The sequence below is a fragment of the Oncorhynchus masou genome, chromosome 15 (genome assembly GCF_036934945.1).
Source record: "Oncorhynchus masou masou isolate Uvic2021 chromosome 15, UVic_Omas_1.1, whole genome shotgun sequence".
NCBI classification, from domain to species: domain Eukaryota; kingdom Metazoa; phylum Chordata; class Actinopteri; order Salmoniformes; family Salmonidae; genus Oncorhynchus; species Oncorhynchus masou.
The window spans coordinates 44,908,017-45,035,213 of NC_088226.1; the positions used below are offsets into that span (position 1 = coordinate 44,908,017).

Sequence of the window (127,197 nt, forward strand, 5' to 3'; positions counted from 1 at the left end):
GAGAATGCTGTTTCTCAACTGATGGCAGGCACAACACAAACAACTGAGATGATGTCAAATATGTGTGTGTGTGTGTGTGTGTGTGTGTGTGTGTGTGTGTGTGTGTGTGTGTGTGTGTGTGTGTGTGTGTGTGTGTGTGTGTGTGTGTGTGTGTGTGTGTGTGTGTGTGTGTGTGTGTGTGTGTGTGTGTGTGTGCACGTGTGTGTGTGTGCACGTGCGCGAGTGTGTGTGCGCGTGTGTGTGTGTGTGTGTGTGTGTGTGTGTGTGTGTGTGTGTGTGTCTGTGTCTGTGTGTCTGTGCCAATGTTTGTGTTGCTTCACAGTCCCCGCTGTTCCATAAGGTGTTTTTTAAATCTGTTTTCTTTATATAATTTTACTGCTTGCGTCAGTTACTTGATATGGAATAGAGTTCCATGTAGTCATGGCTCTATGTACTACTGTGTGCCTCTCATAGTCTGTTTTGGACATTGGGACTGTGAAGAGACCTCTTGTGGCATGTCTTGTGGGGTATGCATGGGTGTCCGAGCTGTGTGCCAGTAGTTTAGACAGACAGCTCAGTGCATTCAATATGTCAATACCTCTCATAAATAAAAGTAGTGATGAAGTCAATCTCTCCTCCACTTTCAGCCAGTAGAGATTGACATACATATTATTAATATTAGCTCTCTGTGTACATCCAAGGGCCAGCCGTGCTGCCCTGTTCTGAGCCAATTGCAATTTTCCTAAGTCCTTTTTTGTGGCACCTGACCACACAACTGAACAGTAGTCAAGGTGCGACAAAACTAGGGCCTGTAGGACCTGCTTTTTTGATAATGTTGTTAAGAAGGCAAAGCATTGCTTTATTATAGACAGACTTCTCACCATCTTAGCTCCTACTGCATCATTATGTTTTGACTATGACAGTGTACAATCTAGGGTTACTCAAAGCAGTTTAGTCACCTCAACTTGCTCAATTTCCACATTATTTACTACAAGATTTAGTTGAGTTTTAGGGTTTAGTGAGTGTTTTGTTACAAATACAATGCTTTTAGTTTTAGAAATATTTGGTGCTAACTTATTCCTTGCCACCCACTCTGAAACTAACTGCAGCTCTTTGTTGAGTGTTGCAGTCATTTCAGTCACGATAGTAGCTGATATGTATAGTGTTGAGTCATCAGCATACATAGACACTCTGGCTTTACTCAAAGTCAGTGGCATGTTGTTAGGAAAAATTGAAAAAAACAAGGGGCCTAAACAGCTACCCTGGGGAATTCCTGATTCTAACTGGATTATATTTGAGAGGCTTCCATTAAAGAACACCATCTGTGTTCTTTTAGACAAGTAACTCTTTAACTCTTTATCCACATTATAGCAGGGGATTTTCCAGCAGCAGACTATGACCGATAATGTTAAAAGTCAAACAAGACAGCCCACACAATCATTTTATCATCAATTTCTCTCAGCCAATCATCAGTAATTTGTGTAAGTGCTGTGCTTGTTGAGTGTCCTTCCCTGTAAGCATGCTGAAATTCTGTTGTCATTTTGTTTACTGTGACATAGCATTGTATCTGGTAAAACACAATTTTTTCCAGAAGTTTACTAAGGGTTGGTAACAGGCTGATTGGTCAGCTATTTGAGCCAGTAAAGGGGGCTTTACTATTCTTGGGTAGCGAAACTACTTTAGCTTCCCTCCAGGCCTGAGGGCACACGGTCTCTTGTAGGCTTAAATTGAAGATGTGGCAAATAGCAGTGGCAATATCGTCTGCTATTATCCTCAGTACTTTTCCATCCAGATTGTCAGACCCCGGTGGCTTGTCATTGTTGATAGACAACTATTTTTTCACCTCTTCCCCACTGACTTTATAGAATTCAAAAGTACAATTCTTGTCTTTCATAATTTGGTCTGATATAGTTGGATGTGTAGTGCCAGCATTTGTTGCTGGCATGTCATCCCTAAGTTTGCTTATCTTGCCAATGAAAAAGTAATTAAAGTAGTTTGCAATATCAGTGGGCTTTGTGATGAATGAGCCATCTGATTCAATGAATGAAGGAGCCAAGTTTTTCCCCCAAAATGTAATTTAAGGTGCTCCAAAGTTTTTTGCGATCATTCTTTGTATAATTTATCTTTGTTTCATGGTGCAGTTTCTTTTTCTTTTTCTTTAGTTTTGTCACATGATTTCTTAATTTGCAGTACATTTGCCAATTAGTTGGGCTGCCAGACTTAATTGCCATACATTTTGCCTCATCCCTCTCAACCATACAATTTTTCAACCCCTCATCAATTCAAGGGGATTTAACAGTTTTTACAATCATTTTCTTAATGGGTACGAACTTATTAGTAAATGGAATAAGTAGTTTCATAAATGCGTCAAGTGCAGTGTCTGGTTGCTCCTCATTACACACCACAGACCAGCAAATATTATTTACATCATCAACATCACTACAAAACGTATTGTATGACCTCTTATAGACAATATTAGGCCAAGCCTTTGGAACTTTGGTTATATGGCTATTATATTGTGCTTTAAAGCAAATATATGCAGCATTAGTAAAGATGTGATCAACACATGTTGATGATTTCATTCCTATACTGTTGTAACTACCCTGGTAGGTTGACTGACAACCACTGGTTACAGTTTGACATTTTCTCCTGAGTGGGCAGCTTGATGATATCCAGTCAATATTTACATCACCCAGAAAATATACCTCTCTGTTGATATCACATACATTATCAAGCATTTTACATATATTATCCAGATACTGACTGTTAGCACATGGTGGTCTATAGCAGCTTCCCACAATAATGGGCTTTAGGTGAGGCAGATGAACCTGTAGCCATATTACTTCAACAGTATTTAACATTAGATTGTCTCTAAGCTTTACAGGAATGTGGTTCTGAATATAGACAGCAACACCGCCTCCGCTGGCATTCCTGTCTTTTCGGTAGATGTTATAACCATGTCTTGCTACCACTGTATAATCAAAGGTATTATCTACGTGAGTTTCAGAGATAGTCACAAGCAGATGACATTCATGGACCTTATTTATTGACTTCATGGACCTTGTTTATTAGGCTACATACAGTATGTTAATATGAGCTATTTTTAGCACTTTTCTGGGTTGCTTGATTGCTTTTAATGCTTTACTGGGAAGCTTATCAGAGGTAGACTTACTCATGTTATTCACATTGGAGCTGATAGTGCAGGGAAAGCTGCATAAAGTAGTATTCCTACTATTGCACACCGACTCAGTGCTAACAGTGTAACTCTGGGTTATAGGCTCATGATTACTGCTCACAATAGCTGTAGGATAAACAAATGTATTTGGTGAATTTAGGGGTACATAAATTCAATTACTTACATTGCGTTTGCCAATGCCCCTAAGATCATGTACATTCGATGCAGCATTATGACGACTCATTGTCACAATGGTAGGGATTAACTGAGTTGGTCTTGGATCAGAGGCAGTTGCAGAGGCAGTTGCAGTGCGTCCTGTGTGGCGGATACATTGGATTTATCGAATGCATGCATCAAACTGTATGCGTAGACGGTTTGACAGAAATGGTAGCAGAAGGCGAATGTTGAATTTTTGTTGCACACATATCTAGATGATGCTGCATACCATTTTGCGCAATAACACTGTCGGTGTGATCGAAGCATAATCTACAACATAAACTCAGCAAAAAAAGAAACGTCCCTTTTTCAGGACCCTGTCTTTCAAAGATCATTTCTAAAAATCCAAATAGCTTCACAGATCTTCAGCGCAAAGGGCTTGAACACTGTTTCCCATGCTTGTTCAACGAACCATAAACAATTCATGAACATGCACCCGTGGAATGGTCGTTAAGACACTAACAGCTTACAGACGGTAGGCAATTAAGGTCATAGTTATAAAAACTTAGGACACTAAAGAGGCCTTTCTACTGACTGAAAAACACCAAAAGAAAGATGCCCAAGGTCCCTGCTCATCTGTATGAACGTGCCTTAAGCATGCTGCAAGGAGGCATGAGGACCGCAGATGCGGCAAGGGCAATAAATTGCAATGTCCGTACTGTGAGACGCCTAAGACAGCGCTACAGGGAGACAGGACGGACAGCTGATCGTCCTCGCAGTGGCAGACCATGTGTAACAACCCCTGCACAGGATCAGTACATCCAAACATCACACCTGTGGGACAGGTAGAGGATGGCAACAACAACTGCCTGAGTTACACCAGGAACGCACAGTTACTCTTACCAGATGATCATTTGAAACTGAACTTCTTGTTGGAAGTTATTCTTGAAAAGGGAGAAGCTAACAAATTAGCAACAACATTCTCTTTGATAACACCTGCTGCAAACTAACTGTCAACTAAAGCTAGCTAACTAGACCGTGGGAAAACTACTGCTCGCTATAGCGCATTGACCTGTTGGCCTTCAAGAAGGTAGAAGTTTCCATACCTTATTGTAAAAACAGTCCCACCCATTAAGTCAAAATGTGATTGGTTGATTCCATTGTCCCTCCAAAATATTGCCCGAATTAAGTTGAATGGCAGATGCCTTTATCTATCTTCTGATCGCCAATGGCTGACTTAGCTAGCTAGATCTTTCTCCTAAGAGACAAGCAGTGTTAACCCGTTCCTTTCCAACCAAAACTGAAGAGATTAAATCAGAAAACCTAGGCAAATAATAATATCGTTGTCATTATTATTATAATATTATTATAATCATTATTTTATAAATCCCTTTCTCTGAAAGTGTAGAAGGCCCAGTGTTCACCACTGTGTTTGTGTTAGTAATAATTTGAAGAGTGGCTCTATTTTCCCTCAGCATATATTCTTTCACTATTCTGAATGTCTAAAGAATCCATTGGTTATTCTGAAAAATAATCACAGAAATATTGGTAATTTTGAACTGTTATTATGGTGGTGAAATGACAAAATTACAGTACAATCATGGTCTTGAAATGGACTTGCATTTTTCTGGTCTCAGTTTTGACTCGGTCTCGGCCCTCCTCCGGTCAGGAAGTCAAGGACCCAGTAGCGTAGGGAGGTCTGCACATGCTCTGAGGGTGTGGATAGGGATGCAGTCTGGGCCGGCAGCCTTGGGAGGGTCAACACATTTGAATGACTTACACACGTCCTCCATGGAGACAGTAAGTACGTAGCCCTTGTTGTCCGCAGGGTGAACAGGGCGTGGCTCAGATGGCTGAGATCCTTGATGATCTTCTTGGCCTTCCTATGACACTGGGTGCTGTGGATGTCCTGGAGGGCAGACAATGTGACACAAGTGATGCGTTGGGCTGGCTGCACCACCCTCTGAAGAGCCATGTGGTTTCGGCACTGGAGAGAGAAGCTCTCCAGCCATTTCTGATCCTTTCCTTCACTGCAACTTCACTCAACCACCAGTCATGGTCATGGAGCTTAGGGCATGAATAATACAGGAGTAGATAGTGTATATAGATGCACTGGGGCTTTAGTGGGCAGATAGTCTAGATTAAACACTGCACTCAAATCCACCAATCTGAACATGCTCTCTTTAGAGCGACATCTTAACCCGTTCTTCTCACATTACATGAAGATAACATTTGAGAGCCCCAGTGTCAACATAATAGGCTACAATAAACATATTCAAACAATTATCAAACAAAACTATAATTTAAATCATTCAAAATGATTAAAAAGTCTAAAACAAAATGATGAGCTACTGCAATTAGGTCCTCATTTCAAATTAAGACAGGGTTATAGCATCATGCACATTATATTACTATATTTGGTCATTGATATTTATATGATCTAATTATAATTATATTCATTCAATGAGGGAATGAAAATGTTGAGGAGCTCACTCAGAATGACAGTGAAGGAGAGGAAATTAATTATATCTATCCGGAGTGGCATTACTGTGGTGCACAATTAAAAACAAACAAATCTCTCCTTCTCCCTCAATCTCTCTGTCTGTCGTTCTCTCTATCTGTTGTGTCAATTTGTAGAAAAGATTGTTAGCTATACCGTAATTGCTAACAGGATCAATATCATACTGTGTGCCTATAGCTGCCCCGTATACAGACTCCTACAGTCCAATTGACTCACTGGGTAAGGCTGAAAACAGAAAAGTAGTGAGATGTTTGTATGACACACTTTGACATCTAAGATTAAACACCTGCTAACAAAATGTAATATATTTTGAATTTATATTTGTATGTTTGTTTGTCTCCTGATCTTGACAAAACAACTTTTGTTATGTAATAATCATGAGAAAACGATAGATACACTGGAGCTTCCACTAAGGAAGTCCAGCGGACATATGAATGAAACAATTATTCACACTTTATGATCACAAGTTGTTTTGAGTTGTTTTTGTTGAGATCAAAAGATCATGTTCTCATGATTATTACATAATAAAAGTTGTTTTGTCAAGGTCATGAGATAAACAAACATACAAATATAAATTCAAATATATTACATTTTGTTAGCAGGTGTTTAATCATCGATGTCAAAGTGTGTCAAACAAACATTCAAACACACAAACATATTGCGTTTTGTTAGGTTGAGTTTAACATTAGATATAAAAGTTTGTCTTTAAAAGTGACAATATCATGTCAGATAGATTTTGGGGGACATTTAATCCATGTTCTGGGGCCAGGACTAAAATAACTAAAGATTATCACTAACATCCACTACGGTTGTGCAAAACACTTAACCCCTAAACTGTTCCAGGGGCGCTCCACTGCGGCTGACCCACTGCCGCGCCCACCATTTTGGTGTGTGTGGTGTGTGTGTGTGGTCCCTTATTAATGTCTATGCTATGGTGTGGTCCCGCCGTCCCAGAGGTGTTGGAATAACATACGGGAAGCACTCTTTTCACCCCTCTTCGATCCCGAAATGACTTGTTCTAGCAGGTTAGGATAATTAATGTAGCAGGTTAGGAGACTGAGGTCAAGGTTAGGAAAGGGTTAGGGTTAGCAAACATGTTCTCCTAACCTGCTACGAAAATCCATTTGTATCTAATTGGCTTGAAAATAGTGTCCCCATCACATACAGCAACCTCTGATTTGGAAGCCATATATAACCACTATAGTGTTCCATCCGTAGCATAATTGTGTTGAAACGTGTTACCGCTATTTCTATCAGTAGCGTCACTATCCTCCTGATCATCTATTGACCAGTATTAGTTTCACAGTTCCAACAATTTCTGATACCACCAAATCGTCTTGCCCAATGTATCTCCTATTCTTTCAATTGTCTCTTTCCAACTCTCCTCCTCCCTTCCACCGCTGCGCGCTCTCTCACGTTGGCACATTAAACTATACTCTGAGAGCGGGTTTCGCAGCAGTCAGATGGTGGAATGCTTCCGAGAGAAGCAATCCGTTCGGTCCATCATTGCGAAAGGAAAAGGGGCGGTAATAGAGGAAGAAGAGACATGGCATCTAAAGACGTAACTGCCTCTTGTTTCGTCAGTGTGAGCAGGGATATTACAGGTAGGGAAAATATCAACATTATTCCTATTCCCATTATCTCGATCATCATCATCATCTGTAACGCGTACGGATTCTGGCTTTTCCCAGTCTGCGACTGAACAGGCGCATTGGGGTTTTATAAGCAACACCTCTTTCATCTATGCTCATTGCCACCAAGCTTTGTGTGTCATTCTTTATATGGCATCATCTAGGCTAAACGTGCTTTGCATTATTTGAGCATTTAAAGTTCGAAAATTATTTAAAGCAAAGACATCCTGCTTGCACAGGATTTACGATAAAAGCACAGCAGGCAGGCAGGCAGATCATGTAAAATCCCCAGGCCTGGGCCATAGGAAAAGGGGCGTTGTGAAAATCATCGTGTGCATCACGCGTGGGTTTACTCGCTCATGGTGTGATCTGCATTCAGAATTTCATGCCAGGTTGTAAGAATAGGAATTGCTACCCTCTCAGCGTGTTGGCAGTGAGCATGGTCTTTCTTTGTCTGCTGTGTGTATGTGTGTGTGTGTGACAGAGAGAGAGAGAGAGAGAGAGAGAGAGAGAGAGAGAGAGAGAGAGAGAGAGAGAGAGAGAGAGAAAGAGAGAGAGAGAGAGAGAGGTTGTGAGTGATTGTGAAGAAAGATAGCGAGGGGGAGCAGCATGCATTTTCTTGCCAACAATTTGCATTTATTCTTCACTTCCCTTTATTGAACAAGCCAGACATGGACACTGTATACTACACTTCTCATTAGTAGAATTCTCAGATGAGGAGGCTGCCATTGAGTTGACACAAGCTTACGTCTCAAAAACTCACACCATCAGACCACACACAGGCTCACGCACGCTCACACCTACATCACACACGCTGGCACACACACGTAGGCCTACCTAGCTACACACACACACTCTCTCACCCTCTAACCAACACCACACACACATGCTCGCGTTTGCAGGGAGTCTCTGCTGAGATAATTATTCCTAATGGCTCTATTAACCACACTGTGATAATTAATTCAGTGGAATCCCTGCCTTTCAATCCACTCACCTACCTGCCAGCCACTTCCCTCTGTCTCAGATAGACAGCTATATAGCATCAGACTCCAAGTGGCCAGAGCCAAAATACCATCAGTGTTTGAACAGTCATCATGGTGTTCAAGATCATCATCTTCTTCATCATCATCAGAACATTACTCTAAGGATCCTGTCAGAACAATCAGACTCAGCAGCATTCTCCAATTTGACCATGCATTAGTCACAGGCGAAGTACAGCACATTCAGGGCTTTGGATGGTTGGTTATCCATGAACTGATACCTTTCACCATCTCACCATCTCACCATCTCCTCGTGTCCATCTCTTCAGCCTCGTCCCTGTCTCTCTGATGGTGACTCTCTATGTCAGTGTGCCTGTCTGTCTGTGAGGGGATGTCCTCAGGCCAAGCCAGGTTATCTGCAGGTGTCTGGCGGAGGGATTGGGATTCTATGTGACATCAATGCCTCGGTGACTGAGACTCACTTGAGCAGAGAGGATCCATGTGGTGGCTGGTAGTAATCATATTGTGCACATAAGGTTGTTTGTGTGGGAAGAAAATATTGTCTGGCAATGTATTCTGAATTTGATTAATAACAGAATGAATGCGATTGCAGGTTTTCGCCTATGAAACACACAATTAATAATAAGAATTTTTTATTTTTTTTGTATTATTAGATGAGCAATAATGAAAAGCCAAAAGTGCTTGTAGTATGCATAATAAAAGACAATTAACAGATAATAATGGAACAAATACAACAACAAACAGGAGAAGAAAAAACAGGCAGTTTTTTGTCTCGATCCAGTCTCACCAGCCTCAAGTACTGTATTCCAGCTCTGGCTTCCATATATATAAAAAAAAAGCTCTCTATTTTACGGCTTCATTCTGTCCTCGCTCACATATCCTTGTTTTATTGGGCAATTTCTGTACGCCTGCCATGGAAAACAACACTGTTATTTACGTTTTAGTGAAAGATCCAACGGTTTTGGAGACTCAATGGTCTTATCCTCTGATAATCTCCCTCTGTTTATGAAATGCCAGGTGTAAGTTTTAAATGACACGGTTGGTCTGTCTACAATTGTATGACGAAAGGGCTGTGCACTCAAAGGTCAAGCTTATCTCTTTCACAGTTCTGATGTACTGTATACTTGGTTGATGTGTGTCATTTGTGTGTGTGAGTTGCTTGCTTTGTGTGTTGTGTGTATTAGTGTGTATCTGACCATGGGGATGGTTTTCTATTTACAGAGAGTATCAGGAAGATTGTTGACAAGTCATCCATCAAGTTTATACGCGGCATTAAGCTTGACACCAAAAATGGCAAGTCAGAGGACCGGATACTGGTGAGTCCTGTTTTATCTGAATAACTTTGTCTGGTGAAAATAACATTTGTTATATTGATGCGCTGGCTGTGGAGTGGGTGGTATTCCCACAGATCATTGTTGATCTATTGATATAGAGGAGTTCTCCAGGCCATCCACACACAGTATTACTCCGTCCCTCACTACCTCAAGACAAGTCTGATGCAGTGGAGGATTCCTCCACAAGACATCGGATGGAAACCTGATGGTTGGTTTAGGAGAGACATGATGCAACATAGGCAGTATTGAAGTGCAATTAATCACTATGGTCAGTTGCAGACTGAACACAAGCTATGGCCAGACTGGCCACATGCCATGAATATATTGAGTTGACATGCTGCTGCTTCCCCATGTCAGCTGTGCCTGTCTGGGCATTGTAGGTGGGACAATGTAGGACACAGAGGTCTGTAAGAGCATCAGCTTGGGGAGGGATCTGTTTGAGGCTCTGTCTCTGTGAGACCCTGGTGGTGGAGGCAGTGCCAGGCGCGGGCGGACCTCTGCCTTTGATACTGGGGTGCTTTCATCAGAGAATATGGGGCAAAGATGTGAAATCTTCAATAGAGGAGCTGCAGCCCTGCCAGCTTATAGGACTAAATCTGGGCCAGTGAGCACTTAAGTGTATAGATCCCAACCTATGTAAGTACAGATAATAGGCAAAAGTATAAGAAATAGAACAACCAAATAACTGACTGTACTAACAATTCCACATAAAACTGCATTGAAATGTTTTCATGTTTTTGTGCTCCTGAAAACTACCAGCTGATGAGGCAATGAGCTCACACCCCCAACTGGGCAGACTAGGCCTTGGCAGGGAGTCGTTCCCTCGATGACTGCTTAATGATTCATTATAGGGCGAGTTGGAAGAGTTTTGCAATGTGCACCCATTGATATTCAGGGACTATGTCTCTCTGCCAGGACAATGCTATCCATTAAATCCTCGCTGTCCAATCTCTCTCTGCTAAATGGTTCCTTTTTTACTCTGAACTAGAGTAGGGTATCTATCTGGAATTCTAGTCTCTATGGTGTTTAGATTAAGGCTGAGGAGAGGGTTTTAGGATTTAAACGGTCAAGGTAAAGCTTGGGGAAGGGTTTGGGTTAAGAGTAGGGCTTGCTGATAAAGCCTGAGCGAGGGTTAATGTTTTAAGGTAGGTTCAAGTTCAGGCTGGTAGGTTCTTTTTTCATTGTTCATCTTCCTCTCCCATCAGGTTTGCTTGAGGCCATGTCATGTACTTTAAGTTAGGCTTTGGTTTCCTTGCTTGTGAATTATTTAACCAGGTACTGGAAGTACCTTATTCATGTATAACAGTTGCCTTACCCCCTTATCAAGCCAATAAGAAAAGACAGGCATCATCTCTTCTCCAGAAACAGACACATAAAACTGACACATAATTATATGATGCGTGCAGTGTGTCTCTTTGATCTGGAAGACTTTGATAAGGACTTCTCTCCTGGGGGAAACTGTCTCCCCTTCTCTCTTGGGGGGAACTGTCTCCCCTTCTCTCCTGGGGGGAACTGTCTCCCCTTCTCTCCTGGGGGGAACTGTTTCCCCTTCTCTCCTGGGGGGAACTGTCTCCCCTTCTCTCCTGGGGGGAACTGTCTCCCCTTCTCTCCTGCACCATCAGCATGATTTACTTCTATATACTCATATGGTACAGTACTCACACACTGTATCCACTGCCACCTCCTACCCAGTATACCCACCCTCCCAACTCATCACGTTAATGTGATACAATCCCCAAGTTTTAATTAACTCCTTCAGACACAGTGTCTTTGAAGTGGTGGAATGCAGGAGTCTCTCTTGCTCTCTCTCTTTTCTTTCTCTCTCTGTCTCTCTCTCTCTCGCTCTCTCTCTCTGTCTCTCTCTCTCTCTGTCTCTCTCTCTCTGTCTCTCTCTCTCTCTCTCTCTCTCTCTCTCTCTCTCTCTCTCTCTGTAACTTCAGATACCATCGTTGTGGTTTGCTGTTGTTGTGTGTGGGTGTTGTGGCTGCCGGCAAGTGTTTGGCTCTGATGAGTAGAACCAAGCACCTCTCTCCCGAAATGCAAAATTGAAGGATAGCCACAATTAAATTCCTGCATTTTATTAAGAAGGCATACTGTACTAGCTAGTGTTTCTAGAGAGAGAACAAATGAGAGAGAGAGAGAGGCAGAGAAAGACAGCCAGAGAGAGAAAGAGGCATAGATAGAGAGAGGCAGAGAAAGATAGCCAGAGAGAGAAAGAGGCATAGAGAGAGAGAGGCAGAGAAAGATAGCCAGAGAGAGAAAGGCAAAAGAGAGAAATGCTCCTCCGTCCCTCCTCAGGGAGATGTTTAAAGGGGGCATCAGAGATGAAGGAGCAAATGATCAGGAGCTAAGGAGCAGAAAAAAGAGCAGAGGACGAGAGTCAGAGAGAGGGAGGGAGGGAGAGAGCAACTGAAACATATTTACTGTTTGTTTATTCGGTAAAAAAGTATAAACTATGCTGTAGCAATATTTACAAAATGTTCTTCGCTCTCCTCTAAAAGATGGAGACAGGAGCACGAGAATAGGGTATATAGAGATTGTGTTTGTAGCTGAAGGTGATTGTATGTGTGTGAGAACGTGTACAGTACACCTGGGTGTGTGTGTATGCGGGCAGATGGGTGAATGTGGGTGCTTTTAAATCACTTCCCTATGGAACTATTATTGTTGTGACCATTTCTATAAACCATCTTAATACACATCCTGAGAATGCAATCATCCCCAGTATACAGCATAGCCCATCAAAGCATGATGCTGTGGCAGAAAAGATTCCTGCCCAGATCAATAGGTGAATACAGAGAGTACTCCTCATTTCACTCTCTCCATTACCATGGCAACCCACGAGAGCGTTGGATGCCCATAGTGAGTCTTGAATGTGCTGTGAACTTTTGCTCAGTATGGATGTAATTTGTTAATGTTTCTCTGTCTGACTCAGGTCCTCACAACATGGAGACTCTATTTCCTGACAGCCAAGGTTCCAACAAAGGTAGCCATAATGATCACTATGTCATTAGCTACCGTTTACCATACACCAAACTCTCAGCATTATGTTAACAAACGTGAATTTTATTACAGATTGAGGTGACATTTAACTTCTTGGAGATCCGAGCCATGAACAGTCACCCAGAGTTTCAGGCGAGTAACATATGCCAGATTAACTCAGGTTTTGAATGGCCATGTTGGTGCATCGTCCATGTGGCCTCTTTAATTTGAACTGATTAGTTATTTGAACAGATTTATAATGGAGTAGGCCTATTAGCAACATCATCTCGACATCTGAGCAATCAATCAAATCAGTTAATCTAATCTACAATATGGAGATACTGTATTAGGATCTTAATTTATGTAAGCAGAGCTACAGCAATTCGGTCTCTGCTTGGATATTTACTGCAATTAACTTAGTTATCTGGCATCGTGCCGAAAATCACTGGTCCGTCTATCACTCTATTAATTGAAACAATGTTGTTGTTGTTTTCCTATGCAGGTCGTCATAGACTTGGACAAGTCCACTTATTCCCTGAGGCTTCAGTCACGTGACCACCTCAGTCATGTGGTCAGCCACGTTAACTTTGCCCTGTCCAGAATATTCAACAACTCTGTTTTCTCGTAAGTGTCTATTTTCAGGCAGCATAGACTCCTGTACCTGACATCTTTGAAACCCAGACAAATTATAAATAATGTTAGCTATTATGTCCCTTCTGAAGCGTGTCCCCTCTCTCTCTCAGTCCCTCCGTCTGTCATTCAGACAGTGACCTTTCTGAGGGAAGCAGGAAGTACTCCCCCAGCTCAGAGACGTCTGTTGAAACCCAGAGGGCCTGTGGTAAGAAATGCACAGACAGGCAGGAAGACAGACGGACACAGATATACAGACTGCATAAGAGACAGATTCTAGTTGATGATTGACAGACAGGAAATTGTTGAGTAAATTGAAATGAGAGGCTGAAAGCAGGTCCTCATTAAGTGACAAATGGATAGAGAAACCCACTGCACTGCATGCAGTACATATTTTCAAGTTAATTATTAGCTTTTTACACAGACATTGTAAACGTAGGGTAATTGCACTGCGTGTCATCTCTATTTTCTCTCTCTCAGTGAAACAAACACCTGCTCTGTACCCCTGTCCAGCAGTCAAATAACCAAATCGCCCTCTAGTGGCCTCATGGGTGGAATGTTGTTAATATTTTTAATCATACCATAAATAATAAACATATTGTTTTTTTTTACGCTGAATATCCAGTGTTTCTACAGTACCAGTCAAAAGTTTGGACACACCTACTCATTCGAGGGTTTTTCTTTATTTTTGCTATTTTCTACATTGTAGAATAATAGTGAAGACATCAAAACTATGAAATAACACATATGGAATCATATAGTAACCAAAAAACGTTTAAACAAATCAAAATATATTTTATATTTGAGATTCTTCAAAGTACATAGCCTGGAGGTGTGTTGGGTCAATTTCCTGTTGAAAAACAAATGATAGTCCCACTGAGCGCAAACCAGATGGGCTGGCGTATCGCTGCAGAATGCTGTGGTAGCCATGCTGGTGACAGTGGTTCTTCCTGTAAAAGTTGCATCATACTGCAGTATACCTTCATCCTCATCATTCAGTTAATTGAAATTCAAATTTGAAGTCGTGCACAATTATCAGTTTCCATTTGGTTCAAATTGCCCATTCATTGTCAGGTAGAGACACATTGGGACCCAAAAGCATAATCAATGCTCTAACTCCCCCTTGCGGTGGTTTGGAGCAATGAAGCACTGATGCAGGGTAACATACTATACCATAAATTACCTCTAAGTTCCGTGGCTTAATCTCAAAACGTTTAATTGAGGAACCACTGTAAGTGTGCCTTGAATTCTAAATAAATCACAGACAGTGTAACCAGCAAAGAAGCCCCACACAATCACACCTCCTCCTCCATGCTTCACGGTGGGAACCACACATGCGGAGATCATCCGTTCACCTACTCTGCATCTCACAAATGCATGGAGGTTGGAACCAAAAATCTCAAATTTGGACTCATCAGACCAGTTTTATCACAGCGCTTAGTGGTTTTTGCGACTGCACTTGAAGAAACTTTCAAAGTTCTTGAAATGTTCCGTATTGACTGACCTTCATGTCTTAAATGAATGACGGACTGTTGTTTCTCTTTGCTTATTTGAGCTGTTCTTGCCATAATATGGACTTGGTCTCTTACCAAATAGGACTATCTTCTGTATACCTCCCCTACTTTGTCATAACAAAACTGATTGGCTCAAACGCATTAAGAAGGAAAGAAATTCCAGAATGCACACCCAATTGAAATGCATTTCAGGTGCCGACATCATGAAGCTGGTTGAGAGAATGCCAAGAGTGTGCAAAGCTGTCATCAAAGCAAAGGGTGACTACTTTGAAGAATCTCAAATCTCAAATATATTTTGATTTGTTTAACACGTTTTTGGTTACTACATGATTCCATTCGTGTTATTTCATAGTTTTGATGTCTTCACTATTATTCTGCAATGTAGACAATTGGTACTGGTTTTGTTATATTTCAAGTCAGTTTCTTTGATGTATAGTATATAAAGTGTAATAGTGGGATGCAAACTCAGAATGGAATACATTTCAACTCTATATCTGACATGGTACAGGTGTTTTCTTTTGTTTAGCCAATAACAATGTGTGTGAGGTGTATAGTTTTGTTTCAGAGTAGATTTGTTTAAGACTCCCAAGAAACACTCTGTGTGACCCCTATTTCGCCCAATGCAGTAAAAGGTTAAAACCCTCCTCTCTCACCATCATCTATTTGTCTTCCTCTCTGTCCGTCTCAGGAGGGTTTTCCGAGACCTACGCTGCCCTGTGTGACTACAATGGAATCAGCTGCAAGGAGGAAGTGCAGTGGGTAAGAGCGATGGGAGTCGGCCTGTTGTGTGTTAGTGCACTGGACTGTTATAGTGCTTTCACAAAGTATTCATACCACTTGACTTATTCTGCATTTCGTTGTGTCACAGCCTGAATTCAAAACGGATTCAATATTTTTCAACCCATCTACACACAATACCCAATGTGAGAGAAAATAAATGTTTGAAAAATATTGAAAAATTAAATACATAAATAGGTCATTTACGTAAGTATTCACACTTCTGAGTCGATACATGTTAGAATCAACTTTGGAAGTGATTACAACTGTGAGTCTTTCTGGGTAAGTCTCTCACCGCTTTGCACACCTGGATTATTCTTTACAAAATGATTCAAGCTCTGTCACGTTTGGTAGTTGATCATTGCTAGATAACCATTTTCAAGTCTTGCCTTAGATTTTCAAGCTGATATAAGTCAAAACTGTAACTCGGCCACTCAGGAACATTCAATGTCATCTTGGTAAGCTACTCCAGTGTATATTTGACCTTGTGTTGTAGGTTATTGTCCTGCTGAAAGGTGCATTTGTCTACCAGTGAAAGCAGACTGAACCAGGTTTTCCTCTAGGATTTTGCTTGTGCCTAGCTATATTCCGTTTCTATTTATCCTAAAAAACTATCTAGTCCTTTCCGATGACAAGCATACCCATAACATGTGCAGCCACCACCATGCTTGAAAAAGTGGCACTCAGTGATGGTTGTGATGGATTTGCCTCAAACATAACACTTTATTTAGGACATAAAGTTAATTTCTTTGCCAATTTCTTTGCAGTTTTACTTTAGTGCCTTATTGCAAACAGGATGCAAGTTTTCAGTTTTCTCCTATCACAGCCATTCAACTCTGTAACTGTTTTAAAGTCACCACTTGCTTCATGGTTGAATCCCAGAGCAGTTTCATTCCTCTCCGGCAACTGAGTTAGGAAGGACGCCTGTGTCTTTGTAGTGACTGGGTGTATTGATACACCATCCAAAGTGTAATTAATAACTTTACCATGCTCAAATGGATATTCAATGTCTGCGTTGTTTTATCCATCTCCAAATAGGTGCCCTTCCTTGCGAGGCATTGGAAAACCTCGCTGATCTTTGTGATTGAATCTGTGTTTAAAATTCACTGCTCGATTGAGGGACCTTACAAATAATTGTATGTCTGGGGTACAGAGATGAGGTAGTCATGTTAAACACTGTTATTGCACACAGAGTGAGAGAGTGAGTCCATGCAAACTATTATTGTTACGGCGTTCTTCGTTTGTCGAAAGAGAGTCGGACCGAAATGCAGCGTGTTGGTTACTCATGTTTTTAATAGACAAATGACGATACATGAAATAACAAAAACAACAAACGCAATGTGAAAAACCTATACAGCCTGTCTGGTGAACACTAACACAGAGATAGGAACAATCACCCACGAAATACAAAGTGAAACCCAGGCTACCTAAATACGGTTCCCAATCAGAGACAACGAGAATCACCTGACTCTGATTGAGAACCGCCTCAGGCAGCCAAACCTATGTAACACACACCCCTAATCAGCTACAATCCCAATAACTAAAAAACCCCACAAAGAATTACAACAAACAATAAACCCATGTCACACCCTGGCCTGACCAACTAATTAACTAAAACACAAAATACTAAGACCAAGGCGTGACAATTATGTGATTTGCACATTTTTACTCCTGAACTTATTTAGTCTTTCCATAACAAAGGGGTTGAATAGAGTATACCTAGTCAGTTGTACAACTTAATGCGTTCAACTGAAATGTGTCTTCCACATTTAACCCAACCCTTCTGAATCAGAGGGTGCGGGGGGCTGCCATAATCAACATCCACGTCTTCGGTGCCCAGGCAACAGTGGGTTAACTTAAAAAAAGAAAGGAGATCCGCACACTTTAGGAGCTCAGATGCAAAAAATATATATTTTTGGGCACATTATAAGATCCGATGATAGTATCGGTAATGTGTTTTTGGAACTTCCCTTGGTCGTATTCTCGCTGGGCAGAAACTTCAGAGATCAATTGGTAAACTCTGATTTACCACCCCAAGAAATCCCTGCACAACTTGTATTTGTGCTCCTACTGGATGGAAACTACTAGTGTAATGGCTGTGCTAAATGCAATGGCACTTATAAATGTAGATCCTTCAAACACCCACTCGGCCCACTTTTTGGAAGAAAACCACTCGATTTTGTCTCTACGTTATATTGGCATCGAACATGTCACCCTCCCTTAGAGAGAGGGGTGACCTCGACAATTTATTGTTAAAACGAGAGGCTGTCTGGATCTTTAATTTAAAGACCCTTAATCCCCTCGGTCTCAACGTGGACTTTGATCTGAAGCCATTCTTGTGGTTATTGTGATGTTGCTATCGTAAATGTTTGTAGGCTTATGTAGCCAAATTTTATCTATGATCGTACGCTATCCATTTATGTTTTTTGTATGCTATTTTAATATATGAGAATTAACCAATGATATCAGGCCACACCCGGCCATGATTAGTGTCTTTTGACACTATCTAAATGAGTCACCCTGCAGTGGTTGTCACCCTGATGAAGACACGACTGTCAAAACGTTGGACATGACATTTTTGCATCTGAGCTCCTAGAGTGTGCGGCTCTCCTTTATTTTTTTAAAAGTGTTCCACTCCCCTAGCCAGCACCTCGCCTAAATATGTGTGTGTTTCTTTTGCCTCTAAACAATGGGTTAACTGCCTTGCTCAGGGGCAGAACGACAGATTTTTACCTTGTCAACTCAGGGATTAGATCCAGTAAACGTTCAGTTACTGGCCCAACGCTCTAAACACTAGGCTACCAATAGGCTACCTACTTATTGACTCAAGACATTTCAGCTTTTCATTTTTGATTAATGAGTAAAAATGTATTTTGACATTATGGGGTATTTTGTGTAGGCCAGTGACAACAATCCCATTTTAATCACAGTTTTAATTCAGGCTCTAACACAACAAAATGTTGAAAGGTGTGTGTATACTTCCTGAAGGTTAAAAAAATAAGAAAACTGCACTTTCAAATGAGGGGGTAATATATTATAGCAAGTGGACTCATGGGTAATCTTGCTCCTAGGATGTGGACACTATCTATCACTCTCAAGACAACAGGGAGTTTAACCTAGTGGACTTCAGCCACCTGGAGAGCAGGTGAGAGAATGGGAGAGGGAGCGAAAGAAAGAGAGCAGATGTTATCAAATGAATGCTGCTGCAGCCTAAACAAATCTAGTTGCTAAATTAATATCGAGGGTATTATAAAAATGTACCCATTTCGATACAGTTACTGTTGTGTGTTTGTGACAGAGACTTGGCAGTGATTGTGGCCTCAATGGCATACAACACCTGGTTCACCAAACTATACTGTAAGGACCTACGCATAGTAAGTATCGTTCTGTCTGTATCTCCTTCTGTTTCAATGGTCATTGAAAGAAGTTATAAGCATGTAATGACACAAGATATTTTTCATTTCAGGGGTCAGAGGTCAGTGAGCAGGTTTTGCACACACTCAGTAAGTCCTCCAGCCTGGAAGAGCTCACTCTGGAGAATGCTGGTCTCAAATCGTGAGTTTTCCTTTCTTCACAAAACTCTCTTACTCTTTCTGTATGAATAAGAAGAGTATTCGAACAAGAGAAAGAGTGTTTGTTTGTGTCATTGTGTCTTTGTCCAAATGTGTGTATTGTATACTGTGTATGTTTCAGTGACTTTGCGCAGAAGCTGTCAGTTGCGCTCTCAGAGAATCCTGCTTCTGTCATCCACTCTCTGAACTTGGCACACAACACATTGGACAACCAAGGTACCAAGCAGATGCCTTATTTTCCTGTTAGACTCACACATTTGCCTATTTCTGTTTTAGTGACATCTCTCCTCCCTCTGTCTCTCTCTCTTTCGGTGTAGGTGTGTCTAACCTCATCCAGCAGGTGTGTCGTCTCAGCAAAGGACTGCGTCTCCTCAACCTCTCCAAGACCTCCCTTAACTCCAAAGGTTTGGACTGCTTCGTCTCTCCATCCTTCCATCTCTCAATCTCTCTACCAGCCCCACCTAGAGAGAAGGCCCCACCTCCCTGTCCTCCTCCATGTTACGGAAGCATACACATCCTCTCAGCGTCCCCTGACATTAATACCGGCCAGTAACTTAGCAGACTGGGACAGTCAGCTGGAGAATCAGTTCATGAACACCTTTGGCTACATTTGGGTTTTATGAAGCTGCAACAGCTGGTTGAACAGGCCACTAAGCCATGCATGCTAGATGGTGATATAGAGGCGAGGTGATATAAACCTCTGTACCTCCGGTAAGTCCCCCCTGAACAGCTCAGTGTGTTGTCAGGTTTTGTTTCTACTATACAGCAGCTTCGCGATTTACGATGTGTCCCCATGGTAACCATCTTTCAGGCGACCTGCTCTCTATTACTTCCCACACTTATTGAGAGTTTGAATACTGAATATTGAATTAAGAATGATACTGCACACGTTTACACAGTCTGATTCTGCTGACAGATGTAGGTGAGAATCACATAATTCAAAATGTTCTGAAGTGTTCCCCCCCCCCTCTTTGGTAAACCTGCATTAGCTAGCTGAATGCATCTCTCATGGCTTCCCCCTCACTCTCTCTCCGTGTGTCTCAGGTGTGGTGTCTCTGTCTCAGGCTCTGTGCTCCAGTGATGAGTATTCCAACTCTCTACTGCACCTGGACCTGAGCAAGAACCCTGGGGTCCTGTCTGGGGAGGACGCTTCGGTCAGAAAACACACACATAAACGCATACACTGAGTGTACAAACCATTGGGCACACCTGCTCTTATCATAGACTGACCAGGTGAATCCAGGTGAAAGATATGATCCCTTATTGATGTCACTTGTTAAATCCACATTAATCGGTGTTGATAAAGGGGAGAAGACAGGTTAAAGAAGGATTTTAAAGCTTTGAGACAATTGAGACATGGATTGTGTATGTGTGCCATTCAGAGGGTGAATGGGCTAGACAAAATATTTAAGTGCCTTTGAACGGGGTATGGTAGTAGGTGCCAGGCGCAACCAGGCGCAATTGATTGTGTCAAGAACTGCAGCGCTGATGGGTTCTCCAAACTCAACAGTTTCCCGTGTGTATCAAGAATGGACATGTAGCCAACTTTTAATTATTCTTATTTGTCTTTTTTAAATGTTATTTTTGTATCATTTTTTTTACCCCTTTTTCTCCCCAATTTCGTGGTATCCAATTGGTAGTTTACAGTCCTGTCCCATCACTGCAACTTCCGTATGGACTCGGGAGAGGCGAAGGTCGAGCGCCATGCCTCCCCCGAAACACAACCCAGACGAGCCACACTGCTTCTTGATATAATGCCGCTTAACCCGGAAGTCAGCCGCACCAATGTGTCGGAGGAAACACCCAACATCAGTGTGCACTGCACCCGGCCCGCCACAGGAGTTGCTAGAGCGCAATGGGACAAGAGCATCCCTGCCGGCAAACCCTCCCCTAACCCGGACGACGCTGGGTCAATTGTGCACCGCCCCATGGGTCTCCTGGTCGCGGCCGGCTGCGACAGAGCCTGGACTCAAACCAGGATCTCTAGTGGCACAGCAGGCATTGCGATGCAGTGTCTTAGACCACAGCCCCATCTTGACACAACTGTGGGAAGTATTGGAGTCAACATGGGCCAGCATCCCTCTGGAACACTGTTGACACCTTGTAGTCCATGCCCCGACAAATTGAAGCTGTTCTGAGGGCAAAGGGGGTTGCAACTCAATATTAGGAAGGTGTTCCTAATGTTTCGTAAGCTCAGTGTACATACACTCACACTTTGTATACAAACCAAAGGTAAAGTAAACGCACTGATTATGCCTTATGCGTGAGTTTCTCAGTTAAACATTATCGTCTTTTCTCTCCCTTTCTACAGAATCTGTACCTTTTCCTTTCCCAGCCTAATTGTCTGGTCCATTTGGACCTGTCTGACACTGACTGTGCTGTTGACTCTGTGAGTATCTAGTGGCTCTGTGAGTTAGATTTTCATTTGCACACTTATATAATGTAGGATTTAATGAGTTTCTCTACACCCTTTGCAACCTCCGTCTCTGTTTTTCATCCTCTATAATCCTCAAACCCTATCTTTTTCTCTTTCCCACTAAAATTACACAACACAACTGTCTCTCATCTCTCGCGTAGCTATTTGGGGCTCTGCTGAGGGGGTGTTGTGCTGATCTCTCCTACTTGAATCTCTCCAAAAATTCCTTCTCACACAGGTTAGTCACATATTTGAGATGAACTATTTATTTGGTGTGATGTGGCAGAAAAACGCTTTGAGGCTCTGAGTGAAGATATAACACTAATTTTAGCAAGAATCCTCAGGCAAGAATCCTCAGGCTTCATCTTTTGCTCTCTCTCTTTTTCTTTTCACTCTCTCTATCTGCCTTTATCTCTGCTGCTCCCTCAAATGAGAAATCAGAAATGAGCTTTGTGGGAACCGCTGGAACATTGTGTTTCCTCTCTGTGGGTGTGTCGGGTCGATTTAAACGAGAACTTGCAGAGCTGTCTGCATAGATAAGACTCATGAATATTTAAGCAGAGCTGTTTATCATCTGACCCAACTTGCTCCCTCCTCTTTGGCCAGCTTAATTTTCTCTCTCTTTCTCATTTAATCTCAATCCTCTCGCCACTTTATACCACTCATCTATACCTCCTTTTGTTCTCCCTCTCTTCTCTCGTTCACCTCCCTCTGACCTCTCTCTTTTCCCAGGAAAGTGAAGGAGACCCTGCCGTTGTTCCGTCAGTTCTTCAGCTCGGCCTTCAGTCTCACCCATGTCAGCCTGGCCTCTATGAAGCTACCCCCCGATGCCCTGAGGTCAGTTTCCCTATTCTCCTCTTCTCCCTTGCTCTCTCACACACACCTACAGCTCACTAGAATGACAGGGGCAAGTTTAGCTGCACAACACACTGGTCACTATGGCACTTGAGACTGAGTTAAAGGGTGTGAACTTGCAGACAGAGGAGGAGGAAAAATGGTCTTTGGTGTTGTAAAACAAGTCAATACCCTTTCCACCTATCACATATTGTTTGTATTTTCTTCCCATTCTGTCTTTCTTTAGGTCTCTTTTCATAGGTCTGACCACAAACCCTCACATTAATGACCTTCACCTGGACATCAGTGGCTGTGAGGTACAAGTCTGTCTTTCTGTCTGTTTGTCTGTCACTGCACACAGAACATTCAATTCCTGCTGGCCTTTATAATTTCCCATCTCTGTCTCTCTGGCATTATTTTCTTATGTTTCAAGTAAGGACTTAGTGTACAGTAGATATAGAGTGCCCGGAAAGTATTCAGACCCCTTGACTCTTTCCCCATTTTGTTAAGTTACAGCCTTATTCTGAAATTGATTAAGTAAACATTTTTTCCTCAGCAATCTGCACACAATACCCCATAATGACAGACAGGTTACATCTTTTGGGGCACATTTATAAAAAATAAAAAACAGAAATACCTTATTTACATAAGTATTCAGACCCTTTGCTATGAGACTTGAAATTGAGCCCAGGTGCATCCTGTTTCCATTTATCATCCTTGAGATGTTTCTACAACTTGTTTGGAGTCCACCTGTGCTAAATTCAATTGATTGGACATGATTTGGAAAGGCACACACCTGTCTATATACGGTGCTTTCGGAAAGTATTCAGACCCCGTCCCTTTTTTTCTACACACAATTCCCCATAATGACAAAGCAGAAACAGGTTTAATACATATTTGCTCATTTATAAAAAATTAAAAATTAAAAATCACATTTACATAAGTATTCAGACCATTTACTCAGTACTTTGTTGAAGCACCTTTGGCAGCTATTACAGCATTGAGTCTTGGGTATGATGCAACAAGCTTGGCACACCTGTATTTGGGGAGTTTCTTCGATGCTTCTCAGCAGATCCTCTCAAGCTTTGTCAGGTTGGATGAGGAGTGTTGCTGCGCAGCTATTTATCTACACACAATACCCCATAATGGCAAAGCAAGAACAGGTTTCTAGATATGTAGAAAAACAGAAATACCTTATTTTCAGTATTCAGACCATTTGCTATGAGATTCGAAATTGAGCTCAGGTGCATCTTGTTTCCATTGATCATATTTGAGATGTTTCTACAATTTGATTGGAGTCCACCTGTGGTAAATGTAATATTTCACTTTTAATTTGTAATAAACTTCCAAATACTATTTAATCCATTTTAGTATAAGGCTGTAATATAACAAAATGTGGAAAAAGTCAAGGGGTCTGAATACTTTCCGAATGCACTTTAAGGTCCCACAGTTGACAGTGCATGTCAGAGCAAAAACCAAGCCATGAGGTCGAAGGAATTGTACTTAGAGCTCCGAGACAGGATTGTGTTGAGGCACAGATCTGAGGAAGGATACCAACAAAAATTCTGCAGCATTGAAAGTCCCCAAGAACACAGTGGCCTCCATCATTCTTAAATGGAAAAGTTTGGAACCACCAAGACTCTTCCTAGAGCTGGCCGCCCGGCCAAACTGAGCAATCGAGGGAGAAGGGCTTTGGTCATGGAGGTGGCCAAGAACACGATGATCACTCTGACAGAGCTCCAGAGATCCTCTGGGAAGATGGGAGAACCTTCCAGAAGGACAACCATCTCTGCAGCACTCCACCAATCAGGCCTTTATGGTAGAGTGGCCAGACGGAAGCCGCTCCTTAGTAAAAGGCACATGACTGTCCGCTTCGAGTTTGTCAAAAGACACCTGAAGGACTCTCAGACCATGAGAAACAAGATTCTCTGGGCTGATGAAACCAAGATTGAACTTTTTGGCCTGAATACCAAGCATCACATCTGGAGGAAACCTGGCACCATCCCTAGAGTGAAGCATGGTGGTGGCAGTGTCATGCTGTGGGGAAGTCAGTGGCAGGGACTGGGAGACTAGTCAGGATGGAGGCAAAGATGAATGGAGAGCAGAGCAGAGAGATCCTTAATGAAAACCAGCTCCAGAGCGCTCAGGAACTCAGACTGGGACGAATGTTCACCTTCTAACGGGACAACAACCCTAAGCACACAGACAAGACAACGCAGGAGTGGCTTCAGGTCAAGTCTCTGAATGTCCTTGAGTGGCCCAGCCAGAGCCCGGACTTGAACCTGATTGAACATCTCTGGAGAGACCTGAAAATAGCTGTGCAGAAACTCTCCCCATTCAACCTGAAAGAGCTTTAGAGGATCTGCAGATAAGAATGTGAAAAATTCCCCATATACAGGTGTGTCAAGCTTGTAGCATCATACTCAAGAAGACTTGATGCTGTAATCGCAGCCAAAGTTGCTTCAACAAAGTACTGAGTAAAGGGTCTGAATTCTTATGTAAATGTGATATTTCTGTAACGCCGTCGGAAGAAGTGGACCAAGGTGCAGCGTGGTACGTGTTCATGATTCTTTATTTAATCCCAACACCAAACAAAACAACAAAAGAACAACGAACATCACGTTCTGAAGGCTACACAGAGCAAACAAAAAACAACATCCCACAACCTAAGGTGGCCAAACAGGCTGCCTAAGTATGATTCCCAATCAGAGACAACGATAGACAGCTGTCCCTGATTGAGAACCATACCCGGCCAAAACATAGAAACACAAAACCTAGAAATAAAGAACATAGAATGCCAACCCAAATCACACCCTGACCAAACCAAAATAGTGACATAAAAAAGGCCAGGGCGTGACAATTTCAGTTTCTCAAAACCTGTTTTTGCTTTTTCATTATGGGGTATTTGTAGATTGAAAAAAATATTTATACATTTTTAGAATAAGGATGTAACATAACAAAATGTGGACAAAGTTGAGGGGTCTGAATACTTTTCCGAAGGCACTGTACAAACTATCTTTTGTCAAGGTCTCGTCTTATTGTGCTTTGAAAGTCCTCCTTCCACAAATGTTGTCTCTCTCTCTCTTGCACGCACGCTCTCTGTCTCTCTGTCTCTCTGTCTCTCTCTCTCTCCCTCTCTCCCTCTCTCTCTCTCTCTCTCTCTCTCTCTCTCTCTCTCCCTCTCCCTCTCTCTCTCTCCCTCTCTCTCTCTCTCTCTCTCCCAGCTGAAATCTGCAGGAGCTTCTGTGATCCAGGAGCTGTTCCCCAGGGTCTCCTCCATCGCCACCCTGGACATCTCTGACAACGGTGAGCACAATGACAGACTGCACCACTATGGCCCTATATGGTACACTGCACTCTACACAAGTCGTGACCCAAAGAGGTCTGAGTACAGAAATACTCCTTTCTGAACTTAAACCAGGTAGAAAGTGTGTATAAATGATGACATAATTAAATAATGTAATCTCGGAACAATTTTTCTTCAGTCACAGTATTTTCAATATGGAGCTATTTAGCAGCGCTATTTTGGTTGATTTTGTGGCCTCAAAGCCAGTGAGTTTTAACATTTTTCATCAAGAATATGGGCAAAATGTAATTATTTACAATGAAATAGAGAATGGGAATGTTATTACCTTGTCATATAATTGCTACATGTACTATCAGTATAGCATTAAAAATAGTTTTCCTGATTGAATCTTGGCCATTAGTTTTCGCGATGCGAATATTGGGTCGCGACTGAGACATCCTGGTTCAATCTGGGTCCCAAGGTAAAACCAGTTGAGAACCACAGCTTTACACCACTGTGGCACACACTAGCAATCTACACCACTCAGTCAACTTATTTTGTGTGAGGTTTTTGTTTGTGTTTTAGCACGTTTTGTATGAGTGGCCTGTATGCTTGCCACTTTTGAGATAGTTTTGTATTTGTATTTATTAAGGATCCTCATGAGCTGCTTCCAAGGCAGCAACTACTCTTACTGGGGTCCATTAAGGCAGTTATATACAGTTTAAATATTACATGACATTAAATGTCATAACACTTTTCACAGCACATTAACTGTGATCCCTCAGGCCACTACTCCACATATCTACAATACTAAATCAATTTGTACGTGTGGGTAGAGTGTGTGTCTTATCATGTGTGTGTGTAAGCGTCTATCTATGTCTGTGTGTGTTTGTCTTCACAGTCCCCGCTGTTCTATAAGGTGTATTTTTATGTTTTTTTTTTTTTAAATCTGACACTACTGCTTGCATTAGTTACACGATGTAGAATAGAGTTCCATTTAGCCATGGCTCTACATTGTACTGTGCGCCTCCCATAGTCTGTTCTGGACTTTGGAACTGCGAAGAGACGTCTGGTGTCATGTCCTGTGGGGCATGCATGAGTGTCTGAACTGTGTGCTAGTAGTTTAAATAGACAGCTCAGTGCATTCAGCATGACAATACTTCTTACAAAAAACAAGTAGTGATGAAATCAATATCTCCTCCACTTTGAGCCATGAGCCATGAGAGATTTGCATGCGTATTATTGATGTTAGCTCTCTGTGTACATTTATGAGCCAGCCGTGCTGGCCTGTTCTGAACCAATTATAATTTTCCGACATCTCTCTTTGTGGCACCTGACCACATGACTGAACAGTAGTCCAGGTGCGACAAAACTAGAGCCTGAATGACCTGCCCTGTTGATAGTGGCAGAGGTAACACTTTATTATGGACAGACTTCTCCCCATCTTAGCTACTGTTGTAACAACATGTTTTGATCATGACAGTTTAGAATCAGAGTTAGTCCTGTCACGCCTTGGTCTTAGTATTTTGTGTTTTAGTTTATTAGTTAGTCAGACCAGGGTGTGACATGGGTTTATTATGTATTGTAGTTTCATATTGGGGTTTGTAGTAGTTGGGATTGTAGCTGATTAGGGGTGTGTGTGTTTAATAGGTTTGGCTGCCTGAGGCGGTTCTCAATCAGAGTCAGGTGATTCTCGTTGTCTCTGATTGGGAACCGTATTTAGGTAGCCTGGTTTTCGCTTTGCATTTCGTGGGTGATTGTTCCTGTCTCTGTGTTAGTTTCACCAGTCAGGCTGTAATAGGTTTCACGTTCCGTTTGTTGTTTTGTATTATTTAGTTGTTCATGTATAGTTCATTTGTCTTCACTAATAAGCATGAGTAACTTACACGCTGCATTTCGGTCCGACTCTCTTTCAACAAAAGAAGAACGCCGTTACAACTCCAAGCAGTTTAGACACCTAAACTTGCTAAATTTTCACATAATTTATTTTAGTGAATGATCTTTCCCAAATACAATGCTTTTAGTTTTTTTTATATATATTTAGGACTAACTTATTCCTTGCCACCCATTCTGAAACTAACTGCAGCTCGTTGTTAAGTGTTGCAGTGATTTCACTCGCTGTAGTAGCTGACGTGTATAGTGTTGAGTTATCTGCATACACTACCGGTCAAAGGTTTTAGAACATCAGCCCCCACATTCAGTTGTGTTGTGACAAGGTAGTGGGGGAGTATACAGAAGATAGCCCTACTTGGTAAAAGACTAAGTCCATATAATGGCAAGAACAGCTCAAATAAGCAAAGGAAAATGATAGTCCATCGTTACTTTAAGACATGAAGGTCAGTCAATACGGAACATTTCAAGAACTTTGAAAGTTTCTTCAAGTGCAGTCGCAAAAACCATCAAGCACTAAAATGAAACTGGCTCTCATGAGGACCGCCAAATGAATGGAAGACCCAGAGTTACCTCTGCTGCAGAGAATAAGTTCTTTAGAGTTACCAGCCTCAGAAATTGCAGTTCAAATAAAGGCTTTACAGAGTTCATGCAACAGACATATCTCCACATCAACTGTTCAGAGGAGAATGCGTGAATCAGGACTTCATGATCAAATTGCTGCAAAGAAACCACTACTAGGACATCAATAAGAAGAAGAGACTTGCTTGAGCCAAGAAACACGAGCAATGGACATTAGACCGGTGGAAATTTGTCCTTTGGTTTGGAGTCCAAATTTGAGATGTTTGGTTCCCACCGCTGCGTCTTTGTGAGATACGGATGATCTCCGCATGCGTATTTCCCACCGCAAAGCTTGGAGGAGGAGGTGTTATGGTGTGACGGTGCTTTGCTGGTGACACTGTCTGTGATTTATTTAGAATTCAAGGCACACTTAACCAGCATGGCCACCACAGCATTCTGCAGTGATACACCATCCCATCTGGTTTGGCCTTAGTGTCACTATCATTTGTTTTTCAACAGGACAACACCTCCAAGCTGTGTAAGGGCTATTTGACCAAGATGGAGAGTGATGGAGTGCTGCATCAGATGACCTGGCCTCCACACTCCCCTGACCTCAACCAAATTGAGATGGTATGGGATGAGTCGGACCGCACAGTGAAGGAAAAGCAGCCAAAAACTGCTCAGCATATGTGGGAACTCCTTCAAGACTGTTGGAGAAGCATTCCAGGTGAAGCTGGTTGAGAGAATGCCAAAAGTGTGCAAAGCTGTCATCACTGCAAAGGGTTGCTATTTGTTTAACACTTTTTTGGTTACTACATGATATGTGTTATTTCATAATTGTGATGTCTTCACTATTATTCTACAATGTAGAAAATAGTAAAAAATTCAGAAAAACTCTTGGATGAGTAGGTGTTCTGAAACTTTTGACCGGTAGTGTATATAGACACACTGGCACACCTAGATTATGTTGGAGAGGCTTCCATTAAAGAACACCCTCTGTATTCTGTTAGACAGGTAACTCTTTATCCACAATATAGCAGGGGGTGTAAAGCCACAATATACGTACATATGTTTTTCCAGTAGCAGACTATGATCGATAATGTCAAAATCCACACTGAAATCTAACAGCTTTTTATCATCAATTTCTCTCAGCCAATACTCAGTCATTTGTGTAAGTGCTGTGCTTGTTGAATGTTCTTCCTATAAGCATGCTGAAAGTCTGTTGTCAATTTGTTTAGAGTAAAATAGCATTGTATCTGGTCAAACACCATTTTTTCCCAAAGTTTACTAAGGGTTGGTAACAGGCTGATTGGTCGGCTATTTGAGCCAGTAAAGGGGGCTTCACTATTTATGGGTAGAGGAATGTCACGCCCTGGCCACAGAGAGCTTTTTATTCTCTATGTTGGTTCGGTCGGGGTTTGACTAGGGTGGGTCATCTAGGTGATTTATATTTCTATGTTGGCCTGGCATGGTTCCCAATCAGAGGCAGCTGTTTATTGTTGTCTCTGATTGGGGATCATATTTAGGCATTAATTTCCCCTTAGTTGCCTGTTAACACTACTGTTGGCGTCATGTTTTGTTTGAGATTATTGTTTTGTTTTGCTGTGAGTTTCACTTAGTAATAAAAAGATGTGGAACCCAGATCACGCTGTGCTTTGGTACACTTATTATGACAAACGTGACATAGAATTACTTTTGCTTCCCTCCAGGCCTGAGGGCACACACTTTCTAGTTAGCTTAGATTGAAGATACGGCAAGTAGGAGTGGAAATATCGTCCGCAATATCGTGGCTTGTCATTGTTGATAGACAACAATATTTTTCCACCTATTCCATACTGACTTTACAGAATTCAAAATTACAATGCTTGTATTTCCTAATATGGTCAGTTATACTTGGATGTGCAGTGTCAGTGTTTGTTGCTGGCATGTCATGCCCAAGTGTGCTAATCTTGCAACTGAAAAAATCATTAAAGTAATTGGCAATATCAGTGGGTTTTGTGATGAATGAGCAATCTGATTCAATGAATGATGGAGCTGAGTTTGCCTTTTTGCCCTTAATTTCATTTATGGTTCTCCAAAGCTTGTTTCCATCATTCTTTCTATCATTTATCTTTGTTTCATTGTATAGTTTCTTATTCTTTTTATTTAGTTTAGTCACATGATTTCTCAATAGATTTTGCAGCCAGACTTATTTGCCATTCCTTTTGCCTCGCCCCTCTCGTCCCTCTCAACCATACAATTTTTTAATTCCTCATCAATCCATGGGGATTTAACAGTTTTTACAGTCATTTTCTTAATGGGCGCATGCTTATTAGCTTATACACTATATTAGGCCCAGCCTTTGGATCTTTGGTTTTCCTAGATATGGCTACTATATTGTGATCACTACATCCAATGGATTTGGATACTGCTTTAAAGCACATTTCTGCAGCATTAGTAAAGATGTGATCAATACAGGTTGATGATTTCATTCCTGTGTTGTTTGTAACTACCCTGGTAGGTTGACTGATAACCTGAACCAGGTTGCAGGCACTAGTTACAGTCTGAAGCTTTTTCTTAAGTGCGCAGCTTGATGAAAGCCAGTCAATATTTAAATCACTGAGAAAATATACCTCTCTGTTGATATCACATACATTATCAATCATTTCACTCATGTTATCCAGATACTGACTGTTAGCACATGGTGGTCTATAGCAGCTCCCCACCAGAATGGGCTTTAGATGAGGCAGATGAAGCTGTAGCCATATTACTTCAACAGTATTTAACATTAGATAGTCTCTTAGCTTTATAAACAGCAGCACCTCCACCATTAGCATTTCTGTATTTTCTGTAGATGTTATAACCATGTATTGCTACCACTGTATCATCAAAGGTATTATCTGAGTGAGTTTTAGAGATAGTCAGAATATGAATGTCATCTGTTACTAGCAAGTTATTGATTTCATGAACCGTGTTTCTTAAGCTACATGCAGAGCCTTCGGAAAGTATTCAGAACCCTTGACTTTACAGCCTTATTCTAAAATTCATGAAATTCTTTTTTTTTTCATCAATCTACACACAATACCCATAATGACAAAGCAAACATTGAATTTGTTGACATTTTTGCTAATTTATTACAATTTAAAAAATGTTAATATTACATTTACATAAGTTTGGCAGCATCGAGTCATCTTGGGTGTGAAGCTACAAGTTTGTCACACCTTTGTATGTTGAGTTTCTCCCATTCGTCTCACAGATCCTCTCATGCGCATGTTATGTATGTTAGTGTAGGGTGAGCTGCACACAGTGTATTTCCTACTTGGGCACACCGCCCGAGTGCTAACAGTATATCTCTGGTTCATAGGCACATGATTACTGCATACAATAGCTGTAGGATCAGCAGGGCAGTTAGAGGGACATACATTAGGTTACTTACATTGTCTACCAACTCCCCTGGGATAATGTACATTTGCTGAAGCATTGTGACAACTTAGCGACACAATGGTAGGTATTAACCGAGCTGGGCTTGGGTCATTGATACGTCCTTGTCTCAACGCAGCCTTATAATGCTGTGAAAGGATCCAGGAACCCAAATTATTCAGATGGATCCCATCCTTGTAAAATTGGTTTTGTTTCCAAAAGCTATCGAAATTGTCAACAAAAGTTACACCCGTTGAGCTGCAATATTCAGGTCGCCAATTGTGAAGAGAAAGCGTTTATTTGATGTAGTTGGGTGTGTGGTTCGTGTTTACAGGGCTGGATGCAGACCTTCTCTCAGTCCTACCAGCTCTCTCCAGACACACCTCCCTAAAGCATCTGTATCTGGGCAAGAACTTCAACATCAAGAGCAGCAGGTAAAGCACTACAAAGGCACAGTGTGTGTGTGTGTGTGTGTGTGTGTGTGTGTGTGTGTGTGTGTGTGTGGGTGTCTGTTTGTGGGTGCATGCATGTGCACGTGCATGTGTGTGCGTGTGTCAGTTTGCTTCACAGCTTGATTTTCCTCAGGCAGACTGGGATGATTACGATAGCGGCAGGAAATGACTAGTGCCAGAGCTCCTGCTGAGTGTAGCCTGAACTGCCTCTCTCCCCATGGCTCTATCTACAGGGTGCTGGAGGAAATCCTACAGAAGCTGGTCCAACTCATACAGGAGGAGGAATGTGTGAGTGAGAATGCGTCAACATTCACACATTACACAATATAATATTCCATTTTATATTCACTGATTGTACTGCAGAGTTTTTACACAAACACACAAACACTATAGACATTCATTTACTTAGTGAAAACTCATGGTCAAATACTGACATTCACCACACACACATACTGTATTTGACATGGTACTCTCTCAAACTCTTTATCTTCTACAAAATTGTGTTTTCCTTAATGTATATCACTCCAAGGCTCTATTACTGTGGAATGTAATATATTGTGCCTTCTGAATGATTCACTTTGTGTACAAAGCTATGACACATCGCTCTGTTTATTACAAATGCTGAGTTCCTATGTTTCTCCTCAGCACTGCTCCCAACTGTTCACAACAGCGTTTTACCATCTCTCTCCGCTGTCATCTCCTTCTCTGTCCTCTGTCCTGTCCGACCCTCTTCTTATGCCTTACCTTTCACCTGGTCTCCACCCTTACCTCTCACCCAACCATCTCACCCCCACTGCCTTGCCCTCTCCCGTCTCCCTTTCTCTCTCCCTCTTCCCTGTCCCTCCTCAGGCCCTCCAGTCCCTCTCCCTGGCTGACTCGCGGCTGCGTTCTCGCGGTACAGTGCTAGTAAATGCTCTGGGTAGTAACACCTGCCTACGTAAGGTGGACCTGAGTGGGAACAGCCTGGAGGACATTGGAGCCAAGATGCTGAGCAAAGCCCTACAGATCAACACCACACTCAGGCAAGAGACAGAGAGCGGGAAGGGGAGAGATAGAAGGTATTGTCAGGTATGGGGATGGTTGTTTTTAACACGTCCTCTCCCCTGTCCTGAAAGGAGTGTGACGTGGGATCGTAACAACACCTCAGCTACAGGATTCCTGGATGTGGCTCGAGCCCTTGAACAGTGAGACGATTTGTTTGTCAAACACACACATGCATGCTCGCACACATACACACATTCAGTCTTCTAAATCCGTTATAGCTCGCTATAGCTTATTTTACAGACCCCTTTGATGAATTTGTACGCTCAAAATACAGGAAGCGAGAGAGTTGATATAAATAGCTTCCAAGAGACATGGGGATGCCTGAAGCTATGTCTAATTTTGATGTCCTGTTGTTCAGAAAGAATTTTCAGAATTAGCTGGCTAATATATCAACTCAGATGCATGTGAACCAGACCTAGCTTACTGTACACATTGAAACTTGCGATCTCAAATGGCCGAGGGATGTGTTTAGGCTATAGATCACATTGGGGGTATTAAGGGGTTATTTTGGAAGGGATTCCGTTCACAGGGATTATTAACCCTTACCCTTGGGTCTGTAATGCAATTTTCTACAGCTATCTTTCTCTATCTCCTTTATTTCGCTGTCTCCTTCCTCTCCATCTCCTTCCTTTCTCTGTCTCCTTCCTAACTCAAACCTCTTGTCTTTCTCTCACCTCCGATGTGTTCTCTCCCAGTAACTTCACCTTGCAGTACATGCCCCTCCCCCTCAGTGACATCAGCCAGGCGTACCGTAGCGCCCCTGAGAGGACAGAGCAGGCACTGACCAAGGTGGGCTCCTTATGCTCCCATCTAAATCCTCCCTCCAACCCTCTGTTAACCATCCTCTCCTTTCTTCTGCCTCTCCATTTCCTCTCCTTTCCTCCAATGCTTCCTTTCTCTACTGGCACCATCATTCTCTCTCTCTCCCTGCCCTTTCCATTTCAATTGACTCTGCTTCATTGACATTTTCACACAGTAGTATTGCCTGTGTGAGTGAATGGTTTATATCTGTGGCCATCAGATCCAGCGTGCTCTGCTGAGGAACAACCAGACTCAGCGCTTCTCTCAGAGACAGGCTCTACGGCTGCACCAGGGCCTGGTCACCAGCACTGCTGAACAGGTAGCTAATGTACAGTCTATTCTGAAAGTATTCAGACCCCTTGACTTTTTCAACATTTTGTTACGTTACAGCCTTATTCTAAAATGGATAAAATAAAATAAAATGTCCTAATCAATCTACACACAACACTCCATAATGACAAAGCAAAAACAGGTTCCTATACATTTCTAAAAAACAGAAATACCTTATTTACCTAAGTTTTCAGACCCTTTGCTATGAGACTCGAAATTGAACTCAGGTCCGTTCTGTTTCCATTGATCATCCTTAAGGTGTTTCTATAATGTGATTGGAATCCACCTGTGGTAAATTCAATTGATTGGACATGATTTGGAAAGGCAAAAACCAAGCCATGAGGTTGAAGGAATTATCCGTAGAGCCCCTGTCAGGACCCGGTTACGAACCTGGGTCTCCGGAGTGAGAAACAGTCACTTAACCAACTGAGCCACGAATAGTCAGCAGAACCCAGAAGATGAGGCAGACACAGCAGTACTTAAGACGGTGTATTTAATAAAGTAAAAAGGAGAAGTCCTTCAATACAAAAATGGCAAATCCAAAAGGTGGTAGGAATAGCACAAAAAAGCCTCAAGAGATACTCAAAAACAAAAACAGAATTCCACAAGAGCATCCACCGGAATCGACAAGAAAACACAGAACACTAGGGCTGGGTGCTAACATACAAACACAGAGCACAGAACTGAGGGAAACTAAGGGTTTAAATACAATCAGGGGAAACGAGGCACAGGTGCAAATAATAATGGGGAACAAGGGAAAAAACATAAGGTCAAAAAGCACAATGGGGGCATCTAGTGACCAAAACCCGGAACAACCCTGGCCAAATCCTGACAGAATCCCCCTAGGAACGGCTCCTGACGTTCCTACCAGCTCTCTCAGGGTGGAGGGCCCTGAACTGACGAATGAGGTCAGGGTCCAGGATGTCTTTGGCAGGAACCCAGGAGCGCTCCTCGGGACCGTAGCCTTCCCAGTCCACCAGATACTGCCAGGACCGCTGCACCCGGCGGGAATCCAGTATCCGATGGACGGTATAAGCCAGCTGGCCTCCAATGACACGAGGCGGAGGGGGAGGTCTGTCTGCCGGGACAAGGGGAGAAAAAACAACAGGTTTTAACAATGAAATGTGAAATGTGGGATTAATCTTAAGGGATCTGGGTAAGTGTAGGCGATAAGAAACTGGGTTAACTCTCCTGGCAACCTTGAAGGGACCGATGTATTTTTGGGACAGCTTGCGAGACTCCACCCGTAGAGGTAAGTCTCTTGTGGAGAGCCAGACTCTCTGGCCGGGGCGCAGGGTAGGCCCGGGACGGCGACGTCTGTTGGCTTGTTGTTGGTACCTCTGTGAGGAACGCATAAGATTAAGACGGGTCTTCCTCCACATAAGCCGACAGCGTCTGACGAACTTCAAGGCTGAAGGCACTCTGACTTCTGCCTCCTGGTCCGGGAACAATGGAGGAGCATAGCCAAACTGACACTCGTGCGGGGACATACCAGTGGAGGAGGAGCGCAAGGTGTTGTGCGCGTATTCGGCCCAAACAATAAAGGATGACCATGTGGACGGGTTGTCACGAGTCATACATCGGAGGGTGGTTTCCAGCTCTTGATTCATCCTCTCTGTTTGGCCGTTGGACTCCGGATGGTACCCTGAAGATAGACTGGCAGAAGCCCCCATGAGTTGGCAGAAGGCCTTCCAAAACCTTGAGGCAAACTGGGGACCTCTGTCAGAAACCATATCTTGAGGAATGCCGAAGACTCGGAACACATGATTAATTACCAACTCAGCCGTTTCCTTGGCAGAAGGTAACTTAGTCAGTGGGACGAACCTGGCCGCCTTTGAAAACCTGTCGATTATGACTAGGATAGTAGTATTGCCATGGGATGGAGGAAGTCCAGTAATAAAGTCCAATGAGATATGGGACCAGGGTCTGTGGGGAACAGGTAAAGGGTGAAGGAGTCCTTGAGGGCGGAGGTGAGAAGATTTGCCCTGGCAGCACACGGGACAGGCATTGACGAAAGTGGATGAACTCCAAGGTGCGACCTACGCCCGGATGACAGGTGAGGCGAGAGGAGTGCCCCCACAGAAGGACCTGAGTCCTCACTGCCTTGGGGACAAACAACCGATTGGCAGGACCTCCTTTCGGGTCCGGTTCGCTAGCTTGAGCACGTCTCACGGTATCCTCAACTTGCCACGAGATCGGAGCCACAATCTTAGCAGCAGGAAGGACAGGCATGTCCGTGTCATCTCGAATGGCAGGAGCGTAGACTCGGGACAGGGCATCCGGTTTGAGATTCTTCGACCCGGGCCGATAGGTGAGGATAAACTGGAATCGATTGAAGAAAAGAGACCATCTAGCTTGTCTAGAGTTCAACCGCTTCGCCTGCTGGATATACTCCAGATTTTTGTGGTCCGTAAGCACTTGAAACGGGTGAGAAGCCCCTCGAGCCAGTGTCTCCATTCCTTCAATGCCATCTTAACTGCTAGGAGTTCACGATCCCCCACATCGTAGTTCCTCTCAGTCGGGGTAAGCCGGTGTGAGAAGAAAGCGCACGGATGAAGCTTCTTGTCTTCACCCCTCTGAGACAGGACAGCTCCAACACCAACCTCTGATGCGTCTACCTCCACCACAAATGGTTCATCCGTAGTCGGTAGTATCAGGATGGGAGCAGAGAGAACGCGCTGCTTGAGTCCTTGGAAGGCCGTCTCAGCTTCTCTTCCCCACAAAAACCTTGCATTGCCACCCTTGGTTAAAGCTGAGAGAGGGGCTGCCACCAAGCTGAAGTTCTTGATGAACTTGCGGTAAAACTTTGTGAAGCCCAGGAAACGCTGAACTTCCTTAACGGATTTGGGGTGGGCCAATCCGCTACCGCCCTACCTTCCTGGGGTCCATTTGGACTCGACCGGGTTCCACTACAAATCCCAGGAATTGTACTCGGGATGAATGGAATTCACATTTTTCCGGCTTAACATACAGATGGCTGTCCAGGAGGCGTTTGAGTACTTGTCTGACATGCTTAGTGTGTTCTTGAAGGGAGCTCGAAAAGATGAGGATGTCATCCAAGTAAACGAACACAAATATGTTAAGCATATCCCTAAGCACATCGTTTATGAGCGCTTGGAACACCGCTGGGGCGTTGGTCAGGCCGAAGGGCATCACCAAGTATTCATAGTGACCAGTAGGCGTGTTGAAAGCGGTCTTCCACTCGTCACCAGGTCTGATCCGCACAAGATGGTATGCGTTCCGCAGGTCAAGCTTAGTGAAAACAACTGCTTCCTGGAGCAGCTCGAAGGCTGTGGCCATAAGGGGTAGCGGGTAACGGTTACGGACGGTTATGGCATTGAGTCCCCGGTAGTCGATGCAAGGACGTAATCCACCGTCTTTCTTGGCCACAAAGAAAAACCCTGCTCCCGCCGGGGAGGTGGATGGACGCATGAGGCCTGCTTCCAGAGCGTCCTTGATGTAGGTATCCATAGCAGCTCGTTCGGGTGGAGATAGGGAAAAGATCCGACCCCTGGGGGCAAGTGCCCGGAAACAGGTCGATGGGGCAATCGTAAGGTCTATGGGGTGGTAGCATGGTGGCCCTCTGTTTGCTAAACACCAGTTTGAGGTCATGGTAACACTCGGGAACTCGGGTCAGGTCGATGGATTCTAAAGACTCGGGAGTAGAACTCGGGGAATTCTGGAAAATACAAGTAGCTTGGCACGTAGGACCCCACTGCTTGATAGTGCCCACAGACCAGTCGATGTGAGGGTTATGGCTGTGAAGCCAGGGGTATCCAAGGACGAGAGGGAACTCGGAACAGGAGATCAAATGAAAGTTCATCAATTCCTGGTGTTGTGAAACTGAAAGTCGCAAGGAGGTAGTGACATGAGTGACAAGTCCAGATCCCAAAGGGCTTCCATCCAATGTAGTGACCCTCATGGGTTCACTTAGAGGTTCAGAGGGAACGCCATTCTCCTTCGCCCAGACACCATCCATGAAGTTACCTGCGGCTCCAGAGTCTACCAAGGCTTGAAGGTGAAGCTTGTGGTTGTCCCAGGAGAGGGTGACTGGAATGAGCAGACGGGAGTTGGACGGATGGGAGGAGGTTATGTTTCCCGTTACAGTTCCCCCGGTCTGTACGGGACAGAGCGTTTCCCTGGAGCCCGGGACACGTGGAACGGAAATGGCCCGGTTTGCCGCAATATAGACAGCGTCGCTCCCTCATCCGGCGGTCTCTCTCAGCCTGGGAGATGCGTCCAATCTGCATGGGTTCCGATGGAGCCAGCGAGGATAAAGGTGGGGACTCGGAGCTGGGACTGATAGGGGCTAGAGGTCTACGGTTGAGTTCTCTCTCTCTCAGACGCTGGTCAATGCGTGAGGCCAACTTGATCAGGGATTCGAGATTGTCCGGTGGTTCCCGAGTGGCCAGTTCATCTTGGATAGTGTCGGAAAGGCCTTTCAGAAAGCACACCGTGAGCGCCTCGTTGTTCCAGCCACTTGCTGCTGCCACCGTGCGGAACTGGATGGCATAGTCCGTCACGCTGCGCCAACCTTGGTGGAGAGTCAGGAGCTGTTTGGCTGAGTCAGAACCACTGCTTGGGCCTTGAAACACTCGTTTGAATTCCTCAGCAAAGGCAGAGTAGCTGGCACAGCAGGAACTATGGGCATCCCACACAGCAGTAGCCCAGGCCAGGGCTTTTTCCGACAGCAGGGTGATGATATAAGCGATCTTAGACCGGTCGGTGGGAAACGACGAGGGTTGTAGCTCAAAGGAGAGAGAACATTGGGTGAGAAACCCTTTACAAGCACTTGGATCACCTGAGAACCGTTGGGGAGGTGGAAGACGAGGTTCAGCCAGGGGGTTAACTGCCATGGGTACGTGAATCTGAGGTACTGGGACGGGAACTGTTGCCGGGGTAAGACGATCAGATATTTGCTTAATGGAAGTCAGCATCTCCGACAGAAGATGAGAATGTCTAGCCATTAAGGCCTCTTGCTGAACAAGGGCGGCTTCGTGGCGTTGGACAGTCTCCTGGTGGTGGGACAGCATGGCAAAAAGGTCCTGGGAACTGGCTGCCTCTGGGTTCATTTTTGGCTCTGTGTTTCTGTCAGGACCCGGTTACGAACCTGGGTCTCCGGAGTGAGAAACAGTCACTTAACCAACTGAGCCACGAATAGTCAGCAGAACCCAGAAGATGAGGCAGACACAGCAGTACTTAAGACGGTGTATTTAATAAAGTAAAAAGGAGAAGTCCTTCAATACAAAAATGGCAAATCCAAAAGGTGGTAGGAATAGCACAAAAAAGCCTCAAGAGATACTCAAAAACAAAAACAGAATTCCACAAGAGCATCCACCGGAATCGACAAGAAAACACAGAACACTAGGGCTGGGTGCTAACATACAAACACAGAGCACAGAACTGAGGGAAACTAAGGGTTTAAATACAATCAGGGGAAACGAGGCACAGGTGCAAATAATAATGGGGAACAAGGGAAAAAACATAAGGTCAAAAAGCACAATGGGGGCATCTAGTGACCAAAACCCGGAACAACCCTGGCCAAATCCTGACAGCCCCGAGACAGGAATGTGTCGAGGCACAGATCTGGGGAAGGGTACCAAAAAAATGATGCAGCATTGAATTGAATTTATTTTGGGTAACAGACAAATACAACAAAATGTACGATGTGGATCCAGAGGATATCACTTGAAAGTATTAATTAAAACGCTTGTTTCCAAAGTGGTCCTCGATGGTTAAAACAATAACACATATAATGATTAAAAGGCAAGACAAAATTACAAACAACCTTAAATACGTTCATTTATATTGACATTCTAAAAAGTGGCACTATTCTTTGCACTTCTCCCTAACCTTAAAAATCACCCATATTCATTTCACATTAAAACAATCTATTAATTGCACATCATACCGATCATTCAAATAAATTGGTCCACTCTTGACTCCAAAGGCAACAAGCCCACCTCCCGGAATTCCTGTATCCCTATGTGGGTCCTAGGGGGGACATTCAGCATATACTGTACAGTACCTGATAACATTATTTTGCATGACGTGCATTCTCTTTTTCAGCTTTTTTGATAGCCCACTATACCAGGCAGAGCAGGATTTATCAAAAGGACACTGAATCAATGTTGAGACAAGCAGTTTCTTAACTTTAATGTTAAAATATCTAGTGTCACGATATCAAATTTTCAATTTTTTTCGCCATTTTAGAAAGAATTCTGGCAGCAATCAGGTTTCCAGAAAGGTATTGATCTCGGGACACACCAAGAAAAGATACACTTGTTTTAGATTCAATCTCATTGCCTGCACAGTTTACCGTTATCTAGTCAGCCCTAAGCAATCTACGTTTTCTTCCAAGCAAAATCTTTTAAGTTTTTCCCAAATGTAGTGACAATTTGTTGTCAGACCAACCAATCTCTAACAAAATACTAATCCTTAGTCAGGGTCTCCTCCATGTAAACTGTATCCTTCCCTGATACCAGTAAGTCTGAATCATCAGCATAAAGCAAGAGTTTGCACATTACTGTATCTGACATATCATTAACGTATAGAAGAAATAGGAGCGGCCCGAAAATTCCACCTGATTTTTCTTTGTCTGACAGAACCCCACCAACATTGCATACTTGTGTTCTGTTGGTCAGATAAGACCTAAACCAATTCACTGCTACATCATTTAGACCCATGCATTTCAGTTTCATCAGGAGAATATCATGGTCCACTGTGTCAAAAGCTTTGTGCGAATCTAACATGACCCTACCTGTATAGTTCACCTTCTCACGTTCCTGCTTAATGTGGTCAAACAGGTGGATAAGGCAAGTATCACTGGAATGAGCTGTTCTAAAGCCAGATTGTAGTTCATAAAGAAGTTTGTGCTCAATTAAGGTATCCCTTAAATTGATAAAACAAATCATCTCTCAACAACTTTGGAAAGGGTGCTGAGGATTGTCACAGGCCTGTAGTTTCCTACATTTGTTTTACTGCTCTTCTTGTGGAGTGGAACCACCCAGGCTGTTGTGAGATCCTTGGGAAATGTACCACGACTAATAGAAAGGTTTACAATATGCGTTATCATTTTAGCAGTGACACAAGCACTATCCTTTATGAATCTTGCAGGAAGGTTATCCAGCCCAGTTTCTTTGTTTGTGCTCATTAAGCATAGTAGATTTGAAACGTTGCCCTTTGTTACCATGCACAGCTCTAACAAATAATTAGTGATACCTTTGCTACGGTAAAAGTTGCTCATGAAAGACTGGCTATAGTGTCCAGAGCAGGTGGGTAACTTCTTAACCAGAGACGAGGTTATACTGGTAAAAAATGTGGTAAAATAATCTCCAACCTTTGCCTGGTCATAACATAAAACATCATCAATATCCAGACCAATAGTACAGGATTTTACCTTTTGGGGGAGTTTTGGAGCCAATGTCCTTTAACATTTTCCACAGTTTACAAGGCCGATGTAAGTTGTCATTAACAGCGTCTATATAATGTTGGAATTTAGCCTTATCCATTTTGTATCTTGTCTTGTTTCTACAGTTAATATAACCATCAAAATCTGGTTGTAGATGTGTCCTTCTGAAGCTGGCCAGGTAATCGATCCCTTTTCCTTATGAGAACTAAGATCTCGGAAGTGATCCATTTCTCTGACCGCTGTTTGATTCAAATTTGTTTCATCGGAGCCAGAGAGTCAAGTGAAGACAGAAACAGATCTTTAAAAAGATACCAAGCTTGATCGTCACAGTTTAGTACATGAGACCAATCCAAAATTCCATGTATTGAAGCATTGAAGGTCCCCAAGAACATAGTGGCCTCCATTGTTCTTAAATGGAAGAAGTCTGGAACCACCAAGACTCTTCTTAGAGCTGTCCCCCTGGCCAAACTGAGCAATCGGGGGAAAAGGGGCTTTGTAAGGGAGGTGACCAAGTACCCAATGGTCAGTCTGACACAGTTTCAGAGTTCCTCTGTGGAGATGGGAGAACCTTCCAGAAGGACAACCATCTCTGCAGCACTCTACCAATCAGGACTTTATGGTATAGTGGCCAGACGGAAGCCACTCATCAGTAAAAGGCACATGACAGCCCACTTGGAGTTTGCCAAAAGGCCCCTAAAGAATTCAGAAAATGACAAACAAGATTCTCCGGTCTGATGAAACCAAGATTGAACTCTTTGGCCTGAATGCCAAGCGTTTGGAGGAAACCTGGCACCATCCGTAGAGTGAAGCATGGTGGTGGCAGCATCATGCTGTGGGGATGTTTTTCAGCGGCAGGGACTGGGAGACTAGTCAGGATCGAGGGAAAGATAAACCAAGCAAAGTACACAGAGATCCTTGATAAAAACCTGCTCCAGAGTGCTCAGGACCTTAGACTGGGGCGAAGGTTCACCTTCCAACAGGACAACGACCCTAAGCACACAGCCAAGACAACCACAAAATGAGTGGCTTCGGGACAAGTCTCTGAAGGTCCTTGAGTGGCCCAGCCGGAGCCTGGACTTGAACCCGATCTAATATCTCTGGAGAGACATGAAAATAGCTGCCCGTCCAACCTGACAGAGCTTCAGAGGAGCTGCTGCAGAGAAGAGTGGGAGAAACTCCCCAAGAACAGGTGTGCCAAGCTTGTAGTGTCATACCCAAGAAGACTTGAGGTTGTAATCGCTACCAAAGGTGCTTCAACAAAGTACTGAGGGTCTGAAATCTTATGTAAATGTGATATTTCAGTTTTTTCTTTTTAATACATTTGCAAACATTTCTAAAACACCTGTTTTTACTTTGTTATTATGGGATATTGTGTGTAGATTGATGAGGGGGAAAAACTATTTAATACATTTTAGAGTAAGGCTGTAATGTTGCAAAATGTGGAAAAAGTCAAGGGGTCTGTATACTTCCCGAATGCACTGTATATGTGTGTTAGTTTTATGTGTGTAATTGAGAGACAATGAGTTGATTTAAAACCTGTTTATCCGTTAATCATGTCTTGACGGATTTGCCCACAATCGTGTGACATGAAACATTACTTTTCTGTCCTTGCATTTATGGCAGTGTAAGTTGTCGTCATATATTAAGCATTAATCAGTTCAATTAGAAATGTAACTCTATAAGAATACTGCCTCTGGCTTTTTCTTGTATAGAGATCTCAGAAATGCACTGTAACTACCTAACATTTCGTGTCTTCTTATGTTACGGGGTGAAACCAGTTTGGCTTATTGCTCTAAGGAGGGCTCAACTCATTGTCTCTCAATAATATTGCTCTAATGATGGCTTATTGCTCTAATGAGGGCTCAACTCATTGTCTCTCAATAATATTGCTCTGATGATGGCTCAACTCATTGTCTCTCAATCACACACAGTATGTATGCATTCTCTGTTCTCTGTTTCCCAGGTGATGGAGCGTCTGTGTGTGCGTGTGCAGCAGCAGGTATGTGTGCTGCGTGGAGTAGGGGAGATGGAGGAGATTCAAGCTGCTAAACAAGTGCTGAAGGAGGCCAGGAACTCTCGCGCGGTGAGCGTGTGTGCATACGTGAATCATTTCTCTAATCTCTCGATTGTAGTTGAGTGTTTAAGTGTATGTGGTCTTCCTACTAGGGTATCAGTGAGGATTTCACACACTGGACAACTTGTTACAGCTGTTGATACGTCATTGATAATAATCTGGCAAATTTTGCCATGTCATTACATTACGATATAAAGTGGGGTGATAGCTATATTCAATACAATTCACGAGTTGATTTAAAACCTGTTTATCCGTTAATCATGTTTAGTGTCTTGACGGATTTGCCCACAATCGTGTGACATGAAACATTACTTTTCTGTCCTTGCATTTATGGCAGTGTAAATTGTCGTCATATATTAAGCATTAATCAGTTCAATTAGAAATTTAACTCTATAAGAATACTGCCTCTGGCTTTTTCTTGTATAGAGATCTCAGAAATGCACTGTAACTACCTAACATTTCGCGTCTTCTTATGTTACGGGGTAAAACCAGTTTTCATGGGCACACAAATCTAAAATAATAAACGCGATTGCATAATCAAATGCTTGTAACCAACAGAGTCACCTTACCTTGATACTTAAAATCGATACTGTCATTAAAATGGTTCTTCAATAATTATGCATAATACTTGTTGGATGTGCATTTGGTGTCCAGCTGATTAGATATGCCATGGTATTTTTACACGTCATCATCTGAACCAGGAAGGAATTTTCTGAATGACAGTCAAGTGATAAACAGCTGTTGTGATAGCACATGCAATGCAACAACAGCCCAAGTGCTGGAAAAAAAAGTGTTCATGAGGAATTTCCAGAAAATGTTGGTGTCTCATTCCTTACGCTGGTGTGCCTGGATCCACATTGGATCTAATATCCCTAGCAAATTGATCACCTGTTGTTGTCTGCTTGATTTACAGTAGTGTCTTTTTTTAGATTTAACAGAGAAAGCATCAAGTTAATGTGTTCATGTTTTCATATGTTTTTCTGCCTCGGATTGGACACGGAGTCTACTGTGCGCAATTGGACTATTGCGCAACACCCAACGCTATTCCTATGAATTATTCTGGATATAATGACAACAAATTACATAATATAATGGGCTTATCCACAATATGATCTGGTAATGAAATAACATGACAAATACATTTTGGTTTCCATTGTTACACCTGCAATTTAAAAAAATACAAGTGGCTTGAAGTAGCCTACTTGAAGTTGTACTTCAATTACCGGAATAGGCCATCCCTTGAAAATCAGACATTTTCTAAATTTTGGTGCTTGAAAAGTCATTGTAATTGTTGTAGCCAATTTTGTAAGTTCTCCTGCTCCTTTATAATTATCCGTGATTTTAGTTTTTTATACATTTCTGTGAGAGACGTGACCACTTTCGTTTGTTTCCCGCTGCTTCAATTGAATGGTGTTGCGCTCCTCTGTCGAGTAAAACTATGTGCGGTTATTTTGAGGACGACAAGATCTAATGTTGCCTTGAACTTGGCTTTCCATACAAATCCTTTGATTAAAAAGGAACCTGGTATTTGGTCAAATTCGCATTAGAAAAACAGCGATGCTCAACATTCAAATGGTGAGATTAATGCTACCGCTATTCACAACTTTATTATGTGTGCCCGCGTCGGCTACAGAAAAATCACCATAATCGATTTAGTCAGGCAATGTCCACATTATTCTCACATATTTTGGAATGTATTATAATAATAATTTGAATATCAATGCATTGGCAAGGCCTAAAAAAATGCATTATTCTTAAAGTGTTAATAATGGCCTACCTTTTGACACTTTTTGCATGCTTTTTAGGGGGAGGGGTTGGGGATATATATTAGGCCTTAATTATTTAAATTATATAATTGTATAACATTGAATTTGACTTGCCAATGTCTGTATGAACCCTGCTTAAAATATGTATAGTCCTTTGTCTATGTTGTTGTATTGGTGCAGTTAATGGTTACATTTGCATATATCAACTTTTATACATGTGGAACTGCATTGAAATCATTTTGACATTTTGATCCCAATGGCACACATCAACCCCATTATTTGTGTATTAATTTGACTCTTTCTCTCTTTTTTTCTCTCTCTCTGTTTCAGCTGTACCCCTCCCTCTGTGAGCTCGCTCATGTGCTGTCAGTAGATGGGCCAGTCAGACAGAGACTGGACTCACTGGCAGGAGAACTGGCCAAGGCAGCTGACAAGGAACTACAGGTGCAATCCTCAATACATCCCATATTTATATAAACTTTTGATTTACTTCTTCATATTTTTATGGAATGGTTGAATATTTCATTGATTTATTGATTGTTTAATTGGCTTGTTGATTGACAGGTGATAGTTGACTCCATGGTGTCTCTCTGTCGTGAGCTGTGTCCGCTGTCCTCCTCTGCAGCAGAGAGATTGAGTCCTCCACTCTCGTCTGTCTCTGAGCGTGTGTCCATCCCTCGCTCAGCCATCCGTATGGCCCTGATGGAGCGAGCAGCTCAGGACATCCACCGCGCGCTGGAGTAAGAAAGGGAGGGATGGAGGGAGGGAGGGATGGAAGGAAGGAAGGAAAAAGAGGGGGAGCTGAAGGAGGAAGATAAGCGATGCAGTCTTATTTGTTTAATTTAATCAGTGTGGGTATCTGTGAACTAATTCCATCATACTGTCTTCCCCCTCCTCTCCGCCCTGCCTCCCTCTCCTGCTCCCTCTCCCTCTCTTTGTCTCTCTCCCCCTCTCCCAGAGAGGTGAAGCTCTCAGTGGTTTCCTATCTCACCAACTCCATTGTGGATCAGATCTTGCAGGAGCTCTACGCCACTCAAAAGACCCTGGTATAGACATGCTGCCGTCTGTCTGTGTGTCTGTCTGTCTATAGGCCGGATATCGATTCTGTCACCTTTTGCCTACCATAACCAGTAACACTTTACTTGAAGGGGCACAAATAAAGCATTCATAACACCAGTATCCACTTTAGCAGTATCCTTCACAACAACCTTTATAGCACCTTTATGAAACCAGTCATAACACCTTTATGAGCGTTGCTGTATAACAACCTTCATAATACATGTATTCATGTGTAGCGTCTGCTCCCTGTCCCAGACTCGTCAGGTGTCCCAGGTGAAGCGTTGGGAGGGGACATGTGATGGAGGGACAGGCCGGAGGTCACACAGACACAGAGACTCTCTGGACATCACAGACGAGGAGCTGGGCACCAGCATAGTAAGCATTGTGTGTTGACGTTGTCTGTGTAGGATGTGTGTTGGTGTTTTGACATCTTTCTCTTCCCTCTCTAGGACACAATTGCCATTAAGAAGCACAGCTCTAGAACTAGGCGAATACGACCTGTTTCAACCAGACTGAGTGAGTATATCTCCGTCCCACTATCTCTCTATTTCTCTCTCTTCCTCCCAGCTCTCTCTCTTTTATAGGTCCATTAGTGACTGTGTCCTGCTGTGTCTGTTTTTCTCTCCCTCTTTCCCTCTCCCTCATTCTCCTTCCTTCTCTCTCTCTGAGTGAGCCACTAATGGCTTGTGTGCATGCCAACCTGAACCCATTACTGCCTCAACATATTTGAGTGCAGTTGCCAATTGTTGTAGTTTTTAAACTGTGTTTATTTCAAGCACAGATGACAGCACCAGATGACTGCTAAGGGAACTTATACCCCCTCGCCGCTTCCTTCTCCATTTCTCTCCCTTTTATGCATCTGTTTCGCTCTCATCTCGTCATCTTTCCATCTTTTTTTCGCTCTCTCTTTCAGGCCTGTGTGATGACTCCAGCTCCTCCCCGCCCCCCTCTACGTCCTCTTCTTTCTCAGCCCTCTCTCGCTCCGCATCCTGTGAGGGGCTGTCTGAACTCCCTACCCAGGGTGCACCTCTACATCATGTGACGCGGGTTAGGCCGAGGCCCCCACGGAGACACAGAGCAGGACACGCCCCCTCTGACACAGTAAGAGTAAGCTGACATTAGGATCTCACCCCGTATGGAATATACACTACCGTTCAAAAGTTTGGGGTCACTTAGAAATGTCCTTGGTTTTGAAAGAAAAGCCCTTTTTTTTGGTCCATTAAAATAACATGAAATTGATCATAAATACAGTGTAGACATTGTTAATGTTGTAAATGACTTTTGTAGCTGGAAACGGCAAATATTTTATGGAATATCTACATAGGCGTACAGAGGCCCATTATCAGAAACCATCACTCCTGTGGTCCAATGGCACGTTGTGTTAACTAATCCAAGTTTATAATTTTAAAAGGCTAATTGATCATTAGAAAACCCTTTTGCAATTATGTTAGCACAGCTGAAAACTATTGTTCTGATTGAAGAAGCAATAAAACTGGCCTTCTTTATCAGCATTTGTGGGTTTGATTACAGGCTCAAAATGTCTAGAACTTTCTTCTGAAACTTGTCAGTCTATTCTTGTCTTCATCTGGCAGCTTCATTAAATAGTACCCCCAAAACACCAGTCTCAACGTCAAGATTGAAAAAAATGAAAAAAGCCATATCTCAGAAAAAGTCTTATCTCAGAATGGCCAATAAAAAGAGAAGCTTAAGATGGGCAAAAGAACACAGACACTGGACAGAGGAACTCTGCCTAGAAGGCCAGCATCGCGGACACTCTAATGTGTGCACCGGGGCATCCCACTCCTCTTTCCATTCTAGTTAGAGACAGTTTGCTCTGTTCTGTGAAGGGAGTAGTACACAGCTTTGTAAGAGATCTTCAGTTTCTTGGCAATTTCTCGCATGGAATAGCCTTAATTTATCAGAACAAGAATAGACTGATGACTGAGTTTCAGAAGAAAGTTCTTTGTTTCTGGCCATTTTGAGACTGCAAGCTGATTAAAGAAACAATAAAACGGGCCTTCTTTAGACTAGTTGAGTATTTGAGTATTTACCAGCAGCATACCACACTGTCTACCACTGCTGGCTTGCTTCTGAAGCCAAGCAGGTTTGGTCCTGGTCAGTTCCTGGATGGGAGACCAGATGCTGCTGGAAGTGGTGTTGGAGAGCCAGTAGGAGGCACTCTTTCCACTGGTCTAAAAAAATATCCCAATTCCCCAAGGCAGTGATTGGGGACACTGCCCTGTGTAGGGTGTTGTCTTTCGGATGGGACGTTAAATGGGTGTCCTGACTCTCTGAGGTCATTAAAGATCCCATGTCACCTATTGTAAGAGTAGGGGTGTTAACCCTGGTGTCCTGGCTAAATTCACAATCTGGCCCTCAAACCATCACGGTCACCTAATAATCCCCAGTTGACAATTGGCTTTCATCCCCTTCCTCTCCCCTGTAACTATTCCCCAGGTTGTTACTGCAAATGAGAATGTGTTCTCAGTCAACTTACCTGGTAAAATAATGGATAAATAAATAAAATAAAATCTGGAGCATCAGTATTTGTGGGTTTGATTACAGGCTCAAAATGGCCAGAAAAAATAACTTTCTTCTGAAACTCATCAGTCTATTATTGTTCTGAGAAATGAAGGCTATTCCATGTGAGAAATTGCCAAGAAACTGAAGATCTCTTGAACTGAAGAGCTGTGTACTACTCCCTTCACAGAACAGCGCAAACTGTCTCTAACCAAAATAGAAAGAGGAGTGGGAGGCCCTGGTGCACAACTGAGCAAGAGGAGTACATTAGAGTGTCCGGGATGCTGGCCTTCTAGGGCAGAGTTCCTCTGTCCAGAGTCTGTGTTCTTTTGCCCATATTTAGCTTCTCTTTTTATTGGCCAGTATGAGATTGCTTTTTCTGAGATATGGCTTTTTTCTTTTTCTTCACTGCTGATGTTGAGACTGGTGTTTTGCGGGTACTATTTAATGAAGCTGCCAGTTGAGGACTTGTGAGGCGCCAAACTAGACACTCTAATGTACTTGTCCTTTTTCTCAGTTATGCACTGGGGCCTCCCACTTCTCTTTCTATTCTGGTTAGAGCTAGTTTGCATTGTTCTGTGAAGGGAGTAGGACACAGCGTTGTATGAGATCTTCAGTTTCTTGGTAATTTCTCGCATGGAACAAGAACAAGAACAAGAATAGACTGACAAGTTTCAGAATAAAGTTCTTTGTTTCTGTCCATTTTGAGCCTGTATTCGAACCCTGAAATGCTGATGCTCCAGATACTCAACTAGTCTAAAGAAGGCCAGTTTTATTGCTTCTTTAATCAGAACAACAGTTTTCAGCTGTGCTAACATAATTGCAAAAAGGGTTTTCTAATGATCAATTAGCCTTTTAAAATTATAAACTTGGATTAGCTAACACAATGTGCCATTGGAACACAGGAGTGATGGTTGCTGATAATGGGCCTCTGTACACTGTCATGACGTTGGCCTGGGGGTAGGTTTATGACAATCATAAATAACTCTTCCCCCCTTTTTCCTCTCTCTACCCTACTAATGTGACATTTGAAAATCTCTTGGTTAACATAGAGATTCTGGGAACATCAGAAGGTGGGGGAAATGAACTATATTCTGGTAATCCGACCAATTGAACATATGCGGTGGTACTTAATGAATATGATGTCAGTTCGGTTGTCATCTGAGACATTCTCATCAATGATAGGATTACATAAACTCTACAGTGGAAAGTCTGCACATTGTAGTTATCGGATTCACGTGGAATTGTTGTTCAATTTACATGTTTGAATATAAAATTATTGGTGAAGAGATTAAATGTAATTTTAGCTTCCAAATGAGAGATTTGGGTTTTCATAAGGTTAGGGCTCTGCTCAATCAGTGGCCTGCCCCTGTGAAGAGAGATGGGTTATACAACTTTTCAAACACACCCTTCTCGCTCCACTACATAAAGCCTTGACAAAAATGTAACCTCCTGTTCCGAGGATGTGATGACGACGGACCATACGTTAAAAGGACTAACATGTCAACTACAGAACTAAGCCAACCTCAGCGTGAGCTTTGGTTGCGAATGGTATGAACTTTGAACTCTTATTCACTACAGAAGTGATACCTCCTAGCCGATGAGTTAGCAACAGCAGCTGCAAACGTGGGCTAGGAAAGAACAGACAGAGTATCCCTTCTACCACACAACGATGTTACTACAACGTATACAATTTACCACCAGATATATTCTTCAAAGGACAAAGGACTCGGTTGGGCAACGTGGCCTTCCATCTACGACCAACCTACCGAAGCGCAGCTCAGAGTAAATATTTATTGCATTTTCCTTTTCCAAATGGGCGGTAATTTAGAATGCATAAGATACTGTATTTACGATAGCACGGGTTCTTCCTTTGTTACTCAGTCTTCCCGCTCTTTCACTCAAACCCAGCCCCTTTTCTTTGTGTAACCAGCTGTCATATCTGTTCCGCCCTCTAGGGACGTTTTCCTTTATGACGTAATTTGTAATCAAGGTATGATTCATTCTGTGCATATGTAATTCTGTGTGATTAGTTAGGTATTTAGTAAATAAATAATTCAACCCAATTTTGTATTGCTGATTCAACTTGTTAGCCAGGGTTCGTGAAGATAACCAATAATTTACAACTTTCAGATGAGACTGAAATAAGGTGACGATTAATATTGACTGCTATTGATGTAAAATATTACTAGGTCTTTAAGAGTTTATTCAGAAGATAAAAGCTCTCTAAATATTATTTTGTGGTGCCCCGACTTTGTAGTTAATTACATTTACATGATTAGCCCAATCAGGTAATATTAATCACAGAGAAAGGATTTTATAGAATATCACTTAATGCGACATAGCCAAAGACACGACAACACCTATGTAGATATTGCATAAAAAGTCAGCCGTTTCCAGCTACAATAGTCATTTACAGCATTGACAATGTCTACACTGTATTTCTGATCAATTTGATGTTATTTCAATGGACAAAAAATGTGCTTTTATTTAAAAAAACAAGGACAGTTCTAAGTGACCCCAAACTTTTGAATGGTACTGTATACTACGGAACTGCTGACTGTGTGTGATGCTTAACTATGAATATGGAAATACAGGATCTATATTCACTTACAGTGGGGAGAACAAGTATTTGATACACTGCTGATTTTGCAGGTTTTCCTACTTACAAAGCATGTAGAGGTCTGTAATTTTTATCATAGGTACACTTCAACTGTGAGAGACGGAATCTAAAACAAAAATCCAGAAAATCACATTGTATGATTTTTAAGTAATTAATTAGCATTTTTTTGCATGACATAAGTATTTGATCACCACCTATCAGTAAGAATTCCGTCTCTCACAGACCTGTTAGTTTTTCTTTAAGAAGCCCTACTGTTCTCCACTCATTACCTGTATTAACTGCACCCGTTTGAACTCATAACCTGTATAAAAGACACCTGTCCACACACTCAATCAAACAGACTCCAACCTCTCCACAATGGCCAAGATCAGAGAGCTGTGTAAGGACATCAGGGATAAAATTGTAGACCTGCACTATGCGGTGATGGGCTACAGGACAATAGGCAAGCAGCTTGGTGAGAAGGCAACAACTGTTGGAGCAATTATTAGAAAATGGAAGAAGTTCTCCCTAGTTCAACTCCACTCGCCGTGGTTGGAGGAAGAAGAAGGATGAGTACAACCCCAAGAACACCATCCCAACCGTGAAGCATGGAGGTGGAAACATCATTCTTTGGGGATGCTTTTCTGCAAAGGGGACAGGACGACTGCACCGTATTGAGGGGAGGATGGATGGGGCCATGTATCGCAAGATCTTGGCCAACAACCTCCTTCCCTCAGTAAGAGCATTGAAGATGGGTCGTGGCTGGGTCTTCCAGCATGACAACAACCCGAAACACACAGCCAGGGCAACTAAGGAGTGGCTCCGTAAGAAGCATCTCAAGGTCCTGGAGTGGCCTAGCCAGTCTCCAGACCTGAACCCAATAGAAAATCTTTGGAGGGAGCTGAAAGTCCATATTGCCCAGCAACAGCCCCGAAACCTGAAGGATCTGGAGAAGGTCTGTATGGAGGAGTGGGCCAAAATCCCTGCTGCAGTGTGTGCAAACCTGGTCAAGAACTACAGGAAACGTATGATATCTGAAATTGCAAACAAAGATTTCTGTACCAAATATTACGTTCTGCTTTTCTGATGTATCAAATACTTATGTCATGCAATAAAATGCAAATTAATTACTGAAAAATCCTACAATGTGATTTTCTGGATTTTTGTTTTCGATTCCGTCTCTCACAGTTGAAGTGTATCTATGATAAAAATGACAGGCCTCTACATGCTTTGTAAGTAGGAAAACCTGTAGAATCGGCAGTGTATCAAATACTTGTTCTCCCCACTGTATATATTCACTCATGAATATTGTATACACCGAGAGGCCCCTGCTGTAGTAGATTTCTCATCTGAGTACAGAAGCATAAAGAAGTAGATAAATTAGCTAATAAATTATACATTTAAGGAGACACTGATATGGCAACACATAGTCAATGTAAGTGAACTTAACTCATGGAGTTACATCGAGATACTTGCATATTAATAAAACAGAATACAGATGTTATTTGCATAGCTAATGACCACTACAAAGATAATATTCCCTTTTGATACAAGCAAAATGTATAACTAATGGCTATATTAATTGCTTGTTAAATAGACCTGATGTTAATATTGATACATCTGGTTTATTTAACAAGCATTTAGTATAGCCATTATTTATACATTTTGCATGTGTGCCCAAGCACATTTTCTATTCCAAATGAACCATTATTCATGTGATTAAAGTAATGATAATACAACTTTGACTTAATTTATGGTTCATGCATAATTCTCACCCCATATTCCCAAATGTTAGGGCCTCCCGGCAGTGGCAGCGTGCTGCTCTGTTTTTCAGAATGAATTGGATTGGGTCCAGGGTAATCTATACTAAGTGAATTACTCCAATTGGGTTAAGTCATCTCTCTGAAGCTAGTATAAACCATTTGTATTATTACCAACAGAACATTAAAAAATACATTGTAAGCCCCTCCAATAAGCACTTACAAACAGTGTGGGACATCAGTCTTTATTTCTGGAATATAAATGGAGGCTTAAGAATAGTATCGTAATTCTGAAATATCTCTCCTCGTCCCCAGCATTGCACTGAAAATGGATCTGTCACTCCTCTTGATGATGGACTCCCAGATTTCTACTCCAAGAGAGTTCTCCCTGATAGGTAGATCTCTCTCTCTCTCTCTCTCTCTCTCTCTCTCTCTCTCTCTCTCTCTCTCTCTCTCTCTCTCAAAAACAAATAGGAGTGAATGGCACACTATTTGCATGAATCACCTCCAAAGTAAGTACAACTCAAGTCATTTAGCATAGGCCTACTTTCCATTAGTCCATAGACTACTTTCAGGATAAGGATTTTAGGTGCGCTCTGCCTTTACTAATAGCTTTAGAGAGTACCCACTCCTCTTGTCACATGCCGGCAGAGTAATGCTGGTCCATGCTAGAGTATATCCACACAGCAGATCATCTGGTTAAGTAGATGCTTTTAGTATTATTACATTTACTGTTAAGCATATTTCTAAATGAATGTACTCTGGATAAAGTGTTGTGTGCCATGAATTGTATATTTGCAACGTCTCTCACTGCCAGGAAGTGTTTCAGTGAGGCAGCTGCCCAGAGCAACATACAGGGACTGATGACAGGGTGAATAATTGAAAGTACAGGTGCTGACTAGGGACAAACTGAACAGGCTTATGATATAGACATATGCTGAGTGTACAAAACATTAGGAACACCTGCTCTTTCCATGACAGACTGACCAGGTGAATCCAGATGAAAGCTATGATCCCTTATTGATGTTACTTGTTAAATCCACTTCAATCAGTGTAGATGAAAGGCGAGGAGGATTTTTACGCCTTGAGACAATTGAGACATGGATTGTGTATCTGTGCCATTCAGAGGGTGAATGGGTAAGACAAAATATTGTGCCGTGCCCTGATATTATTACTGTTGATGATATCTGGAAATGTGCATGTACACCCTGGCCCATCTACTGTTGCAAGCCCCAATTCTGACTTGTGCTCTGATATCTGCTTCACTGATTTCTGCTCTCGTAAAATCCTGGGTTTTCTGCACATTAATACTAGAAGCTTATTACCTAAAATGGATCAGTTGAAAGTGTGGGTTCACAGCTCCAATCCAGAAGTTTTGGTCATTATTGGGGCGGCAGGATAGCCTAGTGGTTAGAGCGTTGGACTAGTAACCGAAAGGTTGCAAGTTCAAATCCCGAGCTGACAAGGTACAAATCTGTCATTCTGCCCCTGAACAGGCAGTTAACCCACTGTTCCTTGGCCATCATTGAACATAAGAATTTGTTCTTAACTGACTTGCCTAGTTAAATAAAGGTAAAATAAAAATGACTGAGATGTGGTTAAGAAAGAGTGTTTTCTGGTTATAACCAGATCTTCCAAAGGTGGAGGAGTGGCTATCTTTACCAAGGATCAGTTGCTCTCGTTTAGGCAAATGAGAAATAAGTGCACTCAGGCTATCCGGAAGGCCAAAGTTAATTACTTTAAGGAGCAGTGATTTCTCTGTGGGTCTAACCCCAAGAAGTTCTGGAAAATGGTTCAAGACCTGGAGAATTAATCCTCCTCCTCACAGCTGTCCATGTCCCTTAATGTTGATCAGTGCTCAGTTGTCTCCACCAAGTTTGTCCTCAAACAATTTGATTTGCTCTTTTAAGCATTACACTTTCAAATCGTTTTTTGTTGTCTGTTTCTGGGTGTCATCATTCACCATCAGCACCGGCCTGTACCCTAAATGACCTTAGTTCTCTCCTGGCCCCATACACTAAGTCTGAATTTGTCCTGCTAAGTGACCTAAACTGGGACATGCTTAAGCCACCTGACCAAGTCCTAAAGCAATGGGACTCCCTAAATCTTTCTCAGATTATTACCAATCCCACAAGGTATGACTCCAAACACCCAAATGCTACTCTCCTTGATGTTATCCTCACAAATAATCCTGATAGGCATCAGTCTGGTGTTTTCTGTAATGACCTTAGTGATCACTGTTTTACAGCCTGCGTTCGTAATGGCTGCTCAGTTAAACTGCCTGTCCTGATTTTTCATAAACGCTTGCTAAAAAAACTTTATTGAGCAAGCCTTCCTTCATGAACTGGCCTCTGTAAATTGATATAGAATCAGCGTGATCCCCTCTGTCAAAGACGCTTGGACCTACTTTTTTTATATTTCCAGTGGTATTGTTAACAAACACGCCTTCATAAAGAAAATTAGAATTTTAAAGAGGTTCAGCCCCTGGTTCGACCATGATCTGGCAGAGTTACTCCACCTAAAGAATTCCATTTGTGAAAGGCACTCGCATATTCAGGCTGACTGGCTCTCGTTTAGGCAAATGAGAAATAAGTGCACTCAGGCTATCCGGAAGGCCAAAGTTAATTACTTTAAGGAGCAGTGATCTCTCTGTGGGTCTAACCCCAAGAATCTCTGGAAAATGGTTCAAGACCTGGAGAATTAATCCTCCTCCTCACAGCTTTCCATGTCCCTTAATGTTGATGATGTAGTTGTCACTGACAAGGAGCACATTGCTGAGCTCTTTAATCACCACTTCATTAAGTCAGGATTCCTATTTGACTCGGCCATGCCTCCTTGCCCGTCCAACATTTCCTCATCTCCCATGACTTCTAATGCAACTAGCCCCGATGCTCCTCCCTCTTTCAGTCACTGAGTCCGAGGTGCTAAAGGAGCTCCATAAACTTGACCCCAAAAAAACATCTGGGTCAGATGGTTTAGACCCTCTCTTCTTTAAGGTTGCTGCCCCTATCATCGCCAAGCCTATCTCTGACCTTTTCGACTTGTCTCTCCTCTCTGGGGAGGTTCCTATTGCTTGGAAGGCAGCCACGTTGCGTCCTTTATTTAAAGGGGGAGATCAAGCTGATCTTAACTGTTATAGGCCAATTTCTGTTTTGCCCTGTTTATCAAAAGTGTTGGAAAAAATTGGCAATAATCAACTGACTGGCTTTCTTGATGTCTGTAGTATTCTCTCTGGTATGCATTCTGGTTTCCGCTCAGTTTATGGATGTGTCACTGCAACCTTAAAGGTCCTAAATGATGTTACCATTGCCCTTGATTCTAAGCAATATTGTGCTGCTATTTTAATTGATTTGGCCAAAGCTTTTGATATGGTAGATCATTACATTCTTGTCGGCCAGCTAAGGAGTATTGGTGTCTCTGAGGGGTCTTTGGCCTGATTTGCTAACGACCTCTCTCAAAGAGTGCAGTGTATAAAGTCAGAAAATCTGCTGTCTCAGCCACTGCCTGTCACCAAGGGAGTACCCCAAGGCTCGATCCTAGTCCCCACACTCTTCTCAATATACATCAACAACATAGCTCAGGCAGTAGGAAGCTCTCTCATCCATTTATAAGCAGATGATACAGTATTATACTCAGCTGGCGTTTTGTGTTAAACGCTCTACAACAAAGCTTTCTTAGTGTCCAACAAGCTTTCTCTGCCCTTAACCATGTTCTGAACACCCCCAAAACAAAAGGTATCTGGTTTGGTAAGAAGAATGCCCGTCTCCCCACCGATGTGATTACTACCTCTGAGGGTTTAGAGCTTGAGGTAGTCACCTCATACGAGTACTTGGGAGTATGGCTACATGGTACACTGTCCTTCTCTCAGCACATATCAAAGCTGCAGGCTAAGGTTAAATCTAGACTTGGTTTCCTCTATCATAATCGCTCCTATTTATTATGGAGACGTAATTTATAGATCGGCAGGTAAGGGTGCTCGAGTGGCTAGATGTTCTTTACCATTTGGCCATCACATTTTCCACCAATGTTCCTTATACGACACATCACTGCACTCTTTATTCCTCTGTAAACTGGTCATCTCTGTATACCTGTCGCAAGACCCACTGGTTGATGCTTATTTATAAAACCCTCTTAGGCCTCACTCCACCCTATCTGAGATATCTACTGCAGCCCGCATCCTCCACATACAACACCCATTCTGCCAGTCACATCCTGTTAAAGGTCCCCAAAGCACACACATCCCTGGGTCGCTCGTCTTTTCAGTTCGCTGCAGCTGGAATGTGCTGCAAAAAACACACAAACTGGACAATTTTTTCTCCATCGCTTCATTCAAAGACTCAATCATAGACACTCTTACTGACAGTTTTGGTTGCTGCGCATAATGTATTGTTGTCTCTACCTTCTTGCCCTTTGTGCTGTTGTTTTTGCCTTATAATGTTTGTACCATGTTTTGTGCTGCTACCATGTTGTGCTGCAGCCATGTTGTGTTGCTACCATGTTGTTGTCATGTTGTGTTGCTACTATGCTGTGATGTCATGTGTTGCTGCCATGCTATGTTGTTGTCTTAGGTATCTCTTTATGTAGTGTTGTGGTATCTCTCTTGTCGTGATGTGTGTTTTGTCCTGTTTTTATAAAAAATATACAGTATATTTTTAATCCCAGACCCCGTCCCAGGTCTTTTGGTAGGCCGTCATTGAAAATAAGAACTTTGTTCTTAACTGACTTGCCTAGTTAAATAAAGGTTCAATTTAAAATTAAAATAAATAGAAGTGCATTTGAACGGCGTATGGTAGTAGGTGTCAGGTACACTGGGTTGAGAGGGTTTTTCACACTCGCTTCCCGTGTGTATCAAGAATGGTCCACCACCCAAAGGACATCGAGCCAACTTGACACAACTGTGGGAAGTATTGGAGTCCACATGGGCCAGAATCTCCGTGGAACGCTTTCGAGTCCATGCCCTGATGAATTGAGGCTCTTCTTTTGGGGGGTACATCTCACTATTATGAAGGTGTTCCTAATGTTTTGTACATATTTTATCCAGTATAGCTATGGTCAGTTTGTCTCTCTTTATATCTGCCTTTTGACTTCACCCTTTATCTTCTTCCTGTTTTGTTCCGCTCATCTCTCTCTACCCTTTCCATCTCATTTCCCCTATGTCAGTCAGTTGTCCTCTCTCCATAAAGCCCACTCTCTCAGGCGAAAGAAAAGACGCAATATGCTGGCCATCTTTGGTTTCCGTAGGAACCGCAACTCAACTCTCTCCAATCAGGGGCCAGAGTCTGGCGGAGATGGGTGTGGGGAGGAGTGTCACACTGTTGCCACGGCACCCACAGGGTTGGTGAATCCTCAGTATCCCACACACACACACACACGCACCCAGGTAGTATGATATATAAAGCTGTGCAATCTACACAGCATGATTTATACCAGAGTCGCATGTAGATCCTCACTTTCACTTAATACACATGTTTACCCCTTACCTCTTTATGAATATGTATCACTCTCATTCAATCTCTCTTTCTCCCTCTACCTTTCATTCTCTCTCTGTCCCTCTGTTAGTATGATGAGCATTAAGTGCATGCTCTGGGTACCCTGTGTGCTCTTAGTCTAAATCAGTGCTGGGAAGCAGTTCTGTATTGACATGAGGAATGGTCATGCTGCCGGAGAGCACTGCAGATGTAGATGACACCAGTGTGTGTAAAACAGATGTCGATGACAGTAGTGTGTGTAAAACAGATGTAGACGACACTAGTGTGTGTAAAACAGATGTAGACGACACTAGTGTGTGTAAAACAGATGTAGATGACACCAGTGTGTGTAAAACAGATGTAGATGACACCAGTGTGTGTAAAACAGATGTAGACGACACCAGTGTGTGTAAAACAGATGTAGACGACACTAGTGTGTGTAAAACAGATGTAGATGACACCAGTGTGTGTAAAACAGATGTAGATGACACCAGTGTGTGTAAAACAGATGTAGATGACACCAGTGTGTGTAAAACAGATGTAGACGACACTAGTGTGTGTAAAACAGATGTAGATGACACCAGTGTGTGTAAAACAGATGTAGATGACACCAGTGTGTGTAAAACAGATGTAGATGACACTAGTGTGTGTAAAACAGATGTAGACGACACTAGTGTGTGTAAAACAGATGTAGATGACACCAGTGTGTGTAAAACAGATGTAGATGACACTAGTGTGTGTAAAACAGATGTAGATGACACCAGTGTGTGTAAAACAGATGTAGATGACACCAGTGTGTGTAAAAAAGATGTAGACGACACTGGTGTGTGTAAAACAGATGTAGATGACACTAGTGTGTGTAAAACAGATGTAGATGACACCAGTGTGTGTAAAACAGATATAGATGACACCAGTGTGTGTAAAACAGATGTAGATGACACCAGTGTGTATAAAACAGATGTAGATGACAGCTGTTGCCCTTCTCCCACTCAGATTATGAGATGCAACAGAATGATTGCATTGATAATGCAGTCTAATGAATAAAGATGTTAAAAATTATGCAAGTCTAATATATTCTATCCCAATATTAAAACATTATTATAGCTTAGCCTGCTGGGTTAGAAAGCCTAAACAGGCCCCATTTGTTATCCACACCAAATCAAATACAATCCAGGGGCCACTGAGCAAATTATTGGTTGACTCTCATTGTTTCTCTGACTGTCCTCTTTGCTCTTCTCTCTCTCAGGACAGCCACAGAGAATGTCTACACACTGCTGCAGCCCCCTCGTTCTGCTGCCAGGGCCTGCTCTCCTGGTGAGGGGGCTGATGGGAAGGTGGAGGACCAGAAGGGGGAGGAGCCAGTAGGCCTGAGCCTGCAGCCAGTGCAGAGCATACCACCACAGCCTGGCATGCCGGGCAGCAGACACCCCTTCTACTCACCCAGCCAGGTCCAGTCTATGCTGTATCACTTGTGGTAGAAAACATTCATACCGGTTGATGAGTTCATGGTTATAATATCTCTTCTCATCTTTTCCTCTGTGTTATTTACAGCCATCAAAGCTAGAGACAGCGCACGAGCAACCTGCAGATACTGACAGACATTGGTCAGAGGACAGACAGGTGGACAGACAGTGGACAGAGGGGCTTCACACAGACAGAGAGAGGACATTAATAAGACCGGCTGACAGACACTCTGACCGGCACTGGACCGAGGACAAACTGTCAGACAAAACATGGACAGAGGGAAGAACAGCAGAGAGACAGATAGACAGATATTGGACAGAGAGCAGGCATGCAGATAGACTCATGGAGAGACAGTGGACAGTTGACAGACACACACAGAGACAGATCGACAGACAGTTTGATCGAGATAGACAGTGGACGGTGAGCAGACAGCAGACAGACAGAAAGTGGGCAGAGGGACGACTGACAGACATACAGATAGACAGACAGTGGATAGAGAGTAAGCAGTCAGGCAGACAGTCTGACAGACAAGCCCAGGGACAACATCTGGCTCAGAGGCCTCTGCCCCCTTACCCATCAGACAGGACTCCATCACCTAAAAGTGAGACTGACTCCCAGAAAAACATGGAGGCAACCGTGGACAGACAGAAGTACTCTGACACACAGACGGACAGACATCTGCACTCAGACACTGCTGTAGGACAGGTGGAAGGGTGGAGGGGTGGAGGAGGAGTTCCCCCTGGACGGGTTTCTATGAATGCATCTAAACCAGACCCTCCTCCCCAAAGCAGCAAACCCATCCAGTCCAAACTGAGACAGAGACATCTACAGGAGAGCTCTGGTACTGCACCTGTCTCTTACACATTGTTGTGTTGATTTAAAGGTGCAATATGCAGAAATCGCTCCGCCATTTCCTGGTTGCTAAAATTGGAATAGTTCGCATAATTTCAGTTTATGTGACAAAACAAACAAAGTATACGGTTTGGTAAGATGATTCAGTGTAGAGAATTATTGTACCATCTAAACCGCTATAAAATATATTTTACATTTATATTTTCAGCTGTTTGAAGCTGGTGTAAAAAACCGAAAGTAAAAGACACAAAAATGCAACTTAAGAAGATGAAGCATAGAAATAATGCACATAAAACCTATCTACCGCTTCTTAGACTTGCTTTCAGTGAAAATGACAGATCTATAACTCACATTTCTATGTGAATTTAGTCCGGTCACCCAGAAAGTTACATATTGCAGCTTTAATGATATTATTACTCCATCTTTATCTTCAGGTGCAGAGGAGGAAGCAGACGGAGATAGGGATGGTGGAAGAATGGAAAGGAAAGAGAGAGATCGAGGCAGAGATGCAGAGGGAGTGCCACCTCCCATTCCTGAAAAGGTCTGTCTTTTCATATACTTCTGGTTGTCATATTTATGTGAATATAATAGTATACTGCCCAGTTCACCAAAATGGTTTGCTCCTACAGACAGTGAGTCACGTGACTGTGGCTTGCTATATAAAGCAGGCAGACAGGCGTCGAGGACTTCAGTTACTGTTCGATTGAACATTAGAATGGGCAAAATGAGTTACCTAAGCAACATTGTGTGTGGTATGGTCGTCAGTGCCAGGCGCGCCGGTTCCGGTAACTCAGAACCATACGGCCGCACGACAGTGTTTTGGGATTTACTGAGAATGGTGCGACAAACAAAAAAACATCCAGTCAGCGGCAGTCCAGTGGGCGAAAACAGCTTGTTGGTGAGAGGTCGAAAAAGAATGGCAAGAATCGTGCAAGCTAACAGGCAAAAAACGGCACAGTACAACGGTGGTTCGCAGAATGGTATCTTGGAACGCAGAACTCACCGGTCCTTGTCACGGATGGGCTGTTGCAGCAGACGACCACACCGTGTTCCACTCTTATCAGCTAAAAATAAGAATGAGCGGCTCCAGTGGACACGCGGACACCAACACTGGACAATTGAGGAATGGAAATACATTGACTGCTCCATCAAATCCCGGTTCCTGTTGCGCCATGCTAAGGGAAGCGTCAGGTTTTGGAGTAAGTAGCATGAGTCCATGGCCCCGTCCTGTCTGGTGTCAACGATACAGGCTGGTGCTGGTGGTGTAATGGTTTGGGGAATGTTTTCCTGGCACACGTTAGGTCCTTTGATACCAATTGAGAAACATTTCCATGCGCCAAAGAATTCAGGCTATTCTGGAGGCAACGGGGGGTCCGACCTGAGACTAGATGGGTGTACTTAATAAACTGTCCACTGAGTGTATGTGTGGTTATGTTTAGATATTAATTGATAATTTTATTGATTTTGTGCCCCATTTATTTTCAGCCAAAGACATCCTATGTGTCTTCTCCAATTGAGTATGCCAATGAAAGGCCGATCCCACATCTTGCACCATCTGCATTCAACAAGCCAGTGCTGGGATTGGCTGACAGGGCTTTCAGTCAAGGTATTAACAAATTAAATCAATATCATTTTGTCGTTACAGTGTATGACAGTGTATGATTGACGGTGGTATATGGTGTGCAGGTGAGGAAGCAGTGAGACCTCAAGCCCCAGTGAAACCCCAGAGGAACAGGAAGGCTATGTCTTGTGACACAGGTACGTCTGTCTGTCTGTCTGTCTGTCTGTCTGTCTGTCTGTCTGTCTGTCTGTCTGTCTGTCTGTCTGTCTGTCTGTCTGTCTGTCTGTCTGTCTGTCTGTCTGTCTGTCTTTCCAATAGTTAGTCAGTATGCTTGTATTGATCCATGGGTGTGTGCTTGTGTGTGTTAATATGTGCCTCATGATCACACACTGTCTGACTGTTACCTTGTACAGTATTTCCTGTGTTCATTTACCCCAGGCACTGACAGGGATGCCCTAATAATCTCGAGAAGCCCCCAAATCGCAAACCTGTGAAAAAACCTAGACTACTCCAGAACAGAAACAAATCCTTGGACTATCCTGGTCTCTCTGCCTCTGTCGCTCGCTCTCTCTTTCTCTCTCTCTTTCTGCCTCTGTCTCTGTGAGAATGGGAGCATGTGTTTCCTCTCATACTTAATGCATAAAAACAGATATGGTTCTTTGGATACAGCTATATTTGTGTGTTTTTCATTTTACCATCATTGTGGGGACCAGAACTGTTCACAAGAATATAAATATCTGGGGACAAATGTGCGTGTGTGTGTGTGCGTGTGTGTGTGTGTGTGTGTGTGTGTGTGTGTGTGTGTGTGTGTGTGTGTGTGTGTGTGTGTGTGTGTGTGTGTGTGTGTGTGTGTGTGTCTCAGACTAAACAAAGCAACGTTTTCAATCACCCCTTATGTCGGAATAGAACTCAAACATGACTTCACTGTTGTTAATTATCTGATCAAATTGTGTCTAATGAGATGAATCTGTAATCAGGAATGTCTCTCGTTCTGTGCTCTCCCAGACAGCGTCAACTCAGCGTCTGTTAACAGAGAGCTGTTGTAATGTCGATGGAATTAAGCTGCTTCAGACCAACCAACCAGAGGGTTGTCATGACAACTGGGCAGCATTTTGTCCGATGTGGAAGAGGAGAAATATGCGAGGGAGAAACTAGACTCTAGAGAGAGAGGGAACACACGAATACAGAGAGAGAAAGGGAGAGAGGGGGAGGGGAAGATAAATGTCTTAGAGTGCAAAATGATACGGACATCGCTAAGCATAACTTACCTACTGCGGTATTATTGGAACACACACATGCTATTCCTAGTCGGTCTCTGTCTGTCCCTTGCCCTCACTGTCTGCTTTCCTGTCATCTCAATGGAAACCTGCTGAACTGTTTTGCAGCTATTCGAATGGTGTTTGCTACTTTTGAAAAACTACTGAATTGTTGTCTGCACTTACAAAATGGCTAAAACACTGTCATGCTATAATGCTAAGGGGCCAAACATTGGAGCATTTTGTTATTATTATTGAGAGTTACACTTTATTTTGTATTATTATTGTTTATGTAAACTAAGCTATGTGGCTAAGCTTGACTAAAGAAAGGAATGTGTCTATTAGAATGTTATTTCTAAATCTGCAATGCAATTTGACTGCTGTGAACGTTGATTGCCATAGTTGAAACTTGAGAATGAGTTGTTGCATATTATTAAATGAAATATTTATATCTAGTTCTGCTTTCATGGACTGAAAGGTAATATATTTTATAGAAAAATTCAATCAAAAATATTGTATGAGTATACCCTATGAATGAATAAAAATGCTGTACTGGAATACACACTGAGAATGTCATCCTTTTTGTGGTTTGGTTCATAATAGGATAATAAAGGGAGGTAAACGATTTTACTTTCCAAACTGCGTTCACTATGCTGTTTAACGACAGAATTACCACTCTGGGTTATAATACTTTAACCAGCAGGGTGGCAGCTACATTAGGCCTCCTGTAATTATCCCTAACAGCAGGTGGCGACCAACCCCAACAAATGAAAGGCGGACCTCTCAGCAACAGAAAGACTCATAATCTAGAACACCAAACACGTGAGCTGCTGAGAAGCAGTCTTGCTGGTTGTCATTAGCAACCATGTCATGGCCCTATTTCTGAAGATGGTGGAATGAGTCAAATATGAGCTTTGGCTGGCTGGTGTGCTAAGTACTAATGAGCTATTCATATGGAAATGTAATGAAAAGCTGCTTCTTCAAACTCTGTAATTAAAACTTGAAAATGCGCTTCTACCACTGTGCCTACAGATGTTGAATCCTAAATTGATCACTCTTGTTGCTGAGAATGTTCCTCCACTGCAGGACATGCAGATGAGCTTCGTTATTTATAGAAATTCCTACTTAAAACCCACACTAATCAATGGTGATATTAATAGTTTTGCACTTTCATGTAGCCTACTTTTGGCCAGCTAGTAGCCTAACCACCGATACTAAAACATTCAAATTCTGTTGCTGCAGGATTATTTTTCCTTGGTCAGATTAAGATCCCACACCTGTAACTTCTCATATCGTTGAATCTGTGTCTGATGATTCAATGCATTATTTTGTCGATAACTGTTTTAAGCCGTAGATATTTATGTGTGATTGTAGTTGTTTGAAATGCATTTCCACACTCCTGTGGACTGTCTTCATGAGGTGGATGGTGGAGTGGGTGGGAGGAGGCCCGACAGACAAAAGACACAGGATCTTATATTGATCTATTTTATCATTGGCTTTCATGCACCTGGCAGTTAATCATCGGGATTAGAAAGAAAAACACTTACTTTAATATCCTCTCTTGGATATGTTGACTTAATTTGACTGTCTGGGCTTATTGTCCTACCGTCTATCAATATGAAAGGGCGTTTTGTATTACGCTACATTTACCCCCCAAAAATATATATATATTTTTTAAATAAAATGTTTTAAAAATACTGTATTTGAATATCAAATCATTTCCGGGTAACAATTAAGTACCTTACTGTAAAAGTTTTCCATGAAAGTGGTCAAAAAGAAACAAAAAAATTTTTTGGGGGGGGGGCAGAAAAATATTTCTCAAGCTAAAATGTCAGGACTGTCTGGGAGTGGTCTGAGTGGGGAAGGGAAGGTGGTGCATTAGCCACAGTGTGGATCAATCCACCAGGGCAGAAGGGCATAATGGGAGGAAAATGTAGCCTAACCTGAAAACTAGCTGTTATTGGTAGAGATGTTTGGAACTGGTCTATTAACTTATATGCAACTCCTCCCAAAACCTACTGATTAAAATGTCCCGTGTTGATTGTATTTTCAACCGGAAACTATTAGGAAATAACAGCTGAAATGATCAGGCCTCTCCAGAAGGTTTGTATGAAACATAGTAAAAGTAGAATAGAATAGGAAAAACAATTAGTGGTGTTTTAAGGACAATATAGGAAATACAATAGGTGTGAAAATGTTTAGCAATTCAATTTCAGCCTGAAAGCATTTTTTATTCAAAATTAAATAAATGTTATTTGGTTGGCTTGACACTTTATATACACTGACCAAAAAATGTACATGCAACAATTTCAAGGTTTTTACTGAGTTACAGTTCACATAAAGAAGTACAGATGACTGGGAATACAGATATGCACCTGCTCCTTACAGATACCTTAAAAAAAGGAATGGGCATGGATGAGAAAATCTGTCAGTGTCTAGTGTGACCACCATTTTCCTCGTGCAGTGCGACACATCTTCTTCACGTAGAGTTGATCAGGCTGTTGATTGTGGCCTGTGGAATGTTGTCCCACTCCTCTTCAATGGCTGTGCAAAGTTGCTGGATATTGGTGGGAACTGGAACACGCTGTTGTACACGTTGATCCCAAACATGCTCAATGGGTGACATGTCTTGTGAATATGCCATGGAAGAACTGAGACATTTTCAGCTTACAGGAATTGTGTACAGATCCTTGCGACATGGGCCACCACATTATCATGCTGAAACATGAGGTGATGGCAGCGGATAAATGGCATGACAATGGAGCTCAGGATCTCATCACGGTATCGCTGTTTATTCAAATTGCCAAAATGCAATTGTGGGGCACTTTCTTCAACCATGGGGCACTTTGTTCACGTTGACATCAGAAACCCGCTTGCCCACACGACACCACACATGCTATCTGCTATCTGCCCGGTCCAGTTGAAACCGGGATTCATCCATTACATTTACATTACATTTAAGTCATTTAGCAGACGCTCTTATCCAGAGCGACTTACAAATTGGTGAATTCACCTTCTGACATCCAGTGGAACAGCTACTTTACAATAGTGCATCTAAATCATTAAGGGGGGGGGAGAAGGATTACTTATCCTATCCTAGGTATTCCTTGAAGAGGTGGGGTTTCAGGTGTTGGTGATTGACTCCAGGGAGTTTGTTCCACCATTGGGGGGCCAGAGCAGCGAACAGTTTTGACTGGGCTGAGCGGGAACTGTACTTCCTCAGTGGTAGGGAGGCCAGGGCCTGATCAGAGCCTGGAGGTCTCCGTAGGCAAGCACCATGGTCTTGTAGCGGATGCGAGCTTCAACTGGAAGCCAGTGGAGAGAGCGGAGGAGCGGGGTGACTTGTGAGAACTTGGGAAGGTTAACACCAGACGGGCTGCGGCGTTCTGGATGAGTTGTAGGGGTTTAATGGCACAGGCAGGGAGCCCAGCCAACAGCGAGTTGCAGTAATCCAGACAAGTGCCTGGATTAGGGACCTGCGCCGCTTCCTGTGTGAGGCAGGGTCATGAACCTACAGGAACGGGCCACCGCCATGATGTGGTTGAGAACGACAGGGTGTTGTCCAGGATCACGCCAAGGTTCTTAGCGCTCTGGGAGGAGGACACAATGGAGTTGTCAACCGTGATGGCGCAGTCTTGCCGAGGTTCACCAGCTTTGTTCCACATCCATTATGGGACATGGAGAGCTTTTGTGTGTCGTCTGCATAGCAATGATAGGAGAGACTGAGATGGTTGGTCTGGCGAGGAGACAGATTCTCGCCAGCCACCTGGTTTTGCGACCTGTCAGAACGCAATCAGCGTGGGCCGCGCCGGAGATTCGGAGAGGGTGGAGAGGAGGATCTGATGGTTCACAGTATCGAAGGCAGCCGATAGGTCTAGAAGGATGAGAGCAGAGGAGAGAGAGTTAGCCTGGGAGCGCAAAACAGAGAAGAGCAGTCCAGTTGAATGACTAGTCTCACAGCTCAAGAAGGTCATTCTGTAGCGGGAGAGCTGGCCAAGGACTGGTACTGGTCTGTAGCTGGAGGGATCGAGTGTAGGTTTTTTCACAAGGGGTGCTCCAGGGATGGTTGAGAGCGAGGTGAGGTCCAAGCGGGCAGGTTGTTGGGCCGGCCGTCAGAGATTTCATCTGGAGAGAGGTCAGAGCACAGGGTAGAAAACTTAGCAACGCGGATGTCAGAGGGGAGGGGGGGAGGGGGAGAGGATTCAGGTGGAGCTTCCTAGGGTTAGAGGCAGATGCTTGGAATTTAGGTCCTGCCCGGAGGCTGTGAGCTCGCAATAAGTCGTCGAGCCACGGAGCGGGGAGGGAGGTGAGAGTCAAAGGATGCAGAAAGGGAAGAGAGGAGGGTTGAGGAGGCAGAGTTAGGTTGGAGAAGGTATGAGCAGAGGGAAGAGATGATAGGATGGAAGAGGAGAGAGAAGCGGGGGAGAGAGAGCGATGGTTGGGACGTTCCTGTTGGGAAGTGTTGGATGGCTACAAGGTAGTGGTCGGAGACTTGGAGGGGAGTTGCAATGAGGTTAGTGGAAGAACAGCAAAAAGATGAGGTCGAGCGTCTGCCTTGTGAGTAAAGGTGACATTGGAAAGAAGGAGGCGGTTTATGGCTCATTGGATGAACTCTCCGAGGGAACCTGGAGGGCGATAAATGATAAGGATGTTAAGCTTGAAAGGGCTGGTAACTGTGACAGCATGGAATTCAAAGCATGGATGGGTAAGGGGAGAGGAGAGAATAGAAAAAGCTGTACATTCAATATGGAACCTGGGAGGGCGATAAATGATAAGGATGTTAAGCTTTTGGCAACAGCTCTGGTGGAAATTCCTGCAATCATCCATGTTTCCGCATGCCAATTGCACTGAGATGAACTCTTGTCAAAAGAGGCTACCGGAGACATCCACGTGGGTCGGCACCACCAGATTGTGTCGTGATTTGTAAAGACTAGATAGACACATAGTTGACAGGCTACTAATAAAGGAGATTTGACTATATAATGTTCAGAAAGTTAAGTATGCAAGAATCTTAAAAAATGATTGCTTTAAAAATGCTTTAAAAAAAATCATTTTTACTCAAAACATCCATGTGTCGGATTGGACCTGTATGTTTGACACTCCTCCTCTAGAGACTACCCTTCTTACCTCTTCAATGTAGGAGGATGCATATGCAAATAAAAGACGACTGGTCATTTGTCAGAATAATTACATCCTGTGGGCCAAAAAGTCCATCCCAACTGAACAGGTTAAAATTCCACTAAAAGGGCATTATCATAATGTTCACAATTTCAGTGTGTTATTTTGGCCTCATATTGTGGAAATAAAAATAGAAAAAACTCTTTTTGACTGTGCTGCCCCTTTACACTGCCAGTAAAGTGCTGAAGCAATCAAGATTACTATGAGCGGAATTGTTAGATACACCTGAAATTGGAAAAATGTGTCACCTCCTCATGCCCACTGGTGCACCATTGCCTGGCTCATAGTAAATGACATGTTGTACCTTTTCATAATAGGGCCCTATAGACCCAGAGTAAAGAGAAATGGTAGCCAAGGACTGATGTGTGTGATCGGTTGTGGTCAATAGTTTACAGTAGACACTATAGTGTGTGTCTGAGTGCCACCTTCGCCCCCGCTGTGTCAGAGTCTGACAGGTCTCACATGTGTTGATTCCCTCCACACAGAGCTGACGCCCCCTCAGCTGAAAAGACTACCGGTAATCACAATTATTATCAGACTTTAAATACCGCTATCACAATTCTCTGCAATTACTATTGAGTTCCTGTCACCCTGTGTATATACAGTACTACCTTCAGCCCCAAATGTAGTGCCACGCATTTAGGATTACTTTCTCTGTTTTTTCTCAATCGGTTTTTCAGAACTTTGTGTTGAATTTGTTGTACAGTATTATGTGTATGTCTTAAAGTTATTATAAAGTGATTGAAATATGCCTGTACAGAATGAATCTCCATAGCATTACAAGACCATAATGTGCGTATTATACCAAATGCACTATATATACAAAAGTATGTGGACACCCTTTCAAATGAGTGGATTAGTCTATTTCAGCCACACCTGTTGCTGACAGGTGTATAAAACCGAGCACACAGCAATGCAATCTCCATAGACAAACATTGGCAGTAGAATGGCTCAGTGACTTTCAACGTGGCACCGTCATACTTTCCAACACGTCAGTTCGTCAAATTTCTGCCCTGCTAGAGCTGCTCAGGTCAACTGTAAGTGCTGTTATTGTGAAATGGAAACTTATAGGCACAACAACTACTCAGCCGCAAAGTGGTAGGCCACACAAGATCACAGAACGGGACAGATGAGTGCTGAAGCGCGTAGTGCATAAAAATTGTCTGTCCTCAGTTGCAACACTCACTACTGAGTTCCAAACTGCCTTTGGAAGCATCGTCAGCACAATAACTGTTTGTCGTTAGATTCATTAAATGGGTTTCCATGGCCGGGCAGCAGCACACAAGCCTAAGATCACCATGTGCAATGCCAAGCATCGGCTGGAGTGGTGTAAAGCTCCCTGCCATTGGACTCCGGAGCAGCGGAAACGCGTGCTCTGAAGTGATGAATCACGCTTCACCATCTGGCAGTCCGACGGACGAATTTGGGTTTGGCAGATGCTAGGAGAACGCTGCATAGTGCCAACTGTAAAGTTTCGTAAAGGAGGAATAATGGTCTGGGACTTTTTTTCATGCTTTCTGGGCCAGGCCCCTTAGTTCCAGTAAAGGGAAATCTTAACACTACATCTTAAAATCTTAACACTATATAATGACATTCTAGACAATTTTGTGCTTCCAACTTTGTGGCAACAGTTTGGGGAAGAACCTTTCCTGTTTCAGCATGACAATGCTCCCGTGCACAAAGTGAGGTCCATATAGAAATGGTTTGTCGGGATCGGTGTGGAAGAACTTGACTGGCCTGCACAGAGCCCTGACCTCAACCCCATCGAATACCTTTGGGATGAATTGGAACGCCGACCGCGAGCCAGACCTAATCGCCCAACATCAGTGCCCGACCTCACTAATGGTCTTGTGGCAAAATGGAAGCAAGTCCCCACAGCAATGTGGAAAGCCTTCCCAGAAGACTGGAGGCTGTTATAGCAGCAAAGGGGGGACCAACTCCATATTAATGCCCATGATTTTGGAATGAAATGTGTCGACGAGACTACTTTTGGTCATGTAGTGTATTTTGAGTTCTGAAAGGCTTTACAGGGTTGCATGAATATGTTCCAGTGTAATCCCAAAAACTAGCGAGGGAGGGGTAACGGAAGGGAGCGATGAAGGGAAGGGAGGAAAGATAGAGGAGGAGGGGAGGATGGAGGAGGACTAGGGAGGGGAGAGAATTAACAGATTTAGTGCCATCTCTCAGTTTGGGAGAGCCACTTAGTATCGACCACCTTAATCCCTTCATCCCTCTCTTCCTTCTTATCCCTCTTTACCTCTGTATCTGTCTACTCGCTGTCTCTCTCTCTCTCTCTCTCTCTCTGTTTGTCTGTCTCCCCCTCTCTTTTCTTTATGTGTCTGTATTTTTGTCTATTCATATGAGTCTTTTTAATGCCTATGTTTGTGTGGCTGTTCAGATCCAGCCCTGTAGCCTTCTGCATACTGCTGAAATGTTGTAGTTATTAAGCTATCCATAGCCATTCTCTAACTGGCACATATAATTCTCCAGGGAGGAGATGGTCGGCTAGGGTCATTCATCTATTCAGGCGGAACTAATGGTAATTTGTGGTACAGGAATTGCTGTTCTCTGCAAGTATGCGAATTAAAATTAAGAGTGGTTGCCATGGCAAAAAAATGGAAAAGGTGCGTTGCAGCATACAGTAGCTCATCTGTGATGACTACACACAGTATGTCACTACGGTCCATAGACCAGGTACAGATATTTAGAAATTAATTTTTGGTAAGTTTTAGAGAAATGAAATGAAATTAGGAGCCTTCACATCTAATAGAAAAACATGTTAAAACTAGTAACATGATCGTGATTAATATTGGACTGAAGTATTGACACTTCATGTGGGGGAGGGGGGGGGGGAGCAATAGTCGTTGGAGGGGGGGCTGCTGACAGCTTAAAGACGCTTTAATAAAGCGTGGGTATCTGTTAATCTGATGCCAGTTACAGAAGCAGAATCAGCTCTCTAATCCATTGACTAGCCTGATAATCCCACTCACAACGAGACCTCACTCATTAAGTAAACAAGTAAACACACACACACACAGACAGACAAACAACACATACTGTTGAAACTGATGCCAGACAGCTCATGGTACCAGTACTGTGTGGAACCGTTTTAGGCATTGGTAACTCTCACGTCTAAGAATTGGGGTGAAATCAATTAATCCTAATTGGAATCTACCCATAATACTGTCTGTGAGAAAAGGGGGGGGGGGTGAAGGAGGGAGAATTAAATGGGAAAGATACAGTGGGGCTTAACAGTTGAAGTGGTGGATTAGATCTATTTTACAATAATACTGAGATTAGACACAGACACACAGGGGAGGGAGGGAGGGAGATGGACTATAAACAACTGTTGCATCAGTGAATAATCCATAAAATAAAGAACTGTAAGAGGAGAACAAATTGTAAAAACTTTTGGGTAAACCATTCATTATTTGTAGTAGAACATTATCTGACTGTGTACCTGACATTCACCTGTGTTTCCTGTGCGTTGTTTTACAGTGCACTGTTGTCCTCAATATTGTTGTGGATATAGTAGGAGAGGGATGGACTGAGAGAAATATATACAGAGACATAATAAACAGTCATTTTCATGTCTCAAAGAAATAATAGGGTTAAGGCAGGTTATACTGTGTGCATGGGAAGTGAGATAGAGAGTGAAGGAGGCAGATCCTGCGAGGGAGGTGCCCTCTTCCCTGTAAGCCTGCATCTTGTAACAGAGTTAGTCAGGATTAGGACATGTATCTGTGGGATCAGAGGGAGTTATAGGGTCCCTCCAGACCAAAACCTCACACCATCTGTCTCAGTCAGTGCCCTGCCCTGCTCAAAAACAGGCCAAATCGCTATTTTACTCCCTGAAGTCCCTCTGCCTCCATTCTCCGTTTTCTCTACTATCCTTTTGACCCTTTGACCCAGGACAGGAGCTGTTTTATCGTATTAGGGTAAACAAACTGAGGTGGCTGTGGGGTTGGGGTGCTTCACTGGCTCTGTGGCAGGAAGAGCAACCCGCTCGTGTGGCTAATTTTTGCCCTAGGCCGAAGCCTGGCCCTCTGCTCAACCACACAACACAAAGAGCCATGAAATACCTACTACACATATTACAGTCAAAACTGTGTATGCCAAACCTGAGTGTAATTATTACAGTAACTTATGTAGATAGCAGCTCAGACTGCTCCATTTTCAGTGACTCAATAGAAAAACCATAAGTGGCTCCTTTGCTATCATCATTTTAGAGGGGTGCAGCAGCATCACATGTGAAAGTTAGCCTGCTGACATTGATAAACACGTAGATATAGCCCTACATTTTCCGGTTTAAAAAATTGGGGAAATGTTATATGGGTGGTTGGGAGCATTGAGTTGGTTACCGTTTCAATCTCTTCATAGATTCATAAATATGAGGTTATTTCAGGATAGCTGGCTGATTCATTGATGATAAATCACCGTATCCAACCATCGCTGTGGTAGACTACCTGCAGGTGAGGAATCGGAGCATCTGAAAGGTAGCACAATGTTTTGAATCAGCAGGGGGGATTGAGAGAAATTGATACCATCACTCTATTAAAGCACTGCTGGAGTGTTGCCTTTCAGATGAAAGTGCTCAGAACAAGGGATTTTACAAAGGAGAGAGAGATACATGTCGGTTGGTTATGGGCTGAAACAGAGTCAGCTATTGAGGTGTCTGTACGCGGTATCATACTGTATGTGAGTTGTGATGTCTGAGCTATGTTGATGATTACACTACAAGTTTGCATTTCCTGCTCTGCCGGACAATTCTTAGCAACAAAATAGTGATCAAATGAAGATCCTGCTTCTGTATTTGGCATGAAGAATGAGGTAAGTTCCTCTGTACCTCTCTTTGTCCCGCAGACTCATGGGAGGCCCTGTTGGTTTAACCACTAAGCTTTCCCCCCGGAAACATAGATGACGGGGAGATAGTGACGGAGAGATAGAAGAAGAGGGGGGGGCTGTATGGGAGGGTATGTCAATTTGTAACTGTTTTTGCGGTTCTAGAGATAGTAGGATTGTCTCTGGTGGCTGTATTTTCACCACAAGGCCCAATATCTGATTGGTAAATAGATAACATAATTTAATGTTAGTGTTGGATGGAGTTGAATAATAAAAATCAATGTGTGTGCGTCCTTTCATTTTTTGTGTGTGGGTGTCTGTGTGTCCAAGCCTGTCGCACTACGTATTGGTTTTGTTTACCCTCCAGATCAGATTTGAGCAGACAGTATTAACTCACTGATTACTTAACGAGACGTTACGAAGACACAGACTCCGGATCAACGAGTTTAGATTCAGAGGATCATGAAAAAGTGTTTGTTGTGCATTTCTCTGCTTGGTGAATTTCAAAGGGGTAAAGAAAACTGTGATTGCTCTGTTTCTGAGGCTAATTCCAAGAGACAAGGGGGTGTGAGGGGACATGGGGGCGTGAGGGGACATGGGGGTGTGAGGGGACATGGGGGCGTGAGGGGACATGGGGGTGTGAGGGGACATGGGGGTGTGAGGGGACAAGGGGGTGTGAGGGGACATGGGGGTGTGAGGGGACAAGGGGGTGTGAGGGGACATGGGGGTGTGAGGGGACATGGGGGTGTGAGGGGACATGGGGGTGTGAGGGGACAAGGGGGTGTGAGGGGACATGGGGGTGTGAGTGGACATGGGGGTGTGAGGGGACAAGGGGGTGTGAGGGGACAAGGGGGTGTGAGGGGACATGGGGGTGTGAGGGGACATGGGGGTGTGAGGGGACATGTGTGAGGGGACAAGGGGGTGTGAGGGGACAAGGGGGTGTGAGGGGACATGGGGGTGTGAGGGGACATGGGGGCAGGGACTGGCACAGAACAAAGACATGGATCATGCCCAGATACCTGTATTATTATATTACTTGTCAGTTCCTTTGGTATCTTCGAGTTTACTTTTTCATGTAGAAAATCAAAGAATTATTTGAAGAGAATTGACGTCATTTCTACTACTCCATCTACTCCACAAAACCGCATTTTATGATAATCCAATAGGGTCGTTCTTGAATTGAGATGGCATTTGCATCCCTTGCATTTGAAACACTTTGAAATTACAAATAGTTACACATCATATATGTTTTTGTTGATATTGAACTTTTGATTAATGACAAGTCCTTCATACTGCAAAATGGTATGTGTATGCCTTGTTTAAAGTGCTTCGGGTAAGCGGTGTGTAGAGTTCTTGTGACATGTTTTTGTTATTTAGAAATAAATATATATCATTTTAAATGCTAGACAGTGAACAAAAGTATTTAATATATTGTATGGATTAATAAAAACAAAGAAGGCTATTAAAATAGTTTTATTTTACTAATATAATGTGTGTCCCTCAGTTTTATGCATTGGTGTTAATGCCTTCAAAATCACTGGTTACAAAGATATACAAGGACCTTGAGCATTCTCTCCAGCAGCAAACTCTTATCGGGGAGAGATCTAAATTAAATAAAATGATTAGATAATCACACCATTTTAGCATGTCATACATTTAAGGGTTTATTTGTGTGTCTAAATCCAAAGAGTTACTTGATGTTAGCAAATTGAAAATGAAGGGAAATACCATTGTGAGAATTGTTAATCTTGTCACTTTTTTAGTAAATTAATCAATTGTTTGGTCCTCACAAGGATAGTAGAAGAAACGTGTGTGTGTGTGTGTGTGTGTGTGTGTGTGTGTGTGTATAGAGTTGGCTAGGGGGATGGGTGTAGGTGCCTAGGTGTATGTTGCGGAGAGAGAGAGAGAGAGAGAGAGAGAGAGAGAGAGAGAGAGAGAGAGAGAGAGAGAGAGAAATTTGAACCATGTTTGCAGAGAGTCATGGCTTTAGAGAGGGATATAGGGGTGAGAGAGAACAGGAGAGCGTGACGAAGAGAGGGAGAGAAGGATTTGCAACAGAGAGGAGAGAGGGGGCAGTGATACTCAGTGACAGAGTACCATATACACTCACATGCGCACACACCCTCTCTCTCTTTTTTTCGCTCTCTCTGTGTACGCGTGTCTGTAAATCACTCATTCAGTTTAGTCACTGTTGTGGGGGGAAATGGTGAGAGGACCTCCAAACCTATCATCCAGTCTATGACCTACGGTAAGAACTGGTTTTCAACCTGTCTGTCTCTACACATCCTTTTCTCATTCCCTCTCATCACTCTCTCTTTCGGGGCTTTGTCTCTCCCTAGTTCTATTCTACTCTTTTCTCTCTCTTTCCCCATGTCTCTCTTTCTTTCTGTCGGTTCTTTCTCCCTCTACTCTGGGCCGAAGCCAGGTTGAGGCCTCTGGGGCGCCCCATCACAGTTTGCTCTCTCTCTGTCACGGTCCATTGGGGACATCAGGGGGTACAATTCATGTGTTGAGCATTGGAGTGGAACCAGTAGAAACATCTGAGTTATCATTATTCATTTGACATTAATGACGATGTTCATCATCAGTATAATCAGTGCTGTTACTGATTATTTGTTGTAGAAATAGTGGGTGATGGTGTCCTTTTCATTTTGTGGTTGTTGTTCCTGAATCTTATTTCAAATGTACTCATTTAGCACTGTATTTAGAAATAGGCACGAGTACATGATCAGACAGCTTTTCAGTTTGTTTATGTATTTGTTTTGTGGTAGTTAGCCAACAGTCGAAGTTTCAAAACGTTCTAACATGAAAAAGAATGCAGAAAGATGGAGCGTCTCTGTCTGAATTTAATATTTTTTGACATGTTCAGTGAATGTTGGAGAATGCCTTTGAGGTCTCCTGCTGTAAGACTGTAATTCATATTTATTCACAATATTTATTCACAATATTTATTCAAAATTTATTCACAAAATATCCAGGTAAGTTAGCTGCACTGTATAAAGTGTTTCTTAGTTCAATTTCCCTTAAGGAATAAAACAGCAGAGAAAAGTTACAGGGCTTCATTCATTCGCAAACGTTGCTTTGAAACGTAAAAAAAAAAGAATGTATCGGATTTAGGACACTATTCAATCTGTATCGTTGAAGTGGTACAGATTGCTCGATATACATTTTAAGGTAATTCCAGACTGAGTCAATATATGCAGCGTTTACCGTGACTGACATATACAGCGTTTATTGTGAATGTGGTCTCCGCTAACACAGGAACATTGTGTTAAAATTTAAATCACGCTGTACCAGGCCTTCTTAACTAGCACTCGTATTTGACCTCCCCATGCGAACTTTTTCCTCATGTGGGTGGGTGCTAGCAAGCTAACAAGCATACTAGGTACTGCTAGTTATAAACTGCCAATCTAAAGGGCTGGAAGCTTTAGTGAGCTTTGATTGGGCAATAGCGCTGCGACATCATGTAGTATTTGCATAAAGTTCAGCTTTCCCCAACTTTCGTTCCGCCCTGGTCATGCTCCCTCGCCAATGCTCGCATCGCCCAGTGGTCCCCCGCCCACTTCGTTTCCCTCCAGTGAAAATGAATGGAGCCTCCATTGTTTCATCGCCCTCCTCATGTTATATTAACATGTACTGTCATGTTTAATTTCAGCGATACGGATTGAAAAGAGCCCAACATTTCATGGGCTTGGAAATCTCCTTTGATATTGGGAATGCTAATGCTCGTGAATGTGTTTTGAAAAATGTAAATATACTTTGACTTGTTAGGTTATGAAATGAATGAGGTGTCTTTCAATTACGAACATTCTGAAGCCGTGAGATGGGGTAGAAGTTATATTATATTGCAGTTCATTTGTTACGGTTTTCTTCTATCTCCTCCTCTGACGACGACGAGGTGTAGCAAGGATCGGACCAAAATGCAGCGTGGTAATTTTCATACATGTTTAACAACGAATAAACACGAACAATACAAAACCAAAAACCGTAACACGAAAACCAAAACAGCCTATACTGTTGCAAACTAACACAGAGACAGGAACAATCACCCACGAAACACTCAAAGAATATGGCTGCCTAAATATGGTTCCCAATCAGAGACAACGATAAACACCTGCCTCTGATTGAGAACCACTTCAGGCAACCATAGACTTTTCTAGATAACCCTACTAATTCACAATCCCAACACCTACAAAAAACCCAAGACAAAACACCCCACATAATAAACCCATGTCACACCCTGGCCTGACCAAAATAATAAAGAAAACACAAAATACTAAGACCAGGGTGTGACACCATTATCTTGAGCAGGGTGTCCCAAACTCAGTCCTGCTCCCAGTGTGTACGCTCTGGTTTTTGCCCTAGAACTACACAGCTGATTCAAATCATCAAAGCTTGATGAGGAGTTGGTCATTTGAATCAGCTGTGTAGTGATAGGACTAAAAAACTAAACGTGCACCGAGGGGTGGCCCCAGGACCGAGTTTAGGAAACCCTGATCTAGAGTGCATTGTGTTTGCTGGTTTGTCCCCGAAATTCAGATAGCATTGAAATGACAGACAGCAAGACTCAGTGAAAAAGATTAGTGGGACTTGACTATGGTCAATTATTTCATTATCACACCATTCCAGTCATGTGATGTTACACATGGTGTCAAAAAAAACAAAGTCTCTATTGTTTGATAAAGCCTATATCAGACATTGGTCTTTGCTGCTTAATAGCATGTTTATGACTGGCATATAGTAGGAGTGTTAGTCATATAGTAAGACAAGAATGTAAGACACATTTCTATAAAATATAATTGCTATCAGTGAGTAGACGTAGGACAGGCAGATATGGATATGGATCCGTGTGTGTGGGGGGGTGTGTGTATCTACGGGGGACAATGGGGATCTGGTGAGGATTATTCGCTTAATACTTCAACATACAAACAGACCATTGGACACATACTCACACCGGAGAACAGCACTACCTAACATACTGCTGTAGAATCACTTCATTGAGTGCACAGGGTGACAGTTCTGATTTCTCTACTTTCTGGAAAGTTGGTATAATTGTTTTGTAACTGGTTTATTACTTGTACATGTTGACAAATTGTAAGACATACAGAAAGAGGTCTGGTGAAGAGGTCATGGGCAGTATGACGTGTTCAATTCTGTTCTTCCGTCTATGGCCAGTTTGTTGTTCTTGTGTTTGTTTCCCACATCCTGTCCTCTTCTCTGTCCTATTGATGTTATCTTGACCTCAGTTCCTGTCTACCTAACACATAGAGATGCCTTTGTACCAACTTTGAGAGAACAATCATCTATGCCATTTTCTCTCTCTCACAAGGACACAGGAAGACTGATTTTTCCACAGAGAACATTCGTCAGTCAGTCCATAACTGGACACCAGGGCTGTCTGAGAGTCTGGAGGCATCAGGCCTGTGGTTGTGTATGGACTGCTGCTGCACTAAAACAGAGAGGTGGATTAACACACAACCCTGACACACGGACAAACTCAGTCTGTTCCCAAAGCGGTGGCCATGTCGTCTCCCTCTCGTCCCATGCCCTCCCTCCCCCCCAGTCCACTGGCCATGGAGTACCTCAATGACTTTGACCTCCTCAAGTTTGAGGTGAAGCCTGACAGTCCTCCTCTTCCTCCCTCCTGTACGCTCCCCAAGTCTGGCCTCCCCCTCGATCCCTCCAGTTCCCCCGGCCCCTACACCAACCACCCTCCCCAGGACTCCAGCCTCAGCTCCAGCCCATACAACTCCCTGCCCCCCTCTCCAACGCTGAGCGATGCCCACCCACCTCCCTCAGCCTCCTCCTCCCTCTCTTCTTCCTCCTCCTCCTCCATCTCCTTTCCCCTGTCCATCTCAAACAGCTACACCTCTGGCATCAGTTCGGGCTCTCAGGGGAATATGGAGGGTAGCCCCTCCCATGGGGGTGCCCAGGGTCCTAACCCTGCTTCTTTGGAAGACCTGATCTGGCTGGCAGCACTGCAGCAACAGTTTGGAGGGGAGCCGGGGGGCCTGCATCCTTGTTGGGGGCATTGGGAGCAGGGCCAGAGCGGGGAGACAGAGAGAGGGGGCCGGTTGGCAGCTTCCTGGGCTGTGAGGACGCAGTGGAGGCTCTACTGAACTCAGCTGCTGCAGCTGTTAGCTCGCAGGTATGTAACACTGTCCAACTTGTCTAAGGATGTCTGTAAATAATATGTTGTTATTCTCTTCTGATAGTGGGTTCGTAATAACATGTATAGACTATAATCAGTGTTTCTATTTCTCTCTCTCAACCTCTTTCCAACCCTCCACTACATCTCTTCTCTCTCTCAGTTTCCAGTGCTTTCCCAGAGTTCCAGCAGTAACCTCGGGGATTCAGGAAGTGACAGTGGAGGTGACATCTCCTGCTCCAAGGGGACAGATATGTGCCACCGTCCACTCCTCTACCTCTCCTCTGGCCCCCAATCACTCCCTAACGCCAACCCTTCCTCGGCAACATACCCACAACCCCAGAGCCCCTCAGGCCGACTTCATCACCATCACCCACATCATCATCATCACCACCCTCACCACCCCATGCATGGCCATCATCTTCACCATCATCATCACCTCCAAGTAATTAATGGGGTCAGGGGGCGTGACAGTATGCAACAAAAGATGGTAGAATAACTGAGATAAGTGTCACTGTGGGAAGGCTAGCAACAATAGCACAACACCGGTTGGAGCTGGAGCATATGGGAGAGGCGAGGGAGAGGGGATAGAGGAATCGTGCTTTAAGGGATTGGGATTAAACCATTAGAACATGATTATGGGTGCATGTCGTGTACCTGCTATAAGTATTGAAGGCATGCCTCAACACTGAGATGACAATGAGTTTGGCTGAAGACCTTACATGTTTAAAAATGCATTACTTGTCCTGCAGGGGCAAGTGCAGAATATGGAATTAAATGTAATAGTAGATGCATGTATTTGTAATGCGTCAACATTGATAAATGAACTGTGTTAAAGCTAACACTTACTAGGCTACATCAATTATTCCAGGGTCTCCCCTGGCTTTGCAAGAGTAAAGGGTGCTGTGTGTGGGGCTGCTAGTGCTGCTGTATATGGTTCAGTACTGTACTATAGCTGCATTCCCCATCCAGGTGTCTGAGAGAATCTCTATGTACAGTGTGTGAAGCACCGGGTGAGCTTATGATAATATCTGCTATTATTGCCGTGTATAATCCTGATCACTGTCACTCACACTCAGTCAGATTACCTGACAGATTATGGACATGTGCGGCCAAAATGTGCCTCCTGACACAAACAGTTAGGCACACTCACATCACACACACACAACCACATATGCACAATTCAGACACACACACACAAACAATCACAGAATCATTCTTAAATAGACGAGCCGACTGTAATCTAATATCAGTATTACGTATAGGCCTATTTATAACTAGTCCACCATACCAGCTCCATCGTATTTCCTACTATACGTAAGTCAGACAAACATGTTTAAGTCCTCTCCACAACTGAAATTCATGTCAACATTTTGAAGTAAGCATCTCTCTCCACCTCTCCCTGTGTGCAGTGTGGTGGGGTGGATGAACGTTTCTCGGACGAGCAGCTAGTGAGCCTGTCAGTGCGGGAGCTGAACAGACACCTGCGTGGCGTTAGTAAGGACGAGGTGGTGCGTCTCAAGCAGAAACGCCGTACGCTAAAGAACCGAGGCTACGCCCAGTCCTGCCGCTACAAACGCTTGCAGCACCGCCACGCACTGGAGTCCGAGAAGCACGTCCTCACACAACAGGTAGGATTCACACACATACACACACACACAATAACAACAACACTCCATTGCCAACAACTCCAAAATAAAAGCTCTAAGAACTCTCTCATCTCTCTGTCTCTCTCCTGTCTGTCTCTCTCCTGTCTGTCTCTCTCCCCTCTCTCTCACTCCTGTCTGTCTCTTTTCTGTCTGTCTCTCTCCTCTCTGTCTCTCTCCTGTCTCTCTCTCTCCTGTCTGTCTCTCTCCTGCCTGTCTCCCTCCACTCTGCCTCTCTCTTCTCTGTCTCTCTCCTGTCTGCCTCTTTTCTGTCTGTCTCTCTCCTGTCTGTCTCCCTCCACTCTGTCTCTCTCCTGTCTGTCTCTCTCCTGACTGTCTCTTTTCTATCTGTCTCTCTCCTCTCTGCCTCTCTCCTCTCTGTCTCTCTCCTGTCTGTCTCTCTCCTCAGTTGGAACAACTACAGTGTGAGCTCTCTCGGGTGCTGAGAGAAAGGGACGCCTACAAGGCTCGCTATGAGAAGCTCATCAGTACAAACAAGGCTCAACCTACCCGCGCCAACAACTCCCCCTCACCACCCCCTGATTACTTCCTCTGAGGATATACCCATGGCGGAGGACAGAAAAGTGAGAGATGTGAGTGGTGTGTGAAAGAGGAGGTCAGCCTAAATAAGGCTGTCACTGAGTAATCAGACTTGGGGAGGAAGGGAGGGAGGGGTTGGTGTGTGTTTGCGTGTGTGAAGGTTGGCAGATGGGTAGTGGGGTTAGGACAAGGTCCTATATGACTGTCAAATTAGCCCGCTGAGCAATCAGGTGGACTGTTAACTAAGGGTTAGAATCAATCCCTATATTTCTTCATAAACAGGACTAATGGTGAAAACTGATATCACTGTGACGTTCATAGTAGCACAAAGACCCAATGAGACATTTTCAGGATGCATCCTGCGCTGGTGAAATCAGGGCATTGAAGGACACAGGTCATCCTCAGACTGACCAATGCGAAACCAAGGGCTTGTCTTCAATAAAAAGCTCCATTGTATAATTCATCGCCCCTATCAACTGCTCTATGCATATTTCTTTCAAGCAGAACAAATGAAAAGATGAACTTATGTCCAGACAATGGATGGGTTGAATCCATTCCCTGACAACACACTGACAACACCCAACACAGTGTGATGGTGTAGGTCCGCTGGGCTCATTGGAAACCCAAACGTCTGAGTAGTGCAGTGGTGCAGGATGTGTGGGGGTGTAGAATGATCTTCAAGTGTCCATGACATGCAGTTGTACTCACCAGCTAATATTTCACAGTTGCCTACCAAGATGTTTTTACTCACCAAGACATGTTACTCACTATCACATTTGAAAGAAGAATAATCATAGAAAAAGAATGTACAAGGATCATTTTTCTGGGAGTATTATTGTGGTTGTGCTAAATGAATATGGAGATACACTCATGTATAGAATTTATGCATTTAGAAAAAGCATGCAAACGAATCCATACTTTGCTTGTTGAAAATAACAAAACTATGACAATGAAGAATAATTGCGGTGTGCTATCTGTGATTGGTGTTTTGTTTCAAGAGGATGAACGGACATCCCAAGAGAGCTCTTCTGTCAACTTGTACTGTAGGAACTCCACAATCAATCAGCTTTCCCACTAAGACGTGAAGCAAGAGACTGTGGTTGATGTAGTTGTTGTGGTCAATTTGGTCTGTACAAAGAAAATCCACAAAAAAGGCAGAGTGCAAAATTATATGTGTGACTGTGTACTGTCTTCCAACTTTGATATTACAATCTAGGGTGTGCTGAAAACACTTTTGTAAGAGAGCGACGACCATAATGCAACAAGCACCACAGAGCTGGACACTGTGGATTCTCAAAGACTGGGGTGAAATGCAAGAAAATGCAGACATTCAGAGACATCTCGTGAAATTTGACCAGGATAGCGACATTAGAGCTATTTGTTTTGGCTAGGTGTAGGTTAATTAAGTGATTTATCTGTTTTATTTATTCACTTATTTATTCACAGTATTTATTCATTGTTTATTTATGTACCAATTCTTACTATTTTAATTTGACTGGTTTACAATTTCATCTACAAGCTTAGTGTGTACTTTTATTTCCAAGCAGGATAAATCAATACTTCAATTATCTTTTTGATTATTTTCAACAGTTGGATTACAATCATTATTGCCATCATGGCTTATGCTCCTGTTGTAGTGTGGTTTCCTATGAAATAAAGACAATATTTTTACCATCCTTGGTAGCTATGTTTCTTTTCCACTGCTTCTCTGAATTTCTCTCTTTGTCTCCGTTTCACTTGTGCTTTAAACACCTAGTAATCCCTCCCTCGATCCCTTCTCTGTCCCTCCCACTTTTCCAATCTCCTGTAGACCTGTTCTATTTACTTCATCTGCTCTTCCATCTCCCTCTCCCTCTATCTCTCTGTCATTCTGTGTCCATCTATAGAGAGGCAGTGACCCTGGTTGAGCTCTGTTTGGGATGACCTCACCCTTGGCCCTGCCTCCCTCTCTGTGTCTCTCGCTCACTCTCTGGCATGTATAATAGGGACAGGATTAGGGCTATAATAGCGCCCTGACTGCTCACTGCCGGAGTCCATTGTAGCATTGTGTGGAGAGGACGTACACAGAGTAACATGAACACTCACCCCACTCACAGTTACACATAGCCACACACACACACATTCAGGCAGGCACACAACACATATGTTAAAATACACACAGTTTCCAGTGATGCGTAAATGAATTCACATTCGTCCAATCTCAGCTAGAAAATATTCAAGGTGAAAAATGTAAATGCATTTTTTCCCTCTGTAAAATTATCTTTGCAGAGAGCGGGATAGAGAGAGACAGGAAACAGACACTAGCACTGGTGGACTTACCATTAGGGAGAAGAGGCAATTGCCTCAGGCCCGACATCATCAAGGGGCCTCCAGATCCCACGAATAAAAAATATATATATATATATATAAATATACAAAATAACATACAAATAATTTCTCCGCTTGAGGCCCCCCCAAGCTCCACTCGAGAAATAATAATAAAATTAAAAATCTGTCTGTTTAAGCTAGAGATATATACGGTATGTATTTTTTTACCCCTTTTTTCGTGACATCCAATCGGTAGTTACTGTCTTGTCCCATCGCTGCAACCCCTATTGACTCGGAAAAGGCCAAGATCAAGAGCCATGCGTCCTCCACAACACGACCCTGCCAAGCCGCACTGCTTCTTGACACACTGGTTGCTTATCCCAGAAGCCAGCCGCACCAACGTGTCAGAGGAAACAATATCCAGCTGGCGACCGAAGTCAGCTTACATGCACCCAGCCCGCCACAAGGAGTCACTAGAGTAACAAGGACAAGGAAATCCCGGCCAGCCAAAACCTCCCCTAACCCAGATGACCCTTGGCCAATTGTGCACCGTCAATTGTGCGCCGCCTCACGCCTTGTGCTCCCAGACACGGCCAGTTGAACCCAGTTCTTTAGTGACGCCTCAAGTACTGCGATGCACCACTCGGGAGGACCTGAAGTTACTGGGCCGAAAAATGAATGTGCTGTTTTATATCTCTCAGATACAAGACAGACACATCAAAACATACTTCCTTTTGATGAAATTTTTAACTATTGAGTTTTCCATGAATTAGTCTGTTATTCAATGCGTTTCTATAGGCTAATAGCAATAAGGCCAAATTCAATGTTTCATCAAATCGTTTTTATATATTTTTTTTTATACCTACAGCGGTCCTAAACTTTTAACTCACATAGCAAAATTATCCTTGGTATGGTCATCTTAAAACAATTCCATGCTATCTTAGTAGTAGTCTTGCGTTGTCATACATCCAAAATCACTTCCCTGTCACGCCTCCCTTGGAGGTCTGGAGAATTTTGTATTGCAAAAACGGTTTGAGTGGTCCGCTGGGTTTGATTGGATGTTACATTTCAAGAACCCTCCCCTGAGTCCTGGTCATTCTGCCGCACTAGGTGAGACAAAATAATTGCCACCCCTACTAGAATAGTCCCATTAAGCAAAATGACGTTGGAAAGATATCTAAAATACTTATTTTCCCAGACGTTGAAGGTTTAGGTTCTGATTGAAAGGTGAAAATAAATATTTTCCAGACGTTGAAAATACGTATTTTTCGGGAGTTGAAATTAAGTTAATTTACAGTTCTGAATAAAAGTTGAAAATACGTCATTTAAAGAAATCTATGTTTGGAGCAAATAAAGGCTGGTCTAGACTGGATCAAATCTAAACTAAACATAGTCTGCAAAACAATGTAATAAAGATTGCATGCTTGCTGAAGTAGGCCTATAGCCTGCAGTGTTACCTGAAATTGAATTTTAGGAATGCTCATCTATGTGGTAGGCCTACCATTTGTAAAACACAAAAAAAGACCGGGGTGTAGCCTACTATGTCGGTCCGCAATGGAATTTTAAGCCCATCCATGTGGTGGGCCCACTGTTTGTAAAACAGGCAGTTTCATGGCTTTATTAGACTGGCATTTGCCTGGGGCTTCCAGATTACTAATTTTGCCGCTGGACGCTAGAGATTTAGATAATATGAGAGGAGAGAAACAGAGAGACAGACAGCTGGACACAGAGAGACAAACATAGATTGAGAGAGAGAGAGAGAGAGAGAGAGAGAGAGAGACATGTTAGAATTTAGACGTTATCAGGCCAAGCCTCAGGGATAAGGTGACTGCAGAAACACACACAAATATTAACACATGTCCAGTAGTAGTAGGTTGCATCCCCAAAGACTTAAATATGCACATCAGTGGAGGCTCCTCAGAGGAGGAGAGGGAGGACCATCCTACTCAGTGAATTTCATAAAAATAAAAATAGTGAAACCTTAAAAAAATTATTAGTTTTAGACAAAACTACACTAAATACACAGTGTACAAAATATTAAGAACCCCTGCTCTCTCCAGTCCATGACTGACCAGGTGAATCCAGGTTATGATTCCTTATTGATGTTACTTGTTAAGTCCAATTTAATCAGTGTAGATGAAGGGGAGGAGACAAGTTAACAAAGGATTTTTAAGCCTTGATGTGGATTGTGTATGGGTGCCCTTCAGAGGGTGAATGGGCAAGACAAAATATGTTACTGCCTTTGAAAGGGGTATGGTAGTAGGTGCTAGGCACACCAGTTTGTGTCAAGACCTGCAATGTTGCTAGGTTTGTAAAAAAAAAGTCCATTATAATAACAATACAGTGTAGATATTGTTAATGTTGTAAATGACTATTGTAGCTGGAAATGGCAGATTTTTTAATGGAATATCTACATAGGCGTCTAGAGGCCCATTATCGGCAACCGTCACACCTGTGTTCCAATGGCATGTTGTGTTAGCTAATCCAGTTTATAATTTTAAAAGGCTAATTGATCATTAGAAAACCCTTTTTCAGTTATGTTAGCACAGCTGAAAACTGTTGTTCTGTTTAAAGAAGCAATAAAACTGGCCTTCTTTAGACTAGTTGAGTATCTGGAGCATCAGCATTTGTGGGTTCGATTACAGGCTCAAAATGTCCAGAAACTCGTCAGTCTATTCTGGTTCTTAGAAATGAAGGCTATTCCATGCGAGAATTGCCAAGAAACTGAAGATCTCGTACAATGCTGTGTACTACTTCCTTCACAGAACAGCGCAAACTGGCTCTAACCATAGAAAGAGGAGTGGGAGGCCCCGGTGCACAACTGGATTAGCTAACACAATGTGCCATTGGAACACAGGAGTGATGGTTACTGATAATGGGCCTCTAGATGCCAATGTAGATGTTCCATTAAAAAATCTGCAGTTTCCAGCTACAATAGTCATTTACAACATTAGCAATGTCTGCACTGTATTTCTGATCAATTTGACATTATTTTAATGGACAATTTTTTTAAACATTTTATTTTCAAAAACAAGAACATTTCTAAGTGACCCCAAAGTTTTGAATGGTAGTGTGCATTATAAACTTTCATTAGTAGGCTAGGTTGTAGCAACCTCATGAGGGCTAGGCTATACGGAAAATGCAAGTATCATGTAGTAGTCTAAACCTATCGATGTAACATTGAGCTGGGTGAATGAAATATGAATGACCGTCATCCAATATTCTATAATAGAAATAAGGCCATGCTCATAAAAAAAATCGTCCTCCCTAATCTTAAATGGCACTGACCGCAACGGATGCACACACACACGCGCGCGCGCGCACGCACACAAAAGGCAATGCATGGTAGAGTTATTGGAGAAAAGAAAACGAATCTGCTGCGCCCTAGTGGCGAAATGTAAACATATTACTGCAACTATCCTGGAGCATCCAAAAGGTAATATAGAGCCGAGTAAAATTAGCTTCTTCTTTCGCATGAACTTTTCTCTACACGGAAAATGTAGTCGACGCAGATGTAGGTCAAGAGCCTAAACACATTTTGTCTAAGAAAATGAAAAGCTGACAACGACCATTACACGTAATTTAATCATAAATGCAGAAGAGCGAGAATTCTGTAGGACACTGCAGGAGGACCGAATTTACTGTACAGGAGAGCACACTGTGGGGGAGAGAAAGGTGTTTTCAGTTGCCTATGTAGCAGTCTGTGTGCGTGTAGTGTTTGTGATTGCGCATGAGAGAGAGAGAGAGAGAGAGAGAGAGAGAGAGAGAGAGAGAACCGTTTTGGTGTGGCTTGAGGCAGAGAGCGCGTGAGTAAAAAGAGTGTGAGGGCGGGAAAACACTCGGGATTCCTTAAAAGTCGATTTCTGACTGGTTGTATTTCAAGTTGCAGATGCTGACAGATGCGCTCAAAGACAGTATCAGTATCGAGGAAACACTGGTGAAGGTAGGCGAGAATGTTGAAAGAGAATGTGCTGGGCAGCCACCTTTTTAACTGTTTATATGGATGCAAATATGTCATTACTTAAACGGTTGCTTCACAAGACATCTGTCAAGAACGTCTATTGCTTGCACGCGTTGTGACAGGATGCGGGAAGTGCTGACGACATAACAGAAGGGCTCTAATTGATTTGGTTTATTCTTTGAGCTTCAAATGTAACTGACATGAACTTGTTCATGGGCAGGAGGCCATTCAGTTCTTAAAGGTTCTCTGGGTGTGTGTGTGTGTGTGTGTGTGTGTGTGTGTGTGTGTGTGTGTGTGTGTGTGTGTGTGTGTGTGTGTGTGTGAGAGAGTCTGTGAGTCTGTGCGTGTGTGCTTGTGTGAGAGAGAAAGAGACAGACATAAATCGAGAGATGAAGCTAGAGAAAGCGATGGAGAGATATAAAGGAGGATAGAGGGAGGCAGAAGCAGTGTAGATGTCAATAATGAGGGTGATAGACACAGTGAGATAATGTCATGCATGTGCCTAGGGCTTTTTATTTCAGATCACACTAAAAGTGATGACATGTCAGGCACAGAGTGACTAGCCCACTGTCTATTACAGTCAAATTGGTTCAAGTTTTCCTGGCGACAGCTGAGGATGTGGTAGTACACTAGGTAGCGCAGCATTGCACATTCAAGCCACATCACAATCCTTGCTATCTATACAATTGTATGTGTGTATGGTAAGCTTCTACAGAGTATGGAATTCTGATGGAAATGTGGACTCAAAGTCAGAGCCTGGTTGGTCCATGTTCTATGGGAATTTGTAAACTGGGTGGTTTGAGCCCTGAATGCTGATTGGCTGAAAGCCATGGCTAAATCAAGAAAAAACTTGGTATGTTGGTAACCATTTTATAATAGCAATAATGCACTCCGCCTTGCATCGTGCATAAGAACAGCCCTTAGCTGTGGTGCAGTATATTAGCCATATACCACACCCTCTTGGGCATTATTGCTTAAATATTGTGTATATTTATTTATTTGTCTCTCTTTTAGTGTGATAGTATGACTCTGTCCAGTGCACCGCCTTTACGCAGAGGAAGTACCCCTCTGCCAATCAAACACCAGCTCAGACGGGAAGAAGCAGTTCATGATGATTGTGATTGGACATCAGGGTTGTCTGGACCTTCTCCTCCTCCAATCAGTTTCAGCCTGGCAAAGGATGAGACCATCACCTCAGCGGTAGAGGGGAGACCCCCCTCTGAAGGGCCCTTTCGAATTGCCCTGCTGGGTCAGAATGGGGTGGGCAAGTCATGCCTTGCTATTGCCTTGGCTGGGGATTTGGATCGAACTGCATCTGTGGATTCTGAAGGTGCATTGGTGTTTGGATGTTGACAAAAATATATGAAAGAAATATCTGCTTGTGACCTGTCTAGTTTTCCCTCAGACTGACCACTGTTTTTACAAACAATTGGCCTATGATACTAACAGGTTAAATGTGTGCCTGGCAAAACACCCCAACATTTTGTATGTCTTGTAAAAAAAAACAAAAAACTGAAAACCTTAATTCCACCATCTCCACCTGAGACTTGCTTGATATGTCTCTCTCTCCCTCAGGGGAGGGCTATGTGCACACTGTTACCGTGGACGACGAGGACTGCACCATTCTTATCTATGACAACTGGAGGCAGGTGAGCCTAACAGCACATCTGTGGTCGCACTCTACCCCAGCCTTCTCTCTCCCACTCCTTACCCTTTGTCTTTCCTCATGGACTAACTCTTAATGTGGGAGATCCCCTGTGGGACTCTGCTATTGACTGGCTTGGAAGCTTCTTATCATGTTATTTTCCACAGGTTTACCCCTATTGCCCTGGGTATTCTTCAAACGTGTTCATGGATGTGTAAGGGAGGGAGCTGCTCACTGAGCAGATGTACAGTACTGGGGACATATTCTCCTTCTGCTGTTCCTGACCCAGCTGGGGGGTTGGGTATTGTAGTAGCTCTCCAGTCTGAAATAACAAGATTTAGTGAATTTGGGTCTTTCCTTTTTGTTGACCTTATGTAGATTTATTTTATTGCGATTCTGCTTATTTAATTGCATCACTGACGTTGTTTTCTGGTTGTCTTGTGTGAGAGACCAAGATATGTTGGTGATGCTACTCAGCCTATTATGTTTAGTAGAATATGAGTTAGCCTTTTGATGCAGTCCAGTCTCAAGATTGGATTCTTCTAATCAGATTTTAGAATTCCAATTTAGCTTTGCTCACTGAGTGTCCCTGAATAATTTTCAGTGACTTATGAACGATTCACTCGAAGGGCATCCAGTGTGCTTGTGTGTGTGATCGTATTCTCTGCGTGTGTCATCAGTAATTGACTTGGTTCCCAGTTGGTGTGATATGGTAATTTGTCTCTAGGCAGCGGGGAATCGTAGAATGAAAGAGCACAGGGCTCCACTCTCAGTCTTGACTGCTGCAGGCAGCACACTTTCACTGCATACCACCAGAACAATATGCAATCATTTGTTTGAAATTTTTGAAAAAACACAATCACACGGTCAGGGCAATGGGCCAGAAGGTTAAAGGTTCGCCGACCACCACGAACAAGCTCACTCTCCCTGCCTGTTTCATTATACTACGATCAGTGCCGGCTGCAGACAATGATCAGCTAAGGGGGAAATCTGATTTTCAGCATTTTGATATTTATAATTTTTTAAATATAAGCAACACAATTTCTACCAACAGGTTTCTGTGACAATGCACCACACAGCCAATAAACAAAGCATACTGAATTCGGGCACTTCAATATCATGGTTTGCTTTTTCAACGCCACAATAAATAGACTATGCCAATCTCGACAAACAGAAAATACATCCCTCCCTACCTTGTCGGCCTACCCAGTATCGAAGGTTTGGCTTGATAATCTCTGAATGTCATTCAACTTTTTGGTGTTCTGTAATAGATGTCACTTTCCAGTCATCAAATGGTCGCTGCACAGTTTGGATTGATTGATTTTATTTCTCAGTAAAAAAAATACATATATACAGTGCCTTGCGAAAGTATTCGGCCCCCTTGAACTTTGCGACCTTTTGCCACATTTCAGGCTTCAAACATAAAGATATAAAGCTGTATTTTTTTGTGAAGAATCAACAACAAGTGGGACACAATCATGAAGTGGAACGACATTTATTGGATATTTCAAACTTTTTTAACAAATCAAAAACTGAAAAATTGGGCATGCAAAATTATTCAGCCCCCTTAAGTTAATACTTTGTAGCGCAACCTTTTGCTGCGATTACAGCTGTAAGTCGCTTGGGGTATGTCTCTATCAGTTTTGCACATCGAGAGACTGACATTTTTTCCCATTCCTCCTTGCAAAACAGCTCGAGCTCAGTGAGGTTGGATGGAGAGCATTTGTGAACAGCAGTTTTCAGTTCTATCCACAGATTCTAGATTGGATTCTGATCTGGACTTTGACTTGGCCATTCTAACACCTGGATATGTTTATTTTTGAACCATTCCATTGTAGATTTTGCTTTATGTTTTGGATCATTGTCTTGTTGGAAGACAAATCTCCGTCCCAGTCTCAGGTCTTTTGCAGACTCCATCAGGTTTTCTTCCAGAATGGTCCTGTATTTGGCTCCATCCATCTTCCCATCAATTTTAACCATCTTCCCTGTCCCTGCTGAAGAAAAGCAGGCCCAAACCATGATGCTGCCACCACCATGTTTGACAGTGGGTATGTTGTGTTCAGGGTGATGAGCTGTGTTGCTTTTACGCCAAACATAACGTTTTGCATTGTTGCCAAAAAGTTCAATTTTGGTTTCATCTGACCAGAGCACCTTCTTCCACATGTTTGGTGTGTCTCCCAGGTGGCTTGTGGCAAACTTTAAACGACATTTTTTATGGATATCTTTAAGAAATGGCTTTCTTCTTGCCACTCTTCCATAAAGGCCAGATTTGTGCAATATACGACTGATTGTTGTCCTATGGACAGAGTCTCCCACCTCAGCTGTAGATCTCTGCAGTTCATCCAGAGTGATCATGGGCCTCTTGGCTGCATCTCTGATCAGTCTTCTCCTTGTATGAGCTGAAAGTTTAGAGGGACGGCCAGGTCTTGGTAGATTTGCAGTACTGAATGTGTATTGAATGTGTCACTGTCTAACAGCTTGATTACTCATAATTCTCTCGACCTGTGCACCTACATTGTAAACTTTCATTCATAGGCTAGGTTGTAGCAACCCCATGATGAGTACAGGGAACATTTGAGTATCGTGTAGTAGCCTTAACCTGACGATGTTACATTGAGCCGGGTGAATGAAATATGAATGATAGTCATCCTGTATGCTGTAATATAAATAAGGCCATGGTAATAAACATTTTTTATCATCCTCCCTCATTTTAAACGGCACTGACTGCCACTGGTGTCTATAGCTAGGTTTTCATCCAATTAGTGCACGATTTTCATGTGAATATTCTAAAATCTGCAAATATCTTTTGCAGTCAAATTCCCAAGTACCGAATATTAAAAAAAAACATTCAATGGGTTTACAACTCTAGTGCCTACTGATGGTTTTGATACAAAAAAAATAGTTTAGGTATAGTGAATGTGCCCACTTTAGCCAAGAGCTCTCAGATACAGCGTGGGTATAGCCTACATGAGGAGATTATTATGGACAAAAGTGTGAGATTATTTGTCAAACGGCAGCCAAGCATCGATCATCATGTTACCCAAATAAGACTCAATATTTATTGAAAGGAGCATCAAGCTTATCACTGTGCACTTTCACCACCCTGTGAAGTTCATCATAACTTATTTCATCTGTAGTCTGACTGCATGCTTTCCCATGATGTTGTGCTATTTTTTGTCCGACGTACTTCAATGGCATTAAAATGTTGGATGGAAACCTGGTTAATGTCAAGCCATTTTGAGGATGCTGGAATTATATTTTTGAAGTAGCTTAATCCGATTTAAACATTGACTGTTTGTGTTTATGCCAAATATAAAAGGTAATACATTTAAAAAGATAAATGACAAATATTTAAGCCATATTGAAGCATTAGGTTCTAGGTGCGCCAGGCTAGCCACTCGAATTGGAGAGGAGGCAGAGCCTGCTTTAAGCTTTCCTGAATAACTAGGCCTGCCTGGAGCATATGTGGCCACAAGCTACGACTTGGGAGAATGATGATCTGCAACAGACAGCGTATCACTAGAATTTTGTACTCACTTAAAAACAAAAATGCAATTATTCATTGCATTGTGGTGTTGTAGGCTAATCTAGGTAGGATAATTGTATTGTCCCTAAACAAGATCAATGGTGGAGGTTGTTGAGCTGCGTGTCTCGTCTTCAAGTTTAAAGTTTTAATGTCACATACACAACTACAGTGAAATACCTTTATTGCAAACTCAAAACCCAACAATGCAATAATCAATAGCAATGTATAACTAGGAAAAAACCACACACAAGAAATAAGAATAGGAAATATAAATCGCATAATAAAGTAAGTAAGTGAGCATACTATAGACAGGAAATATTTAAAAAGTCAGATCCAATACCATATTTACATGTGCAGGGATACTGGAGTGATGGAGGTAGATATGTATACGGGGTAATGGGACTAGGCAACAGGATAAATAGAATAGCAGCAGCTTGCATGTGAGTGGTTATGCAGGTGTACACAGTCGGTATAAATGTATGTGCATATTATGTGTGAGTGAGCAAATTATGGAGCGATTGTTTTGTGTGTGTTAGGGCCCTGTGAGTGTGCATAGAGACAAATATTGAAATAAAAGGTAAATAAGGATATAAGGTAAACTCAGTCCGTGTTTTTTATCAGTCGTATTGCTTGGGGATAGAAGCTGTTCATGAGCCTGTTTGTGTCAGACTTGATGCACTGCTACCTCTTGCTGTGAAGCAGCAGAGAAAATAATCTATGGCTTGTGTGGTTGGGGTCTTTGACGATTTTCCAGGCCTTCTTTACACATCGCCTGATATAGAGGTCCTGGATAGCAGGGAGCTCGGACCCAGTGATGTACTGAGCTGTCTGCACAACCCTCTGTAGCGCCATGCGATTGAGGCCGGTGCTATTGCCATACCAAGCAGTGATACAGCCAGTCAATATGCCCTCAATGTTACAGCTGTAGAACCTTTTCAGGATTTGAGAGCCCATGCCAAACTTTTTCAACCTCCTGGGGGGGAAGAGGCACTGTCGCACCATCTTCATGACTGTGTGTGTGTTTGTACCATTTTAAGTCTTTAGTGCTTTGGACAATGAGGAAATTGAAGCTGTCTACCTGCTCCACTGCTGCCCCGTTGATGTGGATGGGGTATGCTCCCCCCCCCCCCTCTTTCCTGTAGTCCACGATCAGCTCCTTGGTCTTGCTGATGTTGAGGGAAAGGTTGTTGCTCTGGCACCACACTGCCAGGTTACTGACCTCCCTGTAGGCTGACTCATTGTTGCTTAACCTGTTGCGTCGCGCAAACCCGGATCCGGGATTCTATTTATAGCCTCAAGCTCATTAGCATAACGCAACGTTAACTATTCATGAAAATCGCAAATGAAATGAAATAAATATATCTGCTCTCAAGCTTAGACTTTTGTTAACAACACTGTCATCTCAGATTTTCAAAATATGCTTTTCAACCATAGCTAAACAAGCATTTGTGTAAGAGTATTGATTACTAACATAGCTATAAGCCTAGAATTCAGCCAGCAACATTTTCACAAAAAGAAGAAAATAATTCAAATAAAATCATTTACCTTTGAAGAACTTCAGATGTTTTCAATGAGGAGACTCTCAGTTAGATAGCAAATGTTCAGCTTTTAAAAAAAATATTATTTGTGTAGGACAAATCGCTCCGTTTTGTTCACGTTTGGCTATGAAAAAAACCTGTATACAGTTATAGCCTCAAGCTCATTAGCATAACGTAAGGTTAACGATTTCTGAAAATCACAAATAAAATGAAAATAATGTGCCTGCTCTCAAGCTTAGCCTTTTCTTAACAACACTGTCATCTCAGATTTTCAAAATATGCTTTTGAACCATAGCTATTCACTAATTTGTGTAAGAGTATGCTAAGCTAGCTTAGCATTTTGAGTAGCATTTAGCACGCAACATTTTCACAAAAACCAGATAACCAAATAAATAAAATAATTTACCTTTGAAGAGCTTCGGATGTTTTCAATGAGGAGACTCTCAGTTACATAGCAAATGTTCAGTTTTTCCTGAAAGAATCTTTGTGTAGGAGAAATCGCTCCGTTTTGTACATCACATTTGGCTACCGAAACGAACCGAAAATTCAGTCACCAAAACGTCAAACTTTTTCCGAATTAACTCCATAATATCGACCGAAACATGGCAAACGTTGTTTGGAATCAATCCTCAAGGTGTTTTTTCACATATCTCTTCATTGATATATCGTTCGTGGAAGCCTGCTTTCTTCTCTGAATTCCATGGAAAAATACTTGCAGCTGAGGTTTGCGCACCAATTTCGGCGCAGGACACCGGGCGGACACCTGGTAAATGTGGTCTCTTATGGTCAATCTTCCAATGATATGCCTACAAATACGTCACAATGTTGCAGACACCTTGGGGAAACGACAGAAAGGACAGGCTCATTCCTCTCGCATTCACAGCCATATAAGGAGACAATGGAAAACGGAGCCTCAAAAATCCTGCTGATTTCCTGGATGCCGTTTCATCTTGGTTTTGCCTGTAGCTCACGTTCTAGGGCACGCACAGAGAATATCTTTGCAGTTCTGGAAACGTCAGAGTGTTTTCTTTCCAAAGCTATCAATTATATGCATAGTCGAGCATCTTTTTGTGACAAAATATTGCGCTTAAAACGGGCACGTCTTTTTATCCAAAAATGATATAGCGCCCCTAGAGTTTCAAGAGGTTAACACCTTCGTTTCATCAGTGAACTTGATAATGGTGTTGGAGTTGCGTTGGTCACGTAGTCGTGAGTGAACAGGGAGTACAGAAGGGGACTAAGCACACACCTCTGTGGGTCCCCTGTGTTTTTCACACCCCCGTGGGGCCCCTGTGTTATTCACACCCCTGTGGGGCCCCTGTGTTGTTCACTGTTCTTCGCTTAACTTTTCTTTCATGTGTAATTGCAAGATTGACAGACAAGGTGAAAATCTGTCGTTCTGCCCCTGAACAAGGCAGTGAACCCACTGTTCCTAGGCTGTCATTGAAAATAAGAATTTGTTCTTAACTGACTTGCCTAGTTAAATTAAGGTAAAAAATGTATGCAGCTTTTGTGTGGTAAGGTTGCTAGTTAGCCTATTGCAGATCTGGATAGAGGGCAGGATAGGAAGTTAGACTGGTAGAAGATATTGACCTGTGGTGTAGTAAAAGTTAGCATGCGTTGAAGCGTAGTGCATAAGGGAAGTACCAAAACACCTTGATATAGGGGAGGCGCATGCAAGCAGATGACGACATTTGTCTACAATGGAAGAATTTATATAGCAAGTCCTTCAAAAGAGCGAATGTAAACCAGGGAAACCTCCCTCCTCTGTGCCCAATAAAAAAACACACAACCCTCCCCAAAGCAACAAAAAAAAGTAAGACAACCCTTCCCTATTTTGGACCACCTCAGTAAAGTTTGAACTGTCCCTAATGAAATGTTGCTGCTGACCCTCATTCATAAGGCTCTAAAAATGTGCACACTTTAAGACACATAAAAATATGTGTAGCCAAATGTTCCTATCATTTTGAAAACCTGGCAGCAGGGTTAACCGCTTTCTTATTCATAGGAATAACATATACACTACAAAAGTATGTGGACACCAGCTTGACGAACATATCATTCCAAAATTATGGGTATTAATATGGAGTTGCCCCCCCCCCCCCCCTTTGCTGCTGCAACAGCCTCCACTCTTCTGGGAAGGATTTCCACTAGATGTTGGAACATTGCTGTGGGGACTTCAGCCACTAGAGCATTAGTGAGGTCAGGCACTGATGCTGAGCAATTAGGCCTTGTTCGCTGTCAGCCTTCCAATTCATCCCAAAGGTATTCAATGGAGTTAAGGTCAAGGCTCTGTGCAGGCCAGTCAAGTTTTTCCACACCGATCTCAACAAACCATTTCTGTATGGACCTTGCTTTCTGCACAGGGCCATTGACTTGCTGAAACAGGAAAGGGCCTTAATAATTAACCAAACTGTTTCCACAAAGTTGGAAGCACAGAATCATCTAGCATGTCATTTTATGCTGTAGTGTTAAGATTTCCCTTCACTGGAACTAAGGGGCCTAGTCTGAACCCTGGAAAAGTCTCAAACCATTATTCCTCCTTCACCATACCATACAGTTGGTACTATGCATTCGGGCAGGTAGTGTTTTCCTGACATCCGCCAAACCTAGATGTGTCCGTCAGACTGCCAGATGGTGAAGCGTGACTCATCACTCCAGAGAACGCTTTTCCACTGCTCCAGAGTCCAATGGCGGCGAGTTTTACACCACTCCAGCCGACGCTGGGCATTGCGCATGGTGATATTAGGCTTGTGAGCAGCTGCTCAGCCATGGAAACCAATTTCATGAATCTCCCAACGAACAGTTCTTGTGCTAACGTTGCTTCCAGAGGCAGTTTCGGAACTCGGTAGTGAGTGTTGCAATCGAGGACAGACAATTTTTATGCACTTCAGCACTCGCCGGTCCCATTCTGTGAGCTTATGTGCCCCACCACTTTGCAGCTGAGCCGTTGTTGCTCCTAGACGTTTCAACTGTACTTACAGTTGACCGGCACAGATCTAGAAGGGCAGAAATTTGACAAACTGACTTGTTGGGAAGTGGCAGGCATCCTGTGACGGTGCCACGTTGAAAGTAACTGAGCTCTTCAGTAAGGTCATTCTGCCAATGTTTGTCTAGGGAGATGGTGTGGCTGTGTGCTCGACTTTATACACCTGTCAGCAACAGGTGTGGCTGAAATAGCCAAATCCACTAATTTGAAGGGGTGTCCACATACTTTTGTATATATAGTGTAGATATGGTTGTTCTATACAAGTACAAGTATGGCCTTTCTTATACAGTAAATAGTAGTGTATTCTTATTGAAATTCATATGGAAGGTAAAGTGGTATGATTGTGGTGATCTCTCTCTCAGGACCTGTCTGATCTCCAGTGTGAGGTGTGTGTCCTGGTGTTCTCTGTGACGGACAGGCGGAGTTTCCACCGCACCGCCCAACTCCGCCTCCTCCTCAGGGAGACGCAGCCGCAAACTCCCATCATCCTCGTGGGCAACAAGAGCGACCTGGTCCGTTCACGTGAGGTCAGCACTCAAGGTGAGGCAGCTTGGCCCTCTCTTTGTTACAGGACTGCGATAGAATGATGTCCCCCATTGTCTCTGCAAACTTAAGATGCTTTGTATAACCTGCACTGTTGTAGTGGATACCTTTCCCTAAAGATTATCTCTCCCTATACCTTTCCCTTTGCTCCCGCACATTGGCTAACCGGGCTATCTGCATTGTGTCCCACCACCCGCTAACCCCTCTTTTTACGCTATTGCTACTCTCTGTTCATCATATATGCATAGTCACTTTAACCATACCTACATGTACATACTGCCTCAATAAGCCTGACTAACCGGTGTCTGTATATAGCCTTGCTACTGTTATTTTCAAATGTCTTTTTACTGTTGTTTTGTATCTTTACTTACCTACACGCACACATACCTTTTTTCACACTATTGGTTAGAACCTGTAAGTAAGCATTTCACTGTTGTATTCGGTGCACGTGACAAATAAACTTTGATTTGATTTGACCTTTCCCTATAGATTATCTCTACCTATTCCTTTCCCTAAAGATTATCTCTCCCTTTACCTTTCCCTAAAGATTATCTCTCCCTATAGATGCTCTCTCCTCTCATTGCCTTATTCCTGCCTGCCATCTCCACCCTGCGTGTTGTCAGGTTGAGTTCTGTACTGTATCTCTGCAGGGTACTGCTGTGGGGGGAGATTTACAGGAATACAGACGGAAAGTGGCACAGCGTTTCAGCTGCAGTGCAGTGTGGGAGTATGGGGGGAGGGGATGTGCATGCTGAGAACTGTGCATGAGATACTGAGAACACACACCCTATTCATCTAAACGTACATATCAACTGGGGATATGGCTGTGTGGTGTGTTCAGAAGACCAGCCTGAGCTCGGCTGTTTGGTTCCCTCAACCTGTAACACACAAAACTTTTGTTCTTTCAAACTTTCTCAATTTCACCCCCACCCTTCTCTGTGTGATAAGTGTTTCTCCAGAATGCAGCTCTTCAGACCTAGACATTTTTGGATTCAGTGTTATGTAATCTCAGAGCCAAGAGCCTTTGTCTGAGTAGGCCTGAGGCAGAGAGTAAGGCATTCTGATTAATTGCTTTTCACAGGCATCGGTTGAAATTTCCCTCAGGAGAAAAAAAACAACATTTACCATACCTCTCTTCCTCTCTTCCACTCTAATAACAAACACAGTTTTAATTAGGACCAATTAGGGCAATTGCTTCTCACCGTCTTTCATCATCTGGCGTCTCATTCCCGGGATCTCTGTCTTGCACTCTATCTTTTATTGTCAGGCGGTGGGTAACTGGTGCAGTGAATCAGGCGCAGGAGAGCAGAAATTAGTGTACAAGGTATTTAATTCCACAACAGCACCAGTATACAGACAATACTCAAGGTGCGGAGAAATACCGGTCACTCGAAAATAAAGGGTGTAAATACATAACCCGGCAAACATAACCAGCCGACAAGTATCGACATGAACAATCAATAAACACGCACACTAACATGTGGGAAACAGAGGGTTAAATAAGAAACATGTAATTGGGAAATAGAAACCAGGTGTGTAGAAAACAAAGACAAAACAAATGGAAAATGAAAAGTGGATCGACGATGGCTAGACCGGCGACGTCGAACACCGCCCGGACAAGGAGAGGGACCGACTTCGGCGGAAGTCGTGACATCTATATGTACTATATAATGCTTTCAATGCGTGTGTATTTGTCCTGGGAATACTAGTCTGTAATGACACAATAAATCCACAGAGGCAGTTAATTGATATTGAAGTGTATCTGATGTCAACCAGAGAGGAGCTGGGCTGAGTCACAGGACAATGACATAATAAGAGGTGCTTTATCATGTAACTAATATGAATGAACCTGTGACACCAGCACACCACTGTGTATCCACCCAAAATGTTCTCATCCAAAATGTGTTTACCACTGACAACTGCTTATGGGTGTCTTTCTTTTTCCCTCATCATCATCATCATCATCGTCTCACTTTTTCTCTCTCTCTTCTCTCAGAGGCCCTCACCAGCGCTTCTCTGTTTGACTGTCTATATGTAGAGATGTCAGCCTCTCTGGATCACCGCACAGCAGAGCTCCTGGAGTATGCTGTGAGGTTAGCCAGGGGCCTCAGCCCGGTGCCTCCAGGGGCCTGTGGGCACGACATGGCTGGCGGCCGGGAGAGCATCACCCACCGTGCCAAGCGTTTCCTCACTAGCCTGGTCCCACGCTACCCCCGCGAGAGGGAACGAGAGGGGGGCAAGTTCTTTAGACAAAAGTCCCGGTCCTGCCATGACCTGGGTGCCCTGTGATCAGGGATGATGGAAGGGATAGAAAGAGAGTGGGTTGGCTAGAAAGAGAGAGGGTTGGCTAGAAGGAGAGAGGGGTGGCTAGAAAGAGAGAGGGGTGGCTAGAAAGAGAGAGGGGTGGCTAGAAAGAGAGAGGGGTGACTAGAAAGAGAGGGGTGACCAGAAAGAGAGAGGGGTGGCTAGAAAGAGAGAGGGGTGACTAGAAAGAGAGAGGGGTGACTAGAAAGAGAGGGGTGGCCAGAAAGAGAGAGAGAGGTGGCTAGAAAGAGAGAGAGGTGGCTAGGAAGAGAGAGGGGTGACCAGAAAGAGAGAGTGGTGGCTAGAAAGAGAGGGGTGTCCAGAAAGAGAAGGGTGGCTAGAAAGAGAGCAAGAGGGAAATAAGATGTAAGTAATCGCAAAATAGAGATGATTCGAAGAGGTAAATTATGGTGACGAGAAAAGTGAGTGATGGGAAGAGGATACAGTTGTGGGGGATGACACATGCATAAAGCAGAGAAGAGCAGGAAGAGCGAATTGCATTAAAGAAGAGATGGATGTATCTGGGTTTATTTGTGTAAAAATGTTGTACTAGAGAACCATAGGTGATAGATAGAAAACCATTAATTAGCTAAACACCTGTAAATACAACACAAAGCATCATACTGTAGTGGCAGAATTTATTATCCACCTCTATTCCAATGTGATTTCATTGAGGATCAAATAAAATAGTTATAGAAGTCATGAGAGATGAAGGTGACTCTTTTTATCTATGTATTTGTCTCTATGTGTTCTGTTACAGTTGAGAGACTTTATAGTGCAGAAACTTCCCTGAATGCTCTTCGCATTGTAGAGATACAGGTAACTGCCTAAATAAAGGAAACACTTGAGTAAATGAGGGGTACAAAGTATATTGAAAGCAGCTGCTTCCACACGTATGCTTCATGAGTTAATTAAGCGATTAACATTCCATTATGCTTAGGGTCTTGTATAAAAATGTCCAGTTGCAGATTATTTTGGCTACCATAGCTAGAAGGAGATTTTAGTGACTTTGAAAGAGGGGCCTCAAATGAGTGTGGGCTTTAAAGGGTGTTTGTGTGTGTCTCTGTCACCAGATCTCAACCCATTGAACACTTATTGGATATTCTGGAGCGACGCCAGAGACAGCGTTTTCCACCACCATTAACAAAACACCAAATTATGGAATTTCTCGTGTAAGAATCCCTCCAGTAGAGTTCCAGACACTTGTAGAATCTATGCCAAGACACATTGCAGCTGCATTGAAGCGGTTCTGGTGCCCTATTAACGCCTTATCACACTTTCTGTTGGGGTTTCCTTTCTTTTGGCAGTTACCCGTAGGTTTCCAGGACAGGTGGAATAGGGCAGTCAAAGTAGCAGCCCTGATCTTACATAGTTTTGATTATTTTCGTGAGCTCTTCACTTGCTTTTTTGAGTATACAGACAATCTTGTATCCATGGGGATACAGAGAAGGGTAGAGAAAGGGCCAGAGAGAGAGACTGAACTTAGAGAGGGCATAAGAGATAAGGAGGGAGGGGATGGAGAATGCAGCCAGGATTTATTGTATGTAGAGTTATCGTTGCCAGGTTACTGTTGTCAAGGAGACCTATAATCTTTGTGCCATATACATTTGTGTTCCACATTTTCCCATACAAAATTGGGGTACACTTCAAGGGGAGTGAATGAGATTTCCGAATGTGTTTATGTTTATTGTTGAGAAGAGGACTCTGTCAGATATCAGTATCCCACAACATCACTCTACCACCCTTTACTCCACTCTCCTTTCACTCCCACTCACACCCACGCTATTGAAGAGCAAGCATTGAAACAGAGTATATAATCATGGGTCATAATATCATTTTCATGGACCTCATCAAAGAGAAGTGGAGAACACTGCTATAATCAGGGAGAAACAGAATTGGAAAAAATCCCCCCCCTTTAAATGGTGGCATGAAATAATCTTTTCACTGTAACTCATTCCCCTGGATCCAAACCCCTGGCTGGGAGCAGTGGGGGTGGATAATGGATACTGGCAATAGTGGAAAAAGTACCCAATTGTCATACTTTAGTAAAAGTAAAGATACCTTAATAGAAAATGACTCCAGTTAAAGTTAAAGTCACCCAGTAAAATACTACATGAGAAAAAAGTCTAACAGTATTTGGTTTTAAATATACTTAAGTATCAAAAATAAATGTAACTGCAAAAATATACTTAAGTATCAAACGTAAAAGTACAATTATTAAAAATACATTTAAAAAAAGAGTTGTTTGTTAAGGATAGCCAGGGGCAAGCTCCGACACTCAGACATAATCTACAAACAAAGCATTTGTGTTAAGTGAATCTGCCAGATCAGAGGCAGTAGGAATGACCAAGGATGTTTTCTTGTTAAGTGCATGAATGGGATAATTTCCCTGTCCCGCTAAGAATTCAAAATGTAATGATTACTTTTGGGTGACAGGAAAAATGTATAGAGTATAAAACGTACATTATTTTCTTTAGGAATGTAGTGAAGTAAAAGTAAAAGTTGTAAAAAACAAAAAACAAAAATGAATAGTAAGGTAAAGTACAGATACCCCCAAAAATGACTTAAGTAGTACTTTAAAGTATTTTTACTTTAGTACTTTACATTACTGGATACCTGGAACATCGGCAGATAACACACTGAACCAGCATACTGTTTTGTCTTAAAATGGTACCATTTTAACTCAAGACAACCACTGCAGATGCGTTGTGTGATGAAGCTGGCCGATACACAACAAGGTTTCTAATCAAAGTGTGGAACCAGTCCAAATTGAAGATCAAAACAATTACATTACTCCACAAACAAGCTCTTAAGGCCCTGAATTCATACTGTCCAGTCTCAATTTACCCTGTAGGTTACTGTAGGACCATAGGCCTTAAAAGCAAAACACGGGTTTTCCAATGTTTGTGCATCGATGTGAGATTTTGAGAAATAGCCCATCAGGCGGAGGCTTCTGAAGAATGGCCAGACACCAGTGCTGTAACCTTCTTGTGGTTAGTGAGGTCCAGCCTACACACTGGTGTAAGACACAATGGTGGGTGAGACCCATTAGTAATAAAAGAGCACATGATAAACTTTGAAGATTGAATATGTAATGTGGAAGCAGCAGCATGCATATGCAATACATTACATTGCCAAAGTCTATCATAGGAAGGTGGCTTGTACAAGTATTTTCTTAATTTAATATGAGAAACAATTTCGAAAAAGACAGTTTGTCATCTAATCATTGTAGAAGCTGCAAGCCACCGCTGAGTCACCAAGCAAGAAATTCAGTCACTTGACAAAGTCACTGCACAACTGCCAACTAATCTGAAAATAACTGTCTAGATGTCATAAACATCAGGGAGTACAACAAAATAATACAATGTCCTCTTTTGAACAGCTTTTCCAATTAGCCCTAATTTGAAGAGGGAGTGGTTACAAAATTGATTGGACACACCTAGTAAGCAATACTATACACATTAAAAAGTGAGAGACACAGAGTTACAAAATGGTATATCATATACTGCATTTGAGGAACAATGGGGAAGTATTTCTGCTTTGAAAGTTGATAAACTTGTAACCTCACTTTTGAGAAAATGGCCTTTGAATGTTTTGGTACCTACGAGAGTGCTCTTCTTTGTCTACACCCATTCAGCATCGTTCACACCCTCTTAAGCTTTAGCCTCCACCCAAACTCTGACCATTTTACTTACCCTAGCAGAGCTGGTTAGGCTTTTCATGTTATCCAGAGCTTTGGTGAATGTAACTGTGCTGCTGGCTGTAACTATAAATACATAGGTGTCTGGCAACTCTCCTTCCAGACTCACATTAAGCATCTCCAATCCAAAGTTAAATCTAGAATCAGCTTCCTATTTTGCAACAAAGCCTCCTTCACTCATGCTGCCTAACATACCCCCGTAAAACTGACTATCCTACCGATCCTTAACTTCGGTAATGCAATTTACAAAATAGCCCCCAACACTCTACTCAATTTCCCTCAGCTATGTTTAGACTGTTGTTGTTCATGTTTTGCTGTGTTCTAGTGTACTATGGAATATATTGCTTTCTTATTCTTGACACTTCTCCCAGTCATATTTAAGGTTAGAACTACCTTTCTAAGTGTTCTGATACTTCTAGCTTGGAGTTGTATTTTTATGATAACATAGCTACAGTATTTCACTTTTTAATGTGTATAGTATTGCTTACTAGGTGTGTCCAATCAATTTTGTAACCACTCCCTCTTCAAATTAGGGCTAATTGGAAAAGCTGTTCAAAAGAGGACATTGCATTATTTCGTTGTACTCCCTGACGAAGGCCATGAAGCCGAAACGCGTCGGATTTTTAAAACCTTGTTTCTATTGAACATGCCTTACAAATAAAGGCATTTTAATTAATTATATGAATTATATGAATTCTTTTTGATTACCAATTCACCACTTTTACCAAAGAGCACCTTCTGTCTACCAAAATGTATTATTGTGTACCTTAGTAGCGCTTCCCTTTCTCCTGTTTCTACACTCTACTCAGCAGATTGGATGCAGTCTATCACAGTGCCATCCATTTTATCACCAAAGCCCCATATACTACCCACCACTGCGACCTGTATGCTCTCGTTGGCTGGTCCTCGCTACATATTCGGCGCCAAACCCACTGGCTCCAGGTCATCTATAACTCTTTTCTAGGTAAAGCTCCGCCTTATCTCAGCTCAATGGTCACCATAGCAACACCCACCCGTAGCATGCGTTCCAGCAGGTATATTTCACTGGTCATCCCCAAAGCCAACACCTCCTTTGGCCACCTATCCTTCCAGTTCTCTGCTGCCAATGACTGGAACAAATTGCAAAAATCACTAAAGTTGGAGACATATCTCCCTCACTGACTTTAAGCGGTAGCTGTCAGAGCAGCTTACCGATCGCTTCAGCTGTAGACAGCCCATCGGTAAATAGCTCATCCAACCAACTATCTACCTCATCCCCATATTTGTTTTTGTTTTTCTGCTCTTCTGCACACCAGTATTTCTACTTGCACATCCTCATCTGCACATATATCACTCCAGTGTAAATTGCTAAATTGTAATTACTTCGCCACTATTTGCCTATTTATTGCCTTACCTCTTACTTAATTTTGCACACACGGTATACAGATTTTTCTATTGTGTTATTGGCTGTATGTTTGTTTATCCCATGTGTAACTCTGTGTTGTTGTTTTTGTTGCACTGCTTTGCTTTATCTTGGCCAGGTTGGAGTTGTAAATGAGAACTTGTTCTCAACTGGCCTACCTGGTTAAATAAAGATGAACAAGTGTGCTGAGAGTCGGGAAGAAAGTTCAGGGAGTGAGTGTTATAATAAATAAATGCAACTAAATACAAAATAAGAAACACAAACAACGCATAGACATGATACTGTAACAGAAACAATAATGCCTGGGGAAGGAACCAAATGGAGGGACATTTATAGGGAAGATAATCAGGGAGGTGGTGGAGTCCAGGTGAGTCTGATGACGCGAGGTGCGCGTAACGATGGTGACAAGTGTGCTCAATAACGAGCAGCCTAGTGACCTAGAGGCCGGAGAGGGAGCACGTGTGACATTACCCTCTCCCCATGGAGCGGCTCCAGCCACAGTACGCAGACCAAAATGACGATCCCGGGGATCAGTAGCGGACCGGTCACCTCTGCTGAGGCGCGGGAAACCTGTCAATCTGGCTGAGACGCAGGAACATGGCGACCTAGAGTGCCCGAGAGAGAGCATACCTGACGATACCCCCTCCCTGGCACACTCGGCTCCAGCCGCGGGACGCCAACCAAAGGGACGATCCCGGGGATCAGGAGTGGACCGGTCACCCCTGCTGATGCGCAGACCAGCTGAGGTAGGGGAGCTTGGCAATCTGGTTGAGACATGAGAGACTGTAGCGGCTCCCGGACCTGACGTCTTTCCCACTGACACAAAAAAACACTCCGTGTGCTTCCCTTTGGTGAGGTGTGTGTGCCATAACAAGCAGCCTGTTGACCTAGAGGCCAGAGAGTGAGCACACGTGACATTGTCAACAATTTAATCACGTTTTTTTTGCCAATGTTTACTGACACCTGCCATATTCAAAGGGTGTTGAGCGTTTGTAAATTCATCAGTTATTCTGCGCTCTGGCACACTCAGACGAGAGTGCTCTGAAAAACGGAGTAGATCGCCAGACTGAATTTACGAATGCACCCGAAATTGTTACTTGCATAGTGGAGTCTTTTGTTAAGATATGTAGCTAGCTCGCTATCTAAAAAATGAACAATAATCCCAACTCATGACGATACTACCCGGCATGATATTGGCACGGGTGTTGTTACGGCAAACTGCCAATATATCCTCCAAACACGGACTTCGAGCGCATTATCACTTTTATACAACTAACCAACTATGGCTAACTTACTGGAAAGACTGCAAACTAGCTGCACTTTGCTGTTTCATTTGACATTTTTTCAATTGAATATTTACATTACATTTACATTTAAGTCATTTAGCAGACGCTCTTATCCAGAGCGACTTACAAATTATTTCTTTGTATACAGTGCCTCCGGGAAAGTATTCAGACCCCTTGACATTTTGTTATGTTACAGCCTTACTGTCACGCCCTGACCTTAGAGATCCTTATTATTCTCTATGTTTGGGTAGGTCAGGGTGTGACTCGGGTGGGAAAGTCTATGTTTTCTATTTCTTTGTTTTTGGCCATGTGTGGTTCCCAATCAGAGGCAGCTGTCTATCATTGTCTCTGATTGGGGATCACATAAGTTGTCATTGTCCTTTTGGGTTTTGTGGGATCTTGTTTTCTGTTTAGTGTCTGTACCTAACTGTGTGCTTTCGTTTTCGCACTTGTTATTTTTCTTTGAGTGTTTTTGAATAAAGTATCATGAACACTTTCCACGCTGCGCTTTGGTCCACTCCTTTCGACGAGAGCCGTTACACTTACTCTGAATCTGATTTTTTTTATGTCTTCATCAATTTACACACAATACCCCTTAATGACAAAGACAAAACAAGTTTTTAGAAATGTTTGCTAATTTATACAAATGACATTTGCATAAGTATTCAGACCCTTTACTCTGCACTTTCTTGAAGCACCTTTGGCAACGATTACAGCATCGAGTCTTCTTGGGTATGACGTGACAAGCTTGGCAAAGCAGTATTTGGAGAGGTTCTCCCATTCTTCTTTGCAGATGCTCTCAAACTCTGTAAGGTTGGATGGGGAGCGTTGGTGCCAGGTTTCCTCCAGACGTGACGTTTGGCATTCAGGCCAAAGAGTTCAATCTTGGTTTCATTAGACCAGAGAATCTTGTTTTTCAAGGTCTGAGAGTGTTTAGGTGCATTTTTGCAAACTCCAAGAGGGCTGTCATCTGCCTTTTATTGAAGAGTTTCTTCCGTCTGACCACTTTACCATAAAGGCCTAATTGGTGGAGTGCTGCAGAGATGGTTGTCCTTCTAGAATATTCTCCCATCTCCACAGAGGAACTCTGGAGCCATGTCAGGGTGACCATCGGGTTCTTGGTCACCACCTCTTGGTGGTTCCAAGCTTTTTTCAATTTAAGAACGATGGAGGCCACTGTGTTCTTGGGGACCTTCAATCAAGCTCGAGACCCTGGGTCTCGACCCCGCCCTGTGCAACTGATTACTGGACTTCCTGACGGGCCGCCCCCAGGTGGTGAGGGTAGATAACAACATCTTCCCCCCTGCTGATCCTCAACACTGTGGCCCCACAAGGGTGCGTTCTGAGCCCTCTCCTGTACTCCCTGTTCACCCACGACTGCGTGGCCACGCACGCCTCCAACTCAATCATCAAGTTTGCGGACGACACAACAGTGGTAGGCTTGATTACCAACAACGATGAGACGGCCTACAGGGAGGAGGTGAGGGCCCTCGGAGTGTGGTGTCAGGAAAATAACCTCACACTCAACGTCAACAAAACTAAGGAGATGATTGTGGACTTCAGGAAACAGCAGAGGGAACACCCCCCTATCCACATCGATGGAACAGTAGTGGAGAGGGTAGTAAGTTTTACGTTCCTCGGCGTACACATCACAGACAAACTGAATTGGTCCACCCACACAGACAGCATCGTGAAGAAGGCGCAGCAGCGCCTCTTCAACCTCAGGAGGAAATTCGGTTTGTCACCAAAAGCACTCACAAACTTCTACAGATGCACAATCGAGAGTATCCTGGCGGGCTGTATCACCGCCTGGTACGGCAACTGCTCCGCCCACAACCGTAAGGCTCTCCAGAGGGTAGTGAGGTCTGCACAACGCATCACCAGGGGCAAAGTACCTGCCCTCCAGGACACCTACACCACCCGATGTCACAGGAAGGCCATAAAGATCATCAAGGACAACAACCACCCGAGCCACTGCCTGTTCACCCCGCTATCATCCAGAAGGCGAGGTCAGTACAGCTGCATCAAAGCTGGGACCGAGAGACTGAAAAACAGCATCTATCTCAAGGCCATCAGACTGTTAAACAGCCACCACTAACATTGAGTGGCTGCTGCCAACACACTGACTCAACTCCAGCCACTTTAATAATGGGAATTGATGGAAATTGATGTAAAATATATCACTAGCCACTTTAAACAATGCTACTTAATATAATGTTTACATACCCTACATTATTTATCTCATATGTATACGTATATACTGTACTCTATATCATCTACTGCATCTTTATGTAATACATGTATCACTAGCCACTTTGAACTATGCCACTTTGTTTACATACTCATCTCATATGTATATACTGTACTCGATACCATCTACTGCATCTTGCCTATGCCGCTCTGTAACATCACTCATTCATATATCTTTATGTACATATTCTTTATCCCTTTACACTTGTGTGTATAAGGTAGTAGTTTTGGAATTGTTAGCTTGATTACTCGTTGGTTATTACTGCATTGTCGGAACTAGAAACACAAGCATTTCGCTACACTCGCATTAACATCTGCTAACCATGTGTATGTGACAAATACAATTTGATTTGATTTGATTTGGTCACCATCAGTGGGGTAAAGAACTTAAGTAAAAATACTTCAAAGTAATACTTAAGTCGTTTTTTTTGTATCTGTACTTTATTTTACTATTTATATTTTTGACAAGTTTTACTTTTACTTCACTACATTCCTAAATAAAATAATTTTCTTTTTACTCTATACATTTTCCCTGACACCCAAAAGTACTCGTTACATTTTGAATGCTTAGCAGGACAGGAATAGGGTCCAATTCACACACTTATCAGGAGAACATCCCTGGTCATCCCTAATGTCTCTGATATGGCGGGCTCACTAAACACACATGCTTTGTTTGTAAATGATGTCTGAGTGTTGGAGAGTGCCCCTGGCTTTCCGTAAATAAATAAAAACAAGGAAATGGCGCCATCTGGTTTGCTTAAAGTAGGAAATTTGTATATTTTAGCAATTGCATTTACTTTTGATACTTAAGTGTATTTAAAATCAAATAGTTTTAGACTTTTACTTAAGTAGTATTTTACTGGGTGACTTTCACTTTTACTTGAATAATTTTCTTTTAAGGTATCTTTACTTTTACTCGCATATGACAATTAGGTATTTATCCCACCATTAGTCACCATATCAGCTGCAGCTTTACCAGACAGACCAAATCCTAGTGCCTTGGCCCTTGTTCAAGCTGACAGACCAGAAGGCAGTGGTTCGTTTTTCAGCGGGCCATACGTCAGAATTCGGGCCAACAGCCTTGTCTCTCAGAAACAGAGTAAAGGAGGAAAGTGATTCATATAAGCGTAGGGATATTGCCAGGTAGAGCTCCTGAGCCACACTCCAAACCACCTCTTCAGTTCTCCATCAGATTCTGAATCCCACCAGGTAAGTTGTCTTCTTCCCATTGTCCTATCATCCAGATGTCTTCTCTCTATTCACCTTCTCGCCCCACTCTCCCTCTCTATTTACAGTTGAATTCGGAAGTTTACATAAACTTATGTTGGAGTCATTAAAACTCGTTTTTCAACCACTCCACAAATTTCTTGTTAACAAACTATAGTTTTGGCAAGTCGGTTAGGACATCTACTTGGTGCATGACACAAGTCATTTTTCCAACAATTGTTTACAAACAGATTATTTCACTTATAATTCACTGTATCACAATTTCAGTGGGTTAGAAGGTTACATACACTAAGTTGACTGTGCCTTTAAACAGCTTCCAGAAAATGATGTCATGGCTTTAGAAGCTTCTGATAGGCTAATTGACATCATTTGTGTCAATTGGAGGTGCACCTGTGGATGTATTTCAAGGCTTCCCTTCAAACTCAGTGCCTCTTCGCTTGACATCATGGGAAAATCAAATGAAATCAGCCAAGACCTCAGAAAACAATTGTGGGTACCATATTCATCTGGACAAACAATAGTACGCAAGTATAAACACCATGGGACCACGCAGCTGCCATACCGCCATCAGGAAGGTGATGCATTCTGTCTCCTAGAGATGAACGTACTTTAATGCAAAAAGTGCAAATCAATCCCAGAACAACAGCAAAGGACTTTGTGAAGATGTTGGAGGAAACAGGTACAAAAGTATCTATATCCACAGTAAAAGGAGTCCTATATCCACATAACCTGAAAGGCCGCTCAGCAAGGAAGAAGCTACTGCTTCAAAACTGCCATAAAAAAGCCAGACTACGGTTTGCAACTGCACATGGGGGCAAAGATCGTACTTTTTGGAGAAATGTCCTCTGGTCTGATGAAACAAAAATACAACTGTTTGGCCATAATGACCATCGTTATGTTTGGAGTAAAAAGTGGGAGGCTTGCAAAATATATATATATATTTTTTTTTAAATGTCTTCACATTTTCAAAAAGTCCATTTATATTTTCCAACGGGGCTATACATTTCAGTGAGGTTTTTTTCTCACCTGAGTAGCCTCATTTGACTGCCAAAAATAAAATGAAACCATCTAGTGTTCAGTGAAATACAACACAATGTCAAAAATACAGGTAACCTAGTCAAATAATTAACATTCAATCACATTAACCATTACTCTCTAGCAGGAATTCCACTGCTGGTTTGTATGTAGCCAAATGTAGCTGCTGCTCATTCCGTTTGCTCAAAAATGGTTAAAAAAAGTAAGGCCCACGTCCACAGAGACACATACCAGCTCTACTGGTAGTACTGCTACTACCAGCAGTACTACACCTGCACCTGTTGACTACAGGTGCAGGTGTTGTTCTGCTTCCACGAGCCCATCCAATGCTAACATCAGTAATTCTACATTTGTTGTTAGCCCAGCTAGCATGGAAACTGACATTTGTGAATCTGATGCAGCCGAAGAGCTATTGCCCCCTTACCCAGGAAAGCATCGAATAACAGACAGGGACGTTGGACCTAAGTCCTCCACAATGGTAGGGGGCTTGCCTGTCCTAGCCACTTGTTAGCTCACCATATAAGACGCTTCTATCCCATTCTTATTACTGGTATATGTTGCTTTGATATATGTCTTACTGCTCGAAAGTTGTCTTTATTCTCGCTCAATAAACTCCTGTGGCTTGTTTTTCAAATTGGCATGTTTTGTTTCAACAATTACTGCTTCGCATACAAGCCGGTGAATTCTATGCATTACAGCTGGATGAGTCAACAGACGTGGCGGGCCTGGCATAGCTCCTGGTATATGTCTGTTATGTTTATGGGTTGTCAATTAAGGAAGACATACTCTTCTGCAAACCACTGGAAACCAGGACAACAGGAGAGGATATTTTTTAAGTACTGGACAGCTTTGTGACATCAAATTGACTTTGGTGGTCAAGATGTGTTGGTATTTGTACTGATGGCGTAAAAGCCATGACAGGGAGACATAGTGGAGTGGTAACGCGTGGGCAAGCAGTTGCTCCTGACACTACTTGGGTACACTGCAGCATCCACAGAGAGGCTCTTGCTGCCAAAGGAATGCCGAATAGCTTGAAATACGTTTTGGACACTAAGGTGAAAAAGGTTAACTTTGTTAAAGCAAGGCCCCTGAACTCTTGTGTATTTTCTACACTATGCAATGATATGGGCAGCGACCATGTAGCGCTTTTACAACATACAGAAGTGCGCTGGTTATCAAGGGGCAAAGTATTGACATGTTTTTTTTTTAAATTGAGAGACCAGTTTAAAGTTTTCTTTACTGACCATTGTTTTCACTTGTCTGACCGCTTACATGATGACAACTTTCTCACACGACTGGTCTATCTGGGTGATGTTTTCTCTCACCTGAATGATCTGAATCTAGGATTACAGGGACTCTCTGTCTGCATTAATTAACAAGGACAACACACAGGTCTTTCCATCATTGTATGATTGTGTGAGTGCAAATTAACTCAAGCTTACGGACAATGTCAAATGTGATATAGCGAAGGACCTGAGTGAGTTGGGTGCGCAATTACGCAGGTACTTTCCGAAACGGATGACACAAACAACTGGATTCGTTATCCCATTCATGCCCTGACTCCAGTCCACTTACCGATATCTGAACAAGAGAGCCTCATCGAAATTGAAACAAGCAGTTCTGTGAAAATTGAATTTAGTCAGAAGCCACTGCCAGATTTCTGGATTGGGCTGCGTTCAGAGTATCCTGCCTTGGCATATCTCGCTGTTAAGACACTAATGCCCTTTGCAACCATGTACCTATGTGACAGTGGATTCTCGGCCCTCACTTGCATGAAAACTAAATACAGGCACAGACGGGGTGTGGAAAATGATTTAAGACTGAGACTCTCTCCAATACAACCCAACAGTTCAAATTTATTTCAATAAATCTAATTTATTTATAAAGCCCTTCTTACATATGCTGATGTCACAAAGTGCTGTACAGAAACCCAGCTTAAAACCCCAAACAGCCAGCAATGCAGGTGTTGAAGCACGGTGGCTAGGAAAAACTCCCTAGAAAGGCCAGAACCAAGGAAGCAACCTAGAGAGGAACCCGGCTATGAGGGGAGGCCAGTCCTTTTCTGGCTGTGCTGGGTGGAAATTATAAACCTAGAGAGGAACCAGGCTATGAGGGGTGGCCAGTCCTTTTCTGGCTGTGCCGGGTGGAGATTATAAACCTAGAGAGGAACCAGGCTATTAGGGGCGGCCAGTCCTTTTCTGGCTGTGCCGGGTGGAGATTATAAACCTAGAGAGGAACCAGGCTATGAGGGGTGGCCAGTCCTCTTCTGGCTGTGCCGGGTGGAGATTATAAACCTAGAGAGGAACCAGGCTATCAGGGGTGGACCGTCCTTTTCTGGCTGTGCCGGGTGGAGATTATAACAGAAAATTGCCAAGATTTTCAGGACACCGGATAAGACAGGAGAAATACTCCAGACATAACAGACTGACCCTAGCCCCCCGACACATAAACTACTGCAGCATAAATACTGGAGGCTGAGACAGGAGAAATACTCCAGACATAACAGACTGACCCTAGCCCCCCGACACATAAACTACTGCAGCATAAATACTGGAGGCTGAGACAGGAGAAATACTCCAGACATAACAGACTGACCCTAGCCCCCCGACACATAAACTACTGCAGCATAAATACTGGAGGCTGAGAAAGGAGGGGTCGGGAGACACTGTGGCCCCATCTGACGATACCCCTGGACAGGGCCAAACAGACAGGATATGTGCATCCTTTTATGTGCATCCTTTCAAGCACACCGTTCTCATTAACCTGTTGTGAGTTATTCACAATTTTCGATGAACAAATAAAGTTTTACATGTAATATGGCTAAAAAAGTGCAAAATTATTGATTTTAATTATATTATTATTTGTGCCCTGGTCCTATAAGAGCTCTTTGTCACTTCCCACAAGCCGGGTTGTGACAAAAACTCACACTCATTCTTATGTTTAATAAATGTATCATATAGTGTGTGTGTGTGACAGGCTTACAATGATGGCAAAAAACAACATTTAAGAGTGAGCTGACCCTGGTGCTAGAGGGGGAACGCAGCTGGATGTTGAATGTTTGAAGGTTGTACGGGGCTATAAAAAGTTTGGGAACCATTGCCCTAGTGGGAAAGCATAAAGGAAATGTCCTGTTTGACCAAACACGACGTGGACCCGCCCAGACCAGACTTCACCTGAAGATACCTGATCCGCGAACCTCTGAGGGACATGTCTTCTGAATTTCAGTAAGTCAATTTAAATGAATCTGTAAAAAATAATGTAAGCAAGTAACGCATAAAAAGGCACCCATAGTCTTATAGAGAGAAGGCTATTCACTGGTTTTATGAGAAGACTAGAACGAAGACGTAACGGTACCATGAAAAGCCCCGCTGACAGTTGTCTGTAGGCATTTATAAGACATGTCTACATGGTGTGGCAGACCAGGGGGTTTGGTCAAGACGTTTACACAGATCAGCCACGGACAGAGCTGGATTAGCTCGGTTTCAACTGTGTTTATTTAAATAACAAACAAATGAAAAAGAATAGGTCTCCTCCAGGAGACCTCCTCCGTGATACCATCTTCCGGGCTGTATCCTGGGGGAACCAAACTGAGCTCCCTCCGTTATCCATGTGACTGAGCACGACTATACGGGAGTAACCTCTCTTCCCCCAATCAGCCACTTCATTACTCATCTAGCACAATCAGCCCCAATTACTCCTGGCAGGAGAGCCCATAGAGACCTGGCATGTCCAGCAGAGGGAGCCACACCTTGAGATGTAGACTCAGTCTGTCACCAGGCCTCGACGAGTCTCCCCCTGGTGGCTGACCTGCTGTACGCCACAGTGGACTGCAGCCACAACAAACAACACAAGGTATTTTTGAATATGGGTTGTTATTTATATGTATAGCAGTGTACATATGGTGCATAGCAAGTAATGACAAGATAATTGTTGAAGATGCACATGGGGAAATGAAGAAGATTACCTAGTGTGTTTGAGAATAATACTAAGTGAATGTGGATGTGAAAGTTGTGTGATTGTGAGATATTACATATTAAGCTGATTGAAATGTGGATAATAAAAGGATTGAAATTATTACTATTAAGATTGGAATTTGGATAATAAGAGTGACATTTGGATAAGATTGATTGGAATTTGAATATTAAACTGATTGAAATTTGATAAGAAGATAATAAGAAATTTAGCTATAAATACGTTTTTCGATCTGCAGCATTCTCCAGGGTTTTGTCCACCAATGCCCGTTGGATCTCCAGGTAGAGGATAACATGTCTCAGAGGATAACATGTCCCGATTAGTAATGAGATAACATCTCATTAGTAACGAGGATAACATGTCTCTGAGGGTAACATGAATTCAGATGACATGAGGATAACATGACTCATCAGTGGAGTTTGATGGTATAATGTTATTATGTAATTGGAGATATGAAAGGAGAAAGTACTATTCCCAAATATGCTGTTAAATAGAACAACTAGTGTAAATATCTAAACCACTGTATGAACAGAACACTAGTCTAAAGGAGTAGTTGATGAAGGAAAGAACAAATAGTGTATAAGAGGAATTTTACAAAGCAAGGTATGAGAGTATTGTGTACTTGATTAATTTACTGGAGATTAACGGGAGATTAGCTCCAGCGTGAAAGCTGTGGTTGTGAATGTAAGTGATAATTTGAGAAACATTTCTAGAAGTTTTTTTTAACACTTTAAATATGGGTAATGGAAATAGGAAGAGCAGGATGGACGATCCGAGCTGGGAACCAACGGGGTTTTGTAAAAAGATGGCTATTAAATTTGGTAGGGGGGTACTGAACCAAATAGAAGATTGGACAAAATGGACAGATGGAGATTTCCCAACTGACGGGACACTGAGCGCTGATAAACTGGAGTCAGTGAGAAGTCAACTTGAGAGAAAAGAAAGACGAATGAAAATGAAACTAAGGACCGAATAACACTGAAGAAGGCACAGCTGATGTACTATTCTGGAAGAGGAAGAGAACATCTATGAAATGGCGGTAACCGTGGAAACCGAAGAGGCAGAGGAAGAGGTAGAGGCCAAGGGGCCCCTGCTGGAGCTGACATAGTGAGAGACTGGAGCTGCTACAACTGTGGGAAGTTAGGGCATTTCTCAACAAACTGTCCTGAAGGAGGAGAAAAACAAAACGATTGGCCTAGCCCACCTGTTGGTGTACAGGTTGACAACCCATTTGGAGGAGGAGGTGTCACGCCCTGGTCGAAGTATTTTGTGTTTTTCTTCATTTATTTGGTCAGGCCAGGGTGTGGCATGGGTTTTTGTATGTGGTGTGTTTTGTATTGGGATTGTAGCTTAGTGGGGTGTTCTAGATAAGTCTATGGCTGTCTGAAGTGGTTCTCAATCAGAGGCAGGTGTTTATCGTTGTCTCTGATTGGGAACCATATTTAGGCAGCCATATTCTTTGAGTGTTTCGTGGGTGATTGTCCTGATGTCCTTATGTCCCTGTTCTGTGTTTATTTACACCAGTATAGGCTGTTTCGGTTTTCGTTACATTCATTGTGTTTGTTGTTTTGTAATTGATTCGTGTTCACGTTTGTTTATTAAACATGGATCATAATCTACACGCCGCATTTTGGTCCGACTCTCCTTCACACCTAGAAAACCGTAACAGAATCACCCACCACAACAGGACCAAGCGGCGTGTCAACATGCAGCAGCAGCAGGAGATATATAATAAGGATTTCTGGACTTGGGAGGAAATCCTAAACGGAGAAGGACCCTGGGCAAAGCCTGGAGAATATCGCCGCTCCAAGGAAGAACTGGAGGCGGCGAAAGCGGAGAGGCAGCAATGTCTGGACTATACTACTTGGGAGGAAATAGACAGGTGGGCGGTCGACCCAGGAGGAGTGCCGGAGCCCGCCTGGGATTCGCTGGAGCAGTGCGAAGAGGGGTATAGAAGAATGGAGTTGGAGAAGCAAGCACGGCGGCGCGGTAGGAAGCCCGAGAGTCAGCCCCAAAAATCTCTTGGGGGGGGGGCTCAGGGAGAGTGTGGCAGAGTCAGGAGTTAGACCTGAGCCAACTCCCCCTGTTTATCGTGAGGAGCCAAGGAGGAGACCAGAACCAGAGCCTGTGTTGGAGGTGAGCGAAGCAGAGACTGTGAAGGAATTAATGGGGAAATTGGAGGAGAGAGTTAAGAGGGAGTTGCTGTGTTGGTGCTTTAAGCATGGAATTCGCCCGACGGAGCGTGTCGGGATTTGATGGCACCTGGGTCAGCGCTTCATACTCGTCCTGAGGTGCGTGTTAGTCGGCTGGTGAAGATTGTGCCAGCCTCACGCACCAGGCCTCCTGTGCACCTCCCTAGCCTTGCACGTCCTGTGCCAGCCCTGCTCTCAAGATCTCCAGTACGCCTTCACGGTCTAGCCCATCCTGTGCCACCTCCACACACCAGCCCTCCGGTGGCAGCTCCCCGCACCAGGCTTCCTGTGCGTGTCCTTGGCCCAGTACCACCAGTGCCAGCACCACGCATCAGGCCTACAGTGCGCCTCGCCTCTCCAGCGGAGTCTCCCGCCTGTCCAGCGCTGCCAGAGTCTTCCTCCTCTCCTGCGCTGCCGGAGTCTCCCGCCTGTCCAGCGCTGCCAGAGCCTTCCGCCTCTACAGCGCTGCCGGAGTCTCCTGCCTGGTCAGCGCAGCCAGAGCTGCCAGTCTGCATAGAGCAGCCAGAGTTTCCAGTCTGCATGGAGCAGCCAGAGCTGCCAGTCTGCATGGAGCAGCCAGAGCTGTCGGTCTGTATGGAGCAGCCAGAGCTGCCAGTATGCATGGAGAAGCTAGAGCTGTCAGTCTGCAAGGAGCTGCCAGTCTGCAAGGAGCTGCCAGTCTGCAAGGAGCTGCCAGAGCTGCCAGTCTGCAAGAAGCCGCCAGAGCTGCCAGTCTGCAAGAAGCCGCCAGAGCTGCCAGTCTGCAAGAAGCCGCCAGAGCTGCCAGTCTGCATGGAGCAGCCAGAGCCGTCAGTCAGTATGGGCAGCCAGAGCCGTCAGTCAGCATGGAGCAGCCAGAGCCGTCAGTCAGCATGGAGCAGCCAGAGCCGTCAGTCAGCATGGAGCAGCCAGAGCCGCCAGTCAGCATGGAGCAGCCAGAGCCGCCAGTCAGCATGGAGCAGCCAGAGCTGCCAGTCAGCATGGAGCAGCCAGAGCCGTCAGTCAGTATGGGCAGCCGGAGCCGTCAGTCAGCATGGAGCAGCCAGAGCCGTCAGTCAGCATGGAGCAGCCAGAGCCGCCAGTCAGCATGGAGCAGCCAGAGCCGCCAGTCAGCATGGAGCAGCCAGAGCCGCCAGTCAGCATGGAGCAGCCAGAGCCGCCAGTCAGCATGGAGCAGCCAGATCCGTCAGTCTGCCAGTCAGCCAGACTCTTCCAAATCCTCCAGTCTGCCAGGATCCGCCAGTCAGCCAGACTATTCCAGATCTGCCAGTCAGCCAGACTCTTCCAGATCTGCCAGTCAGCCAGACTCTTCCAGATACGTCAGTCTGCCAGACTCTTCCAGATCCGCCAGTCAGCCAGGATCCGCCAGTCAGCCAGACTCTTCCAGATCTGCCAGTCAGCCAGACTCTTCCAGATCTGCCAGTCAGCCAGACTCTTCCAGATCCGCCAGTCAGCCAGACTCTTCCATATCCGCCAGTCAGCCAGACCCTTCCAGATCCGCCAGCCAGCCAGGATCTGCCATATCCAACTACCTGCCTGAGCTTCCTTTCAGTGCTGAGCTTCCTCTCAGTGCTGAGCTTCATCTCAGTGTTGAGCTGCCCCTCAGTCCTGAGCTGCCCCTCAGTCCCGAGCTGCCCCTCAGTCCAGTGGGGTTCTGGGTGAGGACTACTAGGCCATGGTCGGCGGCGAGGGTGGACTGTCTAAGGACGCGAGGAGGAGGGACTAAGACTTTGATAGAGTGGGGTCCACGTCCCGCGCCGGAGCCGCCACCATGGACAGACGCCCACCCGGACCCTCCCCTATGGTTTTTGGTGTGCGTCCGGGAGTCCGCACCTGGCGGGGGGGGGGGGTTCTGTCACGCCCTGGTCAAAGTATTTCTTCATTTATTTGGTCAGGCCAGGGTGTGGCATGGGTTTTTGTATGTGGTGTGTTTTGTATTGGGATTGTAGCTTAGTGGGGTGTTCTAGATAAGTCTATTCGTGTTCACGTTTGTTTATTAAACATGGATCGTAATCTACACGCCGCATTTTGGTTCGACTCTCCTTCGCATACAGAAAACTGTAACAGGAGGAGGTCAAAGGGCCTACCAAACGTAGGATGAGGTGGAAACAGAAGAAGAAACTAATGAAGAAAACAATGATGAATAACCAGAAGAAACCTGTTAAAAGTTCAAGTTGACCACCTTGTCAACCCAAAAGCCCCTGATTGACATTTAAGATAACAACCATAAAACTATATTTTTGGTGGACACTGGGGCCGCGGTCTCAGTGTTACCCCTAGATGTGGAGTAGGGTGAGGGGAAATGGAGACACCAAATCCTATATTCATCTATCTGCCCGGTAAATTTGATGTGTAAAATTAATTTAAATCTGTTGCGTGTACTGAAGAAGGATTGTCATTGGGATTGAGAGAAAATGGAATATTCCCGTACCTAATGAACTGTTTCTATGCCTGGCACTTGAATGATCAGCATGTTGAGGGATAGCTGAGAGAGCAATTCCCCTCTTCCCCATTGCATGCTAACTGGGAAGTGTCTGAACACCTACATTGTACTGCTGCTGTTCCCTCATTCGAAAGAGACCCTGAATACCAACAGAGATTGTTAAACAAAAAAAAGAAAGTTGAGAAATCCATGAATGGGATATACAGAGGGGTAGACTTCGCAGCAGCTGGAGTGGTATTGACGGAGTCTGTATGAAGTCCCTGGCTTTGTTCCCCATCGTAGCTTATCAAAAGCTCCTGAAAAGCAATGGAAAGATGTGGGTGTTTGGGTGAAGACAGTGATGGAAGCAACTGTTTGGGTGGCTTGGAAAGAAGAAGGAAAGTGGTCAGCTTCAACAGCTACTTTCTATTCCTCATTCTGGGCTACTGCAATGACATGACCAAGAAAAGAACCAACTCCCATTGAAACCATGCCTGTGGTATTACAAGATCATTCACACATTGATTGGCTAAAAGACATACCTGAAGAACCGTGGGCAAAATTAAAGACTGACATTGGAAGCATTAAAGGAGCTGCGCCAGTTGTGGTCATTCCAAAAAGCACCTCGAATTCACAGTGCATTGGTTGAAAGAGGCGCTTTGATTCCCTGTCTGAAATTCACCCTGTAACATACCAATTTTACCTGTTAGTAAACCATCTGGTGATTATTGTGTTGTGCAAGACCTTAGACTAGTAAATGATGCTGTGCATCCTAGAGCACCCCTGGTGCCTAACACTGTAACCATTTTATCCCAGGTGCTTCCAGGTAGTTATTTTGTGTGTGATTGTTTTGGCAAATGCTTTTTTCAGTATCCTGTAGCTGATGAGTCAATGGAGTGGGTCTCGTTTACATTTCTTGGTAAAAGAAATGGACTTGGACGTTGATGCCCCAGGGTTATGTTGAATCACCGGCCATCTATGTTGCCCCTGGTGGACACATTTTGGTTCATTATGTCAATGATTTGTTGGTTTGCTCACAATCAGAGGAGAGTTCTCAAGAGGACACTCGACCATTGTTGATTTTCTTAGCAGAAAATGGTCATAAAGTTTCCCCAAATAAAATGCAGTTATGCCGGAGCTCCGTTAAATATTTAGGTCATGACATTACTTCTGAGGGTTGTGCCCACTCCAAAGATAGATTACAGACAATTAAAGTGTTGCCTAAACTAAGCAGCACATGATGTCTTTGTTGGGTGTGGCTGGTTACTGTCATCCATGGTTGAAAGACTATGCAAAGATATTTTTTTATTTAACTAGGCAAGTCAGTTAAGAACAAATATTTATTTACAAAGACAGCCTAGGAACAGTGGGTTAACTGCCTTGTTCAGGGGCAGAATGACAGATTGTTAACTTGTCAGCTTGGGGATTCAATCTAGCAACCTATTGGTTATTGTCCCAATGCTCTAACCTCTAGGCTACCTGTCGCCACCACTGCAGGACTGTATTTATGGGAGAAAGATGGAGGTGAGTGAAGTTATGGTCTGGACGGATGAGGCTGAGACGGCATTTGTAAAATTCAAACAAACTCTGATGTCTGCCCCTTGTCTTGGCCTGCCAGACCATATGAAATATTTTCATTTATTTGTTTCTGAGATGAGTGGGTTTATGTCAGCAGTTTTGACACAGTATCATGGTGTGGGATATAGACCTGTTGGTTATTATTCTAAACGTTTGGATAGTGTCATCAGGGGAATGGTTTCCTGTTTGAGATCGGTAGCGGCTGCTGTTTTGGCATGTTCTGATATTGTGGCTATGTCTCCCCTAACCATCCATGTGACTCATGCTGGGCAAGTAATTATTACACTGGCAAGAATGGCTCCTTTGACGCCTGCGAGAATGCTAAATCAATACATTCTGTTGACCATATCCCATGTTACTCTGAAACACTATACAATTCTTAACCCTGTAAATCTTCTCCCCACAGCAGAGGCCGTTGAAGACCATGATTGTGACTTGGCTATTGAAATTGACTGTAGGACTAGGTTGGACTTGAGAGACACCCCATTAGAAAATCAGGATTTTGAGTTTTTTGATGGGTCTGCTCAGAGTAATGATAAAGGTGATGATAAATCCTTTAGTTGGCTATTCTGTTGTCACTAGTTCGGAGATGGTGGAGAGTGCAAGGCTCCCATCGCAGTTGTCAGCTCAAGTAACAGGATTATTTGGTTTGACTAGATCTTGTATTTTGGCTAAAGATAAGCTCTGCTAACATGTACAGTGGCTTGCGAAAGTATTTACCCCCCTTGGCATTTTACCTATTTTGTTGCCTTACAACCTGGAATTAAAATAGGGGGATTTGTATCATTTGATTTACACAACATGCCTACCACTTTGATGATGCAAAACATTTTTTTATTGTGAAACAAACAAGAAATAAGACACAAAAAAAACAGAAAATGTAAGTGTCCATAACTATTCACTCCCCCAAAGTCAATACTTTGTAGAGCCACCTTTTGCAGCATTTACAGCTGCAACTCTCTTGGGGTATGTCTCTATAAGCTTGGCACATCTAGCCACTGGGATTTTTGTCCATGCTTAGGGTCATTGACTTCCTGGAAGGTAAACCTCCGTACCAGTCTCAAATCTCCTGAAGCAGCTTTCCCTCAAGAATTTCCCTGTATTTACTGCCATCCATCATTCCTTCAATTCTGACCAGTTTCCCAGTCCATGCAGATGAAAAACATCCCCACACAATGATGCTCCCACCACCATGCTTCACTGTGGGGATGGTGTTCTCAGAGGTGATGAGAGGTGTTGAGTTTGCGCCAGATATAGTGTTTTCTTTTATGGTCAAAAAGCTACATTTTAGTCTCATCTGACCAGAGTACCTTCTCCCATATGCCTTTTGGTGAACACCAAATGTGTTTGCTTATTTTTTCTTTAAGCAATGGCTTTTTTTCTGGCCTCTCTTCTGTAAAGCCCAGCTCTGTGGAGTGTATGGCTTAAAGTGGTCCTATGGACAGATACTCCATCCGGGATGGGGAGTTTCTTCACTGTGGCCCAGCTTTGTGTAGGCTCCTTGGACAGGGTTATCTTTTATCTTTGGTCTCTTTGTTGCCTCTCTGATTAATGCCCTCATTGCCTGGTCTGCGAGTTTTGTTGGGTGGCCCTCTCTTGGCAGACTTGTTGTGGTTTCATATTCTTTCCAAATTTTATTAACAGATTTAATGGTGCTCTGTGGGATATTCAAATGTTTTCTATTTTTTATAACCCAACCCTGATCTGTACTTCTCCACAACTTTGTCCATGACCTGTTTGGAGAGCTCCATGGTCTTCATGGTGCCGCTTTCTTGGTGGTGTCCCTTGCTTAGTGGTGTTGCAGACTCTGGGGCCTTTCAGAACAGGTGTATATATAATGAGATCATGTGACAGATCATGTGACACTTAGGTTGCACACAGGTGGACTTTATTTAACTAATTATGTGACTTCTGAAGGTAATTGGTTGCACCAGATCTTATTTAAGGGCTTCAAAGCAAAGTGGGTGAATACATACACACACACCACTTTTCCGTTTTTTTATTTAATTTTTTTTAAACAAGTAATTTTTTTCATTTCACTTCATCAATTTGGACTATTTTGTGTTTGTCCATTACATGAAATCCAAATAAAAATCTATTTAAATTACAGGTTGTAATGCAACAAAATAGGAACAACGCCAAGGGGGATGAATACTTTTGCAAGGCACTGTATACCGACAGTAGACATGCATTTGGTGTAGTGCATGGTTTTAGAACATTGTGGAAGAATAGAGGGATGTTGACTTCCTCTGGAAAACAAATTGCAAACGGTAAGCTTGTGTCCTCTCTGTTGGAGCCATGTTCAACTCCCCTCGTCAATCTCGTGATAAAGTGTCAGACCCATACTCCCTCTAAAGATAACATTTCTCTGGGGAATGCCAAGGCTGACTACAGCTAAACTGGCTGCATCTTCTTCTGTTTCCCCTCTCCTACAGATGGCAGTAGTTCCAGCTCCCACCCAACTTTTTCTCTGTTAATGATATTGTTGCTTTATAGGCCACGGCTGATGCTTCAGAGAAATGCAAGTGGGCTGCGTGCTGTCATAAAGATGCCTCGGGTGTATGGCTTGATGAGTGGAGCAGACCTGCCATGCCCCGTTGTACATGCCATTCTCTTGCAAAATTATCACATGGTCAAGACCATGTGTCAAAAGTAGGGATGGTGAATTTTGAAAATAAATATTGATGTAGGTTTTACTGTGTTTGCAGAACATTTCTGCAAGAAATGTTTGATTTGTATGTCGCGGCATTTCAATACTCCCTGCGTCCCAGCCAAGGCCTGAAGGACATTTTGAGCACTTAATGATGGACTTCACTGAATTGACCCCTTGTGAGGGGAATAAGTATTGGTTGGTGATTGTTGACATGTTTTCTTAATGGATTGAAGCTTTCCATTGCAGGAGAGCCACAGCTCCCGCTGTGGCAAAAGCACACGTGAGAGAGATCATACCCAGGTGGGGTCTGCCATCAAAAATATCTTCTGACAATGGTTGCAGATTGATTTGAGAAACCATTTTACCTATCATCCCCGATCAGGGGGTGCGGTAGAAAGAGCAAACCAATGTTTGGCTGTCCCATGCGGATGACAAATACACCTTTTTCCCCAGAATGCTTCTTAGCCAGATCTAGCAGGTGAAGCTGAACACTGTTTGAACCCAGATGGTGGTGGTGATAGACTTCAGGAAAAAGAGTTGGAAGGACCCCCATTGGAGAGGCCTGTACCAAGCTCTTCTGACCACCTTCACTGCGGTGATGGTTGCTGAGAGAGATTCCTGGATTCACGTGTCACACTGCAGACAAGTTCCTGATCCAGAAGATGATGGGCCCTCGCCAGTTCCAGTGGTGCAATCTGGCCCTCCTCTGCATTAGCACAGGAGTGCTAATAAGAACAGTAGGTTGTCCTCTTGTTGGAGACCTGAGAGAGGTTGAAAAGTCCTAAGCCAAAGGGGCCAACGCCAGCCTGTAGTTGTGGCCCAGAGGGAGATGGTTATCACCGAACGAGAGCCCTGCAAGGCCCACAACAATGAGGACAACTTGTTCTTCTTTAGAGCAGAAATTGTTGCTAATCTTACATCTGGACAAAAAGAGTGTTGAGTGTGTGGTTTGGGGCCAGTTAAGATAGGAGCAGGTTTACCGCTTATGGGAGTTCCCATAGGACTTATCATTCTTAGTGGAGATGCCACGTAACCCTGACCCTATGACGTTCTCTGCATTACACAACCACACAGTCCCACCGGTGTTGGCTAGGACAGATAATGCTTAACTCCCACCTAATTCAGTAGCAGGAGTGATGACAACCCCTTGGTTTATTAGAGGAGGTAATCATTTGGGTGAACTAGAATGTAATTGTATAATGTATTACAATGGATCCAATACCTGTAAGTTAACTGTTAATGCCGACACCTATGGTACTTCAGTCTATATGACATTATCCCTTTCAGAGGAGCTCCGAATGGAACCTATTGGTTGTGTGGAAAATGGCTTACTATAGCATTCCCTCAAACTTGGGAGGTATGTGTACTGTTGGGTTTGTGGTGACAGCTATGAGAACCATTCTGAATGATGAGAGGGATATGAAGGCTTTGTTTAAAGACTACAAACCCCCTGGAATGAAGAGCGATAAGAGATCCCTCACCGACATCACTCGCACTCTGGCACCTGCCTCCAAGTTCAAAGTAACATCTATCCTGGAACCCGAGACAAAGACTTCCCCAAAGCATAATTTTCCCCCAATCAATTGAACGTGTAATTTGGGCTAAGATTAGCTTGCAGTTTTTTATGAACGCCCACGAGTCACCACTTAATTCTGTCTAATTATATATTAGAGGAAACATTACGGTTTCATGAATAAAGGCTTAGAGTATGTGAATGTTGCTCATCCAATTGATATGCAGTGTAAAAAAGAAAACCCCATCTATGGTTCTTTCTTTTTTTTGACCCCTTTCTCCCCAATTTCGTGGTATCCAATTGTTGTAGTAGCTACTATCTTGGGCTCGGGAGAGACGAAGGTTGAAAGTCATGCGTCCTCCGATACACAACCCAACCAGCCGTACTGCTTCTTAACACAGCGTGCATCCAACCCGGAAGCCAGCCGCACCAATATGTCGGAGGGTACACCGTGCACCTGGCAACCTTGGTTAGCGCGCACTGCGCCCGGCCCGCCACAGGAGTCGCTGTCGATGAGACAAGGACATCCCTACCGACCAAGCCCTCCCTCCATACGACAGGGCACGAACCCAGGGACTCTGATGGCACAGCTGGCGCTGCAGTACAGCGGCCTGAACCACTGCGCCACCCATCTATGGTTTTAATACATTATCAACATTGTATTATGTCCAACAGGATGTAATGTTGCTACATACAGTGGGGCAAAAAACGTATTTAGTCAGCCA

At 43.3% G+C, this 127,197-nt stretch overlaps 3 protein-coding genes across 4 annotated transcripts; all 3 read left to right on the forward strand.

Annotated features, from left to right (window-relative positions):
- The first annotated feature begins 7,299 nt into the window (after positions 1–7,299).
- Positions 7,300–64,637, forward strand: LOC135556293 (capping protein, Arp2/3 and myosin-I linker protein 3-like). The gene is given in 40 exon segments (XM_064989372.1): positions 7,300–7,435; positions 9,685–9,779; positions 12,730–12,780; positions 12,870–12,929; positions 13,279–13,400; positions 13,520–13,614; positions 15,609–15,679; positions 18,769–18,842; positions 18,996–19,071; positions 19,164–19,252; positions 19,391–19,485; positions 19,587–19,673; positions 20,314–20,423; positions 21,581–21,658; positions 21,847–21,923; positions 22,418–22,522; positions 22,767–22,836; positions 25,744–25,825; positions 31,990–32,089; positions 32,341–32,395; positions 32,957–33,129; positions 33,223–33,291; positions 33,847–33,940; positions 34,173–34,271; positions 43,657–43,776; positions 45,864–45,977; positions 46,098–46,273; positions 46,492–46,579; positions 46,848–46,967; positions 47,042–47,108; positions 47,506–47,693; positions 53,790–53,869; positions 58,635–58,808; positions 60,189–60,390; positions 60,494–61,247; positions 61,693–61,799; positions 62,744–62,864; positions 62,945–63,020; positions 63,258–63,361; positions 63,609–64,637. Coding segments are annotated over 40 exon segments (4,827 nt in total). The 5' UTR covers positions 7,300–7,302; the 3' UTR covers positions 63,785–64,637.
- A 14,980-nt stretch (positions 64,638–79,617) lies between these two features.
- On the forward strand, positions 79,618–82,445 carry LOC135556857 (transcription factor MafA-like). The gene is given in 5 exon segments (XM_064990286.1): positions 79,618–80,095; positions 80,098–80,243; positions 80,407–80,700; positions 81,656–81,874; positions 82,299–82,445. Coding segments are annotated over 5 exon segments (1,284 nt in total).
- Positions 82,446–88,486: 6,041 nt separating this feature from the next.
- Positions 88,487–101,311, forward strand: LOC135555110 (GTP-binding protein REM 2-like). 2 transcript variants are annotated; one of them, XM_064987468.1, is made up of 6 exons: positions 88,497–88,542; positions 88,626–88,679; positions 89,712–90,027; positions 90,273–90,346; positions 98,758–98,935; positions 100,935–101,311. In XM_064987468.1, the coding sequence occupies exons 2-6, from the start codon at positions 88,626–88,628 to the stop codon at positions 101,225–101,227; spliced, it is 915 nt and encodes a 304-aa protein (XP_064843540.1). In that variant the 5' UTR covers positions 88,497–88,542; the 3' UTR covers positions 101,228–101,311. The 2 variants fall into 2 exon arrangements, with proteins under 2 accessions (XP_064843539.1, XP_064843540.1); XM_064987467.1 differs by having other exon boundaries at positions 88,487–88,679.
- The last annotated feature ends 25,886 nt before the right edge of the window (positions 101,312–127,197 follow it).

What these genes read in the sequence shown, in the direction of transcription:
- LOC135555110 (XM_064987467.1), top strand. Translation starts at nt 88,626, where the DNA reads ATGCTGACAGATGCGCTCAAAGACAGTATCAGTATCGAGGAAACACTG. An exon ending in TCGAGGAAACACTGGTGAAG is followed by an intron (nt 88,680 to 89,711) that starts GTAGGCGAGAAT and finishes TCTCTCTTTTAG; the next exon opens with TGTGATAGTATGACTCTGTC. An exon ending in TGCATCTGTGGATTCTGAAG is followed by an intron (nt 90,028 to 90,272) that starts GTGCATTGGTGT and finishes TCTCTCCCTCAG; the next exon opens with GGGAGGGCTATGTGCACACT.